The sequence below is a fragment of the Rhinopithecus roxellana genome, chromosome 1 (genome assembly GCF_007565055.1).
Source record: "Rhinopithecus roxellana isolate Shanxi Qingling chromosome 1, ASM756505v1, whole genome shotgun sequence".
Taxonomy (NCBI): Eukaryota; Metazoa; Chordata; class Mammalia; order Primates; family Cercopithecidae; genus Rhinopithecus; species Rhinopithecus roxellana.
The window spans coordinates 49,496,528-49,618,423 of NC_044549.1; the positions used below are offsets into that span (position 1 = coordinate 49,496,528).

At 45.1% G+C, this 121,896-nt stretch overlaps 1 protein-coding gene and 1 non-coding gene across 2 annotated transcripts; one reads left to right on the forward strand and one right to left on the reverse strand.

Annotated features, from left to right (window-relative positions):
- Window positions 1-6,432: 6,432 nt before the first annotated feature.
- Window positions 6,433-6,563, reverse strand: LOC115892189. Its single transcript, XR_004052072.1, has one exon. It is a non-coding gene; the product is annotated as a small nucleolar RNA SNORA24 (small nucleolar RNA).
- Window positions 6,564-17,306: 10,743 nt separating this feature from the next.
- On the forward strand, window positions 17,307-99,736 carry RAB7A (RAB7A, member RAS oncogene family). Its single transcript, XM_010354628.2, has 6 exons — window positions 17,307-17,544; window positions 80,093-80,153; window positions 82,447-82,573; window positions 91,394-91,612; window positions 92,890-93,018; window positions 98,665-99,736. The coding sequence occupies exons 2-6, from the start codon at window positions 80,101-80,103 to the stop codon at window positions 98,758-98,760; spliced, it is 624 nt and encodes a 207-aa protein (XP_010352930.1). The 5' UTR covers window positions 17,307-17,544; window positions 80,093-80,100; the 3' UTR covers window positions 98,761-99,736.
- The last annotated feature ends 22,160 nt before the right edge of the window (window positions 99,737-121,896 follow it).

The following is a 121,896-nucleotide window of genomic DNA, read 5'->3' on the forward strand; positions in this document are numbered from 1 at the left end:
CCAGCTGATTTTTTATTTTTAATAGAGACCAAGTTTCATCATATCGGGCAAGCTGACCTCAAGTGATCTGCCTGCCTCAGCCTCTCAAAGTGGTGGGATTGCGGGCATGAGCCACCATGCCTGGCCCCAGACACAGTTTCTTTATGGGATAACGAAAATATTCTGGAATAACATAGTGGTGGTATTTCCACAGCCTTATGAATATACCAAAAACCACTGACTTGCATGCTTTAAAGTGTGAATTATATCTTCTTCCTCTTTTTTTTGAGACAGAGTCTTGCTCTGTCACCCAGGCTGAAGTGCAATGGCGCGATGTCAGCTCACTGCAACCTATGCCTCCCGAGTTCAAGTGATTCTCCTGCCTTAGCCTCCTGAGTAGCTGGGATGACAGGAGCCACCAGCACACCCAGCTAATTTTTGTATTTTTAGTAGAGATGGGATTTCATCATGTTGGCCAGGCTGGTCTCGAACTCCTGACCTCAGGTGATCTGCCCACTTCGGCCTCCCAAAGTGCAGGGGTTACATGCGTGAGCCACTGTGCCCGGCCGAATTATATCTTAATAATAAAAAAAAGTAGGTTACAAAGCAATCTGTTTTGTACATGTGGTAGGTCAGCAGCCTGTAAGATGACCCCCAGTAATTCTCACCTTCTGATAGTTACACTCTTGTGTAAACCTCTCCCCTCTGGTGTGGGCCAGATTTGGTACCTCACTTCTAACAAACAGAATACAGTAGAAATGATAGAATGTGACTTCTGATATTAAGTTGTGAAAAGACACGATACTCCCATGATGGAGACTTTGGGTCCCTCCTTCTCTCTGTCACTTGCATCCTCCCCCCGGGGAAGCCGGTTGCCATGTCGTGAGCATGAGCAGCCCTGTGGAGAGGTCCACATGGCAAGGAACTGATGTCTCCAGATACCAACCAGCAGACAGGGGATGAGCTGCTGAGCTTCAAAGTGGATCCTTTCCCAGTCAGGGCTGGAGATGACCTCAGATTGCCAAGGCAATCTGTCAGAGGAAGAAAAAGTTGGAGGACTTACACCACCGGATATTAGGACCTATTATGTAAACATAATACACATATTATGTAAATACAGTACAGTGTGGTATTGGCATAAGGACAGGCAAACAGTTCAATAGGACAAGACAGAGTCTAGAAACAGACGCATTAACATACTGTCATCTGATTTATGACAAAGGTGACAGCAGTTGGGAATGGAGTGTTTTTGTTTTTGTTTTTTTTAGACAAGGTCTCACTCTTGCCCAGACTGAAGTGCAGTGGTGCAATCATAGCTCACTGTAGCCTCAAACTCCTGGGCTCAAGCGATCCTCTCACCATAGCCTCCTGAGTAGCTGGGACCACAGGCACATGGCACCATGGTCAGCTAATTTTTTATTTTTATTTTGTTAGACAGAGTCTTGCTCTGTCACCCAGGCTGGAGTAGAATGGCATGCTCACAGCTCACTGCACCCTCAACCTCCTGGGCTCAAGTGATCCTCCTGCCTCCGTCTATTGAGTAGCTGGGACCACAGGCACATGCCACCACATCCAGCTAATTTTTGTACTTCTTGTAGAAATGAGGTTTCACCATGTTGCCTAGGCTGGTCTCAAACTCCTGGGCTCAAGCCATCTGCCCACCTTGTTCTTCCAAAGTGCTGGGATTACGGGTCTGAGTCACCATGTCCGGCCAGGAGGTCTTCTTCATAGATGATACGGGGTCATTTCTGCTTCTCTGGCTATGCTCACTGGCCATCAGCGCCCTCTGTGTGCCCAGGAGTCTCACATAGGGCACCTGTACATTATCCACAGAACCCTGCAGGGTCTTCCCTCAGCTCAGGGCCATAAAGAGAGAGATCTGCCTTGGGTTTGATGTCTTCTTGCTCCCTCAGTTCCTCTCCAGGGCTCCCCATTCCTGGGCCAGTCCTCCTGGGTGAGAAGCTGGCAAGATGCATGTGATCTTCAGCCTCTGGGTTGACCCTAAAGGTCCATAACCACCGTTGTTCACGTCCATTTGTAGTCTCCTGTCACACTGAATCAAAACTAGCCTGGGTGACAAGCAGCATTCTGTCAGAGGGACAGTGCATGACTTCTGAGGCTTGGTCATATGAGACCCTGCGGTGTTACCTTGGGCCTTTGGCTTGTTCTCTTGGGATGAGGTCAGCTGCCTTACCTTGAGGACACTCAAGCAACCCTGTGGAGAGAAGCCCAGTTGTCAGCACCAGTTTGCCAGCTACGCCAGCAAGCCACCTTGGAAGCAGGCCCTCCAGCCCCAGACAAGGCTTCAGATGGCTCTAGGCCCCAGCCCTTGAGATTTTCAGCTGAGGCCCCAAGCATCATGTAGTACAGTTAAGTCATTCACACTGTGCCCTGTCGGAACTCCTAGCCCACAGAAATCACGAGATAATAAATGACTGTTGTTTTACACACTAAGTTTTGAGGTGTTTTGTACTGCAGTGATAGATAACTAATACAATGGCTCAAGCCCAGTGCTACACTCTGGGAAAGTCCTCCTTGTTCACTTCCCCGAAGCTTGAGGCTTTGCAGGTAGCTCCCCTGCAGTCTCCTTCCACCCCGCCATGTCGCCCCCCTTGCCCCCCATGCACCCCCTGTACCCCCCCATTCTATCCTCCTTCCAGCTGCCTCAGTCTCCCTTCCCTCTCCAGGGAGGCAGAGGGCAGGATCGACCCATCTGCTGCCTCATTGGAGGTTCCACTAGGGAATGAGATGCCCATCTCCCCTGCTGATAGCACTGCCCCACAGGCTTTAAGAATAAGTCTTCTAGAATCCCCTCATTGTGGCAATAGTGAGGAAGGAAAGAAACCCCCAGCATTCCCCAGTGGGCAGTGACTAGCGTGGACTCCCTCTGTCACTTCTTCTCACACCTGTGCTCACACTGGGGGTGGGGAGAGATGAGTGATTGTAGTAGGGCCGGTTCTGCCACCTCTTTGTACATACCTGGGGCATGTTCTTGCCCCAATCTCAACAGAAGCTTTGAATCATCTTTAACCGTGAGGTCCACAGCACTATTTGTCATCAATTTTGGATCTCCATTGTCAATACCAGGAAAACAGGAAAAGTCCCTCTTAAACATTCGAGTCCAGGCTTTCACCACCTGGCATGACCTGATCTTTCTGCTTGGGTTTCTTTGTTGTTCCTGCTTCCTTCACTCTAACTCTGTCCCTTTGACAATGAATATATCAGCACTTTCTGAGACGATTTGTGACATGCTCTCTTATCACCAAACCTCTGCACATGGTGGTCCCTTTGCTGGCAACAACCTTCCTTTTCCTTTGCCCAACAGACTCTTACCCTTCACAAGCCGCCTCAGCACTGTATCCTCAGGAAAGCCCTCCTTGACTCCTCTGACTCTGGCTATATTAAGTGCCTCTTCTGGGTCACCCCAGATCCTTTGCTTCCTTTACCAAGCTGTATTTGTGGCAGAGATGCTGTATTTGTGGTAGAGGCAGAAATACGATTTCTTTTTTTTTTTTTTTTCCTGAGACAGAGCTTGCTCTGTCACTCAAGCTGGAGTCCAATGGTGTGATCTCTGCTCACTGCAACCTCCACCTCCCAGGTCCAAGTGATTCTCCTGCCTCAGCCTCCTGAAAAACTGGGATTACAGGCGCCTGCCACCATGCACAGCTAATTTTTTGTATTTTTAGTAGAGATGGGGTTTCACCACGTTGGCCAGGCTGGTCTCCAACTCCTGACCTCAAGTGATCCGCCCATCTGGGCCTCCCAAAGTGCAGGGATTACAGGTGTGAGCCACCACAACTGGCCCAGAAATACAGTTTCTGAAGCACAGTTTATTCTCCCTCTTCTACAGCATGTGGATGTTGCTGGAAAGCAGCTGTCCAGCTGACACCCCATTTCCAGCCACCTCTTACATCTAGGTATGGTCATACTACTGGCTCTTGTCAAAGGAATGTGAACAGAACCCATATGTGTCACTTCCACATCAAGGCCTTTAAGAAGCGGGTGTGTCATCTACACACCGTCAATGTCCTGCTACCAGCTGTATTTAGGCAATGACAAGATTCTTAGGAATGGTGCTGCCACAAGGTGGACAGAGCCCAGTGCCCAGGATCAATGTATAGAGGAAAGCCACCTGCTTCGATTATGTCTGAGACATAATTCCTTTGAAGGCCTATTTGTTACAGCAGCTGGGGTTACCTTAATTAATACAGTATTGTAGTGTTTACTGGTGTCTCTCCACTAGGTAGTCTTTTTGTTTGTTTGTTTTTGTTTCTGAGGCAAGGTCTGGCTCTATCGCCTAGGCTGGAGTGGAGAAGTGGCATGTTCTTGGCTCACTGCTACCTCTGCCTCCCAGCCTCAAATCATCCTCCCACCTCAGCCTCCTTAGCAGCTGGAATTACAGGCATGTGCCACCACACCTGGCTAACTTTTGTATTTTTTGTAGAAATGGGGTTTTGCTATGTTGCAATCTGCCCACCCCAGCCTCCCAAAGTACTGGGATTACAAGCATGAGCCACCGCACCCAGTCTCTTGCTAGACTAGTCTTAAAGGAAAAGTAGGAGTTCTTTAGGTGAAAGAAAATGAACTTGGGGTGAGGGTAGTGGGAGGACAAAAGAGCCATAATTGTATCAGTAACTCAATATCTACTCACTGAGCACCTACTATGTTCCAGGCATTGGAGGGGCAGCAGCAAACCAGACAAACAAAATCCTCTGCTCTCATGGTGCTGAAATTCTAGGGGGAGAAGCACTGAGCATGTAAACACATAAAGTACAGAGGAGCATTTCTCAGAGTGGTGACATGGAGAAAACATACCAGTGTAACAAGGTAATGGGATAAAGAGTAACTGGGAAAAGGCACTGGACTGGATGATCCAGCAGGGCCTCCCTGGAGTGTCACTTTAGCTGAGACCCCAATGGTAAGAAGAATCTAGCCATGCAACAATCTTTGCGTTAGGGAAGGGGAAGGAGGAGACTTTCCTAGACAGAGGAACTAGAAGCACAAAGGCCCCAAGGTGGGAAGGAGCTTGGTGCACTTGAGACAGGAAGAAGGCCAGCATGGTGGGAATGGGTTGATTGGGGAGAGAGTGAGGCTAGATGGGGCCAAGGTGTGTCCCCACCCCTCATCCCTGCTTTATTTTTCCCCATCGCACTTCTTATCACTTAATATGCTATGTATTTCTCTTACGTACACGCTTTATTTTCTATCTCTACCACCAGGCTGTAAGTTCCATGAAGGCAGGGATTTCTGTCTGTGTTTTGTTCACTGCTGTCTCTTGGTAGACGGTGCCTAGAACAATGCCTGCCACACAGTCTGCCCAAGCTGTGTTTGTTGACTGAATAAATAAATGAGAGATGGATAAAGGACAGATAGTGCAGAGCCTTGAAGGCCATGTTGGGGTCATTCTAGGCAAAGGGAATTGCAGGCGCACTCAGGGAGAGGCAAGCACTGGTTAGGTAAAGACAGGCCGAGCCTCCCATAGCCCTGTCAGCATGGAGCCAGAGGAGGGCTGCAGTCCACACTGTAGAAAGAGTGGCAGGGTAAAGGCAGTGCCCCGGTCCTCTTGGTCTCCCTGGTGCTTGTTAATCTGACTGGCAAAGTCTGAAGCAGGCAGGTGCTGTGGTCTGGTGAAGCGGAGCCAGGGGAGACATCATCCCAGCGAGAGAACATGGAAGAAACCAACAGCCACAGCAGGGCAAGCAGCCCCATTTCCCAGCAGCCTCATGGGCTCAGTGTGGCAGGGGGCAGCTCTGGGGCTCAAGCCCACTAGAGTGGCCCATTGGTCCTGGTGTTACCACCTATCCTTCCTCAGGCCATTTGATCTTCCCATCTGTGTCAGTCCATTTGCATCACTATAAAGAAATACCTGAGTCTGGTGCTGGGGACCAAGAGGGACAGGGAAGGGAGCAGATGGCTTCTGGCATGACTAAATACGGGTGCCCAAAATTGCATCACTCAGATAAGTCCCTCTTCATTTCCTCATTTTCCTCTATTTTGAGATAGGGTCTCACCACCCCTTCTTTTTTTTTGAGACGGAGTTTCGCTCTTGTCACCCAGGCTGGAGTGCAATGGCATGATCTCACTGCAACTTCCGCCTCCCGGGTTCAAATGATTCTCCTGCCTCAGCCTCCTGAGTAGGTGGGATAAGAGGCATGTGCCCCGATGCCTGGCTAATTTTGTATTTTTAGTAGAGATGGGGTTTCTCTATGTTGGTCAGGCTGGTCTCGAACTCCTGAGTTTAGGTGATCAGAATGCCTCGGCCTCCCGAAGTGCTGGGATTACAGGCATGAGTCACCGCACCCGGCCTGTTTTCTTCTTATTTGGACTTATCTGAATGTTGGTGCCCCTTCTCAGAATTCCTATGTTGGAACCTTTTTTTTCTAGAAACATTTGAACAATAGTTTAGAAAAGTTTGCCCAATAACCCAGCACCCTCCAGGTTTTCAAAGGTGAAGAATGTTACTTGTGCAAGTCAGAATCTGATACCAATGAAATGGTGACAGCTTTGCCAGTAAACAAGAATATAGTCTTCCATGGCTAGGAAGGGCGACTGCCACAGCTGACAGGTTCCAAAGATACATGGAGACTATGTTGGAACTTAACCATCAAAGTGATGGTATTAAGAAGTGTGCCCTTTGGGAGGTGATTAGGGCTCTACCCTCATGAAAGAGATCAGTGGCCTTACAAAAGGGCTTGAGGGAATCTGATCATCCCTCCCACTCCCTCTGCCATGGGAAGACTCAGCCAGAATGCGCCATTTTGGAGGCAAAGAGCAAGCCCTCATCAGACACTTTATCTTTCTGTGCTTGGACTTCTCAGGCACCAGGACTCTGAGGAATAAATTTCTACTGTTTATAAATGACCCTGTCTAAGGTATTTTGTTAGAGCAGCAGGCACGGCCAAATACAGCTTCACTCTCAGTTAGGTTCTCTCAAGGTGACAGAAGTCCCCAACAATTCTAGACATGCTTTAATCTTTCTTCATGCTCCTTCCATCCTAAAACAGATCCACTGAGTGTTATGGGCCCTGAGTGCCCTGGATGTGGTCAAGTGACCTCTTCCAAAAGAGTCACTGTGGGCAGAGGGGTGCAATACAGCCTGTGTGCAGGAAGGCTCTAGAAAGCAGCTATGGCTAGTGTGGCACAAGGAAGAGGAAGGATAGGAGATTATGTGCTAGTGTGATGTGTGGCTGTCTTCCCGCGAGTGTTCCCCCAGCCACGCACATAGAACTGGGAGCTCCTGGTGCCCTGGTTCATCTCTGTGTCCCTATGGTCATACTCCGGAAGCTACAAATTGATTACTTTTGAATAAATGAATTCCTTTATTCAAGGAATTATTCAATTCATTTCCTTTATAGCACCTAATAGAAAAGTGCCTCAAGCTATCACATGAGATTTATCTCACCTGGCAACTGACATGTAATGTCAGTCATTCTCTTGTAATGTAAAGGATCACTTTATTTATTTGTTTTTAAGTTGTTTGTTTTTTTAAGAGATGGATGCTCTGTTGCCCAGGATGGACTCAAACTCCTGGGCTCAAGTGATCCTCTTGCCTCAGCCTCCAGAGTAGCTGGGACTACAGGTATGTGCCACTGTGTCTGGCTGAAGGAGTGCTTTATAAATCACTTTCACATCTGATTCTCATAAGAACTCAGAGGTAAGGTTTATCATCACCATTTTATTATTTCTAGATAGATAGATAGATAGATAGATAGATAGATAGATAGATAGATAGTTTTTTTTTTTTTTTTTTTTTTTTTTTTTTTTTTTTTTTTTGAGACAGAGTCTCACTGTGTCGCCCAGGCTGGAGTGCAGTGGCGTGACCTCGGCTCACTGCAACCTCTGCCTCCTGGGTTTAAGTGATTAGTCGGCTTAGCCTCCCAAGTAGCTGGGACTACAAGCCGGTGCCACCACACTTGGCTGATTTGTTTTTGGTATTTTTAGTAGAGATCGGGATTTTGCCATGTTGGCCGGGCTGTGATCTGCCCACCTTGGCCTCCCAAAGTGCTGGGATTACAGGCATGTGCCACTGTGCCCGCCCCATTTTACTATTTTATACTTTTTTTTTTTTTTTTTTTTTTTTTTTTTTTTTTTTTGAGACGGAGTCTCGCTCTGTCGCCTGGGCTGGAGTGCAGTGGCCGGATCTCAGCTCACTGCAAGCTCTGCCTCCCGGGTTCACGCCATTCTCCTGTCTCAGCCTCCTGGGTAGCTGGAACTACAGGCGCCGCCACCTCGCCCGGCTAGTTTTTTGTAGTTTTTAGTAGAGACGGGGTTTCACCGTGTTAGCCAGGATGGTCTCGATCTCCTGACCTCGTGATCCACCCGTCTCGCTGTTCTTGAACTTCTAACCTTGTGATCTGCCCACCTTGGCCTCCCAAAGTGCTGGGATTACAGGCATGAGCCACCACGCCTGGCCTTATTTTTTGTATTTGTAGTACAGACTGTATTCACCATGTTGGCCAGGCTTCTGACTTCTGAATTCTGACTTCAAGTGATCTGCCTGCCTTGGCCTCCCAAAGTGCTGGGAGTGAGTCACCGAGCCTGACCATAGCACTACCATGGGAAGTGAGGATACTGGGACCCAGAGAGCTCAAGTGAATTGCACTGACACAGGAGCTCAGACTGGGTGCTGGGGACCAGGAGAAGTTACCAAGGATAAAAGATTATGGTGTGGCATGTTGGGACAGCAAACTGGTGACTTCTGGATTAATAGAAACTGCCAAGAAGGAAACCTTTGAAAAAATTGTCCATTTTAAAGCAGCAAAACCTGGCTAGACACAGTGGCTCATGCCTGTAATCCTAACAATTTGGGAAGCCAAGGTGGGAGGATCACTTGAGCCCAGGGGTTAGAGATCAGCCTGGGCAACATAGTGAGACCCCATCTCTACAAATATTTAAAAATTAGCTCGGTGTGGTGGCAAGTGCCAGCAGTCCCAGCTACTTGGGAAGTTAAGGCAGGAGAATCGCTTGAAGACAGGAGTTTGAGACCAGGCTGGGTCACACAGTGAGACCCTATCTCTACCAAAAAACACAAAAAATTAACCAGGCACGGTGGTGTGCCTGTGGTTCCAGGTACTCAGGAGGCTTAGAAGGGAGGATCACTTGAGCCCAGGAGGTTGAGGCTGCGATGAGCTATGATCACAGTACTGCACTCCAACCTGGGCAACAGAGCAAGCCTCTGTCTCAAAAATAAATAAATAAATACAAAGTAATAAGGCAGCAAAATCCAGAGAACTTTATAAATCATGCAAAGCTATGTCAGAATAATTCAATATTTTTCTCTGCTTTAAATTGCTCAGTTATGCTTTGACATTTGTCAATGCCCAGTAGGGTGCTGGGGACATCAAAGTAGACCAGAGCAGGTCCTGGCCCTGGAAGAGCCCCCCAGTTTAGATGATAAATAAACAGCCAGAGAGCCATGGGTTCACTGTGGGAAAAGAGGAGAAAAGGGCAGTGGTCAGAAAAGGCTCTGCTGTGCAAACAACCTGTGAAGGAAAACACATCTCACACACACACACACACACACACACACACTCCCCGCCCCCCGGCCTGGCTTAAAATGTTCCACAGGGTTTCTCATCACACATGCTATAAATTTTCAAGGCCTTGCTATGATCTGTGAGACCCTATATGACCTAGGTTTGCATACTGCTCCCACCTCGACTCTTTCTACCCTCTGCCTCGCTCACTCCACTCCAACCACGCTGGCTTCCTTGTTGTTCCTTGAGCAGGACACCTTTTTCTGCACAAAGCTTCTACCCTTGCCATTCCTTCTACCTGCAACATTTTCTGCTCAGATATTCAGATATTCTCAAAAGGCTGGCTCCATGTCAGCAAGTCTCTGCTCAAATGTCACCTCCAGTGGGGTGCAATGACACATGCCTGTTGTCCCAGCTACTTGGAGGCTGAGACAGGAGGACGGAGGGCTAGAGGCCAGGAGTTTGAGGCAGCAGTGCACTGTAATTGTGCCTGTGAATAGCACTGTACACCAATCCGGGGTCCGTAATAAGATTATGTCTCCAGAAAAAAGTCACCTCCTCAGAGAGGCCTTTCTGACCACCTATGTCTAAGTCACCTCTCCTCGCTTCCACCTCCATCACTGTTCTGTAACACTGTTTTATTGTCTGCATCTCATTGATCATATTATGGATTTAAAAAAAAATTGAAACATTTGATAGTTAATGAAATATCATGGTTAAAACTTAAACATAGGCCGGGCGCGGTGGCTCAAGCCTGTAATCCCAGCACTTTGGGAGGCCGAGACGGGCGGATCACAAGGTCAGGAGATCGAGACCATCCTGGCTAACACGGTGAAACCCCGTCTCTACTAAAAATACAAAAAAACTAGCCGGGCGAGGTGGCGGCGCCTGTAGTCCCAGCTACTCGGGAGGCTGAGGCAGGAGAATGGCGTGAACCCGGGAGGCAGAGCTTGTAGTGAGCTGAGATCTGGCCACTGCACTCCAGCCTGGGTGACAGAGCGAGACTCTGTCTCAAAAAAAAAAAAAAAAAAAAAAAAAAACTTAAACATATAAACTGATGTCCACAGAAAAACCCAGCTCCCTTTCCTGTCCCATTATCAGGTATAGTACAGTGGTTTTGTGCTGTGTCTTTTTTTTTTTTTTTTTTTTCCTTTTTGTGGAGAACGGGGTCTCGCTGTATTACCCAGGCAGGTCTCGAACTCCTGGGCTTAAGCTATCCTCCCGCCTCTGCCTCCCTGAGAGCTGGGATTACAGGCGTGAGCCACCGCGCCCGGCCTTTGTGCTGTGTCAACTAAGCCACATTTACCAGAATTCTCTTCTCTAACAGCAGTGATTTTTTTTTTTTTTTTTTTTTGAGACAGAGTCTCACACTGTCACCCAGGCTGAAGTGTAGTGGTGCAACCTCGGCTCACTGCAACCTCCACCTCCTGGGTTCAAGCGATTCTCCTATCTCAGCCTACCAAGTAGTTGGGATTACAGGTGCCTACCACCATGTCCGGCTAATTTTTGTGTTTTTAGTAGAGATGGGCTTTCATCATGTTGGCCAGGCTAATCTCGAACTCCTGACCACAAGTGATCCGCCTGCCTTGGCCTCCCAAAGTGCTGAGATTACAGATGTGAGCCACCACAACCAGCCAGCAGTAATTTTTTATTTTTTTGAGACAGAGTCTCGCTCTGTCACCCAGGCTGGAGTGCAATGGCAGGATCTCAGCTCACTGCAAGCTCCGCCTTCCAGGTTCATGCCATTCTCCTGCATCAGCCCCCCAGGTAGCTGGGACTATAGGCGCCGGCCACCACGCCCGGTTAATTTCTTGTATTTTTAGTAGAGATGGGGTTTCACTGTGTTAGCCAGGATGGTCTCGATCTCCTGACCTCGTGATCTGCCCGCCTTGGCTTCCCAAAGTGCTGAGATTACAGGTGTGAGCCACTGTACCAGGCCAATTTGTTGTGGTTTTTGTTTTTTTTTGTTTTGTTTTGTTTGTTTTTTGAGACGGAGTCTTGCTCTGTCGCCCAGGCTGGAGTGCAGTGGTGTGATCTTGGCTTGCTGCAACCTCTGCCTCCTGGGTTCAAGTGATTCCCCTGCCTCAGCTTCCCAAGTAGCTGGGACTACAGGCGCCCACAACCACGTCTGGCTAATTTTTTGTATTTTTAGTAGAGACAGGGTTTCACCATGTTAGCCAGGATGGTTTCGATCTCCTGACCTGGTGATCTGCCTGCCTTGGCCTCCCAAAGTGCTGGGATTACAGGCGTGAGCCACTGCGCCCGGCCAATATTTTTTATACTCTGAAGGTTATGCAGCATGTCAAGCACTGGGGCAGCTCATTCATTGTGTCACTAGACTTGTTGGCAAAGGGTGCCAACTCAGAAGTACATCTCCTACAGCCCCCGCCAGATCTCGTCCTTTGGCTTCTCTGAATCCTCACCCAAGTATGTGTGTAGCTCTGGATGAAAGGTGTTGGGTTCTGCTGCTGCTCATCCATTCATGGTACTGAACTTAGAGGTGATGAGAGACAGATATGGTTCCCAGTTGGTCCTCATGGGTGCCTCTTTTTATCCTCCTTGGCTCCAGTATGTCATTATTCTTATCCACATCCAGCTTTTATTCTTGAATGCTGGTCCAACTGACCTGTAGCGATTGATGTTGGGCTCAACACTAGCCACAGAAGCAATGACCTGTGCAGACTTTCTACTAACTCCCACAAATCAATAAGGTCTAACCCCTTCCATTAATTCCTCATTCTAATCACTCACAGTGCTTCTACTTCTCTGATTTTAATTGATATACCAGGTAACCACTTTTATTAGTTACTGAAGGATGTTCTTATTCTTTACCTTTTAAAGCATATGATATATACTCTTCTGCATCTGGTTTTATCATGTAACAATATCTCTTTGAGATCCTTCCATGCCAATATATAGAGAATTCTCTTGTTGCTTTTTTATAGTTGTATAGTATTCCGTTGTCAAGATGTACCATATCTTTTTTACCAGTTCCCTATAGATAGAAATTTGAATGAAAATTGTGAGGCCAAGCGCGGTGGCTCAAGCCTGTAATCCCAGCACTTTGGGAGGCCGAGACGGGCGGATCACGAGGTCAGGAGATTGGGACCATCCTGGCTAACATGGTGAAACCCCGTCTCTACTAAAAAATACAAAAAACTAGCCGGGCGAGGTGGCGGGTGCCTGTAGTCCCAGCTACTCGGGAGGCTGAGGCAGGAGAATGGCGGGAACCCAGGAGGCGGAGCTTGCAGTGAGCTGAGATCTGGCCACTGCACTCCAGCCCGGGCGACAGAGTGAGACTCCGTCTCAAAAAAAAAAAAAAAAAAAAAAGAAAATTGTGCAGGGATGTGTGTGTGTGTGTGTGTGTGTGTGTACATGTTTGCACATTGTGTACCACACTGAGTAGTAAGGGTCTTGACATCAAGGGCCTTGTTTTCCTTGTGTCCTTAGAACCTAACAAAGCCTAGCACGTAGTAGATTCTCAGTAAATTGTTTGTTGAAAGAAGGATGTATTTCTCCACTTTCTCCATAGGCGATTCTGTTAACACCCATCACTTTCATTTCCATTTACTCTTAAATTTCTATTTTCAGCCAAAGCTACCCTGAAGGACCCAGAAACCAAACTCCCATCTCTGCCTAAGCCCAGAATGTCTAACTGCCTCCTCTCCATCTCCACTTGGATGTTTCACAGAATTCCTCTGTCTCGGCATTTCCAAAACTGAACTTCTCACTCCTAATCTCCTCCAACCTACCTGCTGTGCTTCGGATATGGTTTGTTCGTGCCCCCAAAATCTTATGTTGAAATGTGATCCCAGGCCAGGTGCGATGGCTCACACCTGTAATCCCAGCACTTTGGGAGGCTGAGGAGGGCAGATTACTTGAACTCAGGAGTTTGAGCCCAGTCTGTCCAACATGGCGAAACCCCGTCTCTACTAAAAATACAAAAATTAGCTGGGCATGGTGGCAGGCGCCTGTAATCTCAGTCACTTGGGAGGCTGAGGCATGAGAATCACTTGAACCTCATAGATGGAGGTTGCAGTGCGCCGAGATTGTGCCACTGTGCTCCAGCCTGGGCAACAGAGCAAGACTCTGTCTCAAAAAAAAAAAAAAGAAAGAAAGAAATGTGATCCAGGCAGAATGAGAGTGGTGGCTCTCATGCCTGTAATCCCAGCATTTTAGGAGGCTGAGGGGAACAGATCACTTGAGGCCAGAAGTTCGATATGGGCCTGGCCAACGTAGTGAAACTCCATCTCTACTAAAAATAAAAAAATTAATTGGGCATGGTGGTGTACGCCTGTACTTCCAGCTGCTTGGGTGGCTGAGGCCTGAGAATTGCTTGAACCCAGGGGGTGGAGGCTGCAATGAGCTGATAGCGCCTCTGCACTCCAGCCTAGGCAACAGAGCAAAACTCTGTCTCAAAAAAAAAAAAAAAAGGAAAAAAGAAAAAAAAAGAAAGGAATGTGATTCCACAGTGTCTCCAGGGAGGTGGGGCCTAGTTGGGGGTGTTTGAGTTGTGGTGCCATTCTAGGTAGTGAGTGAGTTCTGGCTCTGGTGAGGCTGGATGAGTTCTCACAGGAAAGGATTAATTTCCAAGAGAGTAGGTTGTGCTAAAGCCAAGATGCCCCTCGGATTTGGGCTGGGATTATAGGCACGTGCCACAACGCCCGGCTAATTTTTGTATTTTTAGTAGAGACAGGGTTTCACCATGTTGGTCAGGCTGGTAAAGACCAAAACACTTCTTATATTAAATATTAGAGGAAATATGAACTATATATATAAGACAGATTAATGAAAATGAGCAAGATAAAATTATTTATCCAATTATTCCATCTCAGGGTCACAGGTGGCCAGAGTTTATCCTGGCAGCTCAGGACAGGAACCAACCCTGTACAGGATGCCATCCCATTGCGCACACGTGTGCGCATATGCACACACACACACAACACACACACACACATACACACATAGACTGGGACAATTCAGACAAGCCAATTCACCTAAAGGGCACATCTTTGGGATTTGGGAGGAAACCAGAGGAACCAAGGAAAACTCAGACATGGGGAGAGAGTGCAAACTACACAGCCAGGAATCAATTTTTTCTCATCAATGTTATAATTGAATTGATGTTATTGGAGGTCCTGCTCTACTTAACTCCTCCAAGTACCCTAAAAGTCTCAATCCCAATACATCACTGACTCATAATGGATCCTGTCACGTAAATCATGTCCAGATGTGGATGAGGTTCCTCAGATATAATTCCTTAAGAACAGCTCTGAGCACTGTTTCTCTGAAGGCCTGTGAGCTAGAGATGTTATTTCCTCTCCATGGACCCAGCATACAGAGTTGGCAAGCAGAAGATGAGCATAGTAGACACTTTTGTTCAAAAGGGGAAAAAACAGGAGCGACAGCTGCCACTGGGTCATAGCAATTCTGAAATCCAGTGAGGCACGTGATGCCAGTTCCTTGATTGAGTCCTTTCCTGCTCCTTGGGAATGATTATCTGTAGCTCCTGGCTCTATCCTTCTGGCTCATGGGTTTCTTTTAAGTCGTCCTTTCTTTCCCATAGGAAATAGCCCATGTTTGCATCTGAATAGCCTTCTCAGAAGGCTTCTTAGAAGGCTGGGGCCCACATATCCCATTTTATTTTTGTGCTCTGCCTTTTCTGGTATAATTGTCCCTTGCTATTTGCGGTGGATTGGTTCTAGGACTCAGATGCTTAAATCCTGCAGTCAGCCCTGCCAGACCTGGGGATAAGGACTACTGCATTCCCAGTTGCTATTTTATCTTCAAACCTAGCATTTTGATTGGCTGCCGAATGGGGTGGAATTATCATAACTCTTGGCCTTTGAAACTATTCACAGTTTTCATTCCCCTGAATACTCTGTAACTTGTACACATTGAGCACCTACTGTACCCCAACACTGTTTTAAGAATCAGGGATATCGCAGTGAATGAGACAAAAATAGCTGCCTTATGGACCTGCCATTCTAGTGGGGAAGCCAGACAATATGCAAATAAGTGAGTAATATAAGAGGAAAAACTTTGGGAGGCTGAGTCGGGAGGATTACTTGACACCAGGAGTTCAAGACCGCCTGGGTAACATTTGGTCTTTTTTGTAAAGACCTTCTCTTTACAAAAAAAAAAAAAAAAAAAAAAAAAAAAAAAAAAAATTTAGCCAGCCATAGTTATGTATGCCTGTGGCTACTCAGGAGGCTGAGACAGGAGGATCACTTGAACCCAGAAGTTCAAGGCTGCAGTAAGCCCTGATTATGCCACTGCACTCCAGCACGGGCAACAGAGCAAGACCTTGTCTCAAAAAAAGAAAAAAAAAAAAAAAAAAAGAGGAGAAAAGCCGTAGGGAGATGGCAATTTTTGTGTTTATGTTGTGGTGACAGAGAGAGGGACTTCAGTGTTAAATAGGGAAGGCTATTTCACTGAAAAGTTTACTTTAAAGTAAAGACCAGAGGAAAGTGAGCGAGTGGCCAAGCAGATACCTGGAGGAAGAGCTTTCCAGGTAGAGAGAAGTACAACTGCAAAAGTCTGATGTAGATGTGTGCCTTCTCCTTTCTTTTTTATTTATCTTTTGGAAGAGACAGTCTTGTTATGTTGCCCGAGCTGGTCTCGAACTCCTGGGCACAGGCAAGGTGAAAGCAGAGAAAAGTAGACTTACTCCAGAGGCTGATGGTCCTGCAGTGTGCAAGGCCATTTCAGAATACACATAGAGAAAACAGGAGAATAGGTGGCGAGGGTTTTGCGGAAAGAGCCAATTTTAGTTGAAAAAGTAGGGGAAACCCCAGACATTGTGCCATCTCAGGGTTGGGACTGCTTGCCTAGATTTTGAGGTGTTTTTTTTTTCCCCAGACCCCTCAACTCCTGAGATCTCAATGGGAAGCTGCCGATCACCAGTTTTAGGTGTTTTTTATCTATTAGGAGACTGTCTTTCCCTGGTTCTGGCTGCAACCAATTATTATTTTAGACAGATAGCTTAATCTGACCACCACATCATGGTTGCCTCACATTGCTGGTGGGGGAGTGGCCCCTCTCCTGCCCTGCTCAGGTCTGACTACTTACTGTAACAATTGCAACAATTGCAAGGTTTTTGGATGGAACAATTGAAAGAATGGAGTTTGCATGAACCAAAATAAGACTATTAGAGGGCATTGTTAAAGATGGAGACAAAAGTTCTGAGTGGATCCTGATGTGTTCAGATGGGGCTGGTGCTTGGGAGGCTGCTCTGTGCTTGCAAGAAGAGTTCTACCAGGTCCATCTTTATCACATCTTCTTTAATGCTAAGTTCAGAGAGGCTTTAGCTCATTTTCCATTTTCTCGGGCTGTCTCCTCTGCCAAAGTGTCTATTTCTCCTGTCTCTATTACTGAGTCACACAATTGCTGTAGTCATTTGCAGCCTACTAGAACGATAACACACATTGGCATCAGACAGACCTTGGTTCAAAACCCTGCTCCACCAGTTTCTGTGTTGAGCTAGACCAAGTGACCTGGTATGTTGGGTCTCAGTTCCTTATTTGTAAAATGGTGATAATAATTTTTGGTTAGGTAGTTAAAGTAAGGATAAATGATGCCTTCCGAAGAAGGGCACAATTGGAATGGCCAGTTTACCCCTTGACCTCTCTTCGGTGGCATTCTTTATTCTGGAGCAAGGAGGGATGGCTGAGGGAATCTGTCTGTGGGTCCAACATGGCGCCGTCCTGCTCCTTGTACGAGCCTCAAAGATGGGGACAACCGTTTGGGGGCAGACATGTTTGTAGCACGTGATCCAGGCTCAGTCCCAAGGCAGCCGGAACGTGACGCAAGGCTGAGGCGGGGCTCCTCCTCCGCACCCTGGCGTCGAGCGTCTCGTGACAGGTACTTCCGCTCGGGGCGGCGGCGGTGGCGGAAGTGGGAGCGGGCCTGGAGTCTTGGCCATAAAGCCTGAGGCGGCGGCAGCGGCGGAGTTGGCGGCTTGGAGAGCTCAGCAGAGTTCCCTGGAACCAGAACTTGGACCTCCCCGCTTCTGTCCTCCGTTGAGTCTCCTCCTCGGCGGGAGCCCTCGCGACGCGCCCGGCCCGGAGTCCCCAGCGCAGAGGCCGCGGTAAGCAGCGGGCCCAGCCCGGCCGGCGGCCTGGCCCCATCCCCCTCCTCAACTCTTCGGTCGCCAGGGCCTCGCGTCCTCCCTGTCCTCCTGGGCAAGCTCCAGGCCCAGCCCTGGCCTCGCGGGGAAACGGCATCGCTCAGGCCCCCGGAGCAGGCCAGGACCCCACCCCGCTTGGAGAGGTCGGAGGTCGTCGGGCGTGACCTCTGGCCGGGTTGCCGGCCCCGGCCGCCGGTCTCGGACGCTCTGTTTACTGTTGGCGTCGATCTCAGAGACCCAAGAGGGTTCATTGACTTGGACGGTCCTGCGCCGTGGCAGGACGCGCTAGCCGGTGGAGTTATTTAGCGCGGCGAGCAGGAGGGTGTCAGAGCCAACGCCGCCCGCCGCCGTGCCCACCTGGTGGGCATGGGTCACAGGCGCTGGGGACCGAACCGCGTTCCCATCCGGCTCTTCTGTTGAACAGCCTGACCCTGTTAGTGGGAGAGGTTCCCTGACGGCAACTGAGTCAAGGCGTGAGTCAGGTCACGTGCGCTGGGATCGCCTCAGCACTTGTGTATATTGAGGCGCCTCTGGCACTGGGAGACAGGGAGCTTTTTGTCCTAGGCATGTTACGGTAAATCCTGAGAGAAGTTTTTCAACTTAGTCGGGGAAAGATGGTAGTTGGATGTAGAGTTGTGTTTCCATTCGGACCGTGTTGGGGGCCTCTTTCTACATTCATTTTACACTTGATACCTAATGGGTCATAAGGGGAATATTGAGAATACCGACAGCAAATATTTGAGCGTTTGTTGTATGCTAGGCAGCGTGGCAAGACCTTTTAACAGATCATTATGTTTAGTTCTTTGAACAACCCTCTAAAGTACCACTGTTGTGCCCACTTAACACAGTGGGAAATTGAACAGAGAGGCTAAGCCATTTGACCAAGGTCACACAGCTAAGTTACGAAGCAAAGATGCAAGCCCAGGCAGTCAGACTCCAGAGCACTGTATTCAATTTCTAGGTTATACTGCTTTCATGTGCCCCTGAAGCTTGTGGTTTATCTTTTGCCACCTGGTATCTGTACCTCACTGCCTTCCACCACCTCCTTTCTTTCTGTTGATGTCGTTTGAAAGTCTTTCTGGTAGCATCAGTTCTCCCTTAAAGCCATAAGAAATGCCGTTTGGGACTTATCACACATATTGTATGTAGTGTAGTTGAATTAGGAGCTCTTGAATACTGGCGGGGTACTTAACTGAGGTTTGAAAAATTTTGCAGGTAGGCCTGGCAAACCTGCCTAGTGAACCTTTCTTACAACCTTAGTTGATGGCTGTCCAGCCAGTTGGTTCTTCCCTATTCAAAATACTGCATCTTTGGTTTCCTAAAGAACAGGCTCTTGTCTCTTTCTTGTGACTTAAGCAGCTGATGAGGCACATGATTTCTCATCCATGGATTAATAAAGTCTCGTCTTAGTTTCTCTCTTCAAACCTGGGAAGGTTTGTTCAGATTTGAGTTTAAGAACTGGAAGGTGAGTTAGGAGTGCTTCTCCTGAAGGGACTGGCTAAGTTAAAGCTTAGCATTCACAATCCTGTTGTATTCAGATTTGTCTTTTTTTTTTTTTAACTTTGTTACCCAGCCTAAAATATTTAAGTGAGTAATAAGTACTGTAGCTTTATATAATGTTTGAGTTTAGAGGAGAGTAGTGATAGGCACCTTTTTATTCATTCATGAAGTATTTTGAGTATCCATTGAGTATCAGCAATGTATCAGGCGTTGTGGGATGTTGACTCAGGGAGATCGGCATGGTTCCTGTCCTCAGGGAATTTTTAAAAGGTGAATGATCTTGGCCAGAAATTGTGTTGTGGAATGATTTGGTGGTAGAACTTGAGGCTTTTTGGAAAGAGTTATTTCTTATCTCTGCTGATGAATCCGTAGTAATCCAAAGGATGGTGTTCTGGCTAACTTTAAGGCTTTGTTAATTTTAACAACAGCATTTGTATGGCTTGCCCTTCAGAGAGTGTAGAAGATAATATTACAGTTTCTAATTTATCACATCTTTTAAAGAGTAACCTTCAACACTCAACTTGTTTCTCCTTTTCCTCTGGTGGCATTTGTTTTATTTTATTTATTTTTTGAGACGGAGTTTCTCTCTTGTTGCCCAGGCTGGAGTGCAATAGCGTGATCTCGGCTCACTGCAACCTCTGCCTCCCGGGTTCAAGTCATTCTCCTGCCTCAGCCTCCCGAGTGGCTGGGATTACAGGCATGTGCCACCATGCCTGGCTAATTTTGTATTTTTAGTACAGACAGGGTTTCTCCATTTTGGTTAGGCTGGTCTCGAACTCCCTACCTCAGGTGATCTGCCTGCCTTGGCCTCCCAAAGTGCTGGGATTACAGGCATGAGCCACTGCGCCCAGCCGACTCTAGTGGCATTTTTTTTGTTCACTCGAGAGGTAGTCCATGTCACTACCATTACCTTACCACTGCAGTGTCTTTGAGCAAAGGTACATTTGGCATACTGGATTTTTTTCTTCAGCTGGCAAGAAAGTTTAATGTAGCACTGATACTGTGTCGGCCATAGTTTCAGTACCATTCTACATAGAAAAGCTGTGCTACCCTATCTCCCACAAACTTTCTAGGTTCCCTTCAAGAGAAGATTTGGATTTTGCATTTGTGGTAGAACTGCATGAGTAAACAGAGGGTGGAATGTAGAAGATACTCTAAAAATAGTTTTATTAGTATATCCTTCTAGGTAGTTAGCAACCACGTGGGGCAATTTTTTTTTTTGTATTTTTTTTGATGCCAACTGTGTCTAAGCTCACAAAACCTGTATCAGAACAACGCTTTGTAGTAAAGTGTGGCTTTGAATCAGTTTTCTGACCCCACTGCCAAGTGAAGCCAAAAAATTATGGTTATTTGATTAGCTTTTAATACGTCTTCAAAGAGTTCTTCGCTAATAACGTTTTTGCTCTTACTTTGGCATTAGCCTTTGTATACAAAGATGCAGCAAACACAGACCACACAAATATGACAGTTGTCTTATGCACATTGCTTTCTGGCATTTGACACAAATATTTTAGTTTTTCCTATGATAAAGTATTTAACTCCCCATTCATATAATTCAACAAATACAGCTGAGATAGATTTGACCAGATGTTGGACTTAGAGCTGTAGGCAGGCTTTTTTTTCCTGGGGAGGTAAGGATTGGAAGTCCTTCTGAATAAGGCTAAACAGAGGTTCCCCTTGGCACTAAATGTCTTCTTCTGAAGGCAACTGAAACTGGAGAAATGAACTCACCGCCTCCCCCCTTATTTTTTGGCTATTGGCTTGCTGTTGATGACTCTTAACCTCTCATATAAGGAAGGTTGCCGCTGTGTTCTCAGGCATCCATTCCTTTGTGTTACCACGCGCTTATCTGTTAATATCATCTAATAGTTCTCTGTGCTTCTTTGTCTGCAGTTTGCTGCAGAAACATTTTGCAATGTGTGGATCTTTTCAGTTATTTGCTTCTGCATCTTCCCTCTATTCTGTTTTTCCCCACACTCCATATGGCATTAAAGACAGAAAAATAGTTTGCGTTTGGGTTTTAAAACTTTTTTTTTTTTTGGAAGGAGTCTCGCTCTGTAGCCCAGGCTGGAGTGCAGTGGCGCCATCTCGGCTCACTGCAAGCTCAACCTTCCAGGTTCATGCCGTTCTCCTGCCTCAGCCTCCCGAGTAGCTGGGACTACAGGTGTCCGTCACCACGCCCGGCTAATTTTTTTGTATTTTTAGTAGAGACAGAGTTTCACTGTGTTAGCCAGGATGGCCTCTAGGATGGTCTCAATCTCCTGACCTCGTGATCCGCCCGCCTCGGCCTCCCAAAGTGCTGGGATTACAGGTGTGAGCCACCATGCCCGGCCAAAAACTTATTTTTAAAACATTTCTTAATGGTGGTTGTGGTCACTGTGATTTGTGAATCAGAGGTATGAGTGATGTGGCAAGTGAAATCAAAACAGGTTTTTTAGCAGTGTCTGTTACCAGTTTCAATTTTAGTATCCCAGGCTGTGATTACAAAAACACATTTAAGAATAGCTACTTGAAAAAAAAAAAAAAAAAAAAAAAAAAAGAATAGCTACTTGCAAAATATCTCCTTGGGGGAGGAGAAAGCTTGGAAGTTGGTTCCAACACTAATCTACAGTACTGGCCTTGTTCATTTGCTTGAAGATGCAGTACTTAACTCATGAGACCTGGAGTCTCTGTTTTGGTGATGGCATCACTGCTGAGAAATTAAGTTTGCCTGATTCTTTTGTCCACTTCTGGTCTCCTGGGACTGTCTACAGTTGGGACCAAGCAAATCTGAGGAAGCCTATTAAGGGAAGCCTGGGACCAGGGCAGTTTAGGAATTCTCCAGCCTTGCTTGTCTCTTAGTTGGTCCTACTTGTGTGGCTGCTGCTGTAGGAGGTTCTCTCTTCTCCCTCAGCCTTTCCTTTCCAGCTTTGCTTCATACTACTGGGCATTAACCATCTCACATTAGGAGTCCCTTAAAAATTACTTTGTGAAATAAATAGTTATATCATTGATTTCCAGTATTGGTATGTAAGCGTAATAAAAAGTTGCTTTCCATTTAGTAAACTTTGTACTTTGAGTTATTTGAGAGTACATAATTACAAAGCTGCTATGAATTAACCTTAAATGACACAGCATAGACTTTATGAAAAATAGTGTCCCTTATATATGGTATGCAGTCAGCCTACCAGCAGTTCTCCCGTGCACTTACAGATACAGGGATCCCTGAGATAACTGCGAGTCATCTAAAACCCACTCTTAAATCCTCTGACCTGCAGCATGTTGGTGGTTGTTAAAAGAGCAATAACATTTTGTAGAAACCTTCCTACACATTTGCTTTTAAATGCTTTATAATATTTCTGTGCTGTTTGTAGTTTATGTATGATTTCTTTTGGTGCTCACAACTGTTGTGTGTATCTGCCTGAGATAGCTGAGGCTGTATGCTCATGTGGCTCAGCTGAAATGTCAGTTTAGGTCTGTTAACTCAGCTCAGTGCTCTTTCTGATGTACCATCTTGCCTTTCCATTATACGCTAGTGCCCTAAAGACTGCGTCATGTTACCCCTTGTAAAAGTGTATCTTTGACTGGGGGCGATGGCTCACGCCTGTGATCCCAGCACTGTGGGAGGCCGAGGCGGGCGGATGACAGGGTCAAGGGATAGAGACCATCCTGACCAACATGGTGAAACCCTGTCTATACTAAAAATACAAAAGTTAGCTGGGCATGGTGGCATGCACTACCTTTTTTTTTTTTTTTTTTCCTCTGAGACGGAGTCTTGCTCTGTGGCCAGGCTGGAGTGCAGTAGCATGATCTCGGCTCACTGCAACCTCCGCCTCCCGGGTTCAAGTGATTCTCCTACCTCAGGCTCCCAAGTAACTGAGACTACAGGCGCGCGCCACCATGCCCAGCTAATTTTTGTATTTTTAGTATAGATGGGGTTTCACCATGTTGGCCAGGATGGTCTCAATCTCTTGACCCCATGATCCGCCTGCCTGAACCTCCCAAAGTGCTAGGATTACAGTTGTCAGCCACCACACCTGGCCCCACTACCTTTTATTTAAAATGATATGTCTTTTTTGCTGATTATTAAACTATTCAGTTAAAAAATAAGCTAGGAAAATTCAGAAATATATAGAAGGAAAATTTGTGATTTACTACCCTGAGGAAGACCAAAGTGTTAACTGGTTATTTTCTTCCTTTGAATGTATACTTTAATACCTTCCTTTAATGAAATTCAACTCTTGGCCAGGCATGGTGACCAGTACTTTGGGAGGAGTAATCCCAGCACTTTGGAAGGGTGAGGCAGGAGGATTGCTTGAGCCCAGGAGTTCAAGACCACCATGAACAACAAAGTGAGACTCCATCTCTACAAAGAAAAAAAAAATTAGCTGGGTGTGGTGGGTGTGGTGGTTCACCTGTGCGTGGGAGGCTGAGATGGGAGGATCACTTGATTCCAGGAGTTTGAGGCTGTAGTGATTTGTGTTCGTGCCACTGCACTCCAGCCTGGGTGGCAGAGCAAGACCGTGTCTCAAGGAAAAAGAAATTGAACTCTCCCCAGAAATGATGTGAGAATTTAGCTGTGGAAGAGACAGGACACTCTTGAGTCATGTGACCTGTGATACTTCTCCTAGTAGACAATGAATGATGAGAAGCTGGGGATCATAGGAATAGCTGTATTTTAAAAATGTTTAATGGTAATGAGTGAGGAACCTGATGCATCCAGCTCCAGAGTAAGGTTTATTTGCCATGGTAACACTGGATAAGTACATTGTTGCCTGTATTTCCAAGTGATTTATCATTTCTGTATTTTAGTATACATACATATATAAAGAAAAGTGCACAAATAAGTGGATGACTTGGATAATTTTTATAAACCCAGAGGCCCTCTTAGTCTCCTTTAAGTCATTATCATCGATGCCCTGATGGTTGGGTAGTGAGTCTTCTGATTTCTAGAACTGTAGACTAATTTTGCCTGATTTGGATTTTGTGTAAATGGAATCATACACTGTGTATTCTTCCGTATCTGGTTTCTTTGACTCAGTGTTGTTTGTGAGACTTTGTGTCGTTGTGTGCAGTTATAACTGGAGTTTCCATTGCTCAGTAGTATTATGTGATATATCATAATGTATTTAAGTAAAAAGACTGAATTTTAGAGTATGTGTCTGTATTCATTTGCTAGGGCTGCTGTAACAAGTATCACAGATAGAGTGGCTTAAACAGAAGTTTTATTTTCTCAATTCTGAAGGTTAGAAATCTGAGGTCAAGCTGTTGGCAGGATTGGTTTCTTCTGAAGCCTCTCCTTGGTTTGTAAATAACTGTCTTCTCTTCCCTGTGTCTTCACATGATCTTTCCTCTGTATTGTCTCTCCCAATCTCCTTTTCTTTTAGGACACCGGTCATACTAGATTGAGGCCCACCCTTATGACCTCACTTAACCTCAATTACCTCTTTAAAGGCCCTGTCTGCAAATAAGTCACATTCTGATGTATTGGGGATTAGGATTTCAACTTAAAAATTTTAGGTGGACACAGTTCACTTCATAAGAGTATCTATTCTGCTCTAGTAGATATGGCCAGTTTTCGAAAATTGTACCAGCGTACTCTCCCATCAGCAGTGTATAAGAAGTCCAAATATTCCACATCCTTGCTAGCACTTCTAACTTTTTGTCTCTTTAATTTTAGTTCCCTCTGATAGAAACTCATTTCTTTATGGCACCATGGTACAGCCTGTTTACTCAGCAGTGTAGGGGAACCTCAAGGGACTGGGGAAGGTCATCCTGGAGTAATATGTGTCAGTTTGAGAACACCTCTTGGAAATGCTACTTTCATCCATTGGGGTTAGAAGCAGAGGTTCGGCCAGGCACAGTGGCTCACGCCGGTAATCCCAGCACTTCGGGAGGCCGAGGTGGGCGGATCACTTGAGGCCAGGAGTTCGAGACCAGCCTGGCCAACATGGCGAAACCCTGTGTCTACTAAAACTACAAAAAATTAGCCAGGCATGGTGGTGGGCACTTGTAATCCCAGCTACTCAGGAGGCTGAGACATTACAATCGCTTGAACCTGGGAGGTGGATGTTGCATGAGAATTGCTTGAACCTGGGAGGTGGAGCTGAGATCTCACCACTGCACTCTAGCCTGGGCAACAGAATAAGACCCTGCCTCAAAAAAAAAAAAAAAAAAATGGAAAGCACCACTTCAGTCCAGTGAGTGAGCAGTTAGTCTTCCATAGTTGCCCATAGCTTACTTTTATAGTCTGGACTCCATTCCTGGTGGTGGAATTGGCCTATAAAAGAGTAATCTGTGGGGTATAAATCTAGCCATAGTAGATCTTGCTTTCCTTCCAACTCTCTTTTTTGATCAGACACTTGGGCCCTTAAAATATCATATTCTGTCATACATATGCTAGAAATAGGTCTGTTTTGCATATTCTGACTGACCTTTCAGATATTAGTGGGCCTTTGACCACCAGCTTGTTGGCTGCGTGATGTTCAGCTTTGTGTATCCATTATAGACCTTAGTTTGATTGAAATAACATTACATGACTTTGCCTGTCTTCCAACTTTAAGCCACTTGAGGACAGGGATGAATCACTATTCTAGAATGGATCTTGAAATATTACTAAACTTTTGTTTAAAATTTTTCCAGTTCTAACTTTGCAGAGTAAGTTATTGTTTATAGCATGTAAATTATGCTTCTGGGTCACTGATTAATATGTGTAGGTTTCCCGAATGATAAACTATGTGTTGTGTTCATTTAACAGATTTTTCTTCTCTACTATAAGAAAACACTGTTGGCTCCTGTGGGGAATTATTCAGGAATAATTATAAATACAGAGCAGATGAGAGTCATTTAGTTTAGAGTTGTTCAATGCCTAGGGTGGTGAGGGACATGTTGAGTGGATTTTTAAATAAATCAGTAGTGAGGTTACAGTTGGGAAACCATTGTAGTTGGAAGGAATGGCATAAGTCGATGAATGGATGTAGGGATTGCAGTAGCTCTAATTTGGGAATGACTGTATGTATGGAATCCAGATCCTGGTGGGGAGGGCAGGCACTGCAATCCCGTGTTTTGGAGGATTTAAGTTCAACCAAGTGGCACTTCGCTCCATAATGCTGGAATAGACACGGCATAATCCTGTCACTTGAACCTCACAAGTAAGTCAGATGGTACCCCAGTTATGGGTGAGGAATGGCTTTTATGTTGTCATTTGTTTAAAGAAACCATACATCAAGAGCTTAGTGGGCCAGGACTGAAATACTACAAGTGTTGTGCTTAAACTTTTAGAGAGTTGTTTCTTCAGAAGTGGCTTTAATGAAAAGTTAAACATGGGAGCTGGTTAGGGGAGGTGGGATAGAGGAAGAGAGCAGTAAGTTTGGTTTTCCTCTTTAGCCATTTATGGGCTCCTCTTAGCAATTTATGGGCAATCTTTTTTACTGGTTAAATGCCTGAGATAATCTAGGGTTGATATCAAAAGCTTCCAGCTATGGAAAATAGTTCTTATGTAACTGTTTTACTAGGTATCTGCTTTCCAGTTTGTCTTACCAAAAAGAAAAAAAGGCACGAATCATCCTAGTCTCTCGTTAGAGACTAAACTTTTGGTTTAGTGCCTGCGTTTAGAAAGCTTGAGAACAGTGGTGCATCACCTTGAAGAATCTGTTGATCTAAGAGTGAAGTCCTTTTCACAAGAATTGCCTTCCAAGAGACTCTTCTTTGTGTAAGTTGCCTTTGCTTTTTCCCTCCCAGCAGGAAGGCAATACCCAGAGCAAAGTACATAAACAATGTCTTTACATTTCATAGAGGTTGTTACCTTGTTTAAGCTTCACAATTTAAACTAAGTAGCATTTGATTTGTCCCCCCCCCCCCCCCAGTGAGGAAATAGACTAAAAGGTCATGCTCAGTGTCTTGGAGCCACTGTGCCTTAGTGGTACTGGGACTAGCATCCAGTATTCCAAGTTGACAGATAATTCTTTAATGATAGCAAAAGAGTAATAGCATCTTCTGTGGAAGAACAGTCTTTGTAAATTTTATCATTCAATTTTATTTAAATGTTTTTAAAAGAAGGTTGCTCAGAGTAGTCTGTTTCTTTTGAAATATAAATTTTCCGGCGGTAAATCTTCAAGCACTATCAGGCAGAATAAGCTAGGTTATGCTATAGTAACCAATAACCTTAAAATGGCCGAAAAGAGCATTGGTTTTCTAGAGGCTCTGCATCATTCTTTCTCCAACCAATGGAGCAGCTGTGATAGGAGTATTGCTGGCTGCCTTGGCAAAGGGAGAAAAAACTGTTGGAGGCTCTTGTTCCTACAGTTAAATTCCAGCACAGGAATGACACATTATTTCATGTCAGTTCTGCTTACCGTTCATTGACCAAAATGAGGCACACCACACAAGGAATCAAGTGTGATCCTAAAAAAAAAAAGAGCTTAGTTATAGATACTGTGTTGCCCATCTTTACTCGCTAATCGCCTTCCTATTCTAGGAAAGTTGTTTTTTGTTTTTTTTGGAGACAGAGTCTCCCTCTGTCACCCAGGCTGGAGTGCGGTGGTGTGATCTTGGCTCACTGCAAGCTCCGCCTTCTGGGTTCACGCCATTCTCCTACCTCAGCTTCCTGAGTAGCTGGGACTACAGGTGCCTGCCACCATGCGCCCGGCTAGTTTTTTGTGTATTTAGTAGAGACGGGATTTCACCATGTTAGCCAGGATGGTCTCGATCTCCTGACCTCCTGATCTGTCCGCCTCGGCCTCCCAAAGTGCTGAGATTGTAGGCGTGAGCCACCACACCCGGCCTTTTTTTTTTTTTTGAGATGGAGTCTTGCTCTGTCACCCAGTGACGATGCAACCCCAGCTCATAGCAGCCTCTGCCTCCCAGGCTCAAGCGATCCTCCCACCTCAGCCTCCCAAGTAGCTGGGACTACAGATGTGCACCACCATGCCCCAGCTTATTTTTTATATTTTTGATAGAGATGGGATTTCACCATGTTGCCCAGGCTGGTCTTGAACTCCTGAGCTCAAGCAATCCGCTCGCCTCAGCCTCTCAAAGTGCTGCGATTACATGTGTGAACCACCTATCTTTCAGTCTTTTTTATTCTTTGGAGACAAGGTCTCACTCTGTCACCCAGTCTACAGTGCAGTGGCGCCATCATGGCTCACTGCAGCCATGCCCTCCCCAGGCTTAGGTGATCCTCTCATCTCAGCCTCCCCAGTAGCTGGGACTTACTTTCTGCTTTTGTACATTTATTGTCTTTTGTGAATTAGCTTTTGTTCTCTGAAGCCCGTGTGAGGTTCTTGTACCTCACCTCTCTCCCAGTTTATAAACTTTATATGGCAAGAATTTTGATTCTTTTCATGTTGCAAACATTGTTCCTGGCTTGTATCTCTTGGTCTTGTTTGGCTGATGGCATGTTTTTGTAACATAGAAACTTTTCTGTAGTCACATCTGTCAATTTGTTTTCTGTGTTTCATATTATGCTTAGGCCTTTCCCACCCCCAGGACAATAAAAACAATGTTTTCTTCTAGTAATTCTAGTACTTAGCCAGGTATTATATGTCAGGATCTTTTCCCAAATGCATAGTTTTTCCAGTATTTTATTGTATTATTATCTTTTCCTCATTGACTAGACATTTTTTTATCATACAGTATATTTCCCACCTCCATGTCTTTTTTTCTTTTTCTTTTTTTTTTTAAATTTTAGATAGATTCATTTACGAAATAGAGACAGTGTCTCACTATGTTGCCTAGACTGGTCTCGAACTCCTGCACTCAAGCAGTCTTCCCACCTTCACTTCCCAAAGTGCTTGGATTACAGGCGTGAGCCACCATGCCAGGCTGTGTCTGTTTTTTTTTTTTTAACTCTTCTGTTTCATTCTTTGTCTGTGGGACAGTACTACTGTCTTATTTGCGTGTGTTTTGTTTTATATATATACACACACACACACAGATACGTACATGCATACATATACTTATACACACACACACAACAAATTTTTTTTTTTCCTTGGAGAGAGGGCATTGCTCTGTCACCCAGGCTGGAGTACAGTAGTGCGATCACGACTCATCGACTCATTGCAGCCTTGACCTCCCAGGCTCAGGCAGTCCTCCCACCTCAGCCTCCTAAGTAGCTGGGACCACAGGTGTGTACCACCATGCCCGATAGAGATGGGATCTTGCTGTGTTGTCCAAGCTGGCCTCAAACTCCTGGGCTTAAGTGATCCTTCCACCTTTGGCCTCCCAAAGTATTGGGATTACAGGCATGAGTCACTGTGCCTGACCTATTTCATAATTTATTGTGATAAGCTAGGCAGTTCCCCATGTTTCCTAGAACTCTGCTGAAGTTGGATTCAAATACATGTTTACTTCTGATTAAATCGGTGCTCTTTCTATTCTTTGTCCCTTAGTCATCTTATGTCTAGCAGACTCGTTCATCAAGAAATTTAGAGGGAGCCTGGGCGCGATGGCTCATGCCTGTAATCCTAGCACTTTGGGAGGCCAAGGCAGGTGGATCACCTGAGTTAGAGACCAGCCTGGCCAACATGGCGAAACCCTGTCTCTATTGAAAATACAAAAATTAGCCCGGCGTGGTGGCTAATGTCTGTAGTCCCAGCTACTCAGGAGGCTTAGGTAGGAGAATCACTTGAACCCAGGAAGGGTAGGTTGCAGTGAGCTGAGATAGTGCCATTCCACTCGAGCCTGGGCAACAGAGCGACTCTGTCTCAAAAAAAAAAGAAAAAAAGAAATTTAGAGGGTGCCTTTCCTGAGGTGCCTCAGCAGAGTGAAGAAGCTAAATTTTCTGCCTCCCAGTGTTTCTGGGGAAAATACCCTGTAAATGAATGTTTACTCAGGAGGTTTTTGAGTACTTACCATGTCCCAGGCCCTGTGCAAGACAGTATCTATACAAATGGTAAAATATCTGGTTCCCGGCCCCCAAGGAGCCCTGGGTTTGGTAGGGCATTGGTCATTGGTATATATCTTTTAATCCTTGTATACTTACTGGCTTATGTAATGGATTAAAAGAAGGCCTTGGAAAGCAAGTATTAGACTTTTTATTTGTTTGTTTTTGGAGACAGTCTCACTCCTTCACCCAGCCCTGTGGTGCAGCGGCGTGATCTCAGCTCAGTGCAGCCTGTACTTCCCAGGTTCAAGCGATTCTCATGCCTCAGCCCTGTTCCCACCTCTTCTAATTTTCGTATTTTTAGTAGAGATGGGGTTTCGCCATGTTGGCCAGGCTGGTCTTGAACTCCTGACCTCAAGTGATCTTCCTGCCTTGGCCTCCCAAAGTACTGGGATTACAGGCGTGAGTCACCATACCGGGCCACAAGTATTAGATTTTTAATTAGGTTCATGAAGCCTCTAAGCATTTCGTGTTTTGCCTTCACTGTTTTTTTTTTTTTTTCTTTTTTTTCAGTATTTGAACATACAGTCACTTCATAATCTACAATTTAGATGGATTTTTACTGTTAACTGTTGTCTAACTTTGGCAAATTGGATTTATTCCTGGTGGAAGGTTATTCCCAGTTCCATAGGAATGTCCCAGATTTACATACATTAAACATGTTTCTTTTGCCACAAAAGTTTCTTTTCTGCCTTATTAATTTTAACATTTAAAGAGGGAGTTAATTAATTTTCACGATTTAGAGTGGACCATTGGGCCAGTCTTTATTTTCAGGGATTTGGCAGAAATGTTAGCGGTCTGAATTGAACAAAACAGTTACCCGTTAAGACAGGAAGAAAGTACACTGGGTCAACTAAGTCTTCCTTTTTTCCTCCTGTTGTTTTCTAAAGGCATAGCTAATCATTTCTGCATGTTGCTATATGAAATCCTGTCTACACGCAACTGTTTACTTGTTCCTGCCAAATGGCTGTCTTTTGTGGTTTGCAATTCTGTGAACCTATAAAGTCATCCTAAGTTGTGGAGCACACGTGATCTTCTGGGGACAGAGAAGGAGGGCTGTCTCTGAGGAGGGTGGAACCCTATGGGCAATTTTCTGTTAGCCAGGTGTGGAAGTGAGGCAGTATTGGAAAGATTCTCCTTGTGAGTGTGAGAGGGAGGGGGCATGTGTTGGCTGACCCTGCAGTGCACCCTCATCCCTGTATAGATGGTGTGTACAATTAGTTAAAAACTTCACCTTTTCAGAGGAGAAGTCAAACAGTGTATATCAAAATCTAAGAAGTTAGTTTAGTTTTTCTCCTTTCTCCTGCTGTAGTAGGAACCACCAAGCTCTCCTCATAGTGATACAGGGTGAGTGGAAAGGTAGTCAGTATGCAGGTACTCAGAGGATGCATTGTGCCAGATGCTATGGTAAAGAGATGCCAGAGGAGAAAGACAGTTCCTGCGCTGGAGGAATTTTTCTGGTTGGCTACCTGACAACGAAGAATCACCTGCCAAAGAGGAGGATATAGTATGAAATAATAAGATTTGATAGTAGGCTTCAGGACAGTTTTTCACTTTTTTGTTAATAAGCAATGGTATCTATAATAAATCCAGTTGTACAAAAGGAGTTTTGGAAAACAAATGCTACCTCAATCCCTACCTACTTAGAGACAGTATTGAACCCTACAGAATTCCTGTTTTTTGACCTACAAAATGAGTTTTTATTTTTGTTTTTTCTCTTTTTAAAATATTTAAATGCAGCTGTACTTGGAAAAAAATGAGCTTTATATGATAATGCATGTAAATGTGAGTATAACTTGTTCAGTACCCTACTTTAAAAACTACGTAAGCGCAGTTTAGAATGTTCAGCCAGGTGCAGTGGCTCATGCTTGTAATGCCAGCACTTTGGGAGGCCAACGCCAGAGTATCACTTGAACCCAGGAATTCAAGACAAGCGTGGGCAACATGGGGAGACCCTGTCTCTACAAAAAAAAAAATAAATAAATAATTTGAGCATGGTGGCACATGCCTGTAGTCCCAGTTACTTGGGAGGCTGAGGTGGCAGGATTGCTTGAGCCTGGAAGGTTGAGGCTGCAGTGAGCCGTGATTGTGCCACTGCACTCCAGCCTGAGTGACAGAGCGAGACTTGTCTCAGAAAAAAAAAAGAATGTTTATTAATACTACATGTATGTCTGCCTTACTTCGAATATGTGTTCTGAATTGACGTAGGGGCAGAATTTTTTTTCTCACTTGGGTTTTCTCTAGTGAGAGGGATACATATAGGGAAAAGAAGGAGAATGGACCTGTGACTTTCGTTAATATGGCAGTACCTGGGAGGTGGGCTCTCTGAGTAAGCAGACATTCTTGGGCAATGATTTGAGATGATGGTAGGCCTTGAAAATGTGGGGAAAGAATTGGGACCGAATATAATAAGCAAGCAAGCATGGTATGCAATACTGATTTCAAGTGAGCATTGTGGTCTTCAAGTATGTTACTTTTCAAGAGCCCAGGTAGGAAGTACTGTGATGTGGCAAAAAGCAGAAAGTTTTGTGGTACTTATTTTCACATTAACAACATCTTTGGCATGAAAATCTATCCATATTTACATATTTGGAAGGGAATGAGAAGAAAATGATATCTGAGGGGGATTATTCTGGTAGAAAGTATTTACATTTGTTGTAAAGCACAAGTATGTATACAAGCCTAGTATAAGATAATAGCCATGGCTGTAAAGTCGAGGAAGCCTATTTGACAGAAGTTTTTTTTCTTCTTTTTTTTGAGACAGAGTCTTGCTCTGTCACCCAGGCTGGAGTGCAGTGGCATGATCTCAGCTCACTGCAAACACTGCCTCCTGTGTTCAAGCTATTCTCCTGTCTCAGCCTCTCAAGTAGCTGGGATTACAGGCACGCACCACCACCCCCAACTAATTTTTATATTTTTTAGTAGAGATGGGATTTTGCCACGTTGGCCAGGCTGGTCTTAAACTCCTGACCTTAGGTGATCTGCCTGCCTCGGCCTCCCAAAGTGCTGGAATTATGTGAGCCCCGGTGCCCAGCCCTATTTGACAGACTTTGCACAGATGAGGGATGAGGGGTGGGCATGGACATGCGCAGCAGAGTTAGTGATGGAGAAGTGGAGAAGCAGGGCTGATGCTCTTGAAAAACAGAAGTAACCTTAGCTCTCTGGGCACTTCGATAGATATCTGGGCACTTTGGGCATAGTGTGGTACGCAGGTTTGTATCAGTTTCTGGTAATACACAATAGAAGTTCTCGACTTGCTCTTTTGTTGCTCATCAAAGATTATATCATATGCATGGCTATTGAATACTGAATGGTCAGTTGCTGAAGTAGTTTTGGCTATTTTTGGCTATGTTTAGTAGGAATTGCTGGTTGATTTTTGAAACATCAGTTTCCCAAGCATTTTAAGTTCTGGCTTACCCTACTGATACAAGTTAACTGCCTCAAAAAAGGCATGTTTTAGGAAGAGAAGGTTAGAGAGTATTTCCATAGTGAGACCTAAGAATTTTCCCTCTGTGGACCATTCTTTGTATTCTTTCTTATATATGCTTCCAAAAAGGTGCTTCCAATAAGACAATGAAAGCTAAATACTTCAGCAAAACATATTCAAGTTCTAATTTGTGCTGGGCACAGTTAGAAGTATTCACTCCAGGGCCGGGCGCGGTGGCTCAAGCCTGTAATCCCAGCACTTTGGGAGGCCGAGACGGGCGGATCATGAGGTCAGGAGATCGAGACCATCCTGGCTAACACGGTGAAACCCCGTCTCTACTAAAAACTACAAAAAACTAGCCGGGCAAGGTGGCGGCGCCTGTAGTCCCAGCTACCCGGGAGGCTGAGGCAGGAAAATGGCGTGAACCCAGGAGGTGGAGCTTGCAGTGAGCTGAGATCCAGCCACAGCACTCCAGCCTGGGTGACAGAGTGAGACTCCGTCTCAAAAAAAAAAAGTATTCACTCCAGCTGTAGCTTCAGAGCACTGGGCAGTTGTTTCCAGAATAAAGACACTGGATGCAAATTTTATGTCATGCGCTTAATCACTTCTTCTTTTTTTTTTTTTAAAGACGGAGTCTCTCGCTCTATCGCCCAGGCCGGAGTGCAGTGGAATGATCTCGGCTCACTGTAACCTCTGCCTCTCAGGTTCAAGCGATTCTCCTGCCTCAGCCTCCCGAGTAGCTGGGACTAGAGGCACGTGCCACCACGCCCACCTAATTGTTTTTGTATTTTTAATAGAGACAGGGTTTCACTGTGTTAGCCAGGATGGTCTCGTTCTCCTGACCTTGTGATCCACCCGCCTCCACATCCCAAAGTGCTGGGATTATAGGTGTGAGCTACCACACCTGGCCTCTTAATCACTTCTTTTTTTTTTTTTGGAGCTCTGTCCCCTAGGCTGGAGTGCAGTGGCAGTGGCGTGATCTCGGTTCACTGCAAGCTCTGCCTCCCGAGTTCACCCCATTCTCCTGCCTCAGCCTCCCAAGTAGCTGGCACTACAGTCACCTGCCACCATGCCTGGCTAATTTTTTATATTTTTAGTAGAGACGGGGTTTCACCGTGTTAGCCAGGCTGGTCTCGATCTCCTGACTTCGTGATCCTCCCTCCTCAGCCTCCCAAACTGCTGAGATTACGGGCGTGAGCCGCCGCGCCCGGCCCCTCTTAATCACTTCTTAATGCTACATTTCACTGCTGGCATTTTGAACACTGCTTAAACCCAGGATCCACTAGTTTGATGTTTTGAGTCTGCTTTTACATTAGATTATCTTTATTTTCTTCTGCCACATATCAGATCCTTTCCTGTGGTAGTCTTCTTTGGTCATAAGCTATTTAAGGAAGGAGTCCTTAAATCACTGTCCTTTTTTATTTTTATTTATTTTTTTGTTTTTGGAGACATGGTCTGGCTCTGTTGCCCAGGCTGGAGTACAGTGGCATGATCTTGGCTCACTGCAACCTCTGCCTCCCAGGCTTAAGCCATCCTCCCACCTCAGCCTCCCTAGTACCTGGGACTACAGGCACGCGCCATCATGCCCGGCTGACTTTTGTAGAGATGGGGTTTTGTCATGTTGCCCAGCCTGGTCTCAAACTCGTGAGCTCAAGTCAGCCGCTTGCCTTGGCCTCCCAAAGTGCTGGGATTATAGGCTTGAGCCACTGCAACCTGCTCATCACTATACTTTACTGCAACTAGAAAACAGATAATACCTGTATGTACAATAGAATATGCACATGCCTGGCATTCTCTGTAGAGGGAATTAGCAGTGACTTAGGGATTGAAAGCATTTGATTGAGGTCTAAAAATTGGACTGGGCCACTGATAATTAAATTAAAACTACAGACTGGGGGTGATGTCAAGCAGTATGGCAGAGTAGGAAGCTCGAAGGCCTTAGTCCTTCCCACCAAGTCAACCATGAGCTGGAAAGAGTGGTTGGAATCAAGTGTTTTGGAACTCAGCAACTTGATTAGACACTTATAAGGACCCAGGGGAGTGATGTGTGAAGGAGAGGCTGCAGGTTTTTCGTAAGTGATGTGCTCACAGATGGACAGTTCTAGCTCTCAACAAGCAATAATCAGCAATCCCTGAAGAGTGGAAGAAGCAGATTTCCAGAGTACCACAATGTAATACTCAGATTGTTTATTTCTCAACAGAAAATTATAAAACATAACAAGAAAACAAAGTGTGGCCCATTCACAGGAAAAAAAAAATTGATAGACACCATCCCTGAGGAAGCCTAGACATTGGAATTGCTAGCCAAAGACATTAAAGCAACTGTCAGCAATATGCTCAGTGGACTAAAGGAACCATGGACGAAGAACTAAAGGAGAGCAGAAATACAGTCTCTGAACAAAATCAAGAAAGAGGCTGGGTGCAGTGGCTCATGCCTGTAATGCCAGCACTTTGGGAGGCCAAGATGAGAGGATTGCTTGAGCCTAGACATTCAAGAAAAGATCAGCCTATTCAACATGACAAAATTCTTTCTCTCTTTTTTTTTTTTTTCTCTGAGACCGAGTCTCACTCTGTCTCACAGGCTGGAGAGTAGTGGCGCGATTTCAGCTTACTGCAGCCTCCACCTCCTGGGTTCAAGTGATTCTCCTCCTCAGCCTCCAAGTACCTGGGATTATAGGTGCCCACCACCACACCCAGCTAACTTATTTATTTTTAGTAGAGACGGGGTTTCACCATGTTGGCCAGGCTGGTATTGAATTCCTGACCTCAGATGATCCACCTGCCTTGGCCTCCCAAAGTGCTGGGATTACAGGTGTGAGCCTCCGCGCCTGGCCAAATTCTTTCTCTTAAAAAAAAAAAAAATGATCGGGCCTGATGGCACATGCCTGTAGTCCAGCTACTAGGGAGGCTACAGTGAGAGGATCACTTGAACCCTGGGTTGGAGGCTGCATTGAGTTATGGTCACATCACTGCACTCCAACCTGGGTGACAGAGTGAGACCCTGTCTCAAAAATACAGAAATTATAAAAAGGAACTATACAGAAATTCTGGAGCATATAAGTACAATAATTGAGATGATAACTTTATTAGAAGGGTTCAACAATAGATTTGAGCAGACAGAAGGGCCCATACCTAGGTCAGGTCTCTTAGAAGAACTGATCCATCTGGGAGACATTTGAAATTTATTCTCTTAGTTATTTTGAAATATGATACAATATTATTTGAAATATGATGCATTATTATTGACTACATTTCACTGTAATAAAAAGAAAACATCACAGTGGAAAGGCCACACTCCTTCATTATCCAGTTGGGAACCTCAGCAGCGCAGCCAAGTGATCTGCTAAGCTGCTTTGGGGACCACACCCATGCCACTTCTATAACTCCCAACAAAGCCTGGTTCACAAGATTTCCTTATCCTATTGTGGACCTTTTGGCCCAATTAACATAGGCCCACAGGATTTAAAGTTGCTGTTAGTTCTTGTGAAAAGCCAACCAGGTAATGTCAGTGTGAGGTTATATGCAATGTGTGTGTTTCTGCCCTGCATTTGACTCAGAGCCACTTGTAATAATTTTTTTGCTGTTGGGGTTACCTTGATACTTCTGAAGTCACTTTTTCATTAAATTTTTCTGGTTAACTCCAAGTACTACATGCCTACCTGTTGCCTAAACTAGGGTATGCACTACCCTAATTCTGTGCAGGGAGGGTGCCAAACAGCAAAATATGTGTGACCCATCTTTCTGGAGTTTCAGTTGTACTGTAAAATTTGGAAGAAATGGTAGTTTATTAAGAACCATCTTTTTTTTTTTTTGAAGCAGAGTTTTGCTCTGTTGCCCTGGCTGGAATGCAGTGACATGATCTCAGCTCACTGCAACCTCTGCCTCCCTGGTTCAAGCAATTCTCCCACCTCAGCCTCCCGAGTAGCTGGGATTACAGGTGTGTACACCGCCACGCCTAACTACTTTTTGTATTTTTATTAGAAATGGGGTTTCGCCATGTTGGCCAGGCTGGTCTTGAACTCCTGACCTCAAGTGATCCACCTGCCTTAGCCTCCCAAAGTGCTGGGATTACCAGCATGAGCCATCAGGCCCGGGTGAGAACCGTCTTATTAAGAAAAGACACAGAAGAGCAGGGAAGGGGAGAAGTGTTCCAGGAAACACAGTCCAGGCTCTGACATTGTCCCAGGTGGGATGGAGAGGCTCACCGCTTACTTTGAATAGGATACTTTTGAAGACCACAGAGTTGCCAGTTGTCCTCTTGACTTAAATCCCATGCAGAGACTTTCAGTTTGCACACATCCATCTTCTGCTGGTTGAGTCCTCTGAGCTGGGTGTGCTGGTCACACAGCAATGTGGGTTTCTTGACCAGCGCCCCCTGGCAGCTATTTAAGTCCATGCCTGGCTGACCTGCCATGCTGTATTGTCAGGATCCATGGAGCTCGGGATCTTGTTGCTTTCCGTTCTAAATGCAAGGAGACATTTGAAATAGACTCAGATATTCTGAAATGTCCAAACGTATATTATTGACTGTAGTCACCCTGCTGTGTAGTAGATCTCCAAAGTTATTCCTCCTATCTGAAACATTGTACCCTTTGATAAACAACCCTCCATTATTTCTCTCTCCCACCACCCCAGCCTCTGTTCACCATCAATCTGCTCTCTAATTCTGTGGGTTCAACTGTTTATTTTTAGCTTTTAAATTTTTCTTTAATTTTTAGAGACAGGGTGTTGCTCTGTTACCCAGGCTAGAGTGCAGTGGCTCAATCATAGCTCACTGAAGCCTTGGACTCTTGGGTTCAAGTGATCCTTCTGCCTCAGCCTCCCAGTGAGCTGGGACAATAGTCCTACACTGACACACCTGGTTACTTTTATTTTTTGTAGAGATGTGGTCTCACTGTATTGACCAGGTTGGGGTTCAACTTTTTAAGATTCAACACATTAGTGATATCATATTGTAATTGTTTTTCTGAGGTGATAGATACATGTTAGTTAGCTTGACTTAATCATTCCATATTGTATACATGTATCTAAAACATCACATGGTACCCATAAATGTATACAATTATGATTTGGTAATTAAAAATCGTATTAACTGAAACATAATAGGCTGGGTGTGGTGGTTCACATGCCTGTAATCCTAGCACTTTCGGAGGCCGAAGGGCAAAGATCACTTGAGGCCAGGAGTTTAATCAGCCTGAGCAACATAGCAATAGTCTGTCTCTACAAAAAAATAGGCTTGTTGGTGTATGCCTATAGCCCTAGCTACTTGTGAGGATCAGGCCAGAGGATCGCTTGAGCCCAGAAGTTTGAGATTACAGTGAGCTATGATCCTGCCACTGTGCTCCAGCCTGGGTGACAGAACAAGACCCTGTCTCTTAAAAAATAATAATAGGCCGGGCGTGGTGGCTCACGCCTGTAATCCCAGCACTTCGGGAGACCGAGGTGGGCAGATCACCTGAGGTTGGGAGTTCAAGACCAGCCTGACCAACATGGAGAAACCCCATCTCTACTAAAAATGCAACATTAGCTGGGCATGGTGGTGCATGCCTGTAATCCCAGCTACTTGGGAGGCTAAGGCAGGAAAATTGCTTGAACTCGGGAGGCGGAGGTTGCAGTGAGCTGAGATCACGCCATTGCACTCCAGCCTGGGCAAGAAGAGCAAAACTCCATGAAATAATGAAATGAAATGAAGAAATGAAATAATGAAATGAAATGATGAAATGAAAAGAAAATGAAAAAAAAAAAGATTTTTTTCTTTTTTAAGACGACTCTTGCTCTGTCTCTCATGAGTATGTCTTTATCAGTAGCATGAAAACAGACTAATACAGTAAATGGGTGCCAGTAGAGTGGGGTGCTGCAGAAAAGATAAGCGAAAATGTGGAAGCCACTTTGGAACTGGGTAACAGGCAGAGATTGGAAGAGTTTGAAAGGTTCAGAAGAAGACAGGAAAATGTGGGAAAGTTTGGAACTTCCTAGAGACTTGTTGAATGGCTTTGACCAAAAGCCTGATAGCGATATGGACAATAAGGCCCAGGCTAAAAAAAAAGAAAAAGGCCCAGGCTGAGGTGGTCTCAGATGGAGATGAGGAAGTTGTTGGAAACTAGATCAAAGGTGACTCTTGTTATGTTTTAGCAAAAAGACTGGTGGCATTTTGCCCCTGACCTAGAAATTTGTAGAACTTTTAACTTGAGAGAGATGATTTAGGGTATCTGGCAGAAGAAATTTCTTTTTCTTTCTTTGAGACAAGAGTCTCGCTCTTGTTGCCTAGGCTGGAGTGCAATGACGTGATCTCAGCTCACTGTAACCTCTGCATCCCAGGTTCAAGTGATTCTTCTGCTTCAGCCTCCTGAATAGCTGGGATTACAGGCGCCCGCCACCACGCCCAGCTAATTTTTTATTTTTAGTAGAGACGGGGTTTCACCATGTTGGCCAGGCTGGTCTCGAACTCTTAACTTCAGGTGATTCACCTGCCTCAGCCTCCCAAAGTGCCGGATTTACAGGTGTGAGCCACCGCACCTGGACAGCCGAAGAAATTTCTAAGCAGCAAAGCATTCAAGAGGTGATTGGGTACTGTTAAAGGCATTCAGTTTTATAAGGGAAGCAGAACATAAATGATAGGAAAATTTGCAGCCTCACAATGAAATAGAAAAGAAAAACTTATTTTCTGAGGAGAAATTCAAGCCCTTGCAGAAATTACAAGTAGCTGAATGTTAACCCCCAAGACAATGGGAAAAATGTCTCCAGGGCATGTCAGAGGTGTTCATGGCAGCCCTTCCCATCATAGGGCTGGAGGCCTAGGAGAAGATGGTTTCATGGGCCGGACCTAGGGTCCCTGTGCTTTGTGTAGCCTGGGGATTTAGTGCCCTGCGTCTCAGCTGCTCCAGCCATGGCTGAAAGGAGCCAATGTAGAGCTCAGGCTGTGGCTTCAGAGGGTGCAAGCCCCAGCCCTGGCAGCTTCCACGTGGTGTTGAGCCTGCGAGTGCACAGAAGTCAATAATTGAGGTTTGGGAACCTCTGCCTAGATTTCAGAGGATGCATGGAAATGCCTGGATGTCCAGGCAGAAGTTTACTGAAGGGGCGGAGCTCTCATGGAGAACCTCTGCTAGGGCAGTGTGAAAGGGAAATGTGGGGACAGAGCCCCCACACAGAGCTCTCCACAGGGAAACCGCCTAGTGGAGCTGTGAGAAGAGGGCCACCATCCTTCAGACCCCAGAATAGTAGATGCACCAACAGCTTGCATCATCCACCTGGAAAAGCTGCAGACATTCAACACTAGCCTGTGAAAGCAGCCAAGAGGGAGGCTGTACCCTGCAAAGCCACAGGGGTGGAGCTGCCGAAGACCACGGGAACCCACCTCTTGCTTCAGTGTGACATGGATATGAGACATGGATTCAAAGGAGATCGTTTCGGAGATTTAAGATTTAAATGCCGTGCTGGATTTTGGACTTGCATGGGGCCTGTAGCCTCTTCATTTTGACCAGTGTCTACCATTCAGAACAGCTGTATTTACCCATTGTCTTTACCTCCATTGTAGCTGGGAAGTAGCTAACTTGCTTTTGGTTTTACAGGCTTGTCTCAGATGAGACACTGGACTGTGGACCTTTGTGTTAATGCTGAAACGAGTTAAGACTTTGGGGGACTGTTGGGAAGGCAAGATTGGTTTTGAAATATGAGGACATTAGATTTGGGAGTGGCCAGGGGCAGAATTATATGGTTTGACTATGTCCCCATCCAGATCTCATCTTGAATTCCCATGGGTTTGGGAGGGACCCAGTGGGAGGTAATTGAATCATGGGTGCAGGTCTTTTCCATGCTGTTCTCGAGATAGGGAATAAGTCTTACGAGATCTGATGGTTACAAAAAGGGGAGTTTCCCTGCACAAGCATTCCTCTCTTTGCCTGCCACCATACGTAAGATGTGACTTGCTCCTCCTTGCCCTCTGCCATGATTGTGAGGCTTCCCCAGCCATGTGGAATTGTAAATCCAGTTAAACCTCTTTCTTTTGTAAATTGCCCAGTCTTGGGTATATCTTTATCATCAGTATGAAAACAGACTAATACAGTGACCTCCAAGCTACACTAACTACAAATCCTAACTAAGAATGCTAACCAAGGCCGGGCGTGGTGGCTCAAGTCTGTAATCCCAGCACTTTGGGAGGCCGAGACGGGCGGATCACAAGGTCAGGAGATCGAGACCATCCTGGCTAACACGGTGAAACCCCGTCTCTACTAAAAAATACAAAAAACTAGCTGGGCGAGGTGGCGGGCGTCTGTAGTCCCGGCTACTCTGGAGGCTGAGGCCGGAGAATGGCATAAAGCGGGGGGACGGAGCTTGCAGTGAGCTGAGATCCGGCCACTGCACTCCAGCCCGGGCGACAGAGCTAGACTGCATCTCAAAAAAAAAAAAAAAAAAAGAAAAAGAAAAGAATGCTAACCAATAGTACTGGTGCTACAAACTTTGCTAACTAACTAATGAGCATATTACTAACAACACTAACTGTATACTGACTTCACTAACATTGCTAACCAACAATACTAATAATACTAACCAACAGCATTAACTAAATAAAAAATGAAAAAATGCGAAAAACAACAAAGGAAATGGAAGAAAAATGGGAAGAAGATATAAGAATTTAAAAAGTAGGACAAAAAAGTAAAGGAGGATGAGAAAATAAAAAGAAAAAAGAATAAGAAAAAGGAAATTTAAAAATGACAAGAAAAATGAGGACAAAGACAAAGTAGAAAAAAAAGAAATAAAATAGAAAAAAACACACACATAAGGAAACAATATAATTGTGATCTCTGTTTGTCAGGTCACCAAAAATCAACTTACTGGGCTGTGCAGACCAAAAACCTAGATCCTGCCAAGTGCTTATTTAGGTGATTGTAATTCTAGAACAATGGCTCCTTATAATGTCCAGAGCAAGAAATGAGCCAGTCATACGTAGCTGGGGATAATCCATAGTGATTTTCTCACTTTTGGTCTGAAGAACCTTTTCCTCTTTAAAAAAAAAAAAAAAAGTGCTTATTCTTTAGATGGGTTATAGAGGTTGATATTTATTTTTTTGGAAACCTGAAGTATGCTACAGCAGCCTTTTTTATTTCCAGGTTCAAAATCTCTTAATACCTTTTGGCTTTTAAACATGTCATAATGTGTACACTCAAAATATTCAATACCTTTTTCTGAATTAAACTCTGAATGTTTGGTCTCAAAATGTTGCTACAAATTAACTGACATCATGATACCCTAAGGAAATGTTCTGTTGCATAAGACACAATTGGGTACATGATTGACATCTGTAGAAAGGAGAGGAGGATATCTATTATCATGATTTCCCTAGAAGATCATACCGGATTTCTCATCAAAACTTTCAAGAACACAAGTTAGTGGGTGGATGTATTCAGTTATTGATGGAAGAAAACTGTCAATTATGAGTTCTATATCCAGCAAAACTGAAATACTGTCATATGCAGCAACATGGATGAAACTGGAGGCCATTATGTTAAGTGCAATTAGCCAAGCACAGAAAAACAAATATTGCATGTTCTCACTCATGTGTCAGAGCTAGAAAAGTAGATTTTATGAAGATAGAGCATATATTGGTGGGGAAGCAGATAGAGGATGAAGGGGGAAAAAAGAATATAAATATATTTATTACCCTGAACTGTATACTTAAAAATGATAAAAATAGTAAATTTTGTGTGTGTGTGTGTTTAACCTGAATAAAAAATATTTTTTAAAAAACGAGGGTGGAATTGAAACATTCTCAGATGTCTTAGTTTTTTTGTGCTGCTCTAACGAAATGCCTATGACTGTTTATGAAGAACAGAAACTTGTTTCCCACAGTTCTGAAGGTTGGGAAGTCCAAAATCAAGGCTCCAGCAGATTCAGTGTTTGATAAGTGCTTGCCCTCTGCTTTCAAGATGGTCCCTTGTTTCTGTGTCCTCACTCTGCAGAAGGAATGAATTTGCTCCCTTGAGTCCTTATATAAAGTCATTAGTCCTATCCTTAAGGGTGGAGCCAGTATGGCCTAATCATCTCTTGAAAGCCCCACCTCTTTATTTTTTATTTTTGCTAGAGAGGGAGTCTCACTGTGTTGCCCAGGCTGGTGTCAAATTCCTGGGCTTAAGTGATCCTTCTGCCTGGGCCTCTCAAAAGTGCTGTGGTTACAGGTGTGAGCCACACCTCTTAATCCTGTTGCACTGGGGATTAAGTTTCAGAATGAATTTTGGAGGAACACAAACACTAAAACTACAGCACCAGATAATCAAAAGCTTAAGGAGTTTGTTACCACTAGATCCCCCTTCACGAAGGAAGTCATAAAGGTTGAAATAAAAGGACATTAGACAGGAAATCAAATCTATATGAAGATATAATCATGTCTGATAAAGGTAAATATATGAAAAATTATAAAAGCTAATACTGTTGGCCGGGCGCGGTGGCTCACACCTGTAATCCCAGCACTTTGGGAGGCCGAGATGGGCGGATCACGAGGTCAGGAGATCGAGACCATCCTGGCTAACACGGTGAAACCCCGTCTCTACTAAAAAATACAAAAAACTAGCTGGGCGAGGTGGCGGGCGCCTGTAGTCCCAGCTACTTGGGAGGCTGAGGCAGGAGAATGGCTTAAACCTGGGAGGCGGAGCTTGCAGTGAACTGAGATCCGGCCACTGCACTCCAGCCTGGGTGACAGAGCGAGACTCTGTCTCAAAAAAAAAAAAAACAAAAAAAAACTAGTACTGTTTCTGTTTTTTACATGATTTAAGAGACTAATGTATCAAGAAGTTGTTTGTGTTTTGGACACACCACATAGAGATGTAATTTTGTGGCATTAATGGCTGAAAGGTGGTGGGGTTGAAGCTGTATAGAGGCAGATTTTATATGTTATTGAAGTTAACTTGGTATATGTTCACATCAGAGTAGTACAACTTTAGGGTGTTAAATATCACCCCCATGGTAACCAAAAAGAAAATAACTAGGATATACACAAAAGGAAAGAAAGGGGGATTAAAATGTTTTTTCTACAAAAATCAACTAAACACAAAGGAAGATAATGCAGGAAATAGGAGACAAAACAACTGTGAGACATATATAGAAAACAAACAGCAAAATGACAAAAGTTCTGCCTTATCAGTGTTTAATTTAAATGTAAATAGCTTAAACCCTACAGTCCAAAGACAGATTGGCAGAATGGATAGAAAAACATGATCCAGCTTGTTGCCATAAGAGACTCACTTTAGGCTGGGTGCAGTGGCTCAAGCCTGTAATCCCAGCACTTTGGGAGGCCGAGACGGGCAGATCACGAGGTCAGGAGGTCGAGACCATCCTGGCTAACACGGTGAAACCCCCCCCCCCGCACTAAAAAATACAAAAAACTAGCCGGGCGAGGTGGCGGGCACCTGTAGTCCCAGCTACTCGAGAGGCTGAAGCAGGAGAATGGCATAAACTCAGGAGGCGGAGCCACTGCACTCCAGGCTGGGCGACAGAGCGAGACTCCGTCTCAAAAAAAAAAAGAGACTCACTTTAGATCAAAGATAAAAAAATTTAATGTGAAAGGATGGAAAAGATACTCTGTTCATATAGTAACCAGAAGAGATCGGGGTTGCTACACTAATATCAGACAAAATATACTTTAAATCAAAAAAGTTTACAAGAGACAAAGCAGGACATTATATATTGGTAAAGGGTTTAATACAGCAAAAAGAAAAAACACATTTATACACCTAATAACAGACCACTCAAATATGTGAAGCATGACTGACAATGGAAGGGAGAAATAATTCTACAGTAGTAGTCGGGGACTTTAATGGGTAGAAGACCAGGCAGAAGATAAGTAGAGAAATAGAATATAGTACTTGAACAATGTAAGAAACCAACTAGATCTTACAGACATACACGGGACATTCTACTCAACAACAGCAGAATGCATCTTCTTCTTAAGTAGACTTAGGACCTTCTTAACCTTCTTTAGGATAGACCATACATTAGGCCAGAAATTAAGATTCAATAGATTTTAAAAAATACTATACCAGGTATTTTCTTTGACAAAATGAGATGAAGTGAGAAATCAGTAACAGAAGGAAAACTGGAAACTTTGTGTAAATTAAGTAACACCCTCTTCAAGAACCAGTGGTTAAGGGAGAAATCACAAGGGCAATTAGAAAAGAAAAAAAGGATTAGAAACAATTTAACAGAAAGAAAATAAAACATTGTAAAACCTATGAGATGCCACAAAAGCAGTGTTAAAGGAGGAAATTTATAACTATGCCTTCATTAAAATAGATGGAAGACGTCAAATCACCAGTCTAATTTTTTACACCTTAACGAAGTAGAAAACAACAAACTCAAAGCTAGCAGAAAGAAGGAACTAATACAATAGAGATAAATAAAATAGAAAAATTCAGCAAATCCAAAAGTTAGTTCTTGGAAAAGACTAACAAAATTGACAATCTCTTACCTAGATTGACTAGGCCCGAGATCAGAATCTCAAATTCATTTACCTTTCTTTGCTCAGTTCCTGAGACTGTACTCTTTCTGCTTTGGATGATGCCATCTCCCCAACCTTGAAAGTGACAGGATTTTTTATGTAGGGAACTCTGAAAATTTCTCTCACACAAAACCCTTTTGGATCTGATAAAACTCCTTCAGCAAAGTTGCAGGATACAGAATCAACAAAAGTTCTGTTTCTATAACATTAACAATGAACAATCTGAAAAGGAAATTAAGAAAGTAGTTATATTTACAATATCATGGAAAAGAATAAAATAGGAGTAAATTAGGTAGGAGAAAGACGTATATAGAAAGCTACAAAACACTGCAAAAAGAAATTAAAGACTTGGCTGGGCGCGGTGGCTCAAGCCTGTAATCCCAGCACTTTGGGAGGCCGAGACGGGCAGATCACGAGGTCAGGAGATCGAGACCATCCTGGCTAACGCGGTGAAACCCCATCTCTACTAAAAAAATATAAAAAAACTAGCTGGGCGAGGTGGCAGGCGCCTGTAGTCCCAGCTACTCTGGAGGCTGAGGCAGGAGAATGGCTTAAACCCCGGAGGCGGAGCTTGCAGTGAGCTGAGATCTGGCCACTGCACTCCAGCCTGGGCGACAGAGTGAGACTGTCTCAAAAAAAAAAAAAAAGAAATTAAAGACTTTAATAAATGGAAAGGTAACTCATGTTCATGGATTTAAAAACTTATTATTCTTAGGATCACAGTACTCCCCAAAGTAAGAAATTAAATGCAGTTCTTATTAAAATTTCAATGATGGTTTTGCAGAAAATAGAAAAATCCATGCTAACATGGATATGGAAAATCATGGGATCCCCAGTAGCTAAAATAATCTTGAAAACACACAACCAAGTTGGAGGTCTCACACTTCCTGATTTCAAAATGTACTACAAAGCTACACCAGTGAAAACAGTGTGGTAATGGCAGAGGTTCATATTTGAACTGTTGGGGTTTTTCACCTTAGTATTCGTTTTTTTTTTTTTGACAGAGTTGTGCTCTATCACCCACGCTGGAGTGCAGTGGCGTGATCTCAGCTCACTGCAACGTCCGTCTCCTGGGTTCAAGCGATTCTCCTGCTTCAGCTTCCCAAGTAGCTGGGACTACAGGCGTGCACCACCATGCCTGACTTGTTTTTGTATTTTTTAGTAGCAACAGGGTTTTGCTGTATTGCCCAGGCTGGTCTTGAATCCCCGGCCTCAGGTGATTTGCTCGCCCTCACCTCCTAAAGTGCTGAGATTGCAGGTGTGAGCCACCGCACCTGGCCCAGTCCCACTCTTGTACATCCATCACCACTGCCTATTTCCAGAACCTTTCCTTATGCCAACCAGAGGCTATACAAATTAGGCAGTTATTCTCCATTTACTTCTCCCCCAGCCATACTTGATAGAACATGGTCAGCTAAGTGCTGTGAAGAACAGTAACACAGGGTGAAGTGAAAGTGTGCCATTTTATGTAGGATGGTTGGGGAAAGATGGCATTTGAGCCACTGATGGTGCAGGAGAGGGAACAAGTGTGATATTGAGGCCAGGTGTGCTTAGCAGTTTGAAAGCAAAGCTAGAAGTACAGGAGAGGCAGAGGCACGAGATGAGTGTTTTATATTTTATTTTTAAAATAAAATATTTTTATTTATTTTAAAAACAAACTTTTTTTTTTTTTTTTTTTTTTTGAGGCCAAGTCTCGCTGTGTTGCCCAGGCTGTAGTATAGTGGCATGATCTCAGCTCACTGCAACCTCTGCCTCCTGGGTTACAAGCGATTTCTCCTGCCGCATTCTCCCGAGTAACTGGGAATACAGGTGCCCACCACATGCCCAGCTAATTTTTGTATTTTTAGTAGAGATGGGGTTTTACCATGTTGGCCAGACTGGTCTTGAACTCCTGACCTCAAGTGATCCGTCTGCCTCAGCCTCCCAGAGTGCTGGGATTACAGGCATGAGCCACTGTGCCTGGCCTAAAAGCAATATTTTTAAGAAAATAGAGACAAGGTCTTGCTGTGTTGCTCAGGCTGGTCTCCAACTCCTGGGCATAAGCAGTCTTCCTGCCTCAGCCTCCTAGAGTGCTGGAATTACACTTCTGAACCACTGTACCCAGCCTATTTTATTTTTTATATTTTTAGAGTCAGGGTCTTGTTCTGTCATCCAGGCTGGAGTACAGTGGTGCGATTGTAGCTCACTCTAACTTCAAAGTTTTGGGCTCAAGCCGTCTACTCTCCGTGGTTTCCCAAATCACTGGGATTATAGGTGTGAGCCACCACACCTGGCTAATTTTGAAATTTTTTTGTAGAGACAGCGTCTCACTATATTGCTCAGGCTGGTTTTGAATTCCCAGCCTCAAATGATCTTCCTGCCCTGGCCTGTCAAATCGCTGGGGTTACAGGTGTGAGCCACCACCCCAGCGTTTGGTTTTTAAGTTCTGCTTGTTTGTAGTGACATTCATCAAGAATGAATGACTTTAAAACAACAATGAAAAATCTTTAGGGGTTTTTACTCTTGGGCAAGCATGCTTCTGTCTCTGAGCATTAGTTTTCTCATTTATCAGATAAAAGGGTTTGGAGTAAATCAATAATGTTCTGGTTGTGGATAGAACTCTTGAGGGTTCCCTGAACATGATCCTTTGGTAGCATTGGATTGCTCTTGGCCATCCGAGAAATAGCTGTGTTTTATTTGTTTTTTACTTGAGATTTCACATATGCGTTCATTTGAAATGTTTCTGTTGGCACAAAGAAACAAAATCCCTGGCTCAGAGTTTTAAGGGGACTTACGGTTCTAATGCTACTCAGGCTTTGGTTAAGTAGTAAACAAACCACAGCTTGTTTTTAAGTTCAGTGAAGATCTTCAACCTACAGCCCCTCTGTTTTACAAATGAGTAAGATTCGTATCTTCTGTTCAAATTGTTTTTCCAAAGAAAGCCAAATGCGTCATAAGCTGGTGTGGCCATGAAATATGATTTCAGTTAACATTGAGATTGTTGAGTAGCTACAGGGAAACTGAAAATTTGCATTCTAAGGCAAATGTGTTAACCTAAGAGGAATAAAATTAAGTAGACTGTGTATTAGCTCCTCATAGTGTGGCAGGAATTCAGTGTTAATGGTGGAAAACCCGCAGGAGCTTAATGTGGTAGGTAAGGAAGGTTTATGGTAGTTCCTTTCCCCGATTGTCCCAGTCGCTGTGCATTGCCATCTCAGGTCAGCTTCTAGCCACGACTACCTAAAAGTTGTCTGAGGGAGGCTGTGCACTGGGTGATCTTGTGAGGCAGGTGGACATCTATTGTGCCAAGATCTTGTGGGCCCAGTTTGAGAATGGGTTTTCCGTTTTAGTCACTTTACACCTCCTTTGCAGGAATGTAACTTTTGAAATAGAAGCAAAGTGTTGTGAAACCTTTGACATTCTGTTCTTTAGCACTTCCTCCTCAGCCTGAAGATCTCAGCTTTTGCTTGGGCATTACAACACCCCATGGTACCTGAACCTCAAGTAAGCTCTGTTAGGTTTTCATATGTGCCCGTGTATGATGGTGACTTTTTTTTTTTTTTCTGAGACAGAGTTTCACTCTTGTTGCCTAGGCTGGAGTGGAGTGGCGCAACCTCTGCCCCCCGGGTTCAAGCGATTTCTTCTGTCTCAGCCTCCCAAGTAGCTGGGATTATAGGCATGTACCACCACACCCAGCTAATTTTGTATTTTTAGTCACCATGGAGATGGGGTTTCTCCATGTTGGTCAGGCTGGTCTCTAACTCCCGACCTCAGGTGATCTGCCTGCCTTGGCCTCCCAAAGTGCTGGGATTGCAGGCGTGAGCCACGGTGCCCACCCTCGATGATGACTTATGAGTCAATTTGACTGGGCCTCAGATGCCCAGATATTTGGTTAAACATTCTGGATGTGTCTGTGAGGGTGTTTCTGGATGAGATTCGGTAGACTGAGTGAAGGTGACTGCCTCCCCAGCGTGGGTAAGCCTCATCCACAGGAGGCTGAATAGAGAAGGAGGCTGAGCAGGAGAGTGTTCCTTTCTCCACCTGACCGTGCTTGAGATAGAGCATAGGTGTTCTTTGCCCTCTGGTCTCGAGGCTCCGACTAGAGCTTAACACCGTCAGCTCTCCTGATTCTCAGACCTCCCGACTACAGGTCATGGGACTTCTCAGCCTACATAATCCCGTGAGCCAATTCCTTGTAATAACTCTCTTTATGGTAATCTATTGGTTCCGTTTTTCTTTGGAGAGCCCAGATACTGCAGCAGTAATAGAGTCACTTTTTCCCAGAGATAGGCTTTATCTTGGAGGATTCTTATATTGATCCTTCCCATATCTCTGTTTCACAAACAGTTCTTACAATGTAGAGTGCTAATAGCTGGTTTGTGAGTACCCCTTAGATACACTGGGATGAGCAATAAGGTCAGTGCTGTCACCTAACCGTCTGTTGATTGTCAAGCTTTTGTGTGGAAGCAAGGAAATTCATCTAGCAAGCATAACAGAGGCCAAGCCTGGAAGTGTAAGGTGGATAGGTTTTTGGCTAGCAAGAGCTACAGAAAAACATTCAGCCTCTAGCTTAAACTGAGTTATAAACATATGGAACTAGTGTAGACCTTGAAATCTTTTCTGGTTGAATCCTCTTTGTAGGGGTACCTAGGCAAAATCATGTAATTTCACTGCCAGTCCCATAGCGACTTCAGTTAAGGTATAGACCTATATAAAGTGTTTTATCCCTTAAAAAGCATCATCACCCATTTGCCTGTGGAATCCTCCCTACAACCCTAAGAGGTGGAGAGGAAGCTTTTCTTACCGATAAGGATGGAAATGTACAGACGCACGAATTTGTTTCTAAAGCTAAGTAGAAGCAAGAGTACCGAGGAGTCAGATTTTTCCAGCCCCCAAAGCCTTGGCATAAGTGTATAAAAAGTAAGCACAGCTGTTCTTGGGGTTTCTTAGCCTGTTGCCTCCTCCCCATGTTAAAATTCTGGCCTTTATTCTTCGAAGATAATCTCTGTACCCGGTTGAGGATTCAACATCTAGGTATCCTCTTTGGGAGGCGTTCTTTAAGCCCTCATATAATGGGTTAGATTCCTGATCATCTCTAGCCCCTTATTTTGTGTTGAGAGTTTCTTTTGATTATGAAGTCATACATACTCATTGTTTCAAAACTTAAAATACAGCAAACCATAGTCAAAGTCCTCTATACCCGCCCCCCATCCCACTTGGAGGATGAAGTCTTGACTATTCCTATGACATCACACATATATTGCCATTTTCCTGTCTGCTTATCTAGGGTTTCCTTAAACCAGACTTGAAGTAGGGAGACTATCGGTCATCTTTGCATCTCTAGCAGTTGGGCTGGTGCAGGTGCTTGGGAAATGAATCTGTGCTAAGATCACCAGCCTCTGAACAGGCCTTATGTACCAAGGTCTGTGTCCAGATTGGCATGACCTCTGAGTTAACAGTCCTTTATTTAGATCTTCAGGACTGAATTCTCTGCCACAGATAGATTTGCCTTCTGGAAAAAGGCACCTCTCCTCTAGAGCAACACCTGTCAGCCTATAAATCCTGTTTTGAAAATTGGAATTTTAGTTAAATTACAGGGACAGAGTGTGATTGTATATAACTTAATTAACATATTGAAATAGGGATGTGAATAAGACTACTTGAGGCATTACTGAAAAGTAACCAAGCATTTAATGTTTTTATTTATATTTGTGCCTGCCAAACTGGCACCAGCCCCATCAAGATGTCTATGGTGCACTTAACTGTGCAGAAGGTGTGGAGCCTTTACATTTCCTCCCCCTGGACTTGGCACCATGTTTGCATATTTTGCCAGTTATCTTAAAGTGGGATTTTAAATCTATTGTAAAACAAAAATAAACTTTATGATACTTAATGCCACTGAAATATACACTTAAAAATGGTGAAAAAGGTAATTGTTATATATATTTTACCACAGTAATTTATATAGGAATACTTTCTATAACTTTATGCAAATAAATTTGAAAACCCGGAGGGGAAATTCTGCTGGCAGTGTTGAACTATGGGGTCAGTTTGTTCTAGGCTACAGATAGACTTTCCTGTGTGAAGATTAAACATGAAAAAGGCTAAGGAGGTGGGACAAGGGAAAAGAAAAGTGGAAACTTTAAGGGTTCCTGCTAACTCTTCCCAAGGAATTGGAAGGAATGTTTACTAAATGTTCCATTCTCTTTTAAGCTCTCCTTCCCCAACACAGTTAACCAAGCAAACTGTTATTTATTCTTTATAATAAGATCCCTCACCGTAACAGTTTTTCTTAACCTCCTCAAGTCTTATCACCCCCTACTTCCCACCATGACCCCTAAAATGGAAGTGATTATATGAAGACCTGAAGGATTACTTAAATCTCAACGAGTATTGAGTGCCTTCTGGGAGTGGGGAGTGAGATGGGGTGAGTTACTGGTCAAACAAACCTGAAGTACTTTGGAAGGTTTGGTTTGGGGCATTTCTAATTGTTGAAGTTACCTGGACCCCACTCCAGTGGGAGAGCCTGAGGGTGGAGATTAGAAGCAGAATCTGTTTAGCTAGATTAGGATCCAATGAGAGCTTCTGCCCCAACTGTCCTGTTCAGAAAGCCACTCCTCCTCTAATATGGAATAGCTGTTGCAGTTGATTTTGAAAAAATGTCAAAAATACACAAAGCAAAGAGACTCAGTGTAAAAGATACACTCTCCTACCTACTTTCAACAGTTACCATTTTTCTGTATTTGCTTTATCTGTTCTTTCGGTTAAACTACTACAAAGTAAATTAGACCTCATGATACTTCACCTGTAAATGCTCTCAAGTCCTTTAATCTAGAATGTGGTCCCTCCTTCCCTTTTTCTGTCATGATCTTTACTTTTGGAAAGATCAAGCCAGTTGTCCTAACAGAGTGTTCCATATTCTAGGTTTGTCTCGGTGCATCTTTTGATGTTTGATGTATTTCTCCATCCCCACTCTTTCTTGTGAAGTGGAAGTTAGGTCTGAAAGCTTGAGTACATTTAGCTTTCATATATATATTATATATATGAATATAATATATATGAATATAATATATAATATATACAATATATTATATACACAATTCTATTGTACTTAATATATACAATACATATCATATACACAATTCTATTGTACATAATATGTACAATACATATCATATACACAATTCTATTGTACATAATATGTACAATACATATCATATACACAATTCTATTGTACATAATATGTACAATACATATCATATACACAATTCTATTGTACATAATATGTACAATACATATATACACAATTCTATTGTACATAATATGTACAATACATATCATATACACAATTCTATTGTACATAATATGTACAATACATATATACACAATTCTATTGTACATATGTACAATACGTATCATATACACAATTCTATTGTACATAATATGTACAATACGTATCATATACACAATTCTATTGTACATAATATGTACAATACGTATCATATACACAATTCTATTGTACATAATATGTACAATACGTATCATACACAATTCTATTGTACATAATATGTACAATACGTATCATATACACAATTCTGTTGTACATAATATGTACAATACGTATCATATACACAATTCTGTTGTACATAATATGTACAATACGTATCATATACACAATTCTGTTGTACATAATATGTACAATACGTATCATATACACAATTCTGTTGTACATAATATGTACAATACGTATCATACACAATTCTGTTGTACATAATATGTACAATACGTATCATATACACAATTCTGTTGTACATAATATGTACAATACGTATCATATACACAATTCTGTTGTACATAATATGTACAATACGTATCATATACACAATTCTGTTGTACATAATATGTACAATACGTATCATATACACAATTCTGTTGTACATAATATGTACAATACGTATCATATACACAATTCTGTTGTACATAATATGTACAATACGTATCATATACACAATTCTGTTGTACATAATATGTACAATACGTATCATATACACAATTCTGTTGTACATAATATGTACAATACGTATCATATACACAATTCTGTTGTACATAATATGTACAATACGTATCATATACACAATTCTGTTGTACATAATATGTACAATACGTATCATATACACAATTCTGTTGTACATAATATGTACAATACGTATCATATACACAATTCTGTTGTACATAATATGTACAATACGTATCATATACACAATTCTGTTGTACATAATATGTACAATACGTATCATATACACAATTCTGTTGTACATAATATGTACAATACGTATCATATACACAATTCTGTTGTACATAATATGTACAATACATATCATATATACAATACATATCATACACACAATTCTATGGTATATAATATATACAATATATATCATACACACAATTCTATGGTATATAATATATACAATATATATCATACACAATTCTATTGTATATAATATATACAATATATATCATATACACAATTCTATTGTATATAATATATACAATATATATCATATACACAATTCTATTGTATATAATATATACATTATATATTATATACACAAAATATATACATTATATATTATATATACAATATTATATGTAATATTGTATATAATATATTTTATATATATATTTTTTGAGACAGAGTCTTGCTCTGTCGCTCAGGCTGGAGTGCAGTGGCGTGATCTCGGCGCACTGCAAACTCCACCTTCCGAGTTCACGCCATTCTCCTGCCTCAGCCTCCCAAGTATCAGGACTGTGCCTGGCTAATTTTTTTTTTGTATTTTTAGTAGAGACGGGGTTTCACCGTGTTAGCCAGGGTGGTCTCAATCTCCTGATCTCGTGATCTGCCCGCCTCAGCCTCCCAAAGTGCTGGGATTACAGGTGTGAGCCACTGCGCCCGCCCTAGCTTATATATTTTTAACAAGAATACTTCATTAGGTACCTCATAATGTCTTATTGTTCCACTATTAGAGATAGTAAGTTTAATCATGGTATTAAGGTAGTCACAGCCATATCACTGCATTGTAAAGATACTTTTCCTTGCCCTACATCCATTCCTCTGTGATTAGGAAGTGCTCTGTGGGGTAATACTTTGGCGCCATGTGGATCTTTAAGTTTCCCACCCATCTTTCACCTATGGTATCACTTACGATCTTTACCTGAATCCCTTTATTAAATATTGCAAAATTGGGCCGGGCGCGGTGGCGCAAGCCTGTAATCCCAGCACTTTGGGAGGCCGAGATGGGCGGATCACAAGATCAGGAGATCGAGACCATCCTGGCTAACATGGTGAAACCCCGTCTCTACTAAAAAATACAAAAAAAAAACTAGCCGGGCGAGGTGGCGGGCGCCTGTAGTCCCAGCTCCTCGGGAGGCTGAGGCAGGAGAATGGCGGAGAACCCAGGAGGCGGAGCTTGCAGTGAGCTGAGATCCGGCCACTGCACTCCAGCCTGGGCAACAGAGCAAGACTCCGTCTCAAAAAAAAAAAAAAAAAATTTGCAAAATTATTTTTTATTTCAATCATTTTAAATATATTCCTTCTACTGGCATTCACCTGTTAGATTCCCCCCCCTCCTTTTCAACTAATGCAGTTCCTACTTAAAAGACAGGATACATTGTTTTCCTCTACCTACCTATTTTCAGAGTGTATTGTTAGAAGTATTCATTCATCTTTAATGAAATTGTTTTGTTCATCAGATTATTTCAGGAGAGCAAGCAACAAGTGAGCAAAATAATCTGGGCCTGGCAGGATTACAGAGGTCAAAAGGGAGGACAGATGAGAAGCTGTGAGCTCTGCCACAGAGTTGGCAGCCTTTTCCCTCCCATTTAGCTGGGCTGGAAATGAGCTCCCTGTGACTCCTCTCTGTCCTTCCCCGGCTCCTCCCAGTCACCTCAGTGTGAGTGATGAGTAGTGCAGTGACAGCCTTGACCACATACCACATTTCTGTCCTGTAATAGCTTTGCTACTCACAACTTTCTCACTGTGCCAGAATCAGTGCCTGTCCAGTACCCTTGCCTTTTCTACCTCTCCTCTACCAGCGATACTGTGTTTAAGTCGAGTGACCTTCCTGTCCTTCCTCACCATCCCTGCTTCTTACACTTACCCATACTCTTACTGAATCAACTTACCATTACTCTTGCTAATTCAACTCAAATAATACAATTAAACACCTCCTAAAATGAAGAAATCCCTTAAATCTTCAGTTAACCTCTTTGTCTTAGTTCCTTTGGGCTGTTGTCACAAAATATCTTAGACTGGATAATTTGTAAACAACAGAAGTTTATTGCTCACAGTTTGGAGGCTGAGAAAGTCCAAGATCAGGGCTCCAATAGATTCACTGTCTAGTGAGGGTCACACTTCTGGATGGTTCCTTTTATGTGTCCTCACATCGTGGAAGGGGCGAGATGGCTCCCTGCAGCCACTTTCCTAAGGGCCCTAGTCCCATTCACAAGGTCCCTCCCCTTCCTGACTTAATCACTCCCCTAAAGGCCCTACCCCCTCTTTTTTTTTTTTTTGAGATAAAGTTTCTCTCTTGTTGCCCAGGTTGGAGTGCAATGGCGCAATTTTGGCTCACTGCAACCTCCGCCTCCCAGGTTAAAGTGATTCTCCTACCTCAGCCTCCTGAGTAGCTGGGATTACAGGCGCGTGCCACCACTCCCGGCTAATTTTTGTTATTTTTAATAGAGATGGAGTTCCACCATGTTGAACAGGCTAGTGTCAAACTCCTGACCTCAGGTGATTCACCTGCCTCAGCCTCCCAGAGTGCTGGGATTAAAGGCGTGAGCCACTGCACCTGGCTAGGCCTCACCTCTTAATACTCTCACCTTGGTGGGCCTTAGGCTCCAACATACAAATTTTTCAGGGACATTAACATTCAGACCAGAGCAGCCCCTCTACTTAGATGTTCACTAGTGTAAAAATTAACACAAACTCTGATGTGCTTCACTGAATATAGGGACTCAAACATGGCACCCTCAACATATAAAATCAGTATGTTTGCCAAATTGCATCTCTCCAGAGGACAGAATCTGAACCAGTCACAGTAAGTTTCAAACAGTGAAACCAAGTAAATACCAGTTACTCAACAATAAATTAGGACACCCAAGAAGTCCTGGGTAACCACTGTCATGGGAAACAGAAGACGAGTCTTTCACTAGGGCAGAAGGCATAAAATTGGACTAAATTTATTGTATGGTTCTTTTCTGGGTTCATGATTTTAAAATCAACTGCCAAGAAGGTTTGAAAATAAAAATCAAAAGTCAACCATGATTTTCTTGGGGGAAGAGAAAGCAGCTCCTGAACCAAAGATCACTGTCTACACTGGCAGAGCACATCCTATAGGAATGATCATACGTTTTTGTTAGTTTCTTTCTTTCTTTTTTATTTTTTATAGAGATGGCAGAGCAGATCCCATAGGAATGATTATGTGTGTTTGTTTTTCTTTATTTTTTGCTTTTTAGAGATAGAGTTTCACCAGGTTACCCAGGCTGATTTTGAACTCCTGGACTCAAGTATTCCACCCGCCTCAGCCTCCCCAAAGTGCTGGGATTACAGACATGAGCCATCGTGCTTGGTCTGGGTCATATGTTTAACTCTTTGAGGAACTGCCAGACTGTTTTCCAAAATGACTGCACCACTTTACATTTCCACCAGCGGTGTAGAAGAGTTCGAATTTCTCCACATACTTGTCAAAACTCATTATCTGTTTTTTTTATTTTTATTTTTTTATTTTTATTTTTATTTTTTATTCTAGTGGTCCTAGTTGGTATGAAGTGGATTCTCCTTTCTTTTGACCAACACTAGGGTCTGATTTGCCCTGATACCATCTCTTGCTGCAGCCTTCATGCCTAGTACGTGATGCTGCTTCACCCTGCTGCGTGTTGGCATTCAGATTTGACTTAAAATCCGAGGGCTCAGCCTCTGCTCTGAATTGTCCCTTCAGTCAGGTGTTTGCAGCTAATCTCCTGAGGAGTTGCTGGGTTTGAGTCACAGAATACAAGAGGGATGCCCCTTCTGGGATCTGGGGGTCGGAAAAGTGTGGCAAGACAGGTTTAAGATAGAAGAGGAAGTCAAGTGTAGCAAGCGAACACATAGACCTGAGCTGTGGGAGCCTCGGAAGAGATGTGGGGCCAAGATCTTGGAGGGCCTGAGGAATTAGCCCAAGGAGCTTTGGCTTTCAGTAGCTGCTCCTGTGTGTAGCAAAGCAAGCAGGAGTAGAGTGAAGGGAGTCTGGGGTAAGGAAGTAAATCAGGAGTCAAGAAGTAATAATGCAACTAGGATTGTGGAAATGTAAAGAGGTTAGGGAAAGATTTGTATGGCTAGGGCTAACCCAGATGTGATAGTTGGGGTAAAGGGACATAGGAAGTGATTTTGGGTATGAGAACAGGAGGTGGTGTTTCTCTTGGGAAGGACCGATGGGGTAAGTGGAAGGTTTCTGTCTAATGGGACTTCAGGTGCTAACATAACACAAGGCAGACATTTGCAGCAGAGAATTAAGAAAAGCTGAAGCTGGAATCCAGATTCAGCAATCGTGAATGCAGTGAGAACTGAGGCAATGCGGAGTGGCTGCTTCTTCCATGTCGTCCCCTTAGATATTTGCAGCCTCCTGGCCTCTGACTATTCCTTTTTTTTTTTTTTTTTTTTAAAGAACAGCTTCATTGATTGAAATATAATTGCCATACATGTTGAAACTGTACACTTTGAGTTTTGACATATGTACATATGAATACATACCATTCACAGATGGTATGTATTGTGTGAAACCATCACCACAATCAAGGGAATGAACAAATCCATTACCCTGAAGTATCCCAGTATTTCTTTGTAATTCGCCCTCCTGCCTGCTGCCCTTCCTTACCCCTCTCCAGGTAACCACTGATCTGCTTTCTAGTTTGCATTTTCTGGTATTTTGTATAAGTGGAATCTGTATATATACTTTATATACTGTGTATTTATTGGGTGGGGGAGTATCTGTCCTCATTCGACATTATTATTTTATCTGTGCTGTATGTATCTGTAGTTCATTCCTTTTTGTAGCTGAGTGGTATTTCATGGTATAGCTATATCACAATTCGATTAGCTTTTCTGTTGATAGACATTTGGATTGATTGACGTTTCTGGCTGTTACAACAAAAGCTTCTGTGAACACTGGTGCACAAGTCTCTGTCTAGATCTGTGTTTTCGTTTCCCTTGGGTAGGTAACTGTTTCGGAGGGGAATGGTTGGGGCATATGGTAGGCATATGCTTTAACTTTGTTTAAAAAGTTAAAATTCTTAATACATCATAAAATTCCCCTATATAAAATGTGCGTTTTTTGTTTTGTTTTGTTTTGTTTTGTTTTTGGAGACAGGGTCTCATTCTGTTGCCCAGGCTGGAGTGCAATAGTGTGACCACAGCTCACTGCACATTCATCCTCCCAGGCTCAGGTGATCCTTCCACCTCAGCCCCACGAGTAGCTGGAACTGAGGGCACACGCCACCACACCTGGCTAAATTTTTTTTTTTTTTGATAGAGACAGTGTCTCACTTTGTTGTCTAGGCTGCTCTCAAACTCCCAGCTTCAGCCTTCCCGCCTTAGCTTCCCAAAGTACTGGGATTACAGGCGTGAGACACTTCGCCCAAAGTGTACAGTTCAAATATTCACAAGGTTATACGACTGTCACCATCTAATTACAGAACCTTTTCTTTTCACCTTTCCTTTCCTTTTCCTTTTCCTTCTCCTTTCCCTTTCTTTTCCTTTCCTTTCCTTTCCTTTTTTCTTTCTTTCCTTTTTTTTTTTTTTTTAAAGGAAACAGAGTCTCACTCTCATGGAGCTGGGACTACAAGTGTATACCACCACACCCAGCTGATTTTTGTATTTTTTGTTGAGACAGGATCTTGCCATGTTGCCCAGGATTTCCTCAAACTCCTGGGCTCAAGTGATTTGCCTGTCTCAGCTTCCCAGAGTGCTGGGATTACAGGCATGAGCCACCGCACCCGGCCCAGAACATTTTCATCACCCAAAAGTATATATCTAACTTTTAAAATGGTTTTCCATTTCACATTCTCACCAGCAGTGTACGGGAGTTCCATCTGCTCCATGTCCTTGGTAACACAACATGGTCATTTAAAAATTTCTTAGCCTTTCTTTTTTTTTTTTTTTTTTTTTTTTTGAGATGGAGTCTCGCTCTGCCACCCAGGCTGGAGTGCAGTGGCTGGATCTCAGCTCACTGAGCTCACGGGTTTCACCGTGTTAGCCAGGATGGTCTCGATCTCCTGACCTCGTGATCCGCCCGTCTCAGCCTCCCAAAGTGCTGGGATTACAGGCTTGAGCCACCGCGCCCGGCCTTTTTTTTTTTTAGACAGAGTCTTGCTCTGTCGCCCAGACTGGAGTGCAGTGGCCGGATCTCGTCTCGCTGCAAGCTCCGCCTCCCGAGTTCATGCCATTCTCCTGCCTCAGCCTCCCGAGTAGCTGGGACTACAGGTGCCCGCCACCTCGCCCGGCTAGTTTTTTGTATTTTTTAGTAGAGACGGGGTTTCACCGTGTTAGCCAGGATGATCTCGATCTCCTGACCTCGTGATCCACCCCTCCGGCCTCCCAAAGTGCTGGGATTACAGACTTGAGCCACCGCGCCCGGCCAAAAAATTGTTTAGCCTTTCTAAAAGGTGTGTGATGGTGTCTCATTATGTTTTTAATTTGTGTTTCCCTAAAGAGTAGCAATGTTGAACAGACATCTTTTCACCTGCTTATTCTTTGGTGAAGTATCTGTTAGATCTTTTGCCCACTTATTTTATTGGGTTGGTTTTTTTCTTACTGTGTTTGAGAGTTCTTTGTATATTCTGATTACAAGTCTTTTTGTCAGATATGTGATTTCCAAATATCTTCTCTTAGTCTGTGTCTTTCCATTCTATTAATAGTGTTTTTGGAAGAGCAGAAGCTCTTAGTGTTGATGCAGTCCAATTTGTCAATCCTTCTAGGGATAGTTCTTTTTGATATGATATCTGTTAAAAGACAAAATTACAACACATTTAAAGATCTTAGTTGGCTTTTATTTGCAGTTCATGAATCAGGGCAGCCTCCATTATACAAAATAGGATGAAAACTCCCAGTGGGCAGTCTCAGAAGAATGGACTTTGTAAGGTGGGAACAAGAAAACAATAATTGAAAGATAACTGATTGGTTAACATCAGGTTACTTTTTTGTAAGGATTAAAGGAGAGGGTAGTTCCTTATCATGCCTGCTAAAACTGGCTTGTTTGGGTATTCTGTCTCTCTTGATTTTTTAGAAGGTCAGATAAACAATTTACTTTTGTTTTTTCTTTTTCTTTTTCTTTTTTTTTTTTTTGAGACGGAGTCTCGCTCTGTCGCCCAGGCTGGAGTACAGTGGCGCAATCTCGGCTCACTGCAACCTCTGCCTCCCGGGTTCAAACTGTTCTTCTCCTGCCTCAGCCTCCCGAGTAGCTGGGACTACAGGCGCCTGCCACCACGCCTGGCTAATTTTTGTATTTTTAGTAGAGATGGGATTTCACCATGTTGGCCAGGCTGGTCTTGAACTCCTGACCTTGTGATCCGCCCACCTCGGTCTCCCAGAGTGTTGGGATTACAGTAATGAAATGAGTAAGGGTTATAAATTGAGTCTTGATATATATATCAACCAACTGTTGTTATATTTCTTGGGCAGTTAAAATTACTGAAGGCTAATCATACTTACCATGAGTATTATTCAGAACTGAGGAAGTTTTTGGAGTTTTGGAAGTTTATAAAATGCTCAGTCATCCTGTTTTTCTTCATATGTGACATTCTTAAAGCATCAACCTGTTTTAGTAATGGATAATACTTGTACAAAGATACAGACATTTAAAGAAATATAAGGAGCCTAATTCAGCCAGAGGTAGGCAGCCAGGAAGTTAAGGCATCTAGAAGCCATGTTGCATGCAGAGGAGTTGAGAGAACCAGAGATGTGCAGTTTTGGTGATCAAGAGACTGGGTGTCTCCAAATAATGTAGGATATCACATGGGAGAAGGATTGGATTGGTACTTTGCTGCCTCACAGAAGAAGGCAGGGATAAGAATACACAGAGAGAGAATCTAGTTCCCTGCATCATTTTGCAGCTAGAATAGTTTGAAGATGAAACATTGCATAGGAGGAAGTTAATCATTATTGAAAGTGTTTGGGCAGAAACGAGGTGATGTTTCAGTGTTGTGGACCAAGTATATTGACGAATATAGAGTTGAAATAAAATTGACTTTTAAAGATTCATTGTGGGGCTGGACACAGTGGCTCACGCCTATAATCCCAGCACTTTTGGGAGGCCGAGGCGGAGAGATTACCTGAGGTTAGGAGTTCGAGACCAGTCTGGCCAACATGATGAAACCCCGTCTCTACTAAAAATACAAAAATTTGCCGGCGTGGTGGTGGAGATCTGTAATCCCAGCTACTCGGGAGGCTGAGGCAGAAGAATCACTTGAGCCCGGGAGGCAGAGGTTACAGTGAGCCAAAATCATTCCACTGCACACTCCAGCCTGGGTAACAAAGTAAGACTGTCTCAAAAAAAAAAAAAAAAAAAAAATTCATTGTGGCTGAGTTTCAGGTGCTTTGGTTTTGTTCTACAACTGGCCTCACCGTTTCTAAATACATAGAATTGTAGAGGTCCATTACCTGATGCATGCCGCAATGCTGAGACACTGGGTTGTAGCAGAGAAAGAGTTGTGTGTGTGTTGCGGGTGGGGGGAGGTGTTGGAGACAGGATCTCGCTCTGTTATGCAGACTGGAGTACAGTGGCAAGATCATAGTTCACTGGCTGCAGCCTTGAACTCCTAGGCTCAGGACATTCTCCTGCCTCAAACTCCTGAATAGCTGGGACTACAGGCACAATACCATGCTTGGCTAATTGTTGTGGTTTTTTTTTTTTGGAGACAGTCTCGCTCTGTTGCCAGGCTAGAGTGGCGCAATCTCGGCTCACTGCAACCTCCGCCTCCCGGGTTCAAGCGACTCTCCAGCCTCAGCCTCCCAAGTAGCTGAGATTACAGGCGCATGCCACTACGCCCAGCTAATTTTTTTGTATTTTAGTAGAGATGGGGTTTCACCATTTTGGTCAGACTGGTCTCAAACTCCTGACCTCAGGTGATCCACCCACCTCAGCCTCCCAAAGTGCTGGGATTACAGGCGTGAGCCACTGTGCCCAGCTTTGGCTAATTTTTTATTTTTTGTAAAGATGGGGTCTTGCTGTATTGCCCAGGCTGGTCTCAAAACTCCTGTCTCCCAAATTGTTGGGATTACAGGTGTGCTACCGTGCCCAGCCGAGAAAGAGGTTTAATCATAGGGCCACCACATGAACAGATAGGAGAGAACTGCACATCCATTTCCCTAGGGAGTTTGGGGCTGGGGTTTCTAAGGGTTTTAAGTGAGCCGAAGTGTGGAGATGGTTGATTGGTCAAAGAGTGCAGAGTGAAGTCATGGGACAGGGAGAAAAGCTGTATTATGCTGTTCATGTTCCTCCATGGGGGTCTTCAAACTGGTTGCTGGAATTGGGGGGTCTGATACACATCTTTTTTTTTTTTTTTTTTTTTTTTTGAGATGGAGTCTCGCTCTGTCGCCCAGGCTGGAGTGCAGTGGCCAGATCTCAGCTCACTGCAAGCTCCGCCTCCCGGGTTTACGCCATTCTACTGCCTCAGCCTCCCGAGTAGCTGGGACTACAGGCGCCCGCCACCTCGCCCGGTTCGTTTTTTGTATTTTTTAGTAGAGACGGGGTTTCACCATGTTAGCCAGGATGGTCTCGATCTCCTGACCTCGTGATCCGCCCGTCTCGGCCTCCCAAAGTGCTGGGATTACAGGCTTGAGCCACCACACCCGGCTTGATACACATCTTAAGCGATCCTTAAATAAAAGCCTTGTGATTCTAATATCAGAGATACTGTCTATAGGAACAGTGGGGATGCAAATTTTTACACAGCCTTATGACCGTGATGTTAGAAATCCTATCTCTAGGAACAATGGGGTTGCAAAACATCAGACTTGTGGCAACAAGGAAAGGGGCCAAAGTGCACTCTGATGAATGCTTTGTTGTAATTACGTTTCTATCCAGAACCCAGCAGGCCTTTTTTGTCAACTCCGGAGGAGGTTTCAGAATTGTGTAGATGCCCTTGTCCAGGAAGGAGTTGTGAAGTAACTAGTGGAATATAGCCACTGAGGTTTCCAGTTTAACACTTACAAAGCCCCAGGACACAATCATGTACTTACTAGCTTGTGGAGAACTGAGATGGCCTCCTTTTGAAGTAAGAAAGTCTTTGCAGTTTTGTCTGTAGGTCATCCCCAGCACCTAGCTCAGTAATGGACACTTCATGGCACTCAGCAAGTGTTTGAACTGGATTTGGTGTGTTTACCCCCTAGTTCATGGTCAGTGACTACTGCTTCTGAATTTAAAATGGCAACACATGATCAGCTTTAAGTGGGGCCCAGAAAGAGGCTGTTAGGGCATGGGATATTCTAGCATGAAGTGGATAGGATCATGAGTGGTAACCCATGTTCTTAGGGCCTATGTGCCTATGTGGTCACTGCAAAACAGTGAAAGTGGAGGCGAGAATTCAAATTGGTATACGGGAGTGAGCCACTTAGTGACCCAGTGCCCATGTTTCAGTGCTGCTTTGTTTTTCTTCTAACAAAGGGCATTTTTGCCCTTTGTAATAATTGGTATTGGCCAGTTAGGACTTCGCAAAGGTCTCTGTGACCTTATCTTCCTCAAATGACAAGGGTCTTATGCTAAATATGACTCTCCACTGCCCTGTTAACGTATGATGCAGTACACCAATGCAGATCACACTGCAGTTTTAGGTAGTATATAGCTGAATGCATAATTTGTATTAGAAATACAATAAGACATTAAACACGTATCTGCACTGACATGGATATAGCAAAAATCTAGAAGTTAGTGTGAGAGACTACAATAGTGAGATTTGGAAGATGGAATAATACTTGTTGATTAAGTGCATATTTTTCATTTAAGTTAGAAAAGCCCTCATAACAAAGCCACTCATATTTCATTTGTCAAATGGAATGCTAGGAGCTTTCTGTGCATTATCTCATTTGTGGAGGATTCTCATTTTTCACATGGAAGCAGAGGGACATTTCAGTTCACACAGCTGCCACATGGGGTAGCTCATCCCTGTAATGTCAGCACTTTGGGAGGCTGAGGTGGGAAAGAATGCATAAACCCAGGAATTGGAGACCAGCCTGGGCAATGTAGAGAGACCTCATGTCTACCATATATTTTTTCAAAAAAGAAAATCTTGGCATGGTAGCGTGTGCCTATAGTCCCAGCTACTCAAGAGGCCAAGGGTGGGAGGATCTCCTGAGCCCCGGAGGTCGAGGCTGTAGTGATCACGCTCCACTGCACTCCAGTCTGGGAAGCAGGGAGAGACTTTGTCTCAAAAAACAAAAAACAGTTCATGCAGCTGAATGTATCTGAGGTGGGATTGAAAACCCATGGTTGTGGCCCGGCACAGTGGCTCACTGTTATCCCAGCACTTTGGGAGGCTGAGGCGCTGGATCACCTGAGGCCAGAAGTTGGAGACCAACCTGGGCAACGTGGTGAAACCTCATCTCTACCAAAATACAAAAATTAGTTGGGTGCTGGCACGTGCCTATAATCCCAACTCCTCAGGTGGCTGAGACAGGAGAATCCCTTGAACTTGGGAAGCAGAGGTTGCAGTGAGCCAGGATCGCACCACTGCACTCCAGCCTGGGCGACAGAGCAAGACTCCATCTCAGAAACAAAACCCATGGTTGTGATCCTAAAACCGGAGGGTTGGCTTTCCATTATCTTGTTTTGGCAGTTTCTAGCCATCTTTCTTTTCCCAGTGTTCAGTGTAATCAGCACTCTTCCTGAGCATTTGGGAGCATTTCCTTCTGGTTACTACAATGGGGACCATGATCTCAAGTTCCTTAAGCATCTTTGAATGGGACAAAATAGAATCTGGCCTGCTACTTTGCACATAACTAGCTGTGGAGCCTTAGACAAGTTGTGTAAATCTTGAATTATCAGGAAGAAACTGCCATTTGAGCCTTAGCTGAATGGACAAACACTGCATATGCCAGAACCATTCTCCCTCATGGTTCATCCAGGCTGATGCCCACATGGATGAAAATACTTGCTGTCTTCCTCCCTGTGCCCTTTTCCCAGCCTCACAAGCAGCATGCGAGGTTACCTTTGATAGTGCCACATAGGCTCCATGGGCTAGCTCTAAGGGACAGCACTGTGTTAATGGCACAAAGGCCTGCTGTGACCAGTAGTAACAACAAAAGTGACTATACCTTCTGATACTTAGCCACCCCTTCTTGTGACACACATCAGCATGCCTCTGTTGTCCATGGTAGGCTCTAGTAAGATGCAGGGCTGTCAGCAGAATTTACTGAAACCTGGAAATGGGGGGATGGGGGAAGTGCCCAGGCATTTTTTGTCTTGTATAATCTCTCGAGATTTTGTTTACTCTCTTCAACTGTTTATTACCAAAGTATCACAGGTCACCAGCATGAGGAAGTATGTCTATACCTTTTAAGTAAGTCCAGGTAACATTTATTGTTGTTGGTACTTCAGAGAATACTCCTTGGCCAGAATTGTCAGCCCACTTTTTCCTGCTTAGTGGTACCTATGAGGTGTCATAATGGGCAAGAGGCTCAAGTCTTCATTTGAATAAGAGAGTGTCTTGTGCTAAGAATCTGCAGCCCTCAGTGGAGCCTAAAAGAAGGCACTCTCACAGAGGCAGTGACCCGAAAATGTATATCTAAACAAAGACAGACTGGCATTCCCCATCGTCTCTTCCTTGGCCTCTGGGCATGTCCACTGTCCCTGCACCATTGTTTACCAAGCCCTTGCACCACAGGCACTACTGGGATCAGGAATTTGGGGATGAAGGAGAGAATACCTTCGAGGAGAATTTCTCCCCGCCCCCGCAACACACACCTCCCACCTGCCCTGTCCTCCTCCTGCCCTCCTCCTGCCCTCCTCCTGCCCTACCCCCACTTGGAAGAGAGGCAGAGACACAGGTAGTCTGATTCAAGTATGATTTTTTTTCTTTTGGAGATGGAGTCTCACTCTGTCACCGAGGCTGGAGTGCAGTGGCGCGATCTTGGCTCACGGCAAGCTCCGCCTCCCGGGTTCACGCCATTCTCCTTCCTCACCCTCCCTAGCAGCTGGGACTACAGGCGCAGGCCACCATGCCCGGCTAATTTTTGTATTTTTAGTAGACATGGGGTTTCACTGTGTTAGCCAGGATGGTCTTGATCTCCTGACCTTGTGATCTACCCACCTCGGCCTCCCAAAGTGCTGGGATTACAGGCATGAGCCACTGCGCCTGGCCTCAAGTATGATTTTTAAAAAGGTGTCTGGGCCCCAGATGCTCTTGGGTTTGAGGGAGATGAGCAGGTTCCTGGGCAGAAAGGGCATTACATTAGGGGGTAAGGTAGGACCCTATGGGAGGAATGGCAAGCCCACTTGAGACAAGCCGTGTGATGGCTGGGAACGAGGTGTATTCTGGAGAAGGACTGGAAGGGTAGACTAGATATCTCCCTCACCTGGCTGCTTTTATGTGCCCGCTCAGGCCTCTAGCCTTGGTGGATCTATGTCTTCAGGCCCTGTGCCTGCATCCCAACTGTTTCATTGGCCTGCCAAGATAACTTACTGCGCCACCCCCCTGATGCTTAGCTGCTCTCTGTACTTGACCCATCAATCTTGCTCTTTCTCATTTCAGTCATTTAACATTTTCCAGCATGCTTTCTAGGAACTTCTTTGAAGCTTGTTAAGGGATTGATAACCAGTAAATGTTTTGACCAGTTATTTTTAACATGCCGAACACTTCTTTTTAGGCGTTGCACATTCAGCTGTTTAGTCTTGCCTTTGAAAACATTCAATATTTCTGCTGCTGGTGCTCTCTCCTTTGCTGTAGTTTGCCATGATTATGTCATCTGGGCCTCCAGACAGCAGACCTCTAGATGGCAGGTCCAGCCATCTCTTCTCTTTTGCTTTCCGTGTCTGGTGAATGCACGTAACATTCCCAATTTAGCACAGGTGTCTAGATAGACTTCAGCCATGAAATCCTAGCACAAATTAGTATTCCCTCAGTTAACAATGAAGCTTAAATATAACTAAATACCACTGTATCTTTAAAAATAGATTTGGTTGAGAGTCATCTCAAACAGCATGTCTAAAATCAGACACAATTCCACCCCAAGAAACACCTCACTGTTTTTCAGACTTCCCTGATCTAAGAAATCCTCTTGGTCCCATGAGACATAAACCCAGGCGACTTCCTTGGCGTTTTCCCGCATTTCCCATACCCATCCCAATCCGATCCATCACTAGATGCCATCCACCTTTACTTTGTCGCCATTCCCTTCTGCTTTCACACTGGTCTAGTGCAGTCCTCTCTTGCCTGAAGGTGGCAGCAGCATCCTCACTGTCCACCGCAGGGTCTCCTCCCCTCCCCACTGCAGGCAGGCAGGGCGCTGGCTCTGCAGGATGAACAGTGCTGCTTAGAAATCTCCACAAGTCAGGCTTCTCATTACTTTGTGGTTTCGGGACCTTAGTACAGCCCACTGTGTCCTGCGTGATCTGACCCAGGCACCTCATTTTCATATCCCCCTCCAAATAAGGCCTTGCCTGTGCTGTTCTTTAGGGAAAATTGTTTGCTCCCTTTTCCCCCTTCACATCCAGGTTCAGTTCTTCCCAGAGGAATCCTTCCCTAATTTTCCCAACTAAGGTAATTACCCTTAAAGTAAACTTAACATGACTTGATCACAGTAGTAGTTTACTTTTTGCATTTGGTATGATTTCTTCTTATAGTCTCGTATCTACTTCTGCCCTTAGTATATGTTTGATTAATATAGTAAGATTAATAACACAATGATTAGTAGTCCTGGGGCATAAGAGTTCTATTCATGGCATAATTTTTTGTTTGTTTTTTTGAGACAGTCTTGCTCTGTCGCCCAGGCTGGAGTGCAGTGATGCAATCCCAGCTCACTGAAACTTCCACCTCCCAAGTTCTAGTGATTCTTCTGTCTCAGCCTCCCTGGTAGCTGGGATTACCAAATACTGGAGTGGAACATCTTAACTCTGTAGAAGAGAGAACAGAATTAAATTTTTGTATCTGGGCACAGTGGTGCATACCTATAGTACCAGCCACTCAGGAGGCTGAGGCAGGAGGATGACTTGAGTCACAGGAATTCTGGGTTTTAGTGCATTATACCATTTGGGTGTCTGCATTAACTTCAGCATTAGTGCAGTGACCCCTCAGAAGCAGGGGACCACCAGGTTGCCCAAGGAGGGTGAACCGGCCCCGGTAGCAAATAGAACAGATCAAATAACTCTCCTATGCTGATCAGTAGTGGGATTGCACCTGTAAAAAGCCACTGCACTCCAGCCTGGACAACATAGTGAAACCTGTCTCTTGAAAATAAAAAAAATTAAGAGAATTTTTTAGGCTGGGCACGGTGGCTTACGCCTGTAATCCCAGCACTTTGGGAGGCTGAGCCAGGCAGATCACTTGAATTTAGGAGTTCTAGACCAGCCTGGCCAAAATGGTGAAACCCCATCTCTACTAAAAATACAGGCCAGGCGCGATGGCTCACACTTGTAATCCCAGCACTTTGGGAGGCGAGGCGGGCGGATTACAAGGTCAGGAGATCGAGACCATCCTGGCTAACACGGTGAAACACTGTCTGTACTAAAAATACAGAAAAAATTAGCTGGGTGTGGTGGTGGGCACCTGTAGTCCCAGCTACTTGGGAGGCTGAGGCAGGAGAATGGCATGAATCTGGAGGTGGAGCTTGCAGTGAGCCGAGATCACACCACTGCACTCCAGCCTGGGCGACAGAGTGAGACTCCATCAAAAAAGAAAAAAAAAAAGGCGTGGTGGCCCGTGCCTGTAGTCCTAGCTACTCGGGAAACTGAGGCAGAATTGCCTGAACCCTAGAGGGGGAAGTTGCAGTGAACCTAGATTGCGCCACTTTACTCCAGCCTGAGACAGAGCAAGACTATCTCAAAAAAAAAAAAGTATTTTAAGATATTTGGTCAGCTCCTTGATGTGCTTCTCTCAGTAGATATTTTAATTGTAATGAAAGTGTTTATCCTGCCCCCCTAGATCCTTAATGTTTCTTTTCGAAGGCTTCTATCTTTTCCTACTGGGTTTCCTCCTAGAGGTGGTAATTCTAAATGGAAGAACAGACTGATAGCCTACTTCCTGAGTGCCCCCAAATGACTTCATTATTCCACAAAAATGGCTTGGCCAGAGCCGTCCACTCATCTCCTTCCTTGTCAGACTACTGGTCTTTCTATTCCTGCCCCCTCCCCAGAATGAGTATTTTTAGAAACCAAGTGACTGCTGATGAGCTTCTTTTTCTTCATCTGTTAGATGGGGATTCTCATTGTATCCCTATAGGCTTGGTTTGTTGGAAGAGTAAACAGATTGCCCCAGTAAAGTCTGTAGTACAGTGCCTGGCACAAAGCGCATTCAGTAATGATGTCTTGCTGTTTCAGGGGCTCTTCACTATTCAGGCCCTAATTTGATTCCTCAGTTTGGGAAGTTGAAAAGAATCTGCCTACAACAGACACTGCTGTTCTACTTGACGTCCAGTGCAGTAGTAGTATGTGACTTTCGATGCCTCATTTTCACTTGCTGTCCTCATTTTCAGCATAGCAGTCCTTTGCCCTTCCCCTCGGGCTCTCCTCATGACCTTCTCTAAAACTTGATGAGCAAATATTGCTTGCCTACTTCACTGTGAGCCTTGAAGTCTATCAGTTTTGAGGGCAGGATGACTGCTGGGTCTTCTCTCATGGTCATATACAGAGCATGAAGTCTTGAAAGAAAATGAGATGGAGAGAGAGACATTTACCCATGTTCCGTGCTGGTGAAAGTGTGGAATGTTACTTTGGAATCTGCTCAGAAGCCTGCTACTTCCGAACTCCGTATCCGTATGATGCTTCCTTCCCAGTGCTATATTTAGATCATATGTGCAATAAGTCACATTCTAGTAGGCAGGGTAGGCAAAGACCATCAGCAGACTGAGAAGCACATGGATGAAATGTATTCTACTAATCCAAGAAATGCTGAGTGATTAAAACATTTGTGAGTCTAATCAGATTATGCTGATAGTCTACATGTAGGTTCATCTCATCGTAATTTAAAAACAATGCATACTTAGCAGCAAGGGAAAATTTGAGATTATCCATGTGCTGAATATCATGCAACCTTAACAACATGGTAACATATTTAATGTAGAAAAAATAAGATGCAAAGTTATACATGATATATATAACCTCAACTATTTGAAGGAAAACTGGAAAGACATACACTCTAATACTAATAGCGATTGCTTCTGGGAGGTGGAATTGTCAGTAGCTTTTTGTCTTCATTCTTTAGTACCTTCGTGAGTTTTCTACAATTCGATACCATAATTAGGGTGGTAACAGTGCAGGGGAGCAGAAGAGCCAACTGTGGTTAGGACCCAGCTGTTGCAGGCAGGCAACTTGGAAACACCAAGCAACTAAAAATGTTAACAAGCTATAGAACGTTAATTGGTTTAACTGCCATGGCTTTGTTGAACCTTTAGCATTTGTTCAGATGTCTAATGCTATCATTACAGTTTTGGATCAGGCACAACACGTAAATCAGAACAGTAGTTGTAAACTCTTCACATCAGTGGTTTCCAAACTTGGTGTGTATGCCTGAATTGCCATAAAAGACTTGTTAAAAGTCCCAGCCCTCAGGAGCCAGAATCCTCTGGGTGAGAGCTGGTACTGCATAATGGCATGGTAGGACCTGGACTGACTGACGCTCCTGTTAATTCCAGCTCAGCCACTTAGTTGCTGTCTGACCGTGGATGTGATAACACCTGGTTCAGTTTCATCTCCTGCATTTTATACGGTTGTTTTGATGACTTTGCAGATATAGTAATCCTCTTTGTCTGCAGTCAATCGTGGTCTGAAAATGTTAACTGGAAAATTCTAGAAATACTGTTCTTAAGTTTATTTTTGTTTGTCTGCTTTTTGAGACAGAGGGTTGTTCTGTCACCCAGGCTGAAGGGCAGTGGAGCGATCATAGCTCACTGGAGCCTTAAACTCCTGGGCTCAAGCCATCTTCCCACCTCGGCCTGCCGAGTAGCTGGGACTCACAGGAGTGTACCACCATGCCCAGGTAATGTATTAAATATTTGGTAGAGACTGGGTTTCAGTATGTTGCACAGGTTGGTCTCAAACTCCTGGCCTTAAGCAGTCTTCCTGCCTCAGCCTCCCAAAGTTCTGGGATTATAGGCATGAGCTGCTGTACCCTGCCATAATTTTTAAATTGCGTGCTGTTTGGATTAGCTTGATGAAAGCTTGTGCTATCCCACCCAGGAAGTGAATCATCGCTTTGTCCGGGGTTTCTACACCATAGATGCTACCTGCCCGTTAGTCACTTAGTGGCTGTCTTGGTTATCAAGTCGATGTTGCAATGCTTGTGTTCAAGTAACTCATATTTGACTTAATAATGATCCCAAAGCACAAGATGCTAGCAATTCGGTTATGCCAAAGAGACACTCTTGAAGTGAAAAAGTAAAAATTGTTGACTTAATAAGGAAAGTGAAAAAATCGTATGCTGAGGTTGCTAAAATCTGTGAGAACATATTTTCTATCCTTGAAATTGTGAAGAAGGAAAAAGAAAGTCATGCTAGTTTTGCTGTGGCACCTCACACTGCAAAGGGTAAAACGCACAGTGTATGATGAGTGCTTACTTACAGTGGAAAAGGCATTAAATTTGTAGGTGGAAGACATGAACATCATCAGTGTGTCCTGAAGGATGACAAGTTTGCTGCTTGCTGTGTTTCAGGCATTCACTGGGGGTCTTGGGGCCTATCCCCCATAGATAAGTGGGGACTACTATACTTTGCTTTCAATTCCTGGGTACTGCAACACCATAAAGCCTTCACCTCCACGTGAGCTATTAACCTACCTGCAAGAATTCAGACTTTTGAATTGCTAACTGACCCCCAACTTCCTAGCCCTTCCCTGCTCTCCTCATTTTCACCATAGCAGTCTCTTGCCCTTCCCCTAGGTACCCTTATGTGTTCCTGGTTAACCTCTTTCTGACCACTGACCTCTGTTCGCCCAAGCCTTTGAACAATATTTTTCTTGATCTTTTTATCTGCTGGTGTTTCCTTATTGTGTCTGTTCATGTGGCCATTTGGCTTCTCTGTGGCATAGATGAAGAAGGTGATGACTGCAGGCGAATAAAGGAAGATGCCAGCTTTTGATTTGTTATGAGAAACATTGTACTTGAAGGAAAGAATTGTTTCATTGTTCAAATACTGGTACAAATATTGGTAGTTTCGCTCTGAGGAGCTTCTTCCGATGCACACCAGTGAGGTTTGGTTTGGTTTGGTGGCAGAAGGAAAGGTGTTCTGAATATACCTTTTTCTAGAAAGTTTTTAGAGGATGTTAATATATACATGGATTAATAATGGAAGTTATCTAAAATGCTTTCCTTGAAGGACCAGGTCTCAGAGACCTTATGTAACTCTTTCTTCCTTTCTACTCTGCCGGCTCATAATTCTTCTGTGAGAGGAAGTAGTCGGTGCTTTAGAGAACTGTTTTCCAGTTAGAAATTTCGAACTTTGTAGACTGTTTTTTTGTTTGTTTGTTTGTTTGTTTGTTTTGAGACTTCATTTCGCTCTGTTGCCCAGGCTGGAGTATAGTGGTGCGATCTCGACTGACCGCAGCCTCTGCCTCCTGATTCAGGCGATTCTCCTGCCTCAGCCTCCCGAGTAGCTGGTATTACAGGTGTGTGCACCACACCCAGCTAATTTTTGTATTTTCAGTAAAGATGGGGTTTTACCATGTTGGCCAGGCTGGTCTCAAACTCTTGACCTCAAGTGATCTGCCCGCCTCAGCCTCTCAGAATGCTGGGATTACAGGCATGAGTCACCATGCCTGGCCACAGGCTTTTACAAAATAATTTCAATCTTCAGAAATCCATGAAGATGGAAATAGAAATTGATAACAAAAGCAGAAATTGCTGGTGGACATTTTGAAGCTAACTCTGCTTGGGCAGCTTCTTGTAGCAAAAGTTGCATTTAGTGTATTTTGTTCTTGGCTTTTTTTTTTTTTTTTTTTTTGAGATGGAGTTTTGCTCTTATTGCCCCAGGCTAGAGTGCAGTGGTGCGATCTCGGCTCACTGCAGCCTTCACCTCCCAGGTTCAAGCGATTCTCCTGCCTCAGCCTCCCGAGTAACTGAGATTACAAGCACATGCCACCTTGCCCAGCTTAATTTTTGTATTTTTAGTATAGATGGGGTTTCACCATGTTGGCCAGGATGGATTTTTCAATCTCTTGACCTCGTGATCCACCTGCCTCAGCTTCCCAAAATGCTGAGATTACAGGTGTGAGCCACCACGCCTGGCTCTTTTCTAGCAAGTGTCCCATTCTTTTTTTTTTTTTTTTGAGACAGAGTCTTGCTCTGTCGCCCAGGCTGGAGTGCAGTGGCATGATCTCGGCTCACTGCAAGCTCCGCCTCCCGGGTTCATGCCATTCTCCTGCCTCAGCCTCCCGAGTAGCTGGGACTACAGGCGCCCGCCACCACGCCCGGCTAATTTTTTGTATTTTTAGTAGAGATGGGGTTTCACCGTGTTAGCCAGGATGGTCGCTATCTCCTGACCTCATGATCCGCCCGTTTCAGCCTCCCAAAGTGTTGGAATTACAGGCGTGAGCCACCGCACCTGGACAGTTGTCCCATTCTTGATTGGAGAACATTAAGTACAAAAATATACCTTTTTAACTTTTGCCAGTTTAAAGCCATCAATGTCCTGGTGAAAGAAGATGTGGAATTCTTAGGATTGGCTGTTTAGTACCATTTGCAATAACTCTGAAATGCTTAGCAAGCCCTGAGTGAAGATGAAAACCTGCATTTAAGTGTAATTTGTCTTGCATGATGAATGGAGATTTTTATCATCAGAAATTTATTTGAAAAAATCAACAGATTAACGTTTTTCTCCAAAATGGAGGTGGCTGTTTGAGTGTAAAGGTAATGTGCTCCTCTGAGAGTCACAGTTAAGTATAAGGAAGCAGAAACCTTTGTAATCCCGCCACACGGAACAACTTACTAATATTTGTGTGTATTCCTTTCTGCTTCATGTGTAACCATTTCTACATTTAAATCTTTACTCCTTTGGGACTCTCTTGGAAGAGGTGATGTAGAGATCTTAATTCTCACCAAAATTTTTCTGACTCTTACCATTTAGTGAATTGTTCATCTTTTTGCCACTGAATTTTATAATGCCGTATTTGTCAAAATTGTTCCATTTCTGGTGTCCCTTTCCTTGATCGGTTTAGTCCTATTCCAGCACCCCACTGTTAATACTGTATTTTTATAGCATACTTTCCAAGACTGTAAAGGCAAGTCTCTTGTCATTAGTGTTTTAGGGGAAGGGACATTTCTTGTGTATTTATTTATTTTTATGAATAAAAATGGAATTGTTTAATTAAATTCTCCCCAGCCTCCCCTCCTCACCTCAAAAAAAAAAAAAAAAAAAAAACTAGACTTGTTTAAATAGGAGAGAATGCTAGACTGTTTATTCAGATTTTTTCTCTGTAAAATTATCATTTTTCTCATTTAGGTTCTGTACTCCTGCTAACCACTGTAATAGTGATTGTTGTATAAATTGGAAAAATCTTTCAGGAAAGTGAATTAGCAAAAATAGTGAAAACTTTGCTTTTTTCTTTCTTTCTTTTTTTTTTTTTTTTTTTTGAGGCGGAGTCTCGCTCTGTCGCCCCGGGTGGAGTGCAGTGGCCGGATCTCAGCTCACTGCAACCTCCACCTCCCGGGTTTACGCCATTCTCCTGCCTCAGCCTCCGGAGCAGCTGGGACTACAGGTGCCCGCCACCTCGCCCGGCTAGTTTTTTTGTATTTTTTTTTTTTTTAGTAGAGACGGGGTTTCACAGTGTTAGCCAGGATGGTCTTGATCTCCTGATCTCGTGATCCGCCCGTCTCAGCCTCCCAAAGTGCTGGGATTACAGGCTTGAGCCACCGCGCCCGGCCTGCTTTTTTCTTTTTTTAAGACAGTTTTGCTCTTGTTGCCCAGGCTGGAGTGCAGTGGTGTGATCTCAGCTCACTGAAACGTCCGCCTCCTGAGTTCAAGCGATTCTCCTGCCTCAGCCTTTCTAGTAGCTGGGATTAGATGCCCTCCACTACAACAGCTAATTTTTTGTATTTTTGGTAGAGACAGTGTTTTACCATGTTGGCCAGGCTAGTCTCGAACTCCTGGCCTCTGGCGATCCACCCTCTTCAGCCTCCCAAAGTGCTGGGATTATAGGCGTGAGCCACCACGCCTGGCCAAAACTTTGCTTTTGACTCAGTAATCCCATCCCTAAACAGTATCCGTGAGTTACAGTTGACAAAATCCTTTCCTTGCATGAGAATTTGACCTTTGTTTAACTTTCTAGCTCTGTTTCCCTGGGAGCTAGATAAGGCAGAATGTCACATTTGTTGCTGGGCATGGTTCCTTATGGTAAAATGTCCTCTGGTTGGTAAATTACATTTGGACAGGAAAGAGCCATGGATACCTGATGGGCCACCAGGCTTTTGTTTCATGGAACACAGTGACTCTCCTGGGGATGTCCTTATGGGGAGCCTAAGGAGCTGTCAAAAGAGATACTGGCACGCCCAAGATTGAGCGTTCTAAGTCAAGGTATTGAGTCAACACAGTCTCCCTGTGCCTGAGCCATCTTCTATATGGACTGTTGTAAGAACTTCTGCTGCTGATGACCTGCCACTGCCCTGCCTGCCAGCTGTGTCTCTGTCCCAGTCCTTCTCAGTGGACTTGTGCCAAATATGGCCTGTGATAGTCTTATGAGTCGGAATCTAGGAAGATCTACCCACCCCTCAACCCCCACATAGGTGTTGCTTTATCTCAAGGAAGTAATCCCACAGATTACAGCATTTTTTCCAAATTTTTGTTATATTAATAAATAAAGAGCAGGAATGGCTATTTAAATGCTTAATTCACTCAGAGAGGTATTAGACATTAAGACGTAAGGTGGCCTCATGGTCACTGCTTTGTGACACATGTGGATAGAGACTCAAAGGGAAGGAAGCAAACGTGAATTCTGTCATGTGGGAGTGTGGAGGTTGAAGTGTGTTTCCTGTTTCTTTTCTTTTTAATATTATTAAACAACATTGGTACACCAGTGAAACGTATTAACAAAGCAAGTTATGCAAATCCCTTTTCCCATTCTCAAAATCACTTTCATAAATATTCTCCACATATCTTTGCAGATCCTTTTATCATCTTTTTATCTCTTTTCTTTTTGAAACAGAGTCTTGCTCTGTCGCCCAGGCTGGAGTGCAGTGGCATGATCTCGGCTCAGTGCAACCTCTGCCTCCTGGATTTAACCGATTCTCCTGCCTCAGCCTCCCGAGTAGCTGGGACTACAGGTGCGCACCACCATGCCTGGTTATTTTTTTTGTGTATTTAGTAGAGACAGAGTTTCACTATATTGGCCAGGCTGGTCTTGAACTACTGACCTCAAGTGATCCACCTGCCTCAGCCTCCCAAAGTGCTGGCATTACAGGTGTGAACCACCATACCCAGCCTTTTTTTCCCTTCCCCACCAGTCACTGCAACCTCTGCCTTCTGGGTTCAAGCGATTTTCCTGCCTCAGTCTCCAGCGTAGCTGGAATTACAGGTGCCCGCCCAGCTAATTTTTTTTTTTTTTTTTTTTGAGACAGGGCCTCACACTGTCACCCAGGCTGGAGTGGAGTGGCATGATCTTGGCTCATTGCAACCTCCGCCTCTTGGGTTCAAACGATTCTCCTGCCTCAGCCTCCTGAGTAGCTGGGATTACAGGCATGTGCCACCATGCCCGGCTAATTTTGTTTTGTTTTTTGTTTTTTTGAGACAGAGTCTCACTCTGTTGCCTAGGCTGGAGTGCAGTGGTGTGATCTCGTCTCACTGCAACTTCCGCCTCCCGGGTTCAAGTGATTCTCCTGCCTCAGCCTCCCGAGTAGCTGGGACTACAGGCGCGTGCCACCACGCCCAGCTGATTTTTCATATTTTTAGTAGAAACGGGGTTTCACCATGTTAGCCAGACTGGTCTTGATCTCCTGATGTCATGATCCACCCACCTCAGCCTCCCAAAGTGCTGGGATTACAGGCACGAGCCACCGCGCCCAGCAATTTTTCTATTTTTAGTAGAGAAAGGGTTTCATCATGTTGGCCAGGCTGGTCTTGAACTCCTGAACTTGTAATCCACCCGCCTCAGCCTCCCAAAGTGCTGTGATTACAGGCGTGAGCCACCGCGCCTAGCCTTTTCTATTTTTAGTAGAGACGGAGTTTCACCATGTTGGCCAGGCTGGTCTCGAAATCTGACCTCATGATTCGCCCGCCTCGGCCTCCCCTTCTTTCGATTTGAAACTTGCCACCACTATCATCATCTGATCTCTATCTTGAAATGTGATACCAGACTTTAGAGCGTGACATTTAAACTTTGACCAGTCAAAGCAGTCCCTGGGGAGAAAGGTAGGGGAATAGTGGGGCTCCACATATAATGAATAGTTTGGGGTATACCTCTCAGTGCTGATTATCATGGAAGACAGAACTCCAAGTCATCTTATACTGCCCCTAACTAGCACTAGTAAGAACTTTCTAGATAAATGCTGGTGGGCTGAGATAACAGTGTCTTCACAGTCTAGCCATGGGCATGAGGCTTTTGGCAGAGAAACAGCTTGACCCTTTGCGTAGGTCATGGGACCTGGGGTATTTGCCTAGCAAACCATCCTCTAGTCTGGCTTCTATTCTCATACTGTTCTTGTAGCCAGAAACAGACTCTGAAGCCGTCGAGGATGGTCACTTTCAAGAGCGTAGGCCTTGTTACCAAATCCTGCCCTGTAGGACAGTAGTCAGGTCTGATACTTCCTTTTAGTTAGTGGTCTTGGGTGTAATACCACCTGTTGAGAAAAAGAACAATTGACAGCCAAGCATCTGGAAAGAGGGGGATAACTGGATAACCTTGCCTAGGAGCTGTGACCTGCTGCTTCTCTCACTGTCTTCTGGTCTCTGTGTTCTGTTACTCATCTCTGTATTTGGCATACCTTAAGATGGTAGTAGCCAGTATTTACTAATCATCTACTGTTTTCTAGTCACTGTCCTGAGCATTTTATTCATTCAGTCTTCACAGCATTCTTAGGACATAAGAGCTATCGTCTCTATATTCCCTATTCCAACAGAGAAATTAAATGACTGGCTCAAGGTCATTTAGCTAAATTAATAAGCAGCAAAACCAGAATACAAATCCCTGTGGCCTGGGTTCGTATCTGCTGCTGAAGTCACTCCCACTGTAGGCACTGCTGTCAGCCTTGCCTTCAAAAGTTAGGTGGTTAACGAGGAAACTAACAAGTAGTTCTTCTGAGTCCCATTCATTTTCTGGAAGTCACTGAGTCAGACCCTGGCAAATGAGAGGCAATTACGACAGGAGCCCTGTCTTGATGAGTAGATAGACCATGCTGTGGCAAGTCCTAGAAGACAGTTGAGCAGAGATCAGGCATTTTTCACATCTTCTGGTCATGAGTAGACAAGGCTGCCTGAAAGATTTTCTGGAAAAGGGTAGTCCGTAGAGCTGCAGAGTCAAGTATTATTCAGATGGTACCCAACATTTAATAAATTTCTACTTGGTGTTGAGCATACAATGGGGAATAAAACTGTCTTCATGGAGATTATTAGAAAAGGGAGAGAAGATGTCAATTAGTGGTAAGTGCTCTGAAGAAAAAGCACGCAGAGTAATGGGATAGAGAGCAAATGAGGGTTATGCTGCTTTAGATAAAGCGATCACTTCTTTGAGAAAGTGATACTGAAGCAGTGACCTGAATGAAGCAAGGACCAAGCTGTTGAGTAAGTTGGAGCATTAGTTCAAATTGCCGATCCATTCAATTGATCCACCACCCAAGCAAGAGAATACATTCTCTCCAACAGCTTGCAGGGGCCGGATCGCCCTCCTGTGCTGTTCTGCCTAGCTCTTGGGTCCAGAGTTCTGGTGAATGATACTGTTCTTTGTCAGGGCCCCCTGGGTGGAAAGAAGATAACTAGAAGGAAGGCTCAGGGCCCCGCACTCTCGGGGCTGCTAAGACGTTTGTGCAAGGGAGGTGTTTTGCCTTGGTGTTTCCATCACACTCACAGTTATTTCTCCTTTTCCCCCTTTAGTTTGAAGGATGACCTCTAGGAAGAAAGTGTTGCTGAAGGTTATCATCCTGGGAGATTCTGGGTAAGTTTCTCGTGAATTTGAGCTAACAGATTGGCTCAGAGCTAAGCCTCTCTGCTGCGGAGCCCACACCGTCTGTACTGCCACTTCCTGCTTTCATAGTGGAGGCTTAGGGCCTTACGTATTTCCCTGCATGGCAGAAATTTAGATGATCCCTTGTTACATAACCTTTTGTTCTGTGGTTTTTAGCATGATTTTTATGGGGAGCAGATGACTATTTGAACTCAACTAAGGATAGGCATTTTCATGGAATCCCTTTTCTCCAAGCCGGCCAGGCTGGGGAGTCTTCCTTACGTAGATGTATTGCCATTGGCATCTGGCCTAGCAGATGTGTGTTCTTAGCACACCATACAGTATCTTCCTGCTGTTACATAGATGTATTGCCATTGGCATCTGGCCTAGCAGATGTGTGTTCTTAGTGTACCATACAGTATCCTCCTGCTGCTGTGCCTGCTTCAGGTCTCTCTGCAAAAGAGCCTGGGATGGCAGAACTGGGTTCTGATTCTAGATGTGCCACTAACCATGTAGCTCACTCTAATGGCTCTTAAGATTCTGTGGTAGGTTTGGTGAGGTGGCTTGTGCCCATAATCTCAGTGCTTTGGAGGCTGAGGGGAGGATTGCTTGAGCCCAGGAGTTTGAGACCTGTCTCTACAAAAAAAATTTAGCTAGGTGCCATACCTGTAGTCCCAGCTTCTGGGGAGGCCGAGGCGAGAGGATGGCTTGAGCCCAGGAGTTTGAGGCTGTAGCAAGCCATGATCATGCCGTTGCACTGCAGCCCGAGTGACAGAGCAAGACCCCAACTCTTAAAAAGATTCTGTGGTAGGCTTTTCAGACTTGGCATCTGAAGGGACCCATGAAAGCTTTGACTCATTGGAAGCTTATATATTTTTAAAAATAACAACAATAGCAAATGCAGGTGTGCTTCTTTAGTCCAAAGTCCCCTGTCTTTCCTTTGAAAAGCCAGAGGTTTTTTTATCTTGGCTGGCTTATTTGAATCACCTGAAGAACCTTTTTTTGTATGCATGTGAGAGACAGGGTCTCGCCCTGTTGCCCAGACTAGAGTGAATGGTGCAATCACAGCTTATTGCAGCCTCAACCTCCTGGGCTCAAGTGATCCTCCCACCTCAGCCTCCAGAGTAGCTGGGACCACAAGTATGCGCTACCACTCCTGGTTAAATTTTTGTATTTTTTGTAGAGACAGGGTTTCACCATGTTGCCCAGGCTGGTCTCAAACTCCTGCGCTCAAGCAATCCACTCGTCTCGACCTCCCAAAGTGCTGGGATTATAGGCTTGAGCCACCATGCCCAGCCTTTGAAGAACCTTTCATTCGCTAGCATTTGCCCAGCCCCAGACCAGTGGGCTAGGGCCTAAATTTGTGCTGTCTTTCCTACCCCACAACTCCATCCCTGTCGGGATGGAAAGATGGTGCTTTTAGGCCTGCCTTACTCAAATGTGTGCAAAAAGTCTCACTGAGCCCTTGTTTGATTCCAGGTTTTGCCACCTCTCCCCTTGGAGATTATGGCTCCTCTCCCCTTGGAGATTTCTGGGTTGGAAAACACTGCTTTAGGCTGTCTAGGTACCTCCAGGTTCTTTAACACAAATATGAACATGTTCCTTTGTGGCAAAGGAAGGTGATATCACTGGGTATTTGGAAGGTTTTTGCATTATCTTTAGGTTGCCTTAACTTCATCACACAAAAATCACATATTGTCTCTTGCTGAGTTTTCTTACTGGAAAACATATTTGGAGGAGTATTCTTTGAAGTATGTTTGGTTTGGTGATATATTGGTGCTTTTTCTGCTTCAGATTTTAAACTTTAAAGCAGCAAATTGTCTGAGTGGTATATGTCTGCTCAAAGCCAAGGTCTTCCTCCTGGTGTTACTTCATCAAGCTAAATAGCAGCCAGTAAATGGAGAAACATCTAAGATAGCAGGGATACTGTTGGAATAGCAGAGCAGTCTTATTAGTGAAGCTTCTTTTAGAAGGAGTGTATTTGCTGGCATCCTTCTAGAATGGGAAAAATAATACTAGGCTCTACAGTTTGACCTGGCTGTGCCAAAACATGTAAGCAGCTTTTCCACATCTGCCCCACATCTGTACCCTGTATTTTTACCCAGAGAGAAAGCACAAAACTTCAAAAGTGTAATGCTGGGAAGGCTACTGGCATTGCCCTTTGCTGTGAGAGCAGTTTCTTGTCCTTCAGGTCAGGCAGATTCTTTTAAATGCTTCAAGTAATTCATGTCAGTTTCAGGACCTTCCTATTTGACTTATGCTTGTGGTTTTTCTCCAATTTCAGAGTCGGGAAGACATCACTCATGAACCAGTATGTGAATAAGAAATTCAGCAATCAGTACAAAGCCACAATAGGAGCTGACTTTCTGACCAAGGAGGTGATGGTGGATGACAGACTAGTCACAATGCAGGTAAGCATATGTCTTGGCTGTGCTAACCAGGCCTTGATAGTTCCTTTAGTCTTAATCTTTCCTCATGCGTAGACATTTTTCTTCCCTGTTCTTCAAATCTTATTATCCTGTTTGTAGATAATTGGCTGATACTCAGTTAAATTTGAATTTCAGATCAATAGTGAATACTTTTTTAGTATACTTCTTGTATATCTCAGATACAACTTGCTAAGACACACTAAAATTTCTTCTTTTTTAAAAAAAACTCAGATTTATCCTTTCTTGTTTTTTGTTGTTTTTGGTTTTGCTAAATTTGGCAACCTGCAGGTCTCTATCTTGTGTTTCTCTCGACATCCTTGCCCAGTACTTTAGGTAAACATCTTTGTCTCACCTCAGTAGTGAGACATAAAGTTTCTTTATTTTTTTGACTTTCCATTTAATATGTAACTTCAAGAGTTGTGTGTCTATTGAGCCAATCTGTTTTTTTTTTTGTTGTTGTTGTTGTTTTTTATGTATCAGCTTATTAATCTTTCAAGGGTTTCCCTTTCAACAGTTAGGATAAGATGTAGATTCTTTCATATGACTTGTTGAAAAGCCTTCACATTCTGGCTATAAACTATTATTCCTTTTTTTTTCCCCATTGAGTCATTTTGTTTGTATACATGTATTACATCCCTAGAAAAGAACCCCTGAAGGATGGATACCTTGAGCCCAGGAGTTCGAGCCTGCAGTGAACTGTGACTGCTCCATTATACTCCAGCCTGGGTGATGGAGTGAGACCCTGTCACTAAATTAAAAAAACATAGAAATAAAAGAATCCCATGATTTTCCCTCCTGTATTTTCATCTCTTTCTTCATGGTCCGTGATGCCAACTGAGGTTGTCAGTACAACCTGACTTTGAAACCAAACTATTGGGATAGGAGTAGATTATTCTGTCACTTTTCTGGATCTTTGAGTTGCACATCAAATCTGGGGCCATTCATTCCAGTTTTAACCTGCTTGTGAGGTTCACAGTAATTTTCCCAGCTCTGTGATCACCAATGATTTCAGTTTTTCAATGTGATCATGTTTCATCTTCACACTTAGAACCAGACCATGACTTGGGAGCAGAGCCTAATAAGAACCTGGTGTTTGCCTTTGAGAGCATCAACCAAGACATTCCTGCACACCATTATGGAGGCAAGGAAAGATGGTAGAAATAGCTGTTACTCACTTTTTTTGGTCTCCTTCCAGTCCTTCCGAATCATGTGCTGCTCTTAACAGACTTGTGTTGGTGGATATGTCTCTGCTTCCAGCAGGGCCTGTATACCCACCGGAAGTCTCCAACTTTTCGCTCAGATCTTTTGAAACTTCTATCTCTGTGGCAGTTGTTCTTTCCTACATGCTTCTAGAGGCAAATACAATTCCAATCCCATTGTAGTCCTAGCAAGTACTGGCAGATAGTGGCGGCTCGCTGAAATGTGTGAATGATGTAGGTTAAAGGTAGAAGTTTGTACATGTGTTGACCTCGAGCTGTGGCATGCTCCTAGAGGATCAGGACTCTTAATTGACTGACACTTCTAGGACAGAGCTAGTATGAATCTCTCATCCTCACCTTACCTATACACATACACCTAGAGATCTTCAAAATGTAACTGCAGTTTAAGCAAGTCAAGCTTGAGACTAGAACTGGAAAACCTTGGCCCAAGGAATTGGCAAAGCTTGTGTCTGCAGTTGTTGGAGAATCTCAGTCCCACTATCCACATGTACAGAAATCTTTGTCTCAAAGGATTTAACATAAATCCCTGTCAATCCTGGCAAAAACAAGGGTAAGACCACTCTGTAGGGACATTTACTACCGCAGGAGAGAAGATGAGTTCATAACCACATGAGGAAATAATGTGCCACAAGAGATGTTCACAATGACTAGAGATGTTCTAAAAAGAAATAGAAACCATAATGGAAAGGGATACTATAAAAAAATGAGGATATGGAAAACTTAGAACTTCAAGAAGTGAAAAAAATAGTATTGAAATAAGCTAAATGAACAGTTAAACTGTAGATTAAATGCAGCCGAAAAAAGCAGTAAGCCATAAGAGCTGAGCATATTTTCTAAAAGAAGACTTAAAATTGTGAAGACCGAAAAGCAAAATCTTAAGAGCAACTATAGAAAAAAAGACGTGACTTACAAAGGAACAACAGACTGACGAATTCTCAACAGAAGGCAGAAGGGAGTAGAATAACTTCAGGGAGCTGGGGTAAAGGCCCATCTGAAGATTCTCCATGTGTCACAGCAAGAGTCAGACTGCCTTTTGCTCAGGAAAAATAGAAATTCTCCAGCTGAGCTGTGGTTTTGATAGCCATGTGGGCCAGCGAATTCAGAAATCAGAGTTCGGCCCCTGCTGGGTGGGGGGTTGTCATAACAGTCGCATCTGTGTTACTAAGCTGGGACCTTGGAGTGCTGCACCCCTGAAGTCAACCCCATCAGGAGATCCACAGGGCCCTGAGTGAGGTGAGGAAAGAGTGGAAAAAGATAACAAGTTCCCAAGAGATTGAAGCAAAGGATGGCCCTTGTGCTCTTGTAGCCAGCTTCAGATACTAGAAGTAAATGAAAATCATTGTTTCTGGACAAAGGCGTCATTATCCTGATCTTGAGGAATCCTCATGTGTTTTTCGAGGGCTTTTAGCAGCTTACAGTAAAATATAATCAAAATGAGAAAACAAGGCACCACAAGAAAGAACCAGTGAAAAACTTGCCTGGTAATTCCAGAGTGTTTTTTTTTTTTTTTTTTTTTTTTTTTTTTTTTTTTTTTTTTTTTTTTGAGATGGAGTCTCGCTCTGTCGCCCGGGCTGGAGTGCAGTGGCCAGATCTCAGCTCACTGCAAGCTCCGCCTCCCGGGTTCACGCCATTCTCCTGCCTCAGCCTCCCGAGTAGCTGGGACTACAGGCGCCCACCACCTCGCCCGGCTAGTTTTTTGTATTTTTTAGTAGAGATGGGGTTTCACCATGTTAGTCAGGATGGTCTCGATCTCCTGACCTCGTGATCCGCCCGTCTCGGCCTCCCAAAGTGCTGGGATTACAGGCTTGAGCCACCGCGCCCGGCCCAGAGTGTTTTTTATATTTAAAGAAATACGGAGCATACAGAGTTTGTTATATGAGATGAATAAATCCTAGAGAACTGTACAGCATAGTGCCTGTAGTTAACAATACTATATTGTACACTTAAAATTTTGCATGCTGAATGCAGTGGCTCATGCCTGTAATCCTAGTGCTTTGGGAGGCCAGGAGAGGAGTTCCAGACTAGCCTGGGCAAAATAGCAACATTTCATCTCTACAAAAAAATTTTTAAAAAGAATGTACTTATTTTAAGTGTTCTTATCACAAAAAGTAATAATAAGAGGATGGGGAGAACCTTTTGATGAGTAGGTTTGTGGCCTACATTGTAATGATGGTTTTCTCTCCAAACTCATTGAGTTCTGTGCATTAGATTATTAGATATGTGCACCTTTGTATGTCAGCCATACCTCACTAAAGGGGCTTTGGTTAAAAAGCCAAAGTGAGCCATACCTCACTAAAGGGGCTTTGGTTAAATATAAGATAATCTTTTAATCTGCAGAGAAGAAACGAAACAGTTAACATTGATGTGGGGAGAAAATGAAGCACAATCAGTGAAATTTGGAAATTCAGAGAATGCTGCTAAAGCACAGCATATTGGCCACACCAGAAAAGTGTTGGAAGAATGAAAGAAAAATGGCAGGAAATATGAAAGAGATAAGTGAAAGTGAGAAGGTTGGACCTACTTTTAATCAGTCTCAGAAGGTGTAAAGAGAGAATAATAGATCAGAGATGATATTTGCTGAGGATTTTCCAGAACTGATGTGGCACCAGTCCACTGACTCAGGAAGCCCAAATTCCAGGAAGGATAAATAAAAAGAATTCTGTATAAGTCATAGTGAAATTAAAAAAAAAAAAAAAAAGACTTAAAAATAGACTGAGGAAAACTTGACAAGCACAGCACTGAGGCTGCCAGGTGACTCCTGGCAGTAGCAGCAGAACCCAGCAGGCAGTGGGGTATGTTGGGAAAGAGACGGGCAGCACAGTGTTCTGTCTCTGCTGAAATAACCCTCCTGAATGAAAGAGTACGTCTTTAAGGGCTAGTGGCAGAAGTTCTAAAGGATAACTCCAGGCAGAAAGTGATTTCACATAGATAGGTCTGAAGGAAGAACACTTCAGTAGTATACTTGTATCTATTTTTGGAATCATGAGTATGTAACTTCCAAAGTAATACGAGGAAACAAAGATCAGAACTATATAATCTAATGTATAGGGAAATATTAGTGACTGCTGTGTTTCTTGTTTTTTAAAGTTCTCTATACTGTTCAGAAAGAATCTGGAAATTGATTAGTATCTTAGATGGAATCAAATAGGCATGAAAAATTTCCACGGAACATATTGTGAGTTCATAGTAATTTAAACAGTGATATTAGTACAGTGATACACAGAGCACAGGAACAGAGGGCACAGGGTGCACCTCTCTGGTAATACATGGGGAGAAGGGTGTTGTAGGGTGTGTATTATTTATTTATTTATTTTTGAGGCGGAGTCTCACTGTGTCGCCCAAGCTGGAGTGCAGTGGCATAATCTTGGCTCACTGCAACCTCTGCCTCTCGGGTTCAAGTGATTCTCCTGCCTCAGCCTCCCGAGTAGCTGGGACTACCGGTGAATGCCACCACATCCAGCTAATTTTTTGTATTTTTAGTAGAGATAGGGTTTCACCATGTTAGCCAGGGTGGTCTTGATCTCCTGACCTCGTGATCCGGCCACCTCAGCCTCCCAAAGTGCTGAGATTACAGGTGTGAGCCACCACGCCCAGCCTATTTTTTATTTTTTTTTGAGACAGGAGTCTTGCTGTCACCCAGGCTGGAGTGCAGTGGCCTGATCTCGGCTCACTGCAACCTCCACCTCCCCAATTGAGGTGATTCTCCTGCCTCAGCTCTCTGAGTAGCTGGGATTACAGGCACCTGCCACCATGCCTGGGTAATTTTTTGTATTTTTTTTTTTTTTTAAGTAGAGATGGGGGTTTCATCATGTTGGCCAGGCTGGTCTTGAACTCCCGACCTCAGGTGATCCACCCACCTCAACCTCCCAAAGTGTTGAGATTACAGGCGTGAGCCACTGCGCCCAGCCAGTAGGGTAAATAAGTGGGACCAGGACAGGGCTTTACATTCTAGCTTGGGGGAACCAGAGGATTCAAGACCTGAAGGTGGAAAAAATACAAAGTGAAAACTTTAAAAATGAAAATAGTGAATACTTTTCCCCTCTGGCATTTGAAAGTACAGAAAGTACAAATCGCTGGGTGAGGTGGCTCAAGTCTGTAATCCCAGCACTTTGGGAGGCCGAGACGGGCGGATCACGAGGTCAGGAGATCGAGACCATCCTGGCATGGTGAAACCCCGTCTCTACTAAAAAATACAAAAAACTAGCCGGGCGAGGTGGCGGGCGCCTGTAGTCCCAGCTACCCGGAAGGCTGAGGCAGGAGAATGGTGTAAACCCGGAAGGCGGAGCTTGCAGTGAGCTGAGATCCGGCCACTGCACTCCAGCCTGGGCGACAGAGCCAGACTCTGTCTCAAAAAAAAAAAAAAAAAAAAAATACAAAAAGCTAGCCGGGCGAGGTGGCGGGCGCCTGTAGTCCCAGCTACTCGGGAGGCTGAGGCAGGAGAATGGCGTAAACCCGGGAGGCGGAACTTGCAGTGAGCCGAGATCCCGCCACTGCACTCCAGCCTGGGCGACAGAACAAGACTCCGTCTCAAAAAAAAAAAAAAAAAGAAAGTACAAATCATAAAATGTTGAAGATTGGTAATAGATTACATTAAACATCTGTATAACAAGATTCCCAGACTAACAAAAACAAACCACACAAGCAGGTGAAAAAGATGATAATGCCTAATAGTATCCAAGCAGTAAGCAACCTGGTGGATGCTAGAATATAGGGAGTTAAACAGCCTCAGGTTGATGGTAGGAGTGTAGTAATGAGTACAACCTTTTCAGTAGAAACTGCCACTCTGTTCCCCAGTGTTGAACGTACACTTATGCAGCAACAGTCTGAGTGTATGGCCTAGAGAAACTTCATGTCTGGGCATGACATCTGAGGTGTAACGAGAGTTATCATTGCAGCCTTGGATGGGTAGTGAAAAACTGCAAATAACTCAAATGATCTGGGAAACTAAATGTAGTCTGTTAAGGCAATGAAATATTATATAACTGTTAACTTTTGGGAGTGAAAAAAGACAAGTTGCAAAAAGCTGTACAGAATGATACTATTTATTATTTATGTAAGGTATCTCTTCAGGAGCATTTGCTTGTGGTAAAGAAGGCAGAAAATGCAATGGGGGAAGGGTTATCGCTTGGAAAAAATGGATTAAAATAACAGTGTTAATTTTTGTAACATCAGAGTATTGGGTAGATAGTTATAAGGGTATAATTTTAAATGGAGAAAACAAAACATTTTGAGACAAACAGGTTGGCTGGTTTCCTGTTTTGATGTAGTCTAGAGAAAAAGAACAAAAGCCCCTTACTCAAGCTGTAGCTTACCTAACTTCCAGACAATCAGCAGCAAAAAATCCCAAGAAACTGTTATCATAAGTTCCTGCTTCATGGGGCTAGGGACCTCGCTGGGCTCCCCCAGCATGTGCAGTTAGACTTCAACTTATAGTTCTTTTTCCTCATTTTAATGCTAAAAATCACACCCAGGGTGGAGATTTAACCTGCTAGTGCTACACGCAATTTCTGAAGAAGCATGTTTAGCCACTGTGCATGCACTAGAGAAACCCCTCCTATATACATACCCTGACATCACCCCTCCCCATAGGAAGGCCCTTTAAAGTTAACTCCCACACTGCTTTCAGACAACAGCTGCCCCTTTCCTTTTGCAGTGCTAGCTCACTATGCACAAGCTAAATAAACTTTCACTTTCTCTTTGCTGTTGTGTCTGGTGATCTCTCTTGATTTCTGTCATGGAAGATTCCAAGAACCCAGGTCACTGTTAACAATTTCAATTAAAATATTAAAAAATTTAAAGATCACAGTCAGCCATAGGACTGTACTTGTTGATGTTTTGATAAATATGGCCTTTACTTTTGTAAATTCAAAGTTAAATTAATTTTGGTAACTTTCTAGGAACCCATCAACTTGTTGACTTTTCTTTTTGAAAGTATTACTTTGCCTTCTCTGTGTATCTGAGTTCCAGATGATGAATTGGTTCCACCTAACAGTAACAGAGTTCTTATGTAATTCTGCTTGTAGGAGTCTTCCTGAAAAAAAGCCATTTGAAATACAGAAAAAGCTCGCTATGCTAATGTTCATTGCTGAGTTGTTTATAATTATAGTAGATTGGCAACAATATTTTCTTAAAAACAGGAATGAATGGTTCACTAAATCTGTTGGGCAGCAGTAAAGTCCAATGAACCTGCTCTCCCACGTCACCCCATCTGCTGTTGCCAGAGTGCCCTAGTGCTTGACGGGGTAAAGGGGAGGAGCGTGGGAGAATGTGGAGAGTGTCACATGTGCAGTTTCCAGTCAGCTCCAGAAAACCTCTCCACGCAAATAACTAGAACAAGGCATAAACTCCTTCCTGTGTGGGAGGATGCCAAGTGTTCGTTCATTTGTTTGTTTGTTTGAGAATGGGGTCATTTCTCCACTGACAGAGATGCATACATCTTCAGTGTAGAACATTGGAGAACCAGGAGAGCACATAAATGAGTACCACCAGCAGCCCTGATCCTGTTTAGTCTACATGTGTGGACTTAGTTTATTGTATCTGGGGAAGGGAACATTTAGTGCCCTAACCTGCTGAGAGGCAGTGGAATCATGAGAGATAAATTTGTCTTTTTTGCCCTTCATCCTTATATCTGAGTTGTTATCATGTTTGTCTGGCTCTGTTTGAGTGCCTGTTACGGATCTAGGGCAGTAAGTATACCCAGCCTTGCTCTTAAACCTAGCATGGCAGTGAATGATGTGACCAACTTAGAGGTGGTCAGTAGTACCTGGTTTAATCTGGTGTGTGTTCTCATTGTCTTTCTCTTGATCTCTTTCTGTCAAGAGTTTTTCATTTGTTTTGTTTTTTAATTGAGGTATAATACAAATGAAATATAACATGGTAATCTTTTTTGTTGTTTAGGCTAACTTTTCTCTTTTTTTTTTGAGACAGAGTTTCGCTCTTGTCACCCAGGCTAGAGGGTAGTGGCACGATCTCAGCTCACCACAACCTCTACCTCCCGGGTTCAAGAGATTCTCCTGCCTCAGCCTCCCAAGTAGCTGGGATTATAGGCATGCACCACCACGCCTGGCTAATTTTGTATTTTTAGTTGAGACGGGATTTCTCCATGTTGATGAGGCTGATCTCAAACTCCTGACCTCAGGTTAGCCACTGTGCCTGGCTAGGCAAACTTTTCATACAGTAAAATACATAGATTGAACTGTATCATTTGTGAGTCATCACCTCACTTCCCTGTATTTCCATTGCTCTCAGAAAGTTCCCAGAGTACCTAAGTTTTATTTATAGTTCAAATTTTACACACTTACCTAAATGTGACCACTACTTGGATCAAGATATAAGAAATTTCTAGTGCCCTGGAGATTGGACTCAATGTCACCTGCTCATAGACAGACACATACTTACATACAATATTTGTGAGGATTGTTGCAGATACTCTGGTGCTGAAATTTGCTTCCTGAAGTCTGGTGTCATTTGTCTTTGTGGGTGACCTCACAATCTAACCCATTTCTTCTGGCACACCCTGCATACATGCTCCTTTTGCTCTGCCTAGCACTCTCCCGAGGAATAAATGTTTTGTCTCTCACAGATATGGGACACAGCAGGACAGGAACGGTTCCAGTCTCTTGGTGTGGCCTTCTACAGAGGTGCAGACTGCTGTGTTCTGGTATTTGATGTGACTGCCCCCAACACATTCAAAACCCTAGATAGCTGGAGAGATGAGTTTCTCATCCAGGCCAGTCCCCGAGATCCTGAAAACTTCCCCTTTGTTGTGTTGGGAAACAAGATTGACCTCGAAAACAGACAAGTAAGTACCAACGATGATAGATATCGTCACAGACACCTGTTCCCGAGGGGCCTTGTGAATTTGGAGGGTTCTCTGCTAAGGTCACATGGCTCTAGGAAGTGCTGGTGGGAGTCTTCATCACCCTATGCCAGCCCTTTAGGCCAACTGCCTTTAAGGACTGGGACCCAGGTAACCTGGGTTAAGTCCCCATCCTGCCCCCAGCCGGCTGTGACTTTGGGCCATTGTCTTGGCTGTCTCAGCTTCAGTTCCCTTTCTGCACTTTGAAGGAGGGAATTCAGTTTTGTCATTCTCAATAGTGCCCTCCCAGTACCTCCAGGCCGTGCCTGGATCTCCATGTGTGCAGAATATTGCTTTGGGCTTTGAGTGAAATTGCTGTACTATAGTTTCAAATATCATTTCTTTTTTTTTTTTTTTTTTGAGACGGAGTCTCGCTCTGTCACCCAGGCTGGAGTGCAGTGGCCAGATCTCAGCTCACTGCAAGCTCCACCTCCCGGGTTCACGCCATTCTCCTGCCTCAGCCTCCCGAGTAGCTGGGACTACAGGTGCCGCCACCTCGCCCGGCTAGTTTTTTGTATTTTTAGTAGAGACGGGGTTTCGCCGTGTTAGCCAGGATGGTCTCGATCTCCTGACCTTGTGATCCACCTGTCTCGGCCTCCCAAAGTGCTGGGATTACAGGCTTGAGCCACCGCGCCAGGCCATCAAATATCATTTCTGTTGGAAACATAGACTCTTTGATTAATTACGACTACGTTTATTTCTGACCATGGATCTTTTTTTCCTCCCCTTCCTAAGTGACTTAGTCCTTATCTCTTGGCTGAAAATGGGCTAGGGGTTGGGGAAGGAGTGAGAATGTGTGAGTGGCATGGGTGACATCACACTAGCAGTAATGGTAAAGGGACTATAAACCTTAAGACCAAGCTGCTGGGCATTTCCTGTCCTGGGATCTCTGAGGTCCCAGTAAACACTCCTCATTTCTTCCCAGACTGGCTTCTTACTCCATTCACAAATGGCTTTTAAGTATAACTGAGGGTCAGAAGGTATGAGCTGTAGACTGAGACAGGCTTTGAGCTCTCTAGCTGAATCCTAGCTATCCTGACCATAGCCAGCAGGGCGAGTTTGGATGGGTCTACAGGTCTCCTCCAACACCCTCTTTCCCCACATCTGTGTCCTCACCTGTACCACCTGTAGATGAGGGACCATGACACTTCCTGGGGAGGATGGAGTCAGTGCTAGCTGCTTCTATCTTGAGCCTGTGTGCACCCTACTTCTCCTTTCAGGTGGCCACAAAGCGGGCACAGGCCTGGTGCTACAGCAAAAACAACATTCCCTACTTTGAGACCAGTGCCAAGGAGGCCATCAACGTGGAGCAGGCGTTCCAGACGATTGCACGGAATGCACTTAAGCAGGTGGGTCTCCCACAGCCTGACCTGCCCACTCTTGTGATGCCCGACTACTGATCCAGTCCCTGCCTGGTCTCCTGCCCTTAATCTTCTTCCCTAACCCACTCTTTTCTATGTAGCCAGAATACCCTAAGTGTTCATCTGGGAAGGTTATGACATGTTCTGCTTAAGCTTTCAGAACCCCCACTTTGAGGAAATAATCTAAAAGATGTGGAGACTGGGAAGACTGAGACTGCCCTTCCTTTACTAGGCTTGTTCTTACCTTGACTGCAATTAGGAGATCAGGTCAATGGGAGACCCCTGATCAGATTGCTGCTCTATTTAAGAAGGAAATTAACTTGAATACAAATTCCAGCTCTGCTGCCTACCAATCATTATATCTAGTTTGGGCTTAAAAAATATATATTATGGCCAGGCACGGTGGCTCACGTCTATAATCCTAGCAGTTTGGGAGGCCAAGGCAGGCCGATCACTTGAGGTCAGGAGTTTGAGACCAGCCTGGCCAACATGGTGAAACCCCATCTCCACTAAAAAATAAAAAGAAAATTAGCCAGGCCTGGTGGGGGTTGCCAGTCATCCCAGCTACTCGGGAGGCTGAGGCAGAAGAATTGCTTAAACCCAGGCGGCAGAGGTTGCAGTGAGCCAAGATTGCACCACTGTCCTCCAGCCTGGGTGACAGAGTGAGACTCTGTCTCAAAAAAAAAATTAAAAAAAAAAAATATATCCGAACGTCTACCCCCTCACCTGAAAAATGGGAATACCTGCTTTTGCAGGGTGATTATGAAGATTAAATGAGACAGACTCTTTCAGCTCTCACATACTGACAGGTAACTTTTTTCCTTAGGAACAGTAAGTAAACAACACAAAGAAGGAAGGAAATACAGGAAAACTGTTCAAGGAATACAATACCTAGAATTTCTTATTTACTGTTTCTGTGATTAGATACAACCACTCATGCGAGTTGAAAGTCTGTTTTATGTACAACTCTGTTGGGGCAGTGGTGATTAAGGCAGGTCACGAGGCCTCATCAGACAGTGTCGGGGTGGTCAGAGGTGTGACAGCTTTGGGGGGATGCATAGAGCACTTGAAGCACATAGTGGCTGTGAAGGGCAAGGCAGATTCTGCTGACTCCAGGAAGCCAGCAGAATGAAGGTAATGGCTTTCAGCAGGACAGAGAGTTGTTTGGAATGGTTGCTCCAAGGACCAGGGAAATTCTGGCATGAGTGGGGTCCGCACTAAGTGTTCCAGAATGAAAGGGACAGACCTACTCAATGAGGAAATTGTTCCACCCAGAATGCCAGGAGAGCCCTCAAGTGGTAAGGAAAAGACCAAGATGCAGACTTAGCCACCCTCACCCACGAATAATAAACGGTTGTGTTTTTCTTAATGTTCGTACAAGGGAATGGAAATCCAAATACGTGTAGGATAGTGTTTCCCACCTGTTTCCCTGTTGCCTGGCATCACCGTCTGAGTTTTTCGCTTCTATCACTACTGTCCCTGTTGTCTTCATGCTTTTATTTTTAGAGTTAGCCCCTAAGGAGTTAGATTGTTACATTGGAGGGTCTGTTTTAGTATAAGTTAGGATGCCAGGTTGCTTTCCCCAAGGGGAATAACATTTCAGCAGCGTGGGCTTGCTTTGTTCTACCTCCTTGCCAGCAAGCAATAGGTGTCACTTGTCACTCTGCTGACATTGCCAATCTTTGGGTATATAAATTGCCACCATCGTGGCTACTGGTCCCTCTGAGTCCCTCTCCCTGGGCTTAGCCATTTGGATTTTTTCTGCTGCACACAGCCAGCACACAGCACATGGTTGGGCCTCTCTCGGGTCTCATGAGCTGCTGGTGAATTGAAGTTAATTCTACTTGTATCTCAAGTGACTTTTTCAACTCTGTGGTGTTTTTAAGTCCTTTGAACATAGGAAAAAAGTAATTTTTTATTTGGGTATGTCATTTTAAGTTTCTGTGTTTCCTGTGTCTACATCAGATTTTTCTCTAATTCAGCTGGAGTTTGTTTTGGCTTATGGCAGGAAAGAGAGACTTGCCTTTTCTCTCAGAGAGCTCAGCCAGTTGTTTGAAATCATTCGGCTATGTTACGTAAGTCGTTTCCCTCCCTGAATAGACCGTGGCCTGTGCTAAATGCTCATATGTGCTGGGATCTGTTTCTGGTCTCTCCAGTCTGTTCTGGTGATGTCCATGCCATGTTCCCTATCTGGACTGTCTTGATTTCACTGCCTGATGAGGCAAGTTTCCTCTTGCCACATTTCTTTTTTTTTGGGGGGGGGGGAAGGGGGCGGGCGGGCGTGGAGTCTTGCTCTGTTGCCCAGGCTGGAATGCAATGGCATGATCTCAGCTCACTGCAACCTCCGCCTCCCGGGTTCAAGTGATTCTCCTGCCTCAGCCTCCCAAGTAGCTGGGATTACAGGCATCCGCCACAACGCCTGGCTAATTTTGGTATTTTTTAGTAGAGATAGGGTTTCACCATATTGGCCAGGCTGGGCTCGAACTCATGTTGTGATCCGCCCGCCTCAGCCTCCCAAAGTGCTGGGATTACAGGCGTGAGTCACCCCGCCCTGCCTGCCACATTATTTTTTAATAATTTTGTTTCAGTTCCACGATTTTCCTCTTACCTTCCACACCCCAAATAAAACTCTGTTGAAATTTTGACTGGAATTTTTTTCTTCAGGCCCACTGTTTTTTCCCCATTGATTGCATTTTTGTTGCAGCTGTTGCATTAGTCCGCTCAGACTGCGTTAACAAAACCCCACAACATGGGTGGGTCCAACAACAGACATTTTGTTTTCTCACAGTTCTGGAGGCCGGAAGTCCATGAGCAAGATGCTGGCACATTTTGTTTCTGGTGAGGGCGCTCTTCTGGGCTCACAGACTGCTGTCTTCTCACTGTGTCCTCCCATGCCCTTTCTGCTGTGTGCAGAGAGAGGGGACACATGAGCAAGATGTCTGTGGTGTCACCTCTTCTTATAAGGACACGAATTCTCTCAGATCAGGGCCCCACCCTGCAACCTCATTTAACCTTCATTCCTTCCTTACTCCAAATACAGCCAGCTGAAGGGTTAGGGCTTCAACACAGGAGTTTTGGAGGAACACAAACATTCTGCCTGGCCAGGTGCGGTGGCTCATGCCTGTAATCCCAGCACTTTGGGAGGCCGAGGCAGGTGGATCACCTGAGGTCAGGAGTTTGAGACTAACCTGGCCAATATTGTGAAACCTCATCTCTACTAAAAATACAAAAAATTAGCTGAGCGTGGTGGTGGGCACCTGTAATCCCAGCTATGTAGGATGCTGAGGCAGGAGAATTGCTTGAACCTGGGAGGCGGAGGTTGCAGTGAGCTGAGATTGCACCATTGCACTCCAGCCTGGGCAACAAGAGCAAAACTCCATCTCAAAAAAACAAAACATTCCGCCCATGATACTATTTTAGGTCTTGTTTCCGTTCCTTCAGTAAGATTGATTGATTGATTGATTTTTTTTTTTTTTTTTTTGAGACAGGGTCTTGCTCTGTCAGGCTGCTACGCAGTGGTGCAATCATCACTCACTGTAGCCTCCAACTTCTGGGCTCCAGTGATCTTTCCACTATAGCCTCTTAAGTAGGTAGGACTACAGGTACACCCAAGCTATAATTGATTTATAATAGGATCCTTTGCCTTTAACAGTAAACATATTCCTAGGTACTAGTGGCAATATAAAATGTCGCTATTTGTAACAACCAAAAAGTAAGAACAACTCAAATGTCCATCAACTGATAAGTGAATAAACAAAGGACAGCTTATCCATGCATTCTAATATTATTCAGCTATAAGAAGGAATGAAGTAGTGACACCTGCTGCCACATGGGTGCTAAGCGAAGGAAGCCAGTTGTAAAAAGACCGTATGTTGTATGATTCCATTTCAATGAAATGTCCAGCCCGGATGCAGTGGCTCCTGCCTGAAATCAAAGCACTTTGGGAGGCTGAGGCTGGAGGATCACTTGAAACCAGGAGTAATTAGCTAGGCGTGGTGGCACGAGCTTATAGTTCCAGCTACTTGGGAGACCGAGACTGGAGGATTGTGTGAGTCCAGGAGTTAGAGGCTGCAGTGAGCTGTGATCATGCCATTGCACTCCAGCCTGGGCGACAGAGCGAGACTCTGCCTCAAAAAAAAAAAAAACCAAAAACAAAAAACAGAAATTGCAGTCCACTAGAAGAAATGGGGAAAATTAAAATAAATAAATAATGTTTAAAAATTAAGTGTCCAGAATAATAGGCAAGTCTATTGAGACAGAAAGTAGATCAGTGCTTGCTGGGTCCAGGATGGTGTAGAATGGGAGCGGGAAGGAACTACTAATGGGCGTAGGGTTTTTTTGGGGGGTGATGAGAGTATTTTAGAGTTAATGTTGATGGTTGCCCAACTTTCTGAATATACTAAAAACCATTGAATTGTACACTTTGTGGCATGTGAGTTAAAACCCAATAAAGCTATTAGGAGTGCAGTGGCACCATCTTGGTTCACTGCAACCTCGACCTCCTGGATTCAAGCAGTTATCCTGCCTCAAGTCTCCTGAGTAGCTGGGATTATAGGTGCTTGCCACCATGCCCAGCTAATTTCTGTATTTTTAGTAGAAACGGGGTTTCACCATGTTGGCCAGGCTGGTCTTGAACTCCTGACCTCAGGTGATCCACCTGCCTCGTCCTCCCAAAGTGTTGGGATTACGAGCATGAGACACCATGCTCAGCCAAAGCTGTTATTTTTTTAAGTATGTATTCCTAGATGAGTTATACTTTTATAGCTATTGTGAATGGAATGATTTTTTTCCTAGATAACTTTTAATGAATAGAAACAGTTCCTGCTTTATCTGCAAATCCTAAAACAGTCACTGGCACACAAGTGCTCAATGTTTAAGTGATACTGTTTTCCTGCACCCAAAAGTAGAATGCTGCTCCTCGTTGGAAACATGTTACTTTAGCAAAGTCCCACTAAAATGACCATAGTCCATCTGCTCTGACACTTGTCACAGATGGTAATAAAATTCATTCACAGCTGCCTTTCTAGGCCTGCAGCATTTGGGAGACAAAGCTCTGCTAAACCTTTGGAAGAAAAAAGAGACCAGAGCAGAGGCCATTGGTCCAGAAAAGTGTATGGAATATGGGGAAGTAGGAGGAGTGTTCCAGGTTGAGAGGGCAGCTCATACTCAGCTCCAGCCACTTCACCTCGTGCACATACTGGCTGAGGGTTGCCAGATGTTTGAGAAAAACTAGAAATCCACACCATTGTTAACCATTGTCAACTATAGGGAACATACAGAAAGCATCTGAACTGGATGTGGATGTGGTCCCAGAGTTCCCAGATCATGATCTGATTGAAAACATATGTGAACTTCTGTCCTGATTGCTCAGTGCAGACTGATGCTTCTCCTGGCAGGACACCTCTCTTCACGTTGACCTGGAGTTGTCACAAAATCTTTTTCTCTTGCTACTCCCTGAGCATGGCACCTTCTGCCAGAGTGTTCCCTTAACTGCGTGGGCAGGCTCTGCTCCACAGCTCCCGGCCCACTCTGCCCAAGCAGAAGTGAGCCCCTCCTGGGCAGAAAGGGCCCGCAATGAGGGCTGAAATGTTTCATTTCCCTGAGTAACCACCTTTTCTCTGTCTCCTTGTCCAGGAAACGGAGGTGGAGCTGTACAACGAATTCCCTGAACCTATCAAACTGGACAAGAATGACCGGGCCAAGGCCTCGGCAGAAAGCTGCAGTTGCTGAGGGGGCAGTGAGAGTTGAGCACAGAGTCCTTCACAAACCAAGAACACATGTAGGCCTTCAACACAATTCCCCTCTCCTCTTCCAAACAAAACATACATTGATCTCTCACATCCAGCTGCCAAAAGAAAACCCCATCAAACACAGTTACACCCCACATGTCACACAGACACACACACACACACACATACACACACACACATACACACACACCTGACGTAATCAAACTCCAGCCCCTGCCCATGATGGCTCTTGGGGTCTGCCTGCCCACCCACATGAGCCCGCGTGTATGGCAGCAGGACAGGCCAGCGGTGGATGTCATTCTGATATGGAGTTGGCATTGGAAGCTTATTCTTTTTGTCCACTGGAGAGAGAGAGAACTGTTTACAGTTAATCTGTGTCTGATTTTTTTTTAACGGTCTTGTGGTCTTTTTACCTCCCCTTTCCCCTCCCTCCTTGAAGGCTACCCCTTGGGAAGGCTGGTGCCCCATGCCCCATTACAGGCTCACACCCAGTCTGATCAGGCTGAGTTTTGTATGTATCTATCTGTTAATGCTTGTTACTTTTAACTAATCAGATCTTTTTACAGTATCCATTTATTATGTAATGCTTCTTAGAAAAGAATCTTATAGTACATGTTAATATATGCAACCAATTAAAATGTATAAATTAGTGTAAGAAATTCTTGGATTATGTGTTTAAGTCCTGTAATGCAGGCATGTAAGATGGAGGGTTGAACCCTGTTTGGATTGCAGAGTGTTACTCAGAATTGGGAAATCCAGCTAGCGGCAGTATTCTGTACAGTAGACACAAGAATTATGTACACCTTTTATCAAAGACTTAAGAGCCAAAAAGCTTTTCATCTCTCCAGGGGGAAAACTGTCTAGTTCCCTTCTGTGTCTAAATTTTCCAAAAGGTTGATTTGCATAATACAGTAGTATGTGCAATGGATAAATTGCCGTTATTTCAAAAATTAAAATTCTCATTTTCTTTCTTTTTTTTCCCCCGCTGCACACTTCAAAACTCCCGTTAGATCAGCATCCTACTATGAGAGTGAAAGGAAAACCCTCACAGATCTGTCCTAGTGATTTTTACCTTTGTTCTAGAAGGCGCTCCTTTCAGGGTTGTGGTATCCTTAGGTTAGCAGAGCTTTTACTCCTTTTCCCCACCCATCTCCCCAATATTGCCCATTATTAATTAACCTGTTTCTTTGGTTGGAACCCTGGCAGTTCTGCTCCCTTCCTAGGATCTGCCCCCACATTGTAGCTTGCTTAATGGAGCACTTCTCCTTTTTCCAAAGGTCTACATTCTAGGGTGTGGGCTGAGTTCTTCTGTAAAGAGATGAACGCAATGCCAATAAAATTGAACAAGAACAATGATCATCTGCCTTTGCCATGTCTTTTTTTCCTTCTTTGAGAGCCTTGACTCAGTAGAGACCACATGAGCTAATCATAGTCAATGCCTTTATACAGCAAGGAGCCCTCCATAAATGGCACGTGTGGTGCTTCGAGGCAGAAAGGCCCTCTCATATCTGGTCCTGTAGTGCCTGTCCCTAGTTTTTTTTGGGGGGGTGGGGGGAGGGGTGGGTAGTTTAATCACAGTTTTGGAGGTTGAGGACCATGGATGGAGAAAGCATTGTCCCTTTAGAAGATCAACCACAAACTGCTGGGGACCTCTGAGCCATGCATATCCTGTAGGTGTAACTGTAACCTAGTCGTGTGTTTTTTATTTTTAGTTGACCTAGTTGCTAACACTTAGATGTATAATTCTGCATTTGTCACAGGAGAGGAAGATTTGGCAGCAGAGACCCTGTATTCCGACATATGTAAACCCCTACCTGGAATGGAATAGATCCCACTTAGAAGCAATTTTATTAAAATAGTAGTAGTTCAGGCCATGGGTCACTTTAGGTTTTGCAGAAGTGCCTCATTGACTTAGATCTTGAATTCTACTTTGCTACACTTTTTTACATTTCTACTTCTCAGGCTCCTCAGCTGGTTTATTTCCTCGTGGCTCCTCTTGGCATGTACTTTATGTGTTAAAAATAGCATAGTTTAGAAGCTCAGATGCTGCACAATGTGAGATTACCCACAGTGCAATTTCACCCTGGCTGGTGGTGCATGGCTTAAATCTTCTCTGGTCCTGTATTTTGTTTGGGCCTCATCAGGTGTTTGTCCTCTAGAGGGCCCCAGCTTGGGGCCCAGTGACAGGGCCACAGTGTGTGGACTCTTGTGTGATGCTCACCTCTGCAAATCAGGCATCTATTCCTCTGTGTTACACTGGTCTTGACCTTGTATGTGACATTAAAATGGACCTTGACTTCTGATCTGCTTGACCTTTATCCTAAACTGATGATCATCCTGACATTACTTAGCTTAAGATGAATGTAATCTTTAATTGACTCTGATTTCAACCATTGTCCTTACCATAGCTTACCGTAATTTTAATGGCTTTGGCTTTGAACTGACTTTGACTTTACCCTAAACATGATCACTGTTGAATAACCTTGACTCTGACCCACCTCCTGACCCTAATCATCACCTGACTTTGAAGCTAATATGAAACCCTACTATGACAATAGGTCTTACTCTCTGACCTGGGACTAATTAGTCTCATGTCCCATCAGCCTGATGGCTGAGCTTGGTGTCATATTATAACCCTAAATTGTATAATGTTTATCTAAGGGATTCAGCTTAACCACAGTAGGAAGCCATGGCTGAGACTGAACTCTGCATCAACACAGTGCCTATTTCTATATTCCTATTTAGATTCAGCATAAGCATGTGTTTTCTCTCAAAAGAGGGGAGCTTGTCGTTTTGCTGCAATAAGCAGTAAGGATATACTTCTGAGAAGAAGATCTGGGACTGAGTTTGTCTGCAGTACTATGGATTGTTTGGGTTCATTTGTATTTGTCTCGAGGTGAGAATGAGAGATGAGTGTGTTGCTGTGTTTACATCCATCTCAGTTTACTCTAACAAGTAATCAGAAGTTACTTTTGGCCAGGCACACTGGCTCACACCTGTAATTCCAGCACTTTGGGAGGTCGAGGTGGGTGGATCACCTGAGGCCAGGAACTTGAGAACAGCCTGGGCAACATGGCAAAACCCCGTCTCTAATAAAAATACAAAATTTAGCCAGGCATGGTGGTAGGTGCCTGTAGTTTTAGCTACTTGGGAGGCTGAGGCAGGAGAATTGCTTGAACCTGGAAGGCAGAGGTTGCAGTGAGCTAAGATTGTGCCACTGCACTCTAGCCTGGGCAACAGAGTGAGACTCCATCTCAAAAAAAAAAAAAGTTTTGGAAAGGACATCTGGGAATGAGTTTGTTGTACTAATATGTACTTGTTTCAGTAGTACTCCTTCCTCAGATCCCAGCTTATTCTGTCTGCATGTGAGTGTGTTGCTGTGCCGACTTTATCTCCCCCAATAAGCTATGAGGATTTGGTTTTAAGAAGAATGCCTGAGTTTGTTGTACTAACAGGAATTCTAATCCAAACTCCTACTGGGGTTCATTCTGATTCCACTCATCTTTTAGTAAGAATATGCCTTTGAGGTTAATGTGTATTGCATTGTTTACATTCGTGTCCGTTAACATTGACCAGCGATAAGATTTCACCTTAGAGATCTGAGACTAAGCTTTTTTGCACTGAAAATGATGCCTTCCAATAGCACGAAGTAGGTGCATCTTGGTTCACTCTACCTTGCATTGCAGTAAGAACGTGCCCTAGAGAGGAATGTATGTGTCCTGCTTACCTTCCTCTCACTTGTCAGTCGCATGCAATTAGGAGTTACATGAATCAAATGATTGAGACTGGATGTACTTGTACTAATATCGATTCTTTTCATTAGCACATTAGACTCATTCTAATTGATTTACACTTATGATCATCCTGACCTTGATCCCCTTGAGGTGACCTTGGATTAACTTTGAAACTGACCCACATGTCCTGACCTTGACTTTTTTTTTTTGAAACGGAGTCTCATTCTGTCGCCTAGGCTGGAGGTGTGATCTCAGCTCACCACAACCTCCGCCTCCTGGGTTCAAGCGATTATCCTGCCTCAGCCTCCTGGGTAACCAGGATTACAGGTGTACACCACCACACCTAGCTAAACTTTGTATTTTTTAGTAGAGAGGGTTTCACCATGTTAGCTGGGCTGGTCTCAAACTGGCGACCTCAAATGATTCACCCGCTTTGGCCTCCCAAAGTGCTGGGATTACAGGTGTGTTGATCCTGATCTTGAATCTCATACACAGTCATCCTGACCTTAAGCTGAAATAAGCATGAACTTGACCTTGAATTTGAATCTAGCCCTAATTCTGACCCTTGTCCTCATCCTAACCATCACCCTGACCATGTTTTGCCCTCATTTTAAACTTGCCCTTGAAACTGACCTTGATTGATTTTGAATCCAGTATGCGCTGATGCTTTTCATGGCCCTGAATCTGAATCTGAATCTGAAGCCAACCCTGAACATTGTCCTGGCCATAAGTTTATACTTCCCCTAAGTTTATACTTGAATCTAGCTGACATTAACCATTCTTAAGTTAACCTTAGTCATCCTGCCATTGATGATAGTCTGCCTTTGAACTGCTCTGACCTTAAAATGACCTTGATCCTCTTGGCTCTAATCCTTAGCACTGGTATGACCTTGGACCCAACCCTTGTCCTGATGCTGACCAGCATTCTGACCATATCACACTGTAAGTTTCAACTTTACCTTGAGCTTGAGCCATTTGGACCTTGACATGACTTCGAGGCAGACTCTGATTATCACCTTAAACATCATTCTACCCATGTCTTAGTTTTGTTTTGTTTTGTTCTGTTTTTTTGAGACAGAGTCTCGCTCTGTCGCCCAGGCTGGAGTGCAGTGGTGCGATCTCCGCTCACTGCAAGCTCCGCCGCCTCCCGGGTTAACGCCATTCTCCTGCTTTAGCCTCTCTAGAAGCTGGGACTACAGGTGCCCGCCACCACACACGGCTAATTTTTTTGTATTTTCAGTAGAGACGGGGTTTCACCATGTTCGCCAGGATGGTCTCAATCTCCTGACCTCGTGATCCACCTGCCTCGGCTTCCCAAAGTGCTGGGATTACAGGGGTGAGCCACCGCGCCTGGCCTTGTTTTTTTTTTGACTAAAACCTCTCCAGGTGATTCTAATGTGTAACTGGAGTTGAACTGGTATAATGTATAAATGGTATAAATGGTATAAATGTACAAATGGTATAAAAATGTTTCCTTGGCCGGGCGCGGTGGCTCAAGCCTGTAATCCCAGCACTTTGGGAGGCCAAGATGGGTGGATCATGAGGTCAGGAGATCGAGACCATCCTGGCTAACACCGTGAAACCCCGTCTCTACTAAAAAATACAAAAAACTAGCCGGGCAAGGTGGCGGGCGCCTGTAGTCTCAGCTACTTGGGAGGCTGGGGCAGGAGAATGGCGTAAACCCGGGAGGCGGAGCTTGCAGTGAGCTGAGATCCGGCCACTGCACTCCAGCCTGGGCGATAGAGCAAGACTCCGTCTCAAAAAAAAAAAAAAAAAAATATATATATATATATATATATATTTCCTTAAATATTTTATGAACCACAAATGTGTGAGGTCCACAGCTGGTTCCTAAGAGACAGGAAAAAGTTTGGCCTTAAAAAAAATTAAAGATCTCAGCCGGGCATGGTGGCTCACGCCTGTAATCCCAGCACTTTGGGAAGCCAAGGCAGGTGGATCATTTGAGGTCAGGAGATTGAGACCATCCTGGCTAACATGGAGAAATCCCATCTCTACTAAAAACACAAATAATTAGCCGAGCATGGTGGCAAGCGCTTGTAGTCCCAGCTACTCAGGAGGCTGAGGCAGGAGAATGGCATGAACTCAGGAGGCGGAGCTTGCAGTGAGCAGAGATAGTGCCACTCCAGCCTGGACGACAGAGTGAGACTCCATCTCAAAAAAAAAAAAAATTAAAGATCTCAAATGTATGCTCTAGCCTTCCTCACCACTGCCGCCACTGAGTTGCAACACTGCACAGATATTTTTGACCCACTTTCCCTACATACATCCAACCAATATTTGTAAATGGGAAGATAGCACACAAAATCCAACTCTAGTTTATTTTTTAAAAAATTGGAAGAAAGTGCAACACTTTGATCACACTCCCGAATTTCTCATAGTGACTACTAATTCAGGACCCACCTTATTTAAAACTTGCTTGCTGGCTCCCATGCTAAGAAACCAACTTGTGTCTGAGGGCAGCCTGGCAGCTTCCAAGTGGAATGCGCGTGCTCCGAGAGACCGGGCTTTGGGATGTGGTGCGCTGAGTGCTGCTGCTCTGCCAAGTGAGCTCAGCCTGGTCCACAGTGACTACCAAGTTTCCATGTCCTGAGTTTCCTGGCCAGGTAGAAGATACTGGAAGTCTGGAGGAGAACCCAAAACTGCCAGGATGGCACATCCTGTCCCCACCTCTTTCCTTTAAGGAGAGGAACCATGTGCCTTTGCAATGCCCTTCCTCACAGTACCCCTTCCCTTTGCCAGAAGTCCTGCCTCCATTCACATTGCAGGGCTAAAGATGCCCCTTTTTGCTTATTTTTATAGTAGTTTCATGGAAGGGAGCCAGAACTGGAATGTTGTTAGTTTTTTGGGGTCTAATCATAGCCCGTGGGTGTATTATTACTCCCTACTTTATGCCAGGAAAGAGAAAGGGTAAAGGCTATAAAAAATCGCTGGCTTAGAGGAGGAAAAGGCCACTCTGGATGGCATATTGAACAGAGGTGGTGAATTCAGTAATTGGGTTTCCATTGGTATCTGTTGCTTCTGCTTTCCGAAGCAAGCTTGGCTTGCGGTTTGTAAAAGTACCCAGGGTCCTAGGCCGGACGCTTATGCCTGTAGTCTAGCACTTTGGGAGGCCAAGGCGGGTGGATCACGAAGTCAGGAGATCGAGACCATCCTCGCTAACATGGTGAAACCCCATCTCTACTAAAAATACAAAAAAAAAAAAAAAAAAAAAAAAAGCCAGGCGTGGTGGTGGGCGCCTATAGTCCCAGCTGCTTGGGAGGCTGAGGCAGGAGAATGATGTGAACCCAGGAGGCAAAGCTTGCAGTGAACAAAGATCGCGCCACTGCACTCCAGCCTGGGTGACTGAGCAAGACTCTGTCTCAGGAAAAAAAAAAAAAAAGGACCCTGGGTTCCTAGTCATCTCTGCACTCCCAGGAATGCCTGCTGGGGTACTGTCTAAGTTGTGGAAGGACAGGGAAACTTCTTGCCAAATTTCATTCCTTGCCGTAGAACAGGATCCTCCAACTCTAGACATTAACTTAGGTTGTCTTGGAGAGATCACCAATAACTGCATTCCCGGGTAAAAGGAAACTACCCTCACATCTATGGTCTATTGAGTTTTGACAAGGGTGCCAAGACCATTCAATGGGGAAAAGACAGTTTGTTCATCAAATTGTGCTGGGATATGGATACCCATACCCATCTGCAAAGAATGAAGTTGGAGTCTTAACCTCGTACCGTATACAAAAACTAACTTGAACTGGATCAAAGACCTAAGTGTCAGAGCTAAAACTGTAAAACGCTTTGAATAGGGGGAAAGCTTCATGACAATGGATTTGGCAGTAATTTATTTGATATGACTCAAAAAATAGGCAACAAAAGAAAACAGATAAATTGGACATCATGAAAATTTAAAAATTTTGTGCAGCAAAGGACACTATAAAGAGTAAAAACTCATCATATATCTCCTAAGGGATTAATATCCAGGATATATAAAGAAGTCCTACAACTCAATTTTAAAAAGTGATTCAACAATGAGTGAAGGACTTAAATATATATTTCTTCAAAGAAGATAAAATGATCACTGTCAGTCCACCAGAAAATGCAAATCAAAACCACACTGAGCTACTTAACACAAAAAACAAGTGTTAGTGAAGATGTGGAGAAATCAAAACCCTCGTGCTTTGCTAGTGGGAATGTAAAACAGTGCAGCCACTTTGGACAATAGTCTGGTGATTCCTCCAAAAGAGAAACATGGAATTACCATTACCATGGGACCAGCAACTCCCCTCTTGAGATGTGTACCCAAGAGAAATGAAAGCTGGGATTCAGAGAGATACTTGCACACCCATGTACATGGTAACATTATTTACATTAGCCAAAAAGTGGAAACTAGTGTCCATCAACAGAGGAATGGATAAACACAATGTGATATATATATAGAATGGAATATTATTCATAAGGAGTAAGGCCAGGAGCAGTGGCTCATGCCTGTAAGCCCAGCACTTTGGGAGGCTGAGGCAGGTGGATCATGAGGTCAAGAGATCGAGACCATCCTGGCCAACATGATGAAACCCTGTCTCTACTAAAATACAAAAATTAGTTGGGTGTGGTGGCACATGCCTGTAATCCCAGCTACTCCGGAGACTGAGGCAGGAGAATCGTTTGAACCCGAAAGGCAGAGGTTGCAGTGAGCTGAGATCATGCCACTGGACTCCAGCCTGGGCGACAGAGCTAGACTCCGTCTCAAAAAAAAAAAAGAGTAAGATTCTGAGTCATGCTGCAGTATATATGAGACTTCAAAACTATTCCAAGGCCGAGAGCAGCAGCTCACGCCTGTAATCCCAGCGTTTTGTGAGGCCAAGGTGGGAGGATCATTTGAGCCCAGGAGTTCCAACTGGCCTAGGCAACTTAGTGTGACCCTATCTCTACAAAAAATAATATTAGCCAGGTGTGGTGGCACGCACCCGTAGTACCAGCTACTTGGAGGCTGAGGCGGGAGGATTGCTTGAGCCTAGAAAGGCTGCAGTGAGCTGTGATTGTGCCACTGCACTCCAGCCTGGGCAACAGAGCGAGATCCTATCTCTAAAGGAAAAACATTATTCTAAGTGAAATAAGCCTGACACAGGAGGACAAATACTGTATCATTCCACTCTTAGGAAGTACCTAGAATAGGAAAATTCATAAGAGACAAAAAGTAGAACAGAGTGCGGGGAGGGGGAGTGGAGAATTACTCTTTAAAGGGTACACAGTTTCTGTTGGGGATGATGGAAGTTTTAGAAGTGAACAGTGGTGATGTTTGCACAACATTGTGAATATATTTAATGATGCTGGAATTGATAAGAAGGTAAATTTTATGCAAGTTTTATACATTTTTTAATTGAAAAAAAAGGAAACTGCTGAGTGAAAAAAGTCAAAGATCAATGAGTGCCTAAAGCGCATGAACTTGAAAATGAGGCTTCACCCCCACACATTTCTGGAACTCGGCTCTGAATCAGGGTGGGGGCCAGAAATTTTTACTCAGTTTCGGGGGACACATGAGTTAGGACTCATTCCTTGGGCCTTAAAGTTGTACAAGCATCTCCTGGCAACACCAGCCAGCTTTGCTGCTGAAGGAGGCTGTAGGTAGAGAGTGTAGAAAAGCCCCTCCCCAGGCACTCTCCCCAGTGGAGCAGGGACCTGGAAAGTCAGTGGCCTTCCTTTCCTCACATCCATTGAGGCCAGTGTGGAGACGAGGATGCTGGGAAGCTTGCCCCAGGCACCTTTGACCCTGCAAGTCCCTGGAGCTCTGCCCCAGGCAGGGCTGCAGGCCCCTGAGCTGCCCAGACAACATCTCCAGGAGCACCAAGGCAGGAAACTCACTGGAGAGCTGGGGCTTTAAGAAAACTTCATGCTTTTCTTTTTTTCCCCCGTTTCAGCGCCATAGATTTCCTTGGTCTGGGTGTGTTGAAGGCTCACCCGATGATTTGAGGGTGTGGCCAGGGTGGAGAAGCACACAGCGCTGGATGCTCTCAGCAGAGGCCTTTGGCCTGCAGAAGCCGGGAAGGAGCCTGTACTTCCCGCCTTCCACTACCCATGGCTCTGGACAATGACAGGCTGGACAGAGAGACATATATCAGTGGGCACAAAAGATCTCTTTCTGTTTCTGCTCGGGGTGTTTCTGTGTAGGAAAAGAAATCCCATCTTTCTTCATTGAGGCCCAAAACCAGCAGAACTGCTCTTCCGCCTGGCCCTTCTAGTATGTGAACCTGGTTCCTGTAGGAAGTTGTGGCTCTGCTGTCCCCTCCAGAGGCCACACCAAGGTCTGGAGGAGGCAGGGGCTCCCGGGAATGATGAGACCCCTGAGCCGCTGTGTCTACATGGGGTGCTGGGTTATGGACAGAGGCAGGTTGCTAGTTTGCACATAGACCAACCAGAGAAGGCCCGAAAAGTGGTTGCAACTGTTCCAGGCTGTGTTTGGGAACCTACAGCTGAATGTAGCTGGCCTGTGGCAGTTGCCAGGAATGGGCACTGCAAGCCAGGCTGTGACCCTGCTGCTCCATTCTCCTGCTCTCTGGGTTCCTTGGTGCTAGGAGGAGGCTTCTGTATGCCTTCCAGGCTTGGGATAGAAAGTCAAGGGAAGAAGAGTGTACCCTGGTGGCCAGCCTGGCAGTGGTGAGTGGCTCCAGTGGGGAGAGGCCCAGGGACTGGGGCTGGGTTCCAGGATCCATTCAGCAAAGGATCTCTGGCCAGCCGCTACCTTCAGAGAGCAGTTACGAAGGAAAACCAGGTCAAGAAGCTGACTCCTGCCCCACAGGAGCACACAGATTCAGAGCCAGATAGCCCTGGCAATGGGGAGGGATCTCTGGCTGCAGCCACAAAGACCATGTCCCTGGGGCGTGCAGTGGAGCCTTGCCGTAGTCACGGTCAGCACAGGCTGAAAACTGCACCAGTTACAGGCCTGCAGGCCAGCCCTGAGCTGCAGGTGGGTTTTGTTTTACATCCTGCAGTTTTTCTTCAATGTGAAGTTTTATAGTTCCAGTGTTTAAAACACACACACACAAACACACACGAGATGACATATAAAAAATGCTGATGCCCACATCTCTTCAAACCGTCTTGCAGCCCCAGGTCCCCAGTCTCCTTGCTGCAGCAGCTGGAGCTGCTGGTGCTCCCAGGCAGGGCCACCGCACCTCCAGCACCAGCTCCTCACCTCCTGCCTCTCAGGCAGATTTAGATCATCTCCCTGGCCAGGTAGGCCTGCAAGCCTGTGGCCCCTGGGAGAGAGATAATGTATTAGGGTTCTCTAGAGGGACAGAACTAATAGGATATATGTATATATGAAAGGGAGTTTATTAAAGATAATTGACTCACACAATCACAAAGCAAAGTCCCACAATAGGCCATCTGCAAGCTGAGGAAGAAAGAAGCCAATAGTAGATCAGTCCAAGTCCAAACACCTCAAAAGCAGGGAAGCTGACAGTGTGGCCTTCAGTCTGTGGCCAAAGGCCCGAGAGCCCCTGGCAAACCACTAGTGTAAGTCCAAGAGCCCAAAGGCCAAAGAACCTGGAGTCTGATGTCCAAGGGCAGGAAGCACCCAGAACAGAAGAAAGATGAAAGCCAGAAGACTCAGCAAGCCAGCTTATCCCACCTTCGGCCTGCTTTGTTCTAACCACGCTGGCAGCTGTTAGATGGTCTCCACCCACACTGAGGGTGGGTCTGCCACTCACAGTCCGTGGACTCAAATGTTGATCTCCTCTGGAAACACCCTCGCAGACACACCCAGGAACAAGTTTACCAGCTATCTAGGCATCCTTCAATCCAATCAGTTTGATATATTAACATCACAAGTCCTTGTCAACTTGAACCCATACACATCTCCTGAAATCATATTTAATCTCCAAATAAAGGAAAAATAAGGTCACAATTATACCTAACATAATACAGCTATCCTTCATACAACCAGAGGCACACTAATGCCTAACATAAATGCTATTACATAAAGTTAACACTTAAATGCTGATATAAAATCAAATCTTATGTCACATGGTAATGGAAAAAGAAAGGAAATAAAATGAAGATGTTTTCTTAGTACAAGTGTATACATGCACAAACATTTTTAACAAAATAAGGAAGAAATAGTCGTGACCATTACAATCCTTGTTTCTGCAATTGGTCATATGGCTGTAGCTGGTATTAATAACTATTATCTTCTGCTACCCATTCTGTATTCCCTTTGCCTTCAGCAAGCACCTCGGCTGCTTGTGGCTTTTTACCTGGTGGAATGACCCAAACCTTCATTCCTGAAGGATCCGACCATTTGCAGTCCTGCCTGGATTGGGCTGTTGTAGTTTCCCATTGACCTTAGTCACAGGGCCTGGTAATACTCAGAGATGACCTAAGGGAATCCTATATTCCATGCATACTCTTCCTTATTACCTTCATTGTGGAGTAGTAGTCTGATTTCATCTTGATAGTCCAGGTCAATCACCCCAGCCAACACTAACTTCCTTCTTAGCCTGTGGACTTAGAGGCAGAGGAGCCCAAAATGGTCAGTTGGCAATCTTCCACTTTAATAGAATTATTATTTTGTCTCCTGGTGGCAACATTCCTCCCTCTGGAACTGAGACCCCTAGGCCAGCAGAACATAATGTTCCAGGAACAGGAAGCAAAACTTTGCTAATGGGTCACTAGGGGTGATGGTGAATGGTGCCACATCCACTTCCACCCCTTGATTCCTGGATCTGTGAATGCTGGCTATGGGAGAAACTGTCTACGTTGGATGCTGATTCAGAGCATGCACAGCCTTCTGGAGAGCTTTGCCCCAGTCCTGCAAAGTACTGTCACCTAGTTGGCATTGTAATTGTGACTTCAAAAGGCCATTCCGCTGTTCTATCAATCCAGCTGCTTAAGGATGATGGGAAACATGGTAAAACCAGTTAACTCCATGAGCATGAGCCCACGGCTGCACTTCTTTAGCCATAAAGTGAGTGCCTTGGTTGGAGGCAATGCTGTGTGGAATACCATGATCGTGGATAAGGCATTCCTTTGAGTCCGAGGATGGTAGTCTCGGTAGAAGCGTTGCGTGCAGGATAGGCAAACCCACATCCAGAGTAAGTGTCTATTCCGGTGAAGACAATCCTCTTCCTTTTCCATGATGGAAGAGATCTAAGGTAATCAACCTGCCACCAAGTAACTGGCTGATCACCCCGAGGAATGGTGTCATATCGAGGGCTCAGTGTTGGTCTCTGCTGCTGGCAAATTGGGCACTCAGCAGTGGCCACAGCCAAGTCAGCCTTGGTGAGTGGAAGTCCGTGTTGCTAAGCCCATGTGTAACCTCCATCCCTGCCACCATGGCCACTTTGTTTATGAGCCCATTGGGCGATGACAGGGGTGGCTGGGGAAAGAGGCTGAGTGGTGTCTACAGAATGAGTCATAATTGATAAATACCCACGATAAAAATCCTCCTTTGCTGAGGTCACTCTTTGGTGAGCACTCACGTGGGACACAAATATCTTCACAGTTTTTGACCACATACTGTGGTCAGAGAAATCCATCCACATACCTCTTCCCCCAGTTCACCAATTTTCCAATCATGCTTCCTCCAAGTCCCTGTCTATCCAGCCAAACCATTGGCTACAGCCCATGAATCAGTATATAATCACGCATCTGGCAATTTCTCCTTCCATGCAAAGTGCACAACCAGGTGCACTGCTCGACGTTCTGCCTGCTGGGACGATTTCCCTTTCACTACTGTCCTTCAGAGATACCCCAGAAAGGGGCTGCAGCTGTCTATTTATGGGTGGTACCTGCATATTGTACAGAGCCATCTGTAAACTAGGCCCTTGTCTCCTCTTCCTCTGTCAACTGATCATGGGGCCATGAGGCCACTGGCAGGCTGGGAGAGAGAAGGAAGGGTGGCAGGAGTGGGGACTATGGGCATTTGAGTCACTTCCTCATGTAACTTACTTGTACCTTCAGGACGTGCTCGAGCCGGATCACATGCATACCACTTCATTTGATGATGGAATGCTGCTGTGCACATCCCTCCCACTTTATGGCTAGATGGGTCAGAAAACACCCAGTTCATGATATTCAGTTCAGGTCGCATGGTGACTTGGTGACCCATAGTCAAATGTTCACTTTCTAACAGGCCAAGAGCTGTCTCTTGAAAGGAGACTAGTTATCTTCAGAAGACAGCAGAGCCTTGCTCCAAAGTCCTAGAGGCCTCTGCTGTGATTCACCTGTGGGAGCCTGCCAAAGGCTCCAAACATCATTGCTATCTACCACTGACACCTCAAGCACCATTGGTTCTGCTGGGTCATATGGCCCAAGTGGCAGAGCAGCTTGCACAGCAGCCTGGACCTCTTGCAGAGCTTTATCCTGTTCTGGACCCCACTCAAAACTGGCAACCTTTTGGGTCACTTGACAAATGGGCCGGAGTAACACACCTGAATGAGGAATGTGTTGCCTCTAAAATCCAAATAGGCCCACTAGACATTTTGCCTCTTTCTTGATCACAGGAGGGGCCAAATGCAACAACTTATCCTTCACCTTAAAAAGAATATCTCGACAGGCCCCAAACCACTGGACCCCTAGATATTTTACTGCAGTAGTAGGTCCCTGTGTTGCCGGAAGGTGCCATGCAGGTCCAGACTCCTGGTGTCCTGAACAAAGAATTGGATGAGACACACACAGATAGGAAAGCAAGGCAGCAGAAATGGATTAGGCACAGCATTCCACTCTCTGAGGGGGAGCGCGGACTGACCTCCGCGAGGTGAGATCAGACCCAGCGTGGTGTAGTTTGGATCTTTTTACGGGTTTTTTTTCCTTCTCTTCCCAAGGCTCCCTAATCTCTAGCCGGTGTCTTTTTGATTGATAGGTGTGTTGCTTAGTTACTTTGGCCCCTGTGCGCTTGTGCACCAACTCCAATATGTAGTCCATATGCATTGTTGGGAAAAAGGCTTATGGGATGCCTGCATAAACTGGCCATAAAAATATGGGACAATACGTTGTGGAAAGCCACAAGCAGCCTCTAAGGAGGAAAGCCTCCTAACTGCCATCGTGTCCCCATGCTCAGAGCAAGACCTACTTTTTTTGTTTTTTATTTTTTATTTTTATTTTTTGAGATGGAGTCTTGCTCTGTCGCCCAGGCTGGAGTGCAGTGGCGCGATCTCAGCTCACTGCAAGCTCTGCCTCCCAGGTTCACACCATTCTCCTGCCTCAGCCTCCCGAGTAGCTGGGACTACAGGTGCCCGCCACCATGCCTGGCTAATTGTTTGTATTTTTAGTAAAGACGAGGTTTCACCATGTTAGCCAGGATGGTCTCAATCTCCTGACCTCGTGATCCACCCACCTCGGCCTCTCAAAGTGCTGGGATTACAGGCATGAGCCACTGCACCCGGCCCAGAGACCCACTCTCTTATCTGTAAACACTGTGTTCAAGGAGAAAGACACTCCTTTGAAACCCTGGAATGTGGACAGATGTGCAGGCTCCTGGTTAAGCCGCTCCCACTAGCTACTCTCGGGTAAGGTAAAGATACGCTGTTTGAGTACAAAGGAGATTCAATTAAACGCTATTGCTATAGATTACACCTGTGATGCCCTGCCTCCCTTTCACTGTTTCACCCTGAACTCTGCTTCTTAGATCTAAGTGATCATACTCAATAGATAGTGTGGAGACCAGAGCTCTGAGCCTTTTGCAGCCTCCATTTTGCAACTGGCCCCCTGGCTCCCCACTTAACCTGTCTCTTTTCAATCCTTTGTCGCCACCGGACTTCAGGTACCCTGCGGGTGGTGTTGAAGCTGGTCCCCAACATTCATGAGCTTTAATGAGCTGATTATCATATGGGGTCATGGTAAGGATACGTTTTTCTCTAATGCACATGCCTAGCCCTGAAGAGCGGACCCTTACTGGTTTGCTCTGGATGCTGCCGGCCAGGGTGTACTTACTTGCTTCTCTTTGTTTTGGCTGCTCAGCTTCTAGCTCTTCTTATCTTGCTTCTTGCCCACTGCCCTTTTACCTTGCTTCTGCTTTCTGCTTTTAGTCATTCTGCCCTTTATTTAACTTTTAATTCCCTTTGCTACTCTCCTGCTTCAGTTTCCCTATTCTCCAGCCTCACCTGAATTTTAGTTGGATTTATTTCCCATCCCCTGGCACACAAATGTCTCACCAACGAGTCCAGTGTGGTTGTTACTTCTTGCTCCAGTCAGCATAATGTCATTAATGTAACGGACCAGTGTGATATCTCGTGCAAGGAAAACGCCATTAAGATATCTGTGAAGAAGATTACGACACAAAGCCAGATAGGTGATAGAGCCCTGAGATAGGACCATGAAGGTATATTGCTGGCCTTCCCAGCTGAAGGCAAATTGCTTCTGGTGATCCTTATGGACAGGAATGAAGAAGAATGCAATGCCCCACACTCAACTGCCAACAGCCCAAAACCAAGACTCCCTCAGCCTGGCAGCCCGTGGCAGAGCCCCAGGAGGCTGCCTCCTTCCCAGAGCTGCTGCCCAGGAATGGACGGGTGGACAGGCATCCCAGGTGTCTCAAGTCAGGGCCACCCTGACACAGCTGCCCCAGGACCACAGCTCACTGAGTGCAGCCGCGTCCTTTGTGGGCCACCTGTCCAGGTCACAAGTGACAGATACCACAAGGCACAGTGGCCTGCCCTGCCCAGGGATGACCCTCGGGGTGGACAGGGGGCACTCACTCAGGTCCTCTCCCCTGCCTCAAGGCTCCTTCTCACCTGGGGTGTATGGCTCCTAATCCCAGCACCTCAGGGGCCTTCCTGTTTCATTTTTGCTGACAAATGATCGTTGAGCATCTCCTGTGTGCAGGGACAGAGAAGACAGACACGCTGGCCCCCAGGTGGGCAAGAGAGACTAGTCTGTCAGTGCAGAAAACTCCCAATAGGGACAAGGGCTAGGAAGGAAACACCAGGAAAAGTGCTGGTGGAAGATGGGGGTGACCCTATTGCAGATGGGGTGTTCAAGGAGGGCTTCTCTGAGGGGGTGACATTCACTTGATTGACAAAAGGGATGGGCAGGGCCTGTGGAATTCTTCTAAGGAAGGGAACAGATGGTTTTTTAAACCATTAGATCTTGTGAGACCCACTCACTATCACAAGAACAACGTAGGAAAGACCCGCCCCCAGAACTCTACCTCCCGCGAGGGCCCTCAAGACCCGCCCCCAGAACTCAATTACCTCCCGCCAGGGTCCTCAAGACCCGCGCCCAGAACTCAAATTACCTCCCACCAGGGTCCTCCCAGGACACGTGAGAATTGGGGGAGTTACAATTCAAGATGAGATTTGGGTGGGAGCCAAACCATATCAGAAATGCTACGGTTTCCTTACCTGGATGGTGGAGCTGGAGCCCCCTGACTGCCTGACCCTGCTCTCTGGATTGCCTCTAGGGAGGCCACCCTGCTCAGGCCTGCTCCCACCCCTCCATGACTGTCAGTCCCTCCCAAGAAGAATGTCCCCCAAATGGAGGCTGCTGGCGGCAAAGGGAGATGAACAAGCCAAGGTTGGCCAGCCTGCACCGAGGGCTGCACGGCTCCTGAGGCCCGGCCTGGGTGGACACTGGAGGGCGCTTTCTGTCTGTGGGTTTTGCCCTGGTGCCTGGAGCCCGTTTCCCTGTAGTCTCTTGACCCAGCCCAGCTCGGTGAGCCTGGAGCCCTGGCTTCAGGAGAGGAGAAGTCAAGGTCTACCACAGGTCACAGGTCAGAAACAACTCTGGCCTTGTTGGATGCAAATGGAAGCCAGGTCTGGGGAAGGCATCCTCCCACAGGGCCAGCACTTCCAGCGGGGCACAGCAGCAAGGCAGAGGGACAGACTCTGAGGGGCCCTTGGGGAACTCAAGCGGGGCCCACAGGGACCCTCTCTCTGGGGTTGCAAACTGGCACTGGGTGGAGGGAGATTCAGTATTGACACCTGGGGACCCTTACCCCCAAAGTGGATATTAAGGACAGAAGCACGTGAGGGAGACAAGGGGTCCCACAACACTCCCAGCCTGTCCCCAGCCTGCTTCCAGCTTCCTGGTCCTGCTCTCTTGGGGGAAAGGGGGATTTTATCTGACTTTCCCTGACTTCTGGCCTTTCCTGGGCAGCTGAAAATGACAAGTAGGAAATACTGGCTTGCTTGGAGACTTCTTTGGTTTTACCAGGAAATGGAAACTTTGGCAGATGGAGAAGGACAGGTGGGAACACCAGGAGGAAGGGACCCTACTTTGATGGTGGAGCGCTTCCTTTTCTGTTGTTTTCTGTGATCTAAAATGAGGCAGGTTGCTTGGGATAGTTGATTTGTTTTCCAGTGATGACACTGAGGTGTTCTCGGCCTGGAATCCCACCGCCGCCACGAGCTGGGTTGTTTGGGGTTCGGGTGGTCCAGGAGTGGCTCTCAGTGTGGTGTGATTGGCAACCTCTGGACACTTTTCACTTACGGATTTTTCATCACTTGTTCCAGTGAAGGACACTCCCTGGGGTCCAGCATTAGTCACTTTTTATAAGTCTTTCCATTCGTTGGGAAAAAACATTGTGGTGAATGGTGCTCTGCACTGATCATTTTTCCTTGAGGCCTGTAGGGTTCCCTGAGTAGAAGGGCAGGGCCCTGGCCACCATGGAATCCAGTGTGGCACTGAGGCTCCATACAATCATGGTGGCGCTGGCACTCCTGGCCCAGGAAGAGTTCCACGGCCATGTAGGGGTGTGTGCCACAAAAGGTTTTCAGCATCTCTGCCTCCCCAAATGTCATGCTAAAGCCAAAGTCCATGATTTTTATATTGCCTTCCTCATTGAGTAGGATGTTTTGTAGCTCTAGGTGTGGCTGTGTGATGTTCTTTAAGTGGCAGTAGTGCAGGGCTGACAGAATCTGCCTGAACATGGTTCAGGCCTCCTCTTCCTCGATGTGGCCTTGGTGGCGTATCTGGTGCTGTAGCTCTCCTCCACTGGCGTGCTCCATCACCACATAGATGGTTTCCACCTTGTCAGTCGCCTGGTGAAGCTGAATGATACATGATACTCATCTCTCTCTCTAGAAAGCAAGGCCAGCCTTCCTAGAGATGATTTGGAGGACAGTCTGGGTCCCAGTTAGCCTATGCCAGGCCAGTTCCCTGGCGGATGGTGTCAAGGATCCCATAGTTTTGTATCTTTTTGCGAGGTGAGGTGGAGGTCAATCCCGCGTCTATGGTGCCTCCTAACTATGCTGCCGCAAAGGGAGATGAACAAGCCACAGTTGCCCGGCCTGCACCGAGGGCTGCACGGCTCCTGAGGCCTAGCATGAGTTGACACTGGAGGGGGCTTTCTCTTTGTGGGCTTTGTTCTGGTGCCTGAAGCCATTTCTCTATGGTCTCTTGACCCAGCCTAGCTGACTGAGCCTGGCTTCTGGAGAAGAGTTGTCAGGCTTTGCCACAGGTCATGGGCCAGAAACAATTCTGGCCTTGTCCAGTGCCAGGCCTGGGGAAGGTGCTTCCTCCCACAGGGCTGGCACTTCCCAAGGGTGAATGGCAGCAAGGTGGGGAAGACAGACTCTGAGGGGCCGGCCCTTCGGGAGCTCAAGCAGAGTCCACAGGGCCCCCCTCTCTGGGGTTGCAAACTGGCATTGGGTGCAGGGAGATTCAGTATTGACACCCCACTCCCAAAGTGGATTTTAAGGACAGCAGCACACTGGGGAGACTAGGACCCCACAACACTCCCACCTGGTTCCCAGCCCGTTTCTGGCTTCCTGGTCCTGTTCTCTTGCGGGGAACAAGACTCTTATCTGACTTTCTCTGACTTCTGTCCCTGCTTGGGCAGCTGAAAATGACAAGAAGGAAATACTGGCTTGCTTTGAGCCCCCTTTGGTTTTGCTGGGAAGGTGGAAACTTTGGCAGACGGGGAAGGACAGGTGGAAACCCCAGGAGGAAGGGCCGCTGCTCTGATGGAGGAGTGCTTCCTCTTCTGTTCTTTTATGTGTTCTAAAATGAGGTATGTGCTATGGGAGAGTTGATTTCTTTTCCAGTGTTGACACTGAGATGTTCTCGGGCTGGAATCCCTAGCCACCATGACCAGGGCTGTAGGGGGCGCAGGTGCCAGGTTCTCCGTATGGTGTCAACAGCACCTCCCGGCCAACATTGACCCACGGATTCCACATCAGTTGGTTTAGTGGGGCTAAGGGTGAGGAATTGTTTTACTAGTGTCTCCAGTGGAAATGAAAAAATAGGTGGGGAGTCATATTGTCATATAGCTTGAGGCAGAAAGGAACCACGGGTGGGGCTGGATGTTCTTTCAGCCTCCCTGGCAGAGATCACAGACAGAGTGGTCAGCTTGGCCTAGCTTCTGCGATGGCTGGCTCTGATGTGGTGGATGGAGGCAGTCCCCAGAGCAGGAATATTCTGAGGTTCATATCCTTGCAGGGTAGGAGCTGGAAATTCTCCCATCAGAACCTCCCTCACTGCAGCCCGTGGGGGTGAGTGACTGGGGGATCCGTGCCCCAGGGGCAAACCTCTGGGCTCTGGCTACAGCCCCTCAGAGGGAGAGCCCTTCTGCAGGCTCAGCTGGGAGTCCTGGATTGCCTGGCAGGGCTGAGATGCCTTTGGGTGGCCTCGGGTCTCCATGGAGATGGGGGCGGGGCCCGGCAGCAGGGGCGGGGTGCCCAACAGCCAACTGCCTGCCCTCAACCGCCAAAAACCCACACTCAACCGCCAAAGGCCAAGGCCAAGGGCCCTTTGGCTCTGCTGCGGGAGCCCTCTGCAGGTCCCGAGGCTCCCAGCCCCGTTCAGCGCCTCCAGAGGCCTCACCCGAGCCCTCTCCACTGGGTCCCCATGGGCCTCAAAGCGCCGACCCAGCCGCGGGGTCACTCCTCTGAGCCTCCCGACTGTCCATGGGTCCTTTGGAGCCCTGGGTTTTGGAGCTTGTCCTTCCTCAGTACCGTCTGCCGGGATGTGGCTGCATCAGGGCCACAGCTGACCGAGGGTGGCTGTGTCCCCTGCAGGCCACCCGTCAAGGGCACAGGCGACAGGCGCCCCAAAGCGCAGTGGTCAGCCCTGGCCAGGGCTGGACCTCAGGGTGGGCAGGGACCACTAAGTCGAGTCCTCTCCCCTTTCTCAAGGCTCCTTCCTCCCCTGGGGTGAAGGGCTCCCAATCCCAGCACCTCAGGGCTGTCCTGTTTAATTCGTGCCCACAAATGATCATGCAGTGTGCTGGAACAGAGAAGACAGATACGCTGGCCCCCGAGGGGTGAGACAGACTAGACTATCAGTGCAGAAAATTCCCAATAGGGATAGGGGCCAGGAAGAAAACACCAGGAAGAAAACACCAGGAAGGAAACACCAGGAAGGAAACACAAGGAAAAGTGAGGGTGGAAGATGGGGGTGACGCTACTGCAGGTGGGTGCTCAGGGAGGGCTTCTCTGAGTAGGTGACATTCACTTGATTGGCAAAAGGGATGGGCAGGGCCTGTGTAAGTCTTCTAAGAGAGGGAACGACAGTGCCCAGGAATGGAAATAGGGCAGCGGTGGGAGTGGGGGTACGAGCCAGGCAGGCAGGACCCAGACACTGTGTGATGGATGCAGGTGTGGGACCCATGGAGGCTCTGAGAAAGCCCTGGGCCTCAGAAGACGGGGAAACAGGAGGACTCACTTGGAGACCTGCACCCAGGCAGGGAGCAAGAGCCAAATGCACCGCACCGCCCTCCTGGGGCTACCCCTGGGCCTCCCTTTCTTTCCCCACACCCTGCACTCTGCCACACACCCCTTCCTTGGCCAGGCTGGCAGAGGACATGGAGCCGCTGGAGGCAGGAGCACTGGACTGGGAATTAGACCTGGAGTAAAATCCAAATGCCCTGTGGGCCCAGCTCTTCTCTGGAGTTTGGCTTCATGTCAACTGGGACTGGGGGATAAGGGACAGCAAGACCAGCTCTCAGACCCTTGTCACTCCACATTGCAGTGCTTCTCAGTGGTCTCAGGGGCTATCTATTTTAGGAATAATTATCTGGCTATAGAAGAATAACGGAAGGAAATATGTTTCGAGTGGCACTTGTATCAAGTTCTAAACTAGGTGCTGCTTTTGACGGGGAGTTGCTTTTTTTTTCTCCCTTTCACAAAACCGACTCCTGACTAGGGCCAGGAGTTAGATTCCAGTTTCTAGATTTTCATCATTCCATGTTGCACAAGGCAGACATCTAGGGGATGGAGGGGCAGATTATTAGCATGTAAAGGAAAGATGATTTAGCTACAGAAAATATAGGAGAAAAGGAATCAGGATGAGGGGATTAGGAATGGGAGAGGAGGAGCTGGGGGAGAGGGAGTTGGGGGCGGGGCTGGGACAAACAAAAAGGAGGTGTGGAGGGGGCCAAGGAAGTAAAGTCCAAGAGGATAGTGGGGACCAGAGTCACAGCCTTAGTGGGGCCTCAGGAGAGCAGCAAGCTGTGTCTACCTTGGAAAGGTGGAGAGAGGGCTGCAGTGAGCTGGGCAGGGAGGAAGCGGGAGGGGGCAGGGCAGAGGAAGCAGGGGACAGACTGGAGGAAGAGATGGTGCACTGGGTCAGGTGGGGCAGAGGGGCCCTCTGGTCTCCAGGAGGCGTCATGCTGTCCTTCAGCTCATCCGTAGCTTTGGATAGGAGGCCTTTGAAGGCCACAGTGTTGCCAGCTGCCCTCTTGACTAGAATCATGTTCATTGACCCCGGCAGCAACTTGGACACCTCCGTCTTCTGCTGAATGCCACTGGACCAGGTGTGCTGGGCACATAGCAGCGTTGGCCTCTTGCCTGGTTCCCACCCGCAGCTGTTGGAATCTACACATGTCCAACCTGTCACAGGTTTTTAATGTTCTTGAACCTTAGGGCCTTAGTGCAATAAAATGCAGGAAGTGCAGCTTGACTGCCTCACCTACTCCATTTTTGTCTTCAGCCATCCAACTATGTTGGGGCAATCATTTTGCTTGTTTTCTTTGGTGGACATACATGTAACGTAATACTTTTAAAAGCGTTGAAAGGCATCTCCTGGCAGCCCTGCGGCAGCCCCAGCTTCTTGACAGCAAGGCGACATCACAGCTTCAGGCTGCCCAGCTTGGAGGACACTGGCTTCCTGTGATGATTGTCACTGAGCCAGGGACCTTTCTGGGTCTCCCCCACTGCTGCTGGTGCTCTGGCTGGAGGGAGAGGCCACGGGGTCATGCTGGGGGGCTTTACTGGAAATGGCTGGCTTCCTTTGTAGGCCAGCAGGTGCACTGGCAGGAATGGTGGTCTTCTGCCCTGATTTCTGGCCCTCCTCGGGCAGCTGAATTTTGGAAGTCTCCAACGCTGGTTCACTCTGAGCCCTCTTCAGTTTCTCCCAGAAGGTGGAAACTTTGGGGGTTGGGGAAGAAAAGGTGGGAACTCCAGGAGGAAGGGACAGTGCTCTGATGGCAGAGTGCTTCCTCTTCT

Bases quoted from the DNA above. Each gene is read 5' to 3' on its own strand.
- RAB7A (XM_010354628.2), top strand. From the start codon at position 80,101: ATGACCTCTAGGAAGAAAGTGTTGCTGAAGGTTATCATCCTGGGAGAT. The intron at 80,154-82,446 runs GTAAGTTTCTCG...CTCCAATTTCAG, and splicing joins ATCATCCTGGGAGATTCTGG to AGTCGGGAAGACATCACTCA. The intron at 82,574-91,393 runs GTAAGCATATGT...TGTCTCTCACAG, and splicing joins ACAGACTAGTCACAATGCAG to ATATGGGACACAGCAGGACA.